The 144179-nt window shown below is 36.9% G+C and overlaps 2 protein-coding genes across 5 annotated transcripts in view; both read right to left on the minus strand.

Moving 5' to 3' along the window:
* LOC141503007 (urea transporter 1-like) overlaps positions 1-7526 on the minus strand; it is a 117092-nt gene extending 109566 nt beyond the window's left edge. The window contains exon 1 of one of the 2 annotated variants that reach the window (XM_074208076.1): positions 7154-7526. Coding sequence is in view for 1 of the 2 variants with exons in the window: in XM_074208072.1 (XP_074064173.1) it covers positions 4847-4918 (72 nt within the window). In the remaining variant the exon portion in view is untranslated. Of the gene's footprint in view, positions 1-4846; positions 5242-7153 lie in introns of those variants that run through there. The other variant, XM_074208072.1, reaches the window with a different exon arrangement.
* Positions 7527-24604: 17078 nt separating this feature from the next.
* On the minus strand, positions 24605-93179 carry SLC14A2 (solute carrier family 14 member 2). Of its 3 annotated transcripts, XM_074202344.1 has the most exons (20): positions 93006-93179; positions 90390-90567; positions 88285-88474; positions 82345-82473; positions 76756-76948; positions 72566-72713; positions 71488-71622; positions 69516-69565; positions 68118-68292; positions 55246-55275; positions 52744-52839; positions 47297-47379; positions 44119-44281; positions 42706-42895; positions 41458-41586; positions 39741-39933; positions 35428-35575; positions 34675-34809; positions 30152-30201; positions 24605-24844 (listed from the first exon to the last, which is right to left on the minus strand). In XM_074202344.1, exons 1-20 carry the CDS (start codon positions 93177-93179, stop codon positions 24644-24646), a joined length of 2790 nt encoding a protein of 929 aa, XP_074058445.1. In that variant the 3' UTR covers positions 24605-24643. The 3 variants fall into 3 exon arrangements, with proteins under 3 accessions (XP_074058445.1, XP_074058444.1, XP_074058446.1); XM_074202343.1 differs by lacking the exon at positions 55246-55275 and having other exon boundaries at positions 52744-52866; XM_074202345.1 differs by lacking the exons at positions 55246-55275; positions 68118-68292; positions 69516-69565; ... (5 more) ...; positions 90390-90567; positions 93006-93179 and adding an exon at positions 59960-60075 and having other exon boundaries at positions 52744-52866.
* Positions 93180-144179: the final 51000 nt, after the last annotated feature.

A 144179-nucleotide genomic window follows, 5' to 3' on the forward strand; every position in this document is an offset into this window, starting at 1 on the left:
TTAATAAATACTTGTTTCCACTCTTCTGGCTCTGAATACTATCATCCTATATCTGTAAATGAGAATAATGCTTGTTCCATCAACTTTAAAAAGTTTTCATGAGGGGGTGGTTAGGTGGCACAGTGGATAAAGCACTGGCCCTGGAGTCAGGAGTACCTGGGTTCAAATTTGGTCTCAGACAATAATTACCTAGCTGTGTGGCCTTGGGCAAGCCACTTAACCCCATTTGCCTTGTAAAAACCTAAAAAAAAAGTTATCATGAAGATTAACCAAAAAACAATAACATATTACAAACCCCAAAAGACTATTATTGCAATTGAGATATGGCCCCAGGAACTATAAATTCAAGAAACAATAGAATAGTGGATAGAGCATTAGACTTGTAGTCAAGAAAACCTAGGTTCAAATCCTGCCTCATACATTAATAACAGGGTGACCTTGGGCATCACTTGACCTCTCTGCACTTCAGTTTTCTTGACAGTAAAATAAGGGGTTTAGACTTCATGGTTTCCAAGAGCCTTTCTAACTTTAAATCTATGATCCTATTAGCCTATGATCTTCATCAAAAAAATGAAAGTATGGACTCGATCTCTAATATTTTTCCTAAAACTATGCTCTATGACAGTATCTGGAATATAGTTAGTACATATAGAAAGAACACTTTATATACTTTTGGAAGTTCTTTATAATTCATTAGTCAATTGATTCCAGTTGAATTCTCATCATTTTCATGTTGTTGAAATATTATGATTATGATTTTCCCCTTTTATTATATCTATATAGACAGGTGAAGTAAAACAAGCATTTCCATAAAATAGTACAAAAAAATTGTGCATAAAATTGCAAATCTATTAGCACAACTTGATAGTCTTTTCAAATGTACAAAATGATGCAAATTTCCTTAGAGATTAGAGACGACTACCATGTGTGTATGTATTATATACACACAAAATTATTCTATATATATTTTTATTTTTCTTTACTTTCTCTGGATACAAATGGTGTTTTTATATATCCTTTATATTTAATATAAATAATATAATAATTATAATAGTCAAAATAACTTATTTATTCAAAGTTGTTCTCAAAATAATGTTACTGTTACTATATACAATCTTCTCATGGTTCTGCTCATTTTGCTCTTCATAAATAATGAAAATAAGTTTAAATAAGTGTCTTTTCATGTTTTTCTAAGATCAATGAGCTCATCATTTCTTATAGAACAGTATTATTCCATCACAATCATATGCCACAGCTTGTTCAGTCATTCCCCAATTGATGGGACATCCCTACAATTTCCAGTTCTCTGTCACCAGGAAAAAAAGCTGTTATAAGTATTTTAGAACATATAGATTCTTTTCATTTTTTTCCATAAAAGGAAAAAGACCTAGTAGTGATATTTCTGGGTCAAAGGGTATAGGCATTTTCATAACTCTTTGAACATAATTCCAAATTGCTCTCCAAAATGGTTAGATGACTTCACAATTTCACCAACAATGAATTAGTGTCTCAATTTTTCCACATTCCTCCACTATTTGTTGCTTTCTCCTTCAATCCTTGTAGCTAACTAACAGGCACAAAATGGTATGGCAATGTTTTTTTTAATTTGCATTTCTTTAACCAATAATGACAGAGCATTCTTTTTTTTGGCTAGGAAGTGGGGTTAAGTGACTTGCCCAAGGTCACACAACTAGGTAATTACTAAGTGTCTGAGGTCAAATTCGAACTCAAGTACTCTTGACTCCAGGGCTGGTGCTCTATCCACAGAGCCACCTAGCTGCCCCAGAGCATTCTTTATAAGGCTATAAATTATTTTGATTTCTTCATTGGAAAACTCCCTGGGAAATGACTCATAATCCTTTGGATTTGATAAAATTTTTGATTTGAGACCTCTATCTGATAAATTCTATAAAATTCTATGAAAATTTCTCCCAATTTTTTGCTTTTCTGATGATCTTAGCTATATTTGTTTTATATATATATATATATTTACAAACCTTTAAAATTTAATGCAATTGAAAGCATTCATTTTATTAACTTTTCTGTTTATTCCTAAATTATTTGCCTATCTATAAGTCTGATAAGTAATATGTTCCATATTCTTCTAATTTTCTTGTTTTATATCTATTTTTAGGTACAAAATATTAAATATTGCTGTATTGTGTGCATGTGTATATGTATACATATGTATATATATATATATATATATATACATATACATATGTATACAGACAAATATATACATCATATAGCAGAAGCTAAGGAAAAGAAAGACACAGGTAGTTAGAAGCCAGCAGCAGAAGCTACATCAATGACATAAGCCACCATGTAAGGATGAGCAATGAGGAAGGCTCATATATCCATTTTGATTTTCTTTTGGTAAATTGTTTAAGAGATTAGTCTAAGTTCAGATTTTGCCATACTGCTTTCCAGTTTTCCTTGCTAAATACTGAATTCTTATTCCCAAATTTTAAGTCTTTACCCTTGTCAAATACAAGGTTATTATGTTTATTTACTGTAAATTGTGTCTATATTCCATTCTATTGATCTACCTTTTGATTTCTAAATCAGTATCAGATAGTTTTGATAATTACTGTCTTATAAGGTAGTTTAAGAACTGGTAATGCTAAGTCATTTTCTCTTTTTTCATTATTTCTTTTGATATTTTTAGCTTTTTGTTTTTTCCAAATGAATTTTTACCATTTTTTTTAATTCAGTAAATCTGGCGGGGGGGTGAATAATATGGTTGTTATGACATTGAATATATAAACTAGCTAGATAAAATTGTAATTTTTATCATATTGGCCCTGTCTACTCATGAACAATGAATGTTTCTCCAGTTATTTAAATATGATTTTATTTGTATAAAAAAGTTTTTATAATTTTGTTTATGTAGTTCCTAAATTTGTTTTGTCAGGTGTAAGGTGTACTCCCAGTATTTTATACTGTTTAGAGTTATTTTAAAAGGGGTTTTATTTTTAAGTGTTTCTTCTTTCAGAATTTTGTGTCATAGAGGAATGCTGATGATTTATGTGAATTTAGTTTATATCATACTACTTTGCTAAAATGATTGTTTCAACTAACTTTTTAATTGAGATTTTAGGATTTTCCAAGTATATCCTCATGTCATCTGCAAAAAGAGATAGTTTTAAAGATAGTGATTCCTTCTATTTAGTTTTCTTCTCTTATTGCTAGTGCTGGAATTTCTAATACAATATTGAATAATTATTTATGCTTTTAAAAAGCCCTATCTTCCTCTCCTAATTTTGATGTAGCCCAAAGAGGACATAGCCTTATTTAGTACTAGTGATTAATTGGGTAATTTATAATAGAATCAAAGTTTCTTGCATTTGGAAATTACCTTAGGAAATCATCTTTTCCTATCCACTTGCAAGGAAAACCTCTTGTTTAAAGCTTCCTGACAAGTGGTCATATTCTAGTCTCTTTTTGAGTATCTCTAGGTAACAAGGAGTTTATTACCTTTGAAGAAAGCTCTTGAAATACACTAATTTTCCCAGAAGAAATAACTAATGTCTCCCCTCAAGGGATTCCAAATAGATTTTTTTAGATAACAGGATGCACAAAGAAAATGAAAGGTAATACTGAAAATCCAGGACATTCATTAATGTTGTCTATTATCCTAAAACTAAAGCTCTATATTTCCACCCAGAGCAGTGCATATAATGAACCTAGTAGGTGACATTACAGGGAACTTCATGACAAATTTGCACAGAACATAACCTTAACCAGCTTAATAATTTTCTACATAGGCACATGCAATCAGTCTCAGGAAATGCTAGTAGAAATCCCAAGATCATCTTATAACAACACTAGGATGAAAAGATCATCACAATGAGAGCTTTCCTATCTTTTCAGCCTAAATTTTAGATTTATTACATGCCTTTGTATTTTCTAGGTTCCAGTCAAACTGGAACCTATTTCCTATTTCCTAGTCCATGAGGATTTAGAATACATTCTTGACTCTCATAATCCTTGTCTTTCTTCAAGGCTCAGTTCAGGAATCATCTCCTCTGTAAATCCTTCCTTGATGCTTCCAATTATTTGTATCCTCTCTCATTTCCCATTACCTTGCTTTTACTAATTTGGTTACACTGTCCATTTCCTTAGCAGAATGTAAGCTCTGTGTATGCAAAACTATTTACTTCTGTAAATAAATTTCTATAAGAACTTCAGTACTTAGCAAAAAGCCTTGCAAATGGTTTTTTTTCCCAATACTTATTATCTTCATCCATGATTTCTTTGGTGCAAGGAGCTCTAAGGAACTCTTTATCAATGCAGATCTACCCAACATGCTATAAAATCACAAGACCAACTCAGAACAAGGGTTCCTAACAAGATTTATGTCATGGACTCCCTTAGCAGTCTGGTGAAGTCTAAGAATACTATTTTAAATATAGTTATGAAAATACATGCTTTTAAAAAAGTTAAGGTCCCCACTTTAGCTACCTTGGACATCAAAGGATTAGGTGACTTACTTAGCATTAGAGAACCAATAGGTATCAGAGGTAACAGTTGAAACCACATCTTTCTGATGCCAAGCTTGCTTTTTATCTACCTGTTTGCCAAATTGGACCACAATTCTATAACACCAAGTACCTTTTGAAGCATGTTCATGCCTATTTGACAGATATATCAAGTGCAGCTAGAAAATATTTGCATAACCACAAAGAGCAGAGAGAGTCAAGGGGAGTGCTATGAGCCTGTCATCTGAATCATTTCACCAATCTCCTTATCAGCTACTGACTCCCCCCTCCCTCTGTGTTTTTGGATAACCATAAATAAGTGTGACAATCTATCAGTTCAGAGTTAACTATCACATTCCTACCTTCAGGTGTTCAAACCACACCTTTTCAGGAAGGTTTCTCCTTGGTGCAGTTAGCCAAACTTTGTCTCCCATCCTCAAAAGCAACTGGAAATCTCTGCCACAAAGCCTTAACTCGTTCCTTGGAAGAAAAATGGGTCTGCTCCTTTCTTAACTATTTATGCAGATCCCAGATTGTACTGGGAATGGTTGGGTTTGGAGGAGGTTCACACGAAAGGGGCAGGGCAAAAAAAAGAGTGAGACAAATCACATCTTGTGCTTTCTACTCAACATGAACAGTTAACTAACAGGGACAAAACAAGTCTCAAAAGAACAGTCTGTGATGCATGTTCGTAGGGAAGAGGGGCTGTCCCAACTTTTACCTCCATGCAAGAGAGAAACTAGGACATTGATTTATGTATTTGAGTCTTAAGTGTTTAGTATCAGCTAGTAGAACCTTTCAGCTTCCCCACCCCCATCTTGCCCCTTCCTCAGTTTCTCTTGTGTTTAGTGGTGCCTGAAGGATAGCTCTGTCAATGCTTATGTACTCCTTTCTTGAATAAAAACACTTGTCTTAATCTTCGTTGTTCTTAAAACTTTACACATTTTTAATATGTGTGGTAGGGGGAGGAGGGTCAGGAGCTAGGAGGAACTGTCCTTTGTTTGCTAACAATATAGTTCAAAGTGACTAAGAAAGTTTAAAGTGGGAATTGATTTTCTCCAAATATATACATATTTATTATAAGAGAATTCCTTTTTAGAAAGGTATTAGTGGGTAGAGATAGTTATGCAATGTCCCCCACTCTATAAAAAATAACAAAAAAACAAATACAACATCAGTAAAACATATTTGAAAATGTCCAGAATAAAACAATGGCAAATGGGGACACATAGAGCTATTTTGTCTCTGTTCTAGAGGGCATTGAGATGTTGTCTTTATATATTTCCTGTAAATAGGGGAGACACAGACCAGGCCAAGGGCTGAGGGCAAATAGCAAGCTGAGGTACTTACCTTATGTCTCATGAGTATATGCCTTTTAGAGACTGCCAAAAGTGCAAAACAGCGTCACATATTGGTGGCATGTCTTGGAGGTGCCACACCTCCCTTTTTAGCATTGTTCTCCATATTCCTACTCTCACAGTCCCTCCTCTCTCACATACCTTGTCCCATCCTTGCTTTGAAGGATCCATTAAACTCTTCTTTATAAGATATTAACTCACGAAGGCTCAAGAAACTACCTCTTCAGGTTGTTAGGGAAGAAAGGTTTCAATATTCAAAGAATGGTAAGATTTTTAACACAGATTTGCTGAGTTAAAGGGGAAAAATATGTCCATAGGCTCTAGAGCTGGACTTTAGAATCCTCAAGTTCTAGTGCTTCTTTATTACAGATGAGGAAATTGAGGCTAAGATAAGATCAGTTCAGTTCCATTACTAGCTAAAAATGAAACAAGTAGTAAATAACAAAGTTGGCATTCAATCTCAAGCATTTAAGTATTAAATTCAAAACTGGTTTAAGTACTCCCAGTTCCCTAGGAAGGGTGAAAGATAATGGTGATGACATCCCCATTTATGAAGACCTTATGATATATTAAGCCCTGTGCTAAGATAGTTGTGGGTGGGGGTTTGTAGAGAGAGTGGAAGAAGTAAGGGTAGAGAGCATTCTAAGCATGGTAGAAGTCAGTATAAAGGACTGGTGTTAGGAGATGGAATGTTATGTGCAAGAAACAGCAAAGACACCAGTGTCATTGGTCTCTCAAATACAAGAAGGAAAGTCAAGTACAGGAAGATAGAAAGGCAAGAAGCATCAGATTGTGAAGAGTTTTAAAAGTCAAATAAGATTTTATAATCAAGTCCTGCCAGCTTTATTAAAGCTTAGTAAACATTTTCCCAGGCTTCTGATAAGTTATGATCTTTTAGGTATATTCCAGTTCCTTCTGACCCAGCTCCCCATCTTACAACTAGAAAGGGGGGGGCTGACAATAATGTCATCATATTTATATTTCATTCCCTTTTATTCCCCTGCATTGCTAAAATAAACTTTTTCTTTGACAACTGCTATCTCTTGAAATTTTAGGCACCTTCACAGCCTGCCTCATTTCTGAGAGGTTCTCTTTCATTTTTACCAATTCTCTGCTGTTTCCTTTTCAGGTTCTTGTTTGCTACTGCCATAACTGAAGAGGCAAGAACTCAACAACCCCAACTCCATGCCTTCCTGAAACTCAGGGAAAACTGGCTCCATGTTGGGGGCCAGGGGACTGAGGAAAGTCCACAATTTTGCAGACGCAGCAACCTGGTCCAAATGCCCATTTCCCAGGAAGGAAGCTCCTTACCTCATGCCTAGCAATGTCCCCCCATGAAGCCCTTGAAGACTCATTTCCTGGCTCATGGTCTTCCTTACTTCATGGTGGATTCTGTTAGGGCTTCTTGCAAATCCAGCAAATCCAGGGTTTCTGCTCCCTAATGCAAAGCAGTCCTTTCAGCAGATACCAATGCAGCTGGCCTCTGGCAACCCTCATCCCTCAGGGATGTCACCCCCTGTTGTTACTCTGCACCTGCTAACTTCTCACACCTGCTGCTCCTCACCCCTCAATAGAGTCTGAGTCCTGACAACACCAGGCTGGGCCAATTCCTGAATGGGCCCCAGTTGGGCTATGATGTCTCTGGCAGTTCTGTAGTTTGGCTTCCCTTTCTGTGTTGGCAGCAGCTACCTCACCCTTTTTGTCTGGGGGGGGCCCATTTATTTAACCCGGATGTTTCTGGTTTGGGGTTGGTTTTTTCTTTGTTCTTGCTTTTTTTTTTTTCCTATGAGTAGGACCAGCTTTCATAAAATACAGAAGTAACTGATTTGAGTTTTTTTTTTTAAAGCAAAGGGTTAGAACATTTTTTCCTCTGGACCTCCTTTCCCTAGTATCTCCAGTCTGCACATCGTCTAAGATTCCATCCTCCTCCTTAAGATCCTTATAACGACATCTCACTCTCTGGATCTCTTCCCTCTGCTAATGAGTGGTAATAGGTTAGTTACTCTGAAGTGACTCAGAGTTGTTGAATCTCAGAAAAGAAATCACCTCTAAAACAGCCCTGCAAAGTGTCCCACTGGCAGAATTCCAGTGGTGGCAAAAGAAATTTTATAACCTGGAGCAGGTGTGTATCTAAGGAGAGACTTACGAAAAACATAATTATGAGAATTGTAAGGTTTTTTAGTAAAATACAAGCTCTGAAGGTCAGAGATCATTTTAATTATAGTCTGTTCTCACATCTAGCACCTAAGGTACAAAGTAGGCCTTCCTATATTGGTACATGATAGGTCTTTCTATATATTTGTTTAACTGGATCTTTACAAAACTTATGACACCAACAATCCCTTACTATGCCTTGGGGCTGGGGCAAAGGACAAGCTCTGGAGGACTTATAAAGAGATTAAAGATGTTGTGTTTTGCTGATGCTAAAAGATTAAATATTTGGCATTCAAAAGGAATATTCTCCATATGTGTCCTCTCATCCTGAAAGCTGTTTTTCTTACCCTATTCACCCTGATGAAAAGGGTGTGCATGATTGTAATCCCCAGGATGTGCACTTTGAGTTGCTATTAGAAAAGTGTCTGAATCTTGAAATGATAGAGAGAAGAGATTTTAACTTTAATCTGAATTAGGAGCCTTTACATCTAGGATACTGAGGACTTCATTGGATACTTCTTGGAATGCTTGTGAAAGTCATAGATGAACATCTGACCATGGTATTTGTACCTGACTGAAGAATCAAGGAGTCAAGAAAACTGAAACCCAGCCTCAGATGGGTCCTCCCAATGGTATCAGCAATGGGGAAGGTAATGTTTGCCACTGCTGGGTTAGATCCATAGTTTAGGGAACAACAGATACAGCTGGAAGGGATGGATCTGAGAGGGTCCAGGGCACTATCCTCTAATATACTCCACTTCTCCCTTCTGGATATTGCCATGCTCAGAAGTCTTCAAACTCTCCACATTGTCTATCAGATAAAGTCTGAACTATTCAACATAGCATTTAAGACCCTTTAACCAAGAATCTGGTTATGATCCTTTTTTCCCCATTTTATCTCATATTATTTCTCTTCACCTAGTCTATCAAACTAAAATATAGTGATTGTGCCTCCTTGATTGTATTGCATGTGTTTCTATTTTTGCTCATGCAATTCCTTGTATTTGGAATGTCTTTCCCAACCTTCTAAAATTCCTTAATCTCTTTCTATTGAAATTTGATCTCTTTTTCAAGACTCATTTTAAATATTATCTCTTTAATGAAACTCTCCCAGATGTCCTCAGCTGTGAGTGACCTCTCCCTCTTCTTAACCTTCACAGTATCTTATCTGTATCTCTCCTGTCATTTGTCTAACACTCTAAGAATGTAAGTTTCTTGAGGGCATGTTTCATTTTCCTTGGCATCCCCAAAAGCAGAAGTGTCAAACTCAAGACCCATAGTTTACATGTGACTGGCAAAACTCTCCAGTCTAACCAGAGTCAGATTAAAATGCATTGGAAAACATTTAGCAAAATAAATAATACAATGGAATGTGGACAATGCCAATCTGTAGTTTTCTAAGACAATAGGCTGCCCTTAAGATCTTAGATACCACTGCCCTATAGCACCTCTCATAGTATCATGTCAATTATAGTCACTTAACAAATGTCTGTCTGTAGACCACAAGTACTGAGAAAATACATGATGACAAAAAATAACTTTGAATCTAGTGAGACTTTTACATCAATCAATATTTTATTAATCAGAACAGTGGCTGCCTGGGTTTGAAACACAGTAGGATAATAGGGGCATAAATTTTTTGACTGTAAGGGTATTAGAGGTCATCTAGACCCTAAATATATCAATTTTAGTCTACAAAAAGGTTATTCATACTCTGATTTGTTGAAACTAAAAAATATATATCCAAATAGCCATGCTTGGCATGCTTAAGAATTTTCTGATTTCTTGAAACTTCAAGGCCCTGTACTTGGTAACCACTTATCTAGTCCCACAAACCATTTCTAATCTACCAAGAATTTTGTGTTCTGAATGTTTGCTAGTTGGGTGTTGCAAGCTTGACAGATATTTATTTATCCTTTTTTTATAGAAACAATGTTATATGTAGCTCTCTGACCAAACCATAGACATCTGTTCAGTCTTTCATGGCAGTTTAGGTCTAAGTTGTTCTTTTCTTTAGCTTCCTTCTCTGCTTAGGGATTAGTAGTCCCTTGCCTTCACTCTAGTTTCTCTATCCCTTAGCTTCTGCTAATCACAGCAGCTCTCCTGCCCCTCTTCACCTTCCTTTCAGCTTATCTCCTGATGGCTCCCGAACTCTCCCACTCTCTTCTCCATGTTGCTGGATCCATGATCCCCTAAGCCCAGTCACCATCTAGTGGCTGTTTCTCTTTCCTCCCCTTGGCTGTCCTTGATATTCTTACTAGTCCAGTTTATGGGGTGGTCTTTGCTTAACTCCACTACTTCTACTGAAACTCACTATCTTGCTGCTTCTTCAAGGAACCTAAGCTGTGAACTTTTTGGAGAAACTTGTGAGCTTTTTGTAGTAACTTGTGAACTTTTGTAGTAACCTATGAATGAAAATTTAATCCTTTTCTTACCCTCTTGAGACTCTGGTGATTTCTTTCCCCAAAATGAACCCTCAGCGATCCTTAAACCCCTTCCCTAAAGCCCCTTTTTTCCATCATCAATATCAATTACTTCGTCTCTCAATACTCTAGACCTGGGGTGTCAAACTAGATTAAAATATAATTGGCAAATAATTATAAAATAAATAAAAAATATAATACAATGTAGGTAATATGAATTTGTGGTTTTCAAAGTCTGAAATGCTCTGGGGAATTCCCTTAAGACTATAAGTTTCAGAGGGATTGCCAATATACTTTGGTAGATGGAGCTCCCTGAGAATTCCCTGATGAATACCAATGGTGAATCCCAATTCCAATTGAACTTACATGTTCAGTATGCATGTGTGCTAATCATGGTCCTGAAGAACCTAATTATTATTATTATTTATTAAATTATTAAATAAAATGATTAATTATTAAATTATTAATTTTTGTGGGAAAATTAATTCATAGTCCCAATTTGGTAGAATGTAACCCTTTCCTTCTTTCCTACCATCACCCTAATTCTTTGGTTTAGGTATCAGGAACATTTTATCTCACAGAAGTTTAGTAAATGCCTTCTTTTTTCCTATACTCTTAGGGAAACTGATATTCTACATTCTATTTTTGCAAGCAACTTATTTGATATTACATAATTGTTTTTTTGGAATAGTTGATAGAATTTATTTGTAAATCCATCTGGACTTATGGCCGGTGCTCAATCCACTGTGCCACCTAGCCGCCCCAGATGCCTTCCTTTCTTGCTATTGTCTTTTTTTTAAATTTTTTTTGAAGGCAAACGGGGTTAAGTGGCTTGCCCAAGGCCACACAGCTAAGTAATTATTAAGTGTCTGAGACTGGATTTGAACCCAGGTACTGCTGACTCCAGGGCCAGTGCTTTATCCACTATGCCACCTAGCTGCCCCTGGAAGTTCATTTCTTGTTTGATCAGCATTATTATTATTAGTTATTTTAACTCTATTTTTGCTCATCTAAGTAGTTTAAAAATAATAATCTAAATCTTCTAGCTTATCAGATTTTGTTGACATATAATTAACAAAAATATTTTCTAATAAATTTATTTCCCTCCTGGATCACAGCATTGTTTTGGTGGGTCTTGTGTAGGACAGGTCATAGTGGAGAGTTCTGATATAAGGTGATCCACCGGAGAAGGAAATGCCACACCTCTCCAGTATTTTTGCCAAGGAAACATCATGGAAAGTATTAAAAAGATAAAAAATAAGATACCAGAAGATGAATCCCTCAGTTTAATAGGCATCCAACACACTTTTGGGAAGAGCAGAGTACAATTACAAAGCTCCAGAAAGAATGAAGTGACTGAGCCAAAAACCAGATCTATCTGGTGATGCTTCGAGGGAAAGTCTGATGCTGTTAAGATCAATATTTCATAGGAACTTGGAATGTAAGTTCTATGAACCAAGGTAAGTTAGATATAGCCAAACAGGAGATGAAAAGATTAAATATTGCCAACTTTGGCGTCAATGAATTTAAATGAAAATTTAATTCATTCATTTAGAAGAAATGAAATAACCCTTGTAATTAATAAAAAACAGTACTGGGGTATAATCTCAAAAATGACAGAATGATATTTATTCAAATTCAAGGCAAGTCATTCACCATCCTATTAATCAAGTCTATTCTCCAACCACTGATGCCAAAGAGGCCAAAGTTGATCAGTTCTATGAAGACCTACAATATATCCTAGAAAGAACCCTCCAGTCTCCCCCCACAAAAAAATGTTATATTCAAAACAGGATTTAGAGTGCTAAAGTAGGAAGTAAAAAAATAGAGTTATAGGGCAGCTAGGTGGTGCAGTAGTTAGAGCACTGGCCCTGGAGTCAGGAGTACTTGAATTCAAATGTGACCTCAGACACTTAATAATTACCTAACTTTGTGGCCTTGGGCAAGCCACTTAACCCCATTGCCTTGCAAAAAGTAAAAAAAAAAATAGTTACAGAAAAATTTGACCTCAGAGTACACTATGAAGCAGGTCAGAGACTGATAGAGGTTTGTCAAGATGACTTGCTAGTTATAGCAAACATTCTTTCTCAACAATCCAAAAGACAATTCTACACATGGATATCACCAAATGGTTACTATCAAAATCAGATTGATTATATACTCCACAGTCAAAGGTAGGAACACTAAAATTACTTGCAAAACAAGACTTGGAATACACTGTGGTTCCAATCTTGGGCTTCTTATCTGCAAAATTCAGAATTAAATTAGAGTAAGAAAAACCATCAGTCATAAACATATGACCTAAATAATATCCCTTATGAATATGAAGTGGAAGTGATGACTATATTAAAGGGATTAAGTGTGGTAGATATCTATGGATAGTGGTTTGCAATATTATATTGGAAGCAGCAACAAAAAGCAATTCAAAGAAAAAAAGAGCAAGAAAGCATGAAGCTTTATATATATAGCTGAAGAAAGAAGAAAGTGAAAGAAAGGGAAAGAAAAAAGGGAAAGAGATCCAACCAAATATCAAGGTTTTCTAAATCAGCAAATAAAAGAAATAGAAGAAAACAATAGAATGGGAAAGACAAAATCTCTTCAAGAAAATTAGAGGTATTTAGGGAATATTAGGCATGACAAAAGACAAAATGGTAGGGATTTAATAGAAATGGAAGAAATTAAAAAGAGGTGGCAAGAATATACTGAACTATAGAAGAAGGATCTTAACATTATAATAACTACAAAAGTGTGGTTACTGATCTAGAGCCATACCTCCTAGAAATGAAATCAAATGAAACCAGCTCCTAATTATAATATTAATTTTCTCATTAATTGTTAACCAATCAGAATTGATTGCTGCCCTCAGGAACACTCCTCTTTCAAAGGTATATAAAATATGAATCCATTGCCTTGATTGCCTTGGTATTTGGGGGTGCCACAGAACTCCTTTTTGTTCAAATGCTGGAATTAATAAAATGATTAAATTATTCAGAAATTGTGTCTCTCAAACTTTTAAAACATCACAGTTCTTTGGACAGAAAGGTGATTAAATCAAAAGGTGGCTGTATTTTCTTAACTCTTTGGAGCCATGTTTAGTCATTATAATGATGTGGATTCAATTTTGAGAAAATGCATTTTCTAGTGGTTATTATCTTTGTTTCATATAATATTTGACTTTTCTTATAGTCAACCTGTTTTGACTGATACCATAATCAAAAAGTACAAAGCAAAAAAAACTATTCAAAATTTATAAATGAGAAGAACAAATCCTGAGGCTGAATCTTTAACTAGTTTGGTCACTTAATGAAAAGACAGGCTTCACTGGAAAAGAGCCTGATATTGGGAAAAATTGAAGGCATAGTTAGAAGGGGACAACAGAGAATGAGAATAGGTAATGTAAGGGAAGCAATGGACATGAACTTGGATAGAATTCAGGAGATAATGAAGGGGAGAAGGTCCTGGTATGCTATGGTCCATGGAGGTCACAAAGAGTTGGGAATAGTTGAATGACTAAACAACAAACAACCAATTTATTTCCTCTTCATCTATTTTGGATTTTCCTTTTTCTTTTTTGAAGAATAATTTGTTTTTTTTTTCCTCTTGAGGAAGATCATCTAAGGGTTTGTATTTCTTTTGCAATTTTTAAATGAGTTGATAGTTTTATTTTTTCAATTCAATGAATTCTTTTTTCAATTTTTTCCTTTGATTTGCAGAATTTAAAATTTGTGTTTAGTTGGAATTTTTAGAGAAATGTCCAATTCATTAGCCTGTTCTCTCCTTTGATGATGAGAATGTTTTAAAATAAAAAAAAACTTTTAAAACTACTTTAATTGCATCTCAAAGTTTGCTATTTTCTTTGAGGAACTTAACTATTGTTTCTGTGATTTGTTCTTTGATCTATGTTTTTTAGAATATATTATTTAGGTTTGAATCCTTTTTCACTGCCATTTTATTGACTATCATTACATTTTAATATTTGTTTTTTTGCACTTACTTGAGTTTTTAATGTCCTAATACAGGGTTGTCCAAAATGTGACCCACATGCAACCACAGCACGATTTTATGTGATTTACTAAATGGTTTAATAAAAGAAGCCAAGCCGTTGCAGAGCTCTAACTAAAATGACAGATCAAATATGATGTCTATTGTTTCAATAAAACTTTTAATAGTAGAATTGGACAGTCCTATTCTAATACATGATCAATTTTTATAGAAGTGCCATATATATCTGAGTATATGTATAGCCCTTTTCACGTTTCACTTATTCAAAACCTCATACTTGTTTCTTGTTTCTTTAAACTCTGCTTCCCTTTCTTCATTCCTTCCTCTTTTGTTGTTGAATCACATCATCCATTCCTGGATTGGAATTTTGGGCTAGAGGACCTTTTTCTATCCTTATGGATATTGTGTACAGACTCTATTTGTTCTTTTTCTCTCTAAAGTCTGGATGTCATTGACCATACGATTTTGGAAGAGTGTAACTGGGATTAGGTCCTACCATCTGCTACAATCCCTTGCTTCAATCCCATCTTCTACTAGTATAAAATAGTTGCTGACCTTGACCTTTCTCTGTATCCCTTTCCTTCCATAATCTCCTACCTATAATTTCTGTAGCCCCAGTTAGATATCAGAAATCATGCTGCTCTAAGGCCTCCTGGAAATACACTTGGCACCTATGTGCTCTTCTAGTTTTATTTCCAGTTCTAGTTCTAACAGGAATTCTGGCTACTTGGCATCTCAACTGTCTAGGCTAGTAGTACAGTGTCTGACAAATAGAAGATATTTGTTGAATTAAATATTAAACTATGACCATCTCTTTTCTTTTGTCAATATATCCAAAGATGAAGTTATTACTTCCCCACAAGGTTCCCATCTTTTTCTTCCTGAACGTATTTTCTTCTAGTTGGTGAATTTTAGAAGTTTGAGACTTAAAATACCCTGAATCAACACTTTGGATCTCTGGATTACTCTGGATCAGACTCCCCCCGCCCCCAGCCTCATCCATTCCCAAAGGGTTTCCACTTAGATATATTGGACAGTTGGATAAATGTGGTGATCATAGAATCCACTAGGGTCTTTCTGAAAGGGGAAAGCATTTGGAGGGAGATCCAATCCTTTACTCCTGGACCATCACTGTTCACATAATACATAGTATCAATGAACAAAGAGACCCATGTGTGTTCTTTCATTTTATAACTGTTCCCTGCTGCTGTTTCATGACTTTGCCTTCTGCTTGATCCAAGATCAGCATCACCCCAAAGTTCTGCTGATATATTTGTAAGACTTGGTCCAGAAATTCCTCTTTCATTTTCCCATTTTTGTTAACTGCTGATAGCTTAAATTTCTGCAACTTTCAGATTATTTCAGAAATTCCACATTGGTTGCTTTCTCTATGTGAACTTGCTTTGTCCAACTTCCATTCAATTATACCATCTTCTGCGCAAGTTATGTATGCATGGATTTGGTTCAAGTACCATCTCCTCTGAGAAATCTTTCTTGATCCACTGGCCCAATCCCCCAAACTATTCAAAGTCCATCCTCCCCAGATATTCCAGGAGATTTTGCCTTATATTTTCTTCCTAATCTGATCTCCCTTCACTCCCTAAATTGCATCACACTTCTCCAATAGAATGTAAGCTCCTTAGGGTAGGCACTATTTCCTTGTGTTTATGTTTTCCAATTATATACAAATAGTAGTTTCTATCAATAGTTTTTTGCAAGGTTTTGAATTATACAATTTCCCCCCCTTCCTCCTTCCCTCCTTCCTTCCCCCAACAGAAAGCAATCTGATAATCTTCACATTTGCTTCCATAATATGCATATATCAAAATTGCATGTGTTGAGAGAAAAAAAATCTTAAGGAAAAAAGAAAATCTTAGAGATAGCAAAATTATATAATACACAAGACAACTTTTTAAAAATTGAACATAATAATCTTTGGTCTTCATTTAAACTCCATAGTTCTTTTTCTGGAAATAGATGGTATTCTCCATCACAGATCCCCTAAAATTGTCCCTGATTATTGCACTGATGGAGTGAGCAATTCCCTATCACCCCATGTTGTTAAGGTGTATAATGTTCTTCTGGTTCTGCTCATCTTGCTCAGCTTCAATTCATGCACATTTTTCCAGGCTTCTCTGAAATTCCATCCCTTCTGATTTTGAATAGAACAATAATGTTCCATCACATACATATACCACAATTTGTTTAGCCACTCTCCAATTGATGGACCCCCCCCTTGATTTCCAATTCTTTGCCACTACAAATATTTTTGAATATTTTGAATATTTTTGAACATGTGGGGTTTTTTACCCTTTTTCATGATCTCTTCAGGATAGAGACCCAGTAGTGGTATTACTGGATCAAAGGGTATGCTCATTTTGATTGCCCTTTGGGCATAATCCCAAATTGCTCTCTAAAATGGTTGGATCAGTTCACAGCCCCACCAGCAATGAATCAGTGTCCCAGAAATCCCACTTCTTTCCAACATTGATCATTATCCTTTCTGATCATATTGGCCAATTTGGGAGGTGTGAAGTGGTACTTTGGAGATGCTTTCATTTTCATTTCTCTGATCAGTAGTGATTTAGAGGAATTTTTCATATGATTGTAGATGGCTTTGATTTCCTCATCTGAAAACTGCCTTTGCATATTTGTAAACTGCAATTTGCAAATTGACTATTTGTCAATTGGGAATGACTTTTTTAAATAAATTTGACTGAGTTCTCTATATATTTTAGAAATGAGACCTTTGTCAGAAACACTAGTTATAGAAATTGTTTCCCACTTCCCATTGTTTCCTATACTTCTTTTGATCTTGGTTAGAGTGGTTTTGTTTGAGCAAAAGCTTTTTAATTTAATGTAATCAAAATAATCCAGTCCTCTAGCATGATGTCTTATACATAGGAAGTATGCATGTGACATAATTAAATTAAATTGATGATATGGGAGGCAGTCCTTCATACACCTGTCATTTGATAAGGGGAAAGGAATCCCAGAGTATGACAACTGTCAAAGAAGAAAGATTTTCTTTTACCACTGGGTAATAGTGACTGAACCATTTCTATTTAACTATAGATAATAGAAGTATATAAGTAACTATTATATTAGTTGAGAATTTCCTAGTGATGTAGAGAATTATGAATGTAGCAGAAACAAAATATGTAATCTTTTAATGCTGTAAAAATCTTGTTAATTGTGGAAGGCTGTTTGTTCCTGAGATGTAAATTGACCCCCTGTAGATTGTATCCTGTCTCCCCCTTGATTCTGATGTTTTTTACCCCTTCACCTAACCTTGGCTGTAGATGCTGGTGTGAGAAATGATCCCAATTTGAACTTGGGGTTCAAGCACCTTGGGACAAGGAAGGACCAGTACAGAGTTTGTCTTTGGAAGATACTTGACCAAAGTGTAAGATCACTCCCCAAGCGCCACCCCTTGCCCAATCTACCACAGAAGCATATTTAACAGGAAGTGCTTGTCCTTCTGGGCTCTCTCTTTTTCTTGATTCTATTTTCTGATCCTGCAGGATGTCTACATTTCTCTTTCCTTCCTAGGCCATGTGCTCCCATGCTAGGCCCTGGGGGTTCACCATGGGCCTCCATGCCATGAAATTGGGCTTTCTCTCTCTCTCCCTCTCTCTGTCTGTCTCTTTCTCTCTTTCTCTCTCACTCAAACTTCATGTAGCCTACTCTTAAAGTGGTTACTGCTTTTCTAGTTTTAATCTGTATATTTGTAATAATTTGCTATAATAAATCCTGAGCAGTTTTCACATCCCAGAGAACTCTTATTCTTTCATCCTCAATTGGTCCTAAATTTCTCAGATAGCCCAAATTATATCTTTAATTGGTGACCCCAAAAATCCCAGCAGCAACTTTAGTATAGGCAAAAGAATTTTAATGGCCTACTTTACTGATAATAAATTTCTTGGAAGATAGGGAAAAGAATGAATAGACTGTTTCTTAATGCAATCTCTTTGACATTACAGACAGCGCACAATCTGAGTGTTGCAATATCCCAGCACTCATTCTTACTGAAAATGAGTTTTAGATCAGAAAATTTCAAACGTTTAGTTAATTAATCATTGACTGCCCTCTATAGGGCTAATCTTGGGCTAAACACAGCTGTCAGGTCCTGTTGCTGGCCTCACAGCTTTTTTCTCAGGAGATAGATTAGGAAATAATGTCCTGAAGGTGGGGGGAAGGTCAGATTTATGTAGGTCCTTAAAGACCTAGTACTGCTTACATCTTTAGATTGAAAATACACATGGGTCAAATGACCTGTTTTGGTAGCTGAGTCGTTTCATCTAGGTAGGAGCAGATGACCTGCTCCCAGGCTGGATATATCTAGAAATCTTAGAACCAACTGTTACAAAGCTGTGTTTCCCAAATGATCTATCTTGGCATAAACTAGCCTCCTGGGAGTGATCCCAGGTGCTGTTTCCAGTTTTGACCTGGTCTTTGCCTTTCACGGCCTTCTCAGCATCCCCACTTCCAACTCATTTTATAGATCAAGCTTTGCCTGTAATTCTTGCCAGCTGGTTCTGCTTCCCACCTGTGCCCTTATTCATAATGAATGTATGAGGAAGTCTGAACCCTTTTTTTCTTACTGGCTCACCCTTACCCAACCCTCTGCTTAAGTTTCTTGATTAACTGCTCTGCATTTGTGCCTATCCTTGTTTGGAACAGTCATCTATAATACTAGTGGGCTTACCCATATAGAGGTAATGTGTCAGTTTCATAGTCTTATTCCTAATAAACTCTATTTCTCAAACAATTTTCAATTTTGGGGAACAGTCCTGGGTATTTCTTGGTTGAGCTTCTGTGAGATCTGAAGTTAAATCCCTTTTAGAATGAAATGTTTCTATTTTGCAAGAGGAATGGATATATTTATTTTAGTGTTTCTACTGCTTCTTTTGGCAGTATGGGGTTCAGTCAGTCAACAATCAGCTAGGCAACAGTCAACAAGCAGGTAATAAGTATTTATTATAAAGCAGTCACTAATGAAAGCTGGGCATACAAGAAAGGGAGAAAGTTCAACAGTCTATCCACAATTACATCCAGCTACTCATAAATCCTCCAAAGAGGATTTGACCCCAATATTAGAAGCTTTTCATTAGAGTTGTTTTGTTTCTTCTCAATATATTGTGGTGTTAGTACAGCCCTTTAGCTCTTCATTTGTTATTCCACTCACTAGCTTCAGCACTGACCCACCTTTGGAGGCAGCATGGTTCAGTGTCAAGAATTCTGTCACTGGGATCAAACAACCCGGGTTTGAGTTCTTGCTCTGCCACCTGGAGCCACTCTGGAGTACTACATTCATATCTGGTCTCAGACAATTATTAGCTGTTTGAACTTGGACAAGTCATTGACCTTCTCTGAGCCTCATATGTAAATGAGGGAGTCAGACTAGATGAGATCTAAGACTCCTTTGAACACTATGTGTGTGTGTATATATATGTATATATATTCTTTCATGTTTTTATGGTCATACATATGTGGAAGAAGTCTTTTACATATCTTGCACATGTTATTGTAGATAACATGCTGCCGATGGATTGATGTCCACCATGCATCTTTTTATCAATGTTTGGGTCACTCACAATTCTGCTTCCAAGGAGGTTATACTATTCCACAGTTTCCAACCATACAGCAACAGTTCCTTGATTACAATCTCTGCTTTTGTATTGATTTTTCTCTTTGTCTGGAATATTCTTTCTCCACCCCCAACTTCTTTGTTTCTTTAGCTTTACAGTTCCCACATTCTGCAAGAGGTCTTTTCCAATCTCCTCAGATATACTACTGCTTCCCCTTCTCAGATACATTTCTTTTATTCTGATATAGGTCATTTTTTTTTTGTTCACTTGTGGCAATCAGAGGTGAGTGTCTTGTCCAGGGTCACATAGCTAATAAGTTTATGAGGCTGGATTTGAACTTGGGTTCTTTTGATTCAGGGCTGGTGTACCATTTAGCTCCCAATTTTAGATGGTTCTAAATGTTTCCAGGGATTAGTGTCCCCAATTGAAGATTGAGAAGCCTTGAAAGGTCCAAGAATTCACATACAATCCTGAGATTTTAAAACTGCTCAAGATTGGGGCAGCTAGGTGGTGCAGTAGATAGAGCACTGGCCCTGCAGACAGGAGGATCTGAGTTCGAATCCAACATCAGACACATAATTATCTAGCTGTGTGACCTTGGGAAAGTCACTTAACCCCATTGCCTTGCAAAAAAACCCCAAACAAAAATTGCTCAAGATTTATTATACAAGTTTGCACAGAATACAGATTAAAATCTTTTCTGTTCCTGGAGAAGCAGCAAGCTATTGGTAAACTGCTTGAGGGTAGGAAAATAAAAAAGGCTAGTCAAGCTTTTAGTGAGAGAGATAGACAGAGAGACAGAGAGACTTGAGTGAGTCTGTGTGCCACAAGGAGAGTCAGGCTAGGCTTTTAAAGCCTTGCTCCCTTCCTGGGAAGAATTGAGCAAAGGGGGAAATCCCTCCCCTCTATGTGACTGAAACCAGATAAAAGGCTGGAACCTTGTGTGTGTGTGTGTGTGTGTTTGTAAATGAGGAGATAAACATTAGGAATTTACATCCCAGGAGCAGATAACATTTTTCTAACTAGACAAATATTTCTTCTTTCTCCTTTTCAGACAGAATTTAACGTGAAAAAAATTGCAAAATTTGTTTCCAATTACATTACTATATCCATAACTCCCAGCATCATTTAGATGTAATACAGTTCTGAGAAACATCAAATCATAGCATGTTAAGGTTAAAAGTGACCTTAGAAAGCTCCCTAGCTGTCCCTCTTCTTGTTTGTATCTTGTAGGTACTTTGTTATTTCCAAGTTGTTTCCTATTTTCTGGGAGCAATATTGTTCAAATAAGAAACAATAAACAACTTATTCACTAGTCAGTGATTTTTTAATTATGAAGATCAAATGAAATTATGTATAGAAAATGCTTTGCAAAATCTAAAACATTATATGAGTAAGCTATGAATATTATTAGCTATATCTCCTGCAGAATTTTTTATTTTCATCCATATATTTAGGACACTTTGAGGAGCATGTTTGAAATTGGATTTTCTTCTCAATAAAATGCTTGTAAAAAGTCTAAAGGTATTATACACAGCAGGATCCTATGTTCTCCCTACCTTTTAGTTATTTACACAACTACAAGGATGCCATCTATTACAGAATATTTGCCAAGTCCTGTTTGTTTCCTTTAACTACTTTCATCAAGGATGCCTTTAAACTTATGTAGATCTCTTGCAGAAGTAAATTGATATTTTTGTATTGGTAGTAGCCTGATTTTAAAGTGTATTTGATTTTCATAGGTTTTGTTTGGACAGGACTGATCTAACTACTTGTAGACAGGTATGCCCATATACCACTTATGTATCCTTATTGCAGAGGCTTTTTGACCAAATTGCAAGGTTAGTTGAACCTGTCAATTAATTTTTGAAGATTTCTTCTGTCCCCCCACTAAAATACAACTAACTTGGTCATATAAATTGTTTTTCTATCTTATAGATAATAGACTGAGATGTCAGAGACCCAATTCTTTTATCACAGCCACCAGTAGCTTACTTGCTAACTCGGACAGGTCTCTCAAATCCCATAAAGAGAGAATAAGATACTTAAAAAAAAATCCAAGTGTTATTTAAATTGCTCTACACAAGGAGGAAAATACCTTCAGGGGCTTTCAACTCTTAAGCCAACTCTTTAAAACTCTGAGGTGTAAAATCCTTAATTGTTTCACATTTCAGGTCTTTGGGGCAGTTGAAGAGCCCTCTGATGTTGCTACTTGGACATCTACCAGAGACCACAGAGTACAGCAATGATACACTAAGGGACTCTTCTGGTCTCAAGGTTTAATTATTTATTCAAAAGTTTCAGAAGGAAGTTTTCCTTGCTGGAAGGGATATTTCAAGTGATATAGTCAAGGAGTCATAAGATGCTAGATTTAGAGTTGAAAGGAATCTAAGAAGACATATAGTCCAGTACTCTCATTTTCAGTTGAGGAAACTGAGGTTCAGAGAGGCTTGCTTAAGGTATTGCAAGAAGTTAGAGGCAAGATTTAAGCCTAAATCCTCTAACACCAGAGCCATTACTCTTTTCACTCCACCATGAAGTGATTGATTAATGATTGCTTGTTGATGGATGCGTGTAGCCACCTGTCTCTTATATAGAAGAGAAGTAGGCCATTTATTTGGACAGATGAAAGTAATCAGGAATTTGGGAGCATAAGAAGATGGGATGATTAAAAGTAAGCTTCCTAAGGAAAGGAAATAGCAGATGTGTAGAGGTTTGCCTCTTTTCCCTATTAAGATTTGTATTCAATTACTCTATATCAAATTTAGAAAAACAAGAACACATCATCAGCATTAATGAAACAACTCATTTTATTTATTCTATAAAGCCTAAGTGCCCATTGAATACATTTTTTTGTAAAGCAATAATATAGAATGATGATTTCAGTAGAAATGAACACACTCACTGCATCCTTTTCCCCTGGCAAGCTTGTGATCACCAGTTGGAGGTCTTTTCTGCCTTTGCCTCTCACTTCATTCTTTAAACAGACTGAAGCAGGAGGTATACAGGAGTACCAGCTGGGTGGTCATACTGGAGAGATAGCATAGGCATCCATGTGTGTTATGAGACACTTGTCTAATGGTAAATCTACCAGACCTGGGATTGTTCCTGGAAAAACTCGGGCTCTCTACCTTATGAGATGGACAGGGAGAAGGGAGGGAGGGAACCATGAAAGTGAATCTATAATCTGGGGATTTGAGAAGAGTGAGGCCCTTTCAACTTAAGGTTGCTGTGATTGTTCAGGTGTGTCTGACTCTTTGTGACCCCACAATCTTTGTCCATGGGTTTTTTTTTTTGGTCAAGATGTCATTACCTTCTCCAGAGTGTTCCCATTTTACAGAAGAGGAGCTGAGGCTTAAAAAAGGGTTAAGTGACTTGCCTAGGGTTAGATGGCTAGTCAATGTCTGAGGCTGGATCTGAACTCAGGTCTTCCTGACTCCTGGCTCACTACAACACCTAGCTGTCCAGACCATAGGTTCTTTAATAAAGAACTTCCAAACTGGGTCTGTGGTGGAAGCAAGGTCCTGGAAGCAATATGATGGGATTGCATTTCTGTAAATTGAACCATAGTGCAAACTCATAAAGTAAGCCTAACTTCAAAGTTGTCAGCCAACAAGAACAGCCCAATGTTAAGTACCCCCAATCTAGTTGAGATTTCACAGCTGTGGGGAAAAACCTGAAGCAGGTATAGTTAAAGAGGTGGAAAGGGAGAGAAGACTAGAAAACCCACACTTCAATTGCTGGACTTATAAGAGATAAATTGGAGGATGGTTCTTGCTATGTTGGCTTTAAAGAACAGGTTACTTTATGAGTTTGCACTATGGTTCAATTTACAGAAATGCAATCCCATCATATTGCTTCCAGGACCTTGCTTCCACCACAGACCCAGTTTTCCAGCCTAGAATTACCAGAACAGCCATGACTTAAAAGAGCTCCTTCTATTTCACAGCTCCTTCTATTCTATGTGACATTCTCATGTTGGCCCTCACACCGGACAAGACTGACTTAGTTTGGGATGATAAAAAAAGTTTAGGATCAGAATATTGGGGAGGAGCTCAGAGATCATCTGGGCTCCTTCAATGAGATGAAAAACCTGAAATCCAGAGAGGTTGTGATTGACCTAGGGTGACACAGTATGATTATGTCAGGGTTGGAACTAGAACCCACATCTGAGTGCTAACCTAATGCCATACTACTTCAAATCATAGTCTATGCTTTTGGTAATCTCCTGATGATCAATTACTAATGTTGATTTTTCATTCTTAGATTTCTAAAACTGGCTTATTTCCTTGTTGGTGTCCTTATACTGAAGGGTACATCCAGAATTTGAAAACTGATTTTGATTTTTTTTGGGGGGGGTAGTAATAATGAAATTACTTAAACTGAACTTTCAAAGACTAGTATGTAGAAAAAAGAAGGTCTAACTAATATTATTATAAGGATTATATATTATTGCATAGTTTAAAATTACTTGTTTCCTGGACAATGATTAATAATGAAGGATAACTGTAATGGATTGCTTACTACAAAGAATCATGGAACACCCAGGAAGGGTGGTAGAGTAGACTTTCAATAAGAAAAAGTTCTGGCTCTAGAGAACAAGGGATATGACATGGTCATGTTGTGGCAGGTTAGGAAACTACATAGGCCTGATATTTGGTCATGATAGAGGCTCTCCGGTTCCTTTCCTGAGATAAGTAGTAGAGCCGGTTGGCTTCTGGGTAAGTGACTTTGTTGAGCGGTAACTTGTAAATGGCCGAGTTGTTGGTCGTCAGTAATAGGAAAGTAAGTGCCGAGAGACAGAAGGGCCAGGTACACGGAGTCAATCCAAACTGGAAAGGAGAAATGGGGAAAAATAATAGGAAGTTATTTTCATTGACCTTCATCTTTTAGTTCATTAAACATAGATTAACAATGAAGATGCATGGATAAAATAAGACATAATTCTCACAGTCAAGGAACTTATAATAGTAGGAGGAAAGAGGCATGTACACAAAGTATTACTATTAATGTTAATGTTAATAAGTGAAGAAGGGGCAAGGAGCAATAGTCAGAGATCATGGCTCAGTCAGAAAGATCTGGATTTGAGTTCTGCTTTTATAAAACGTATTTCCATATTGACCATGTTGCAAAAGAAAATACAAACAGAACAATACAGATAAAGCAATTAAAAAAAAAAGAATGCTTCACACTAAACCCCATTTCTTGCAAAAATCCAACCCCCCAAAACCCCAAGTTTTTTGGGGCAGCTAGGTGATGTAGTGGATAGAGCACTGGCCCTGGAGTCAGGAGGACTTGAGTTCAAATTTGACCTTGGACCCTTAATAATTACCTAGCCCTGTGACCTTGGGCAAGTAGCTTAACCCCATTTGCATTGCAACCCCCCCCCCCCCAAAAAAAAGCTTCAGTTTGCATTCAGATTTCATTAGTTATCTCTCAGGAGGTAGGTACCTTTTTTTTAAAATCATGAGTCTTTTGGAATTGTCTTGGTTCATAGTCTTGATCAAAGCAACTAAGTCTTTCACATTAGATCATCCTTACAATATTGCTGTTACTATGTACAATGTTCCCTTGATTTTGTTGATGTCACACTGCATCAGTTCATATAGGTCCTGCCAGATTTTTCTGAAATTATCCTGCTCATCATTTCTTAAAATGTGATGAGATGCTGCCACAATCATATACCACAACTTGTTCAAGCAATCTCCAATTGATGGGCAGCCATCCGATTTCTAATTCTTCACTAACATAAAAATAACATATAGTTTTGTACACATAGGTCCTTTTTGGGAAGTCTTTTAATCCACCCCAGGCAACTCTGAAATGATATGTCATACATGTTGCTAGTCTGAATTGACAGAGGGAATTTCTACTCCAGTTCTTCCACTTATGAAACCATAGTCCTGAACTAAAGAAAATGATAATTAATCAATCACAACTGGGATGTTTGTGTCCTCTTGTATACTTTTTTGCTTTGTTCTCTACATTATTTTTTGCATGTTTATCATTACTCCCTAATTTCCATTTTATCCCACCTTCAAGTAGCATCCTTTCATTGTAACAATGTATATATAACTACTCAAATGCCACCCACTTTATGATCTATGACTCCTGACTCTCCTTCCCAGCCAACAGACATCACTTAGCATCCTGTGACTCTTATGTACTTATAACTTAGAAAATTTGTGTTTTTGTCATATCCATTTATTGACTGTCAACTTTCTTAGGATAAAGGTCATCTTATTTGATCTCAGTATCTTCCCCAAATCTTAACATGTTGCTCAGTAGAGTGCATGACTGAATAGATGATTTAAACCATATTAGAGATGAGAGTCTGCATTTTTACAAATTAAGAAGTAATTTCAAAACATACAGTAGAAAATTGGGTACCCTTTTATTCCATGGTCTGAGATACACTATAGGTCAAATCTTATCACTGAAATTCCAACTTTATATAGTAAAAATAATTCTTAAAATAGTCAAACCATTGATAAGTCCTGCCCTATGCACTAAGCTTATACCTACACTATAAAAGGGTCCCTTTGTAATTGTTAGGGATCCCAGGTTATTGTTGAAACACACCAATAGCATTCATAGTAAAAGATGACTGTTAGGTATGAAAATGGGAAAACTAGCACTAATGTGTGGCCAGTAACATCCTTACTAGGTTACTCAATGATGGTGCAGAGCACTGGGCCTGAAATGAGAAGCATTCACCTTTATGAGTTCAAATCTGACCTCTTACTAGCTGTGACCCTTTACCCTGTTTTCCTCAGTTTCCTCATCTATAAAATGAGCTGGAGAAGGAAATGGCAAATTCCTCCAGTATTTCTGCCAAGAAAACCCCAGAAGGGGTCATAAAGAGTTGGAAATGAACAACAACAACCTTACAGAGTACCTAATCACATGTCTGATTTAAGGCTAGGATAGGGATAGAAACTCCCTTTTACTGATAATGAAAACTGGTAGATGTGAAAACTTGTTCTAGCAATGCAAATCAGTAACTGATTAAATAAGCATTTATTATCATTGTTATAATAGTAATAATTATATTAAAATTCTATGTATATATCCTGGAACTCTGGGAGATGGGACTTGAAAACAGCATGAAGCAATTGGAGAACAATTCTAAAATGTGCAATTCAAAGTCTATTCCACTGTGGATTTTCTATTTTATTTTTTCCTCAATTGATCAATCTGCCTTTCAGGTTAGGTTTAAAGCTCTCTAGGGCAGACTAAAGTCTTAAACTTCTTTGTGTTTAGCAGACTTCCATATGCTTAATAGGTTTTCAATTGATACCTGTGAAGCAAGGTGATATAGGGAAAGAATGCTAAATGAAGATTCCAATTAGGAAGTCTAGGTTCAAGGCCCACTTCTGACAGTCTGTTATCTCTGAGACTCTCTGGTAATTAACTTCCCCGAGGCTGTTCCTTCTGTAAATATATAACTGTTTCTTGGAGGAGCTGGTCACTTGGGGATGCCAGTCTCTAACTCAAAAGGCTTAAAAAGACTAGCCTGGGGCTTAGATAGTTGAAGAGACTTTCCCATAGTCACCAGATCGAGTATTTGAGTAGGAATTTGAACCAAGGTCATCCTGACTACAGGTTTAGAACTAAGGATCATCTCAGATCTGTAAAATGAGTGCTAAGAATTTTATTTTACCTAATTTACAGCATCATAATGAGGATTAAATGAGGGAGCAGTAGCAAAAACCTCACTGTCATCATAAAGCACCGCAGAAATGTTGTCAATCTTATCTGGAAAAAAGTGACAAGTGATCTATGTATTTGTGGAGATGTAGACATAAGTTCTTTGAAATCAGAGTCCTTGTCAGATTCAAAAAAAAGAAACTTTTTTTGAGTAGATTTTTAATTTTATAAATTTTGAGAACTATGGGTAAAAAGTTCCCTTTGATGATAAAAATTCATACCTGTTCTGTAATACATAATCTTGGAGAATTTCTTGATGCATTGGGAAGCTGAATATCTTACTCCAAGTCACAGAGCTGAAATGTGTCAAGATATAAAACTTGAATCTAGGTCTTACTGAACTCTAAAAACCAGTTCTCTTCTTCATGTTGCTTCTCATTTGTGGGCAGCTAGGTGGTATGGTGGATAGAATATTGAACTTGGAGTCAGAAAGACTAGAATTCAAGTCTTGTCCTAGACACTTGCTGACTGTACTCTGGGCTTTAGTTTTCTCATTTGTAAAGTGGGTATGATAATAGTATTACCTCAGGAGGATTGTCATAAAAGCTAAATGAGATAATGTATATAAAATGCTTTGCTAATTGTGCTACATAAATTTTAGCTTATATATGTATATATATTCATATGCATATTATAAAAATATGTGTATCTGTATGAATAAAACTATTTACCTCTTGGTTTTAAATATAATAGATAAAAACCAATGAATGAATAGAATCATAGAAAGTACTCAATAAACATTTGTCTTAATTAAGATTAGAAAAACTTCTCAGGATTCTTTTTGACAACATCATGGACTACATTTGAATATTACTCTTGATGAGAAACTCACTATCTCTCAAGGTAAATCATTCCATTGTTTGACATTTATAACTATTAGGAACTTTTAATTTTTTTAATGGTTGAAACAAATTCTGCACCCTTGCTAAGAGTATTTCACAAAGGAGGTAGTTTTAAAAGAATCTCGTAGGTTGGAATGGGATTTGGATATGACGAGGTTGAGACACCCACAGAGAATGGTATGGGTCTTACCCTCTAGTCTAGGGAACATTAAAAGTTTGTTCTAGCTATGAAGGGGAGGAAGTACCATAGGCTGTGTCCCTGGACTCTATTACCCTCTAGGTAGCCCAGGATTTTGCTTCAGCTGCTTTTGGTAGGTAGCACTATAATTCCCTTCCTTTAGTTACTGAATGGGCATTGCCTCAGACAAACTGATCCCTGGGTAAGAAAGGCCAAGGTCTCCCACTGCATCTGAGGCCATCAGCTGTCTTCCTGTCCTGACCTACATCTTTCCACTGGGCTCCTATAACTGGAGAAAGTGAGGAAGGTGACTGTACAATCCTGCCTCACTTAAATTCAATTCACTACAAGTCAAGATATCACTATCCTGATATCACTGGTCATCTAGGTAGGAGGATGAAGGACAAATAGCAAGAGTACTTGTGGACAATACCTTGTAGTACTGCTGCATGTTTGTGTGTGTGTGTGTGTGTGTGTGTGTGTGTGTGTGTGTGTGTGTGTGTGTGTGTGGTATAAATGTAGGGAGAGGATTTGAGACCTAAAAGACCTTCTGGGATTTGTATTTCAGGAGAACAAAAGAATTTCCTCCTAGATATGACAGAATTTGAGAGGGAATGTTTGTTCCTCAAAACTATAAATCTCTGAGGGCCCTTAGATCTCAAACTCACATTGGAGAAACTTATTATTTATCATTTGTTCTTGAAGAAGTCCTGGGCATCAGGGAGGTAATGCCAAGACATGCAGGTGAATTGGATTTGAGTGAGCGGGCTGTGCTAAATCATCTGTCTCCCTTTTTCCTCCTGAGCTATCTGGGTCTGGTGGTCAAGCTACAAATGACAAATGAATTCTATTGTACCCTACCTTAATCAAACCTAATATATACAAGTTTTTAATCTGAGGAAAATATTAGGGGGTGACTGAATTAAGGAATGAAGAATGATGGATTGCTCTACAAAAGAATTTCCAAATAGATTCCTTTGAAATAGGTTTCAATGCCATGTTTAAAGTGGAATCTGGGGGGGGGGCAGCTAGTGGCACAGTGGATAGAGCACCAGCCCTGGAGTCAGGAGTACCTGAGTTCAAATCCTGCCTCAGACACTTAATGATTACCTAGCTGTGTGGCTTTGGGCAAGCCACTTAACCCCATTTGCCTTGCAAAAAAAAAAAACAACCCCCCCCCCCCATGGAATCTGATTGGTTAAAAATTTGTTTAGAAAATACCTAGATCCATGTCCACTGTGTGTGTTGGGCATATTATTATACAAATGCTAGAGATATGTGTGGGTACAAGTATAGTGATGAGAGATAAGTGGGATGATGGGGAAGGCTCAATGGAGGAGAGATCTTTAAAGGTCAGTATTGATGAAGAAAGAAAGAAAGGTGAGTCTACAGTTCTCAGAACAACTTACCACAGATAACATGTTGGCAAGGGCAGCTCCCAGGTAGGCAGCAAACAGTGCTAAGAAATTATAAGAATGGGAAAGTGATGAGTAAATGGTTTATTGACTCTGATCCTAGCCTTTGCATGGGGTTTCCAGTTCATTTCTTTGACAGGCTGAATTCTTTATGTGATAAAACTTTGAAAATTCCACCATGGGGAATTTCTGGGAAAAACAATATTATAGGCATATTTATTTATACATATATGCATATACATCTGCATACATTTATATTCCCCATAGAGAGTTGGTAGCAGTAGTGAAAGCAAAGATTACTGAAATATTTCTCTCCAAATCCAAGTCTGTCTTGTAGCCCTGCCTTCTCCCTTTCTTCCCTACTGATAAAACAGGGATATGTCAGTGATAGAGTTAATATAACCACAGGAAATAAGCTAAAAATACTGTATGAGTGATAGGCAGTTTCTGATCAGGAGTAGGTTGGTAAATATTTAACAATCAGCTCTATGAAATATATATATATATATGTATATATACATATATATATATATATATAACACAGGTTTAATCTGAATTACTAACATTTCCTCCAATCGCTTTCTTAAGTTTTTGAAAATCAGCAAAATAATAAATCAAATTCTGATTTACAGTGTTTCCTGATTTCCAAGGTGTAAATGCTCCCATTAAAAATCAGTTCCTTGGAGTCTGTTCAAGCTGGTTTCAAAACACCTTTGCTTCTAGTGCAGGGAGGTGGGTGGGAAGCTATTAAAATGAAAGAGTAAAATGATCTCCCTAGAGATCTAAAAGGGACCTCAGGGATCATCTAGTCTAATCAGTTTATTTTATAGTAGATAAACTGAGAAACCAGCAGAACTTCCCCAATATTACAGAGGCAAAAAAGCATCAGAAGCCATAGTTGAAAATGGATTTTCTGACTTCAGAGTCAGTGTTCTATTTACCCATTCAAACTGCTTGATTGAAATTTATCATTGGTATTGCTTGTTAAGGGAATGGGATCCCAATGCTGAGGAATGAAGGAAGGGAAGAGCCAGAGATACAAAAAGTAGTCTCAGTAATTGCCTGGAGTAAGAGAGAGTCTATGAAAATTGATAGAACTCTGGCCTTTGAGTGAGGAAGCCTGCCTCAAATAAATGAGGGCAAATCTCTTCACCTCTTTGGACCCTCTGGAAGCAATAATACTAACAACTGTACAAAGTTGCAGATTTGCATGGAGGTTAGATGTTCCTCCTTAGGTTTCTCTCAACCAATGAAATCGCCCTCTTTGTCCCAAATTAAAAAAAAGACAAAATCAAAAACTGCCGGCTAAACTGAGTTCAGGCTTATCTGCTTTGCAGTTTCCCCAGATAGTATAGGAGACTGTGATGAGAGACAAAGGAAGCATCTGAAGGAAGAATCTTCCAAGATCCAGGTTTGGTTCTGTTTCTTCCTGATTTTTGCTCTCTATCTCTCTGCAACCTGGAATCATAGTGTTCTTAGCATTCCACGATATAAATGAGCCTTTTTCTTCAAGGATGGGGAATACTTCTTAGGGGTTCAGAGGTATTTTCTAAGTGGGATGGGAATATAAATTCTGAATTTGGACTTAGTAAAGTTGAGAGCCTAAATCTATTATATATCTGTATGATGTTGGAAAAATTACTTTCATTATCTGGGTTTCATTGTCCTTGCCTGCAAAATGAAGGTGTTGAACCAAATGGATCCCTTTTACTTCAAGGGATACCATGCTCTTCTAATATCTTGTCCCAGTTCTTTTCTATTATTCTTTGTTGCCAAGCATATATCCTCATTTAACGGAGGAGGCAAAAATACTGAGGGAGAAGAGTCACAGCTCCAGGATCAAAATATGGTTTGGCATCTCTTATTTAGCCCAGGGTAAAGGTGTTTGGTTCTAACAAGTCAGAACTGATAAAGAATTTTGTTTTTGTATCTTCTTAGGTCAGAAAGGAGAGCTTCCTGGTTTTGCAGAACTATGCCTTGAACTAGGATGCTTTCTGGCATGATATGACCCAGAGCTTCTTTTGAAGTCAGTGGGAACATGATGTTTCATCTGGTTGAAGAGCAGTGAAGGGAATAGGAAGGTGATGAAAGAACAGAGAGTTATTGACTTACATGATTAGAGAGGACTGGCTGAATTGGAGAAGGAAGGTTAACTTGCCCTGAAGTCTCAGGTCATCCAGTGGGCTAAGGCATAGAACTACACCTGGAGTCTTTTTAGACTCTTCTTGGAGGGGGTTAGTGACTAGAAATATCAGGAAAAATCTTTTTATCTATCAGACCTATTGGACAATGCGACAATTGCTTTGGAAGGCAATAGCTATCACTATGACTGTTCAGGCAGAGGTTGGATACAACTAATTTCCTAGATTTTTAGACATGAAGGGCCTTATCTTCCCTATCTACAAAATGAGAAAGTTGGCTCAGATTAAGTGTCCTTAACCTGTGTGTGTGTGTGTGTGTGTGTGTGTGTGTTATGGCTCCATTTGGCACTTTAGGGAAGCCTAAACCCTCCTCAGAATCTTGGATTAAGAACAAAAAAGATATCAATAAAATTTTATTTTAAGCAATTTAAAAATAAAATAGTTGAAGGAAACACTCAATTTGAGGTAGATATAGTGAAAATAAAGATGTAATTTTTTGCCCTCTAATTTCATGGATCCCTTGGAGAGTGTCTGAAGATCTCAGATAAACTCTTTGGATTGGATGATTGCTGAGACCTAGAAAAACCAACTGCTTGACCCAGCATCACAGAGGTAGGAACAGGGCCAGGACCCAAATCCAAGCCACCTGAATTCAGACCCAAAGTTTTTCATGCTTTTGCTTAGCTACAAGTCAGTTTCAGCTACAAGTCAAACATATAGCTCCTGGGGGAAAAAAAAAAAACTAGACAAAAAAGGAGGGATACCACTAAACCAAACAGAAGAGAACATCTTTTATCTGAATCAGGTTCTACAGCTGATAAAAACAAAACAAACTCCTTTCAAAGCTTCTGTTCTTTTTCACAAGCATTATCTAAATTGTTCCTTGTTAGGTAGGAGGGATAGAGCAGATCATTTCCCAGATAAAGAAGTTACCCAAATTTCCCCAAAGTAGTTCTGTGAAGTGGCAGGGGCTTTGAATTTGGATGTGAGTCTAAACTGTGTCTTCATCACTTATTGGATTCTATAGCCAAATCATCTATAGGTGTCTCAGGGGATCCAAGATAGCCCCAGTTAAAATCTGGTCTTAGAAGCTTTATGATCCCAGGAAAGTCACACAATTTTTTTGTTTTTAGTTTCAATTTTATCATCTGTAAAATGGGTATCATCAAACACTTACCTTTCAGGTTTGTTGTAAGGCTCAAGTGAAATAATTGTAAAGAGCTTGGCCCACAACACACATAGCATGAACAAATGCTTGTTCCTTTCCCTACTTGTTTCTCTCTGTGAAAGATCTAATTGGTTTTTGCATGTGGTTGAATTCTTACTTTTTTTGGTGAGAATATAAAACACAAAATTACCAATGACTATTTTTTCCCTTCTAAAATATTATGGGCCTGCTGGATAAACACAACCTGTTATTCCTGGATAGAAGACTTTGTATATCTTTTGGGAGCAGACCACTAAATGTTTATTTATATACAGGTGTAACAGAACTCCAGTGGAGAGAGTGCTAGGCCTGGAGTCAGAAAGACTCCTCTTCTGAGTTCAAATCTGATCTTGGAAATTTACTAAATATGTGACCCTGGGGCAAGTAAGTCATTTAATACTGATTGTCTCAGTTTTCTCATCTAGAAGATGAGCTAACAAAGGAAACTGCAACTCACTCCAGTATATTTGCCAAGAAAATCTCAAATGGGACATTGAACAATCTGGACACGACTAAACAACAAACAGGTGTAACTTGTTTCAATAAATGTTGTACTTCATTTTTGCAAACTGAATCACATTTTCCATGGGCTAGAGAAATTTGCTCTTTAAAGTAATATTACCAGAAATTCTTTTGAAAAGTAAAGAATGGGGTGGCTAGGTGGCCGTAGTGGATAAAGCACCTGCCTTGGAGTCAGGAGTACCTGGTGTCTCAGACACTTAATAATTACCTAGCTGTGTGGCCTTGGGCAAGCCACTTAACCCCATTTGCCTTGCAAAAAAAAAAAAACCTAAAAAAAAAGTAAAGAATCCCTTTGTAAAGCAAGTAATTTTTCCCTGAAAGAATTTTTGTATAAATTATGAAGGTCATTTGTCAGGACTGTTTACATAGCCAATGTTTACATAGTACTTTGAAGTCTGAAAACTAAGTAGGACATAGTCCTATTATCCTTATTTTGCAAAGAAAGAAAACTGAATTATAGAAAGATCAAAAGTCTTATTTATGATTGAGTTTACTAAGTTGCTTCTTTTCGCCATGTCTATCATCTTTTCACAGCACCTTTTTTTCAAGTAACACACACACACACACACACACACACACACACACACACACACACACACACGGATTCCCGCTTCAGTTCCAAAGGGAATTAGATTTGTGGTACCTACCACAGCTGATTGCAAGAAGGTGTGTCTGCCAGGTGATGACGTAGAACATTCCTCCTATTGCTATGCAGGCTAGAGTGCTGTTGAATCCCCACAGGCCAAAGTAAATTGATTCAAAGGGTGTTGCCAGAGTGAGGGCTGAAAGAAAAGTCAGACAATTATAACACTGATACATCCAGGACAACACTGGAGATAGTAGGTCCACTGAGCATTTTCCTTTTCATTCTGCCTGTTTTCCTGGCACATTCCAGAGCCAGTGATAACTTTGGACATTTAGATTTGGGGTTTCTTTGATATAAACATGGTTGAAGGATAGCATTTGACAGGGCTCAATAACACAAATCACTATGGGCTGGTGGTATTATCCCTACCATGTCTGTCCACGGAGTAATATTTCAGGAATATAGGGAAGGCTTTCTATTCCCAAAAGGTTGTTCCACCTGAGAAATTATGACTGGAATTCCTTGAAACCTGATCAACATTTCTTTTCATTCCACATATAGAGAACAAGCTTTAAATTCAGAATTAGAATGAGGACTTCCAATTACACTAAGTTGTAAATGACTGATAGGTACTGAAAATGGAGGTGGAGCAGGGCTAGAAAGCCTAAGGGTCTTATCAGAGAGCAAATGTCTAAAGAAACTGGAGGCTGGTATGTTAAAGGGAATATCACTAAGCTCACAATTTTGCTAAGGGCTGCCCTGGGTACCAATATTCTCACTGATCACTGATGATGAGTGTATGATGAGACCTTACCTGCTAACATCCCCATGGTAGAACCGATCGCAGCATGCAAGCAAATAAGTGGTGAAGAAATGAAAAGTGCTATGAGGAAAATGCCGCCAGTCCAGGGATTATCACAGCCATACACCTGACCAATTCCAACAGGAATGGCTCTTAAAAGCTGAAAGGATTATATAATAACATACTTATTATGCAGGCAGATAATATAGCAGAATTAGATCATAGTGAGGGAGGACTCTGAGTATAATGGAAATTTTATTATACTTGAAGGCAGGACATTCAAATTCTAGGTCTGACTTTCTCACCAAAGAGTATGTGACCTTAGGCAAGTCACTTTTCTTTGAGTCTCATTTTTCTTCCTTGAAATTGAAGGGGGGGGTACATTATACCATTTTTAAGTTCACTATGATTAGGATTACATATTGCATTTTTCCCATAGGAAGGGGAGGAAATTAAGTTTAAATGACTTACTGAGGGTCACACAGTCAGAGGTTGGATTTGAACTCACATCGTCCTGACTCCAGGACTGGTGCCCTGGTTTATTATTATTTTTTAAATTCAATCAAGTCAATCACAATAAGAACACAAACTTTTATTCCCAAATTATTAGAGGATTTAAATGAATGGGTCTTTGTTATTTAAAACAGAGTTGTTAAACTTAAATAATTAAATAATTAAACCCTGCAGTGGCACATTGATTTAATTTTAAAGTGTAGTTATCTATCTTTCATTGTATTTTATTTATTGTTAAATATTTCCCAATTAAATTTTAATCTGATTTAGGCCTCTGTGGAGAGTATTGATGCCTCCTATAAGTGTATGGCATCTCTGATTTAAAGAATACAAAGGAAGGGCTAGGCTGTGGATTCAGTTCAAATTACTGCCTCCTTCTAAATGAGAACTTTTTAACATAAGGATTTTGTGGTACATTAAACTGCTCAAAATGTAAATGTTTAGAGTTGAAAGGAGTCTTATACTATCTTATCCAACACTCTCACTTTTGCCCATATTTGAATAATAGATCCTGTGTAGGAAACTGCTGCTGGCTGTCGTCTCTAACTGTATGTCTATTCCATAGCTAAATCCCACTTTTTTTTTCAACTTTACTATCACAAATTTTTCTTTAAAAAATTATGGATATCTTTTGATTTTATATATAACATACATTTCCCAATGTGAATCTCACTTCTTCCCCTCCCAGAAAGCCATCCCTCATAAAGAATAAAGAGAAAAAAAGGTCAGTAATCCAAATCAACATGTCGAAAAGTCTCATGTTTTATGCAGTATCATACTGCAATCATGGGCCTCCATGACTGCAAACAAGTAGGAAGTGGGGTTGTATCTCATCCTTGAGGTTAAACTCTATTTTAGGACTTGCTAGGAATTTGTTTCAATTGTTTTCTTGCTCTTCTTCCCACATACAATGTAGTCATCATAAATAATATTTTCCTGGTTCTGCTCATATTACTTTGTATCACTTCATGTGTCTTGATATGTTTCCCTATATTACATATATCTTACTAATAGTAATATTTCATTACTTGCAGTTCTCCCAATTTGTGAAACTATTCATTCTCCAATCACAGAGTCCTTTGTTCACAGCTCTAGAGATCAAAGGGACCTCAGAGGTTGTCTTTTCAGGGTAATCCCATTCCTTTACAAATAAATACTGGGAAGCTAAAAGAAGTTAAGCTGTATGACCAGGATCATATAACTAGAGTTTTAGTCAGGATTTGAACTCAGATTTTTTTTGACTCCATGTTTATAATTCTATACACTACTCTGTGATGCAATGAATGGACTTTTACTTGGTTTGAACTTTATTTTTGCTACCACAAAAGATGCTGCTATTAATATTTTAGTACAACCATTTTCTATTCTAAAACATTTTCCAATTCTTTGTTTTTAAAACTCTTTCCTTCCCCCCTTCCCCCTTCCCCCCAAAACCTGCTGTGGATTCCTCTTTCCTTATGGAGTAGCTAGGTAGCACTGTGGATAGAGTCAGGAAAATCTGAATTGAACTCCAACTACAGACATTTAGCAGTTGTCTGAACTTGGGCAAATTATTTAATCTCTGTTGTGTTTTTCTTATCTGAAAAATGGGTAAAATAACAGCACCGGCTTCTCAGAGTTGTTGTGTAGATCAAGTAAGATAATATTTATAAAGTGCTTTGCCACATAGTACATGCTGTATGATTGTTGTTGTTGTCGTTCAATTATTTCATTTGTGTCTGACTCTTTCTGAACCCATTTGGGTTTTTCTTGGCAAAGATACTGGAGTGGTTTGCCATTTCCTCCTCTACTTCATTTTATAGATGAGGAAACTGAGGCAAACAAGGCTAAGTGACTTGCCCAGGGTCAACATCTAGTAAGTGTCTGAGGCCAGATTTGAACTTGAGTGTTCCTGATTTCAGGCATAACTATCTATCCACTGTGCCATCTGAGTGCCCCATATAAATGTTAGCTATTATCTGTTGTTGTATCATGTTCAACCTGACCTGGATTTCAAGTCCTCTCAAAAACTTGACTTTTTTTTAATGATTATCCAACCTTTTCTCTCATTGTTGTCCAATTTAAACTCTTTGTTCTAGGCAATCTGGTCTCCTCATTACTACCTTTATGCTGAACTCAAATTCTTAACTATGATTCTGCTCCTTTGTTTATAGCTGTTTCATTAACTGAAATGTTTTCTCTTCCATGCCTATCAAATTCATCCCTCAAGGATTCAGGTTTAGTCTGAATTCCTCCATAAAGACATCTTTGACATTTTTAATCCACTTCCACTGAAACAAGTATGTATCATTTATTTGTTTATTCATCTGTCTGAATTGCCATTTAATTATTTTCATCATTTCATGTGTCTGTTTTTTTGTCTCTCAGACCCTTCTGTAAGGCTTTTGAAGGCAGAGGACATCTTTGATGTTTCTCACCCATAATTAAATAGTAATGAATCTGGAGTTGGAAGATCTGAGCTGGAGTTACAGCTTTGCTTTTTTTTAGCTGGATGACCTAGATAAAATGTAAACTCTCCCAAGGCAATAACTTTCATTTTTGTCTTTGAATCCCCAGTGCCTGTAATATCAGATGGGTTTAAAAATGCTTGGATTGATTTGATAGCCTTGAATCCCTTCTATTGTCTAGGCTTGGTTTCCTTAGATATAAAATGAAAGACTTGGGTTGGAGGACCCCTTCCAGCTTAAAATCTTATGATTATTTTTGGCAACTAGTTGAATATTAGACTATTTTTGGGGGTTTTTTTGCAAAGCAATAGGGTTAAGTGACTTGCCCAAGGTCACACATCTAGGTAATTATTAAGTATCTGAGGTTGGATTTGAACTCAGAACCTCCTGACTCCAGGGTTGGTGCTCTATCTACTGCACCACCTTAGATGCCCCAAATATTAGACTTTTCAAATCTTTCCCTTGCACAAAAATATTCTGTGGTTCATTATTGCCTCTTATACATAATCTCCACAGTCTAACGCCAGACTATTTTTCAGATATTCTTATTTTCCTTTGTGAACTTGGGCTCCAGTTAGAATGAGGCAGCTTTTTTAAACTTGGCATTCCCTCTTCTCTTTCTGTGTATTTGCATGGGTTGTTGTCTCTGACTGGAATATATTGTCCCCTCATCTTTACTTCTCAAAATCCCAATCTTCCTTCAAGGCTCAACTTACTTTGTCATAACTATCTGCCTTTTCAAAGTGACTGGTATTTGCCTCTCTGTGCACCTGTCATAGCCCCAAGTATAATATAGACTCTTTGAAGACTCTCTCTTTTTTGTATTTTTTTTTATATCCTCATAAACTAGAGAAGATCTAGCTCCTCCCAGGAGATGATTAATAGCTATGGGTTAAACTGACATGTTAAAAATTTACTTTATAAGTACACCATACACTTGACCATAACCATGTAAAGAGAACAACAACAACAACAAAAACTGACTATAATTATAATGAACACACTTGGCCCCAGAGAAAAGTTGAAAAAATTCAGTTCAGAGGTGCGTTATTATGGGTATAAGATGCTGCATATACTATTTGCCTGACATGGTGGACATGCTGATAAGTTTTGCTGATCAAGTTTTTTTCTTTTTTAAATCTTATTAGGTATGTCTCCTTGGTTAGAAGAGAGGGGAAAAATGTGTTCAGAATGAAAGAGGGCAAAAAATGTTAATAAGAGCAAAACAAATTTTAAAAACCCAAAGTAAAAACACTTTGTGTAGACAATAGATTAACTAAGCAATTACACAGTTGCGGGAAAGCAAACACCATTTTCAAAACTAATTTAAAGAAAAGCTTTGCTTTTGCTTTCAATGACACTTACCAGAGGCACTTGGACCTCAGACCAGGTGATGTTGGGTGCTGAGGTGATGGGTTGCACCAGCATTGTGGGGAAGAAGAGGTTGTAATGGCCTGTGGCTGCCATGTACAGTGATACTGCAATGTTGAATGGGAGTGTGAAGACAGGAAGGTCCCATTTACTGAAGATGGAATTTAAGGCACTGGAAAGAATTGGACTGGGAATGGAAAAAAGAGAGGGAGAGATTATTTAGGAATGCACTTTAGTTTTGATGGGTTTTTTTAGGGTGTGTGTGTGTGTGTGTGTGTGTGTGTGTGTGTGTGTGTGTAAGGGTATATTGTCCTATTCTTATGGATTATGGGGAAATAACTAAATTGGGAATTCTTATGCCATGAATATCCTTCAGGGATTTTTCTGCCTCTTTCAGCAACTGATGAGCCATAAGAGACTAGTAGATCTATTTAGCCTCATCTGTTTCTACTCTCAAACTTTTTGCCATTTTCCTTTTGGTCTCTATAGTGATCCTGTTCCAACTAATTGTTGGCATCATGGAATCTCTTTGAAATTCTCCTAGGAATTTCTTGGTTGGAGCACACTGAAGAACTCTACAGATGGTCAAGAATGTCCTTGTCAGAGGACAGGGTACCTAGCTTTAGGTTGTTACTTTTTTGGCTTGAGAGCAGTTCTGAACCTTTTTTGATATATACCCTTCTAGAATTGTGGACACCTTCTGAGATTCATATTTTAAAATGCATAAAATAAAGTAAGAATTTTATGGAAATCAATTTTATTGAAATATATTTATCTAGTTTTTAGCTCTCTATTAAAAAATGACAATTTCATGGACACCAGTTTAAGAATGCCCACTCTAGAGTATAAGATTTGGGAGTATCACAAAGAAACTGGAGATTGCATTTTGAGTGCATGGCTCTTGTCATCTGCAAGTAATTTCCTGGGTATGTTTCATGGACCCCAAACTTAGAGTGAATTAAGGCAATGGAAAAAAGGTGACTGCTGGTGACTATGAGTTACTACATAATGTAGAGCATTGTAGGCAGCAGGGTAGACATCAAAGAAAAAAGCTATTTGGTTCTTGAGTTCTGGGGAGAAACTCCCCAGAGATACTCCAAGGATCTGAAATATCATAAACTTAGGTACTTTTCCCACCAATACAAATTCAACATTCCACCTCTATTCCCCCTTTCTGCTTCCTTTTCTGTGCTGTCTTCATTAAATTGGAAGCCTCTTGAGGGCACAGACTTCAGTCATTGTTCTTACATAGGTTGTTGTATCTATAGGAAGGGATATAAGAGGCCATTTGATTGACCTTTATTCAATATAGGAAATTGAGACCCAGAAAGATTAAGTGACTTGCCCACAGTCACATGGGGAGTAGGCATCAGAAGAAGAATTTGAATTTGGTTCCTCAGACTACAGTCAGTGCTTTTCCCAAGATGTCATACTGTTTGCATCCTGGGGTGAAGAAGTAGAAGTAGAAGCATGGGGCATGCTCCCCAAACAGTCTGTACTGAAGATGTTGCTTCACACATTGGGCAAGGATTCAAAAGGTAATGGTGATGATGCTACTGGTCTATACTAGGGGTAGAATGACCTTTAGAGAGGGATTCAGAGAGGTGGGTAAGGGAGCTGGGAAGGGATGGGAGATCATAACCAAAAGACAGGATAGGGTCTAAGTCTCAGGGGAGTAGGGAGGGGCCCTTAATTCTTACCCACAACTTACCAAGTCATGGACATAACAATGACAGGGAGCAAAAGCCACCAGTAATAATCTCCTTTCTCTGAGAACACGGCCATCAGCAAGCCCACCAACACCCCATTGTAGCCATGAAGTCCTGCTGCAATTGATGATCTAGGAATAGAGAGGGAGCACAGACCTTAAGAGAAACCAGCTAAGGTAGCACATATTGTGGTTTGTTGAGAGAGACTGATGCATGTCCTCTTTCCCTGATTCCCTAGCCTCTTCCAGGGTCTGAAGTTCTACATCAGAAATTCATGCCCTTTGGGTTTAAAAGTGCCCTTAGGAGCCTCAAAATAACCCTATTATTCCTATCATACAAATGAAGAAACTGAGGTCAGCGAGGCTAGGTGACTTTGTAGAAGAAAGGAGGTCTCTGAAGGAATGGGATGTGGGGCAGGTAAAGGGAGGTAGGAAGGAAAGTGTTGAGTGCTAAATAGCATCACATGAGAGCAGGTTGGATGGGGAAACTTGGGGATGAGGAATGACTAGAGGGGTAGTCTGGAAGTTAGGAAGAATTCCACTCCTGCCTTTAACAAGTGCTGGCTGGGTATCCTTGGGTAAACCAAGAGGGTAACCTCTTTGGAAGCTAATCAACTTTCTTAGACTGTTGACTGTTGCATTGGTAGAAAGAATTTCCTCACATGCCAGTTCCCTAATGAGAAAAGGAGAGATCTAGTATTTCTCCTCTCCCCTTTATCCACAAGATTTTTCAGCTACATGTAGGCTTTTCTTTTATTTTTTTTAGTAATTGGGAGCAATACTTCATATAGTAAATAGTTTGCAGTTCTTTTGAGAAGTATTTATTTGTATTCTTAGATCATTTTTAAGGAATATTTTTTGGTGTAAATTCTCTCTATATTTAGAAAATCATAGTTAATCTTTTACCTGAATTTTTAACTATACCATTCAAATATTTTCTCCTAGATGGAATCTTATTGAAAGATAACTTTTAGGGAAGAAAATCAGGACTATCCCTCTGTAGATAGAAGAAATGATGGGAAAAGTTTCAGTCTAGAAAGTCTGTAAAATAGGCTAAGAATATTGGTGCTGCCTGCCTCCTAGGTAGTTATGGGGAAATTCTCTAGAAACCTTTAATTGCTGCTATAACATGAGCAGTTGGCTCGTCTAGTCTGAACGGAAGCTTGCGTACAGATAGCACCCATCTCCAATGTGGGGAACTCAGTGAGTCTGTTTCTGTATTGCTGGGTTATATAGCCCCCCAAGATTTACCTGTCTTGACTCAAGAGGAGGGCTGTCAGAGTAGAGGTGATGGTCCCCAAACAGCCTGAGATGGCCCACCAGGGGTTCTGGACAAAGAGGCCAAGAATGATGATGAGACCACTGAGAGGGTTGTTCACAAACATCACTTGGGATGTGCCCCTTAAGATCCAATCCAGGAACTGGAATACTGGAGACTTGTCTGAAAGAGGAAGACAGTTAGCCTTAGGGAATCTTCCAGGAATGCCAGGCTAATACATGCAAAGACATTATATTAATATATATATATATATATATATATATATATATATATATTTATAATTATATTGTGCCCTAATACTGAATTAGGTGCTTGGAAGGGAGGAGGACACACTGAAAGGAGATATTATCATTTCCCTTCTGACTAAAGCCATGGGTTAGCAAATTAAATCATTATTTAGGCTTAGGTCAGGGGATTGTCACCTTTCATTTTGCATTTTAGATGAATTCCTTCTCAGAATAATGTTTTTAAAAGATGCTGAGGGGTGGCTAGGTGGCACAGTGGATAAAGCACCAGCCCTAGAGTCAGGAGTACCTGAGTTCAAATCCATCCTCAGCCACTTAATAATTACCTAGCTGTGTGGCCTTGGGCAAGCCACTTAACCCCATTTGCCTTGCAAAAACTAAAAAAAAAAAAGATGCTGAAAACAGCTATGAAAGGATTTTTTAAAAGTTTATGAACTTTTTTTTCAAGTTCATAAAAACAAGGTTAGGGTCCTGGAGTTAAATGGATGTTTTGGTGGCAGAGAAAGATGGTCTTGGAATTAGAAGATCTGAGTTCTACCTAGGCCTCTCATTTCCATGGTAATGTCATAGAAGTAGAGCTAGAAGACACTCAAAAATGATCTCATTTTATGGAGAAGGAAAAGGAGGCCTAGAGAGATGAGGTGCCTAATCCACTATGGTCATAGAGGTTGTAAACATCAAAGGCAGGACTCAAACCCAGGTCTCCAGAGCCACTATCTGTGTGACCTCAGGTAAATTGCATCAATTCTCTTGGCCTTAGTTTGCTCACCCATCAAATGAAGGAATTGGATTGGACAGGTTCCCTCTACTAAATATAAATTTACATAAATTATATATATATATAATATTGTATTTACATATTATATGCACTTAATTATATTAATTTATAAATCCAACTCAAAATATAAATTAATGAAGGAAAAGGCATAAATAACTCTCCCCAGGAAGTTTGGGGACTTTTATGTAGATAGTTACAGAGTTCTTCCTGAAAGACTTTGATCCCTTTATTCTGTATGATTGTATGATTATGCATCAGAAACATCACTGTAGCAAGACTAGGGATTGTCTTGCCTTTTTTTCCTGGGTACCAGAAGGAAATGATCTCTTCTGGGGGGGACAATGAATGTTCGGATTCTTTACCTTTAAGTCCCTCTCCACATTCCTTCATTTCTCCTGTGATGTAACTGAAGGCTTTGCTGAGTCTTTTCCCACCAGTAATTAGGGAACTTTGGATCCGAGAGGTCTTGGTTATGTTTGTTTCCACCTTAATCTCAGTGTTATCCTCCATATTGTTGCTGAGATCCTGCATAGGAGAATGACAGATAGGCAATAAGTTTTCATATCCTGTAACTCTTTTACTGAAGCAGGGTATGATGGAAAACTCATTGGACCAAAAAATCAGGAAAACTCGGTACTGTCCCTTGTTTTCATCATTACTGTGTGTGTAGATTATCTTTCTGTGCCTTAGTTTACTCATATGTCAAAAGGGGATAATCTTTGCTTTCACTATCATCCAAGGTTATTGGGAGGGAGCATCAATGTTCATGAAGATGGTTTGAAACATATAAAGTGCCAAAAATGATATTTTGGGGACAGCTTTTGGGAGAGATAAAATGAGGGGACAGGAAAGGGTAGAGTGGGAAGAAAGAATTTGTAACTTTTTTTTTTTTGAAAGGGAAATGATAGAGGTCTCTGAATGACAATGTTTGTAATTGAGGTTTGATTTGAGTGGTGCTAAGAAATGATATCTGTTTGGATCAGATTGAAGAGCTGTGTCTCTCTGAATAGGTCACAAAGAAGAACATCTCAGATAGGACAAATGTTGGTAGAAAAGTGAGGCAGATTCATGTGTGAAAAGACCCTGGATTTAGAGGCAGAGAACTTAGTTTTAAATCAAACTATGCTTCTTTTGTATGGTGAGGACCCAAGGTAGAAGGAAGGAAGAAAGGAATAAACGTTTATTAAGTGATTTTATATTCCAGACCCTATGCTAAACATTTAACAAATATCATTTTATTATATCCTCACAACAGCCATGGGAGGTAGTTACTACTATTATCTCCATTTTATAGTTGAAGAAACTGAGGGTAGAGATGAAGTGACTTGTCCAGAGTCACACAGCTAATAAGTATCTGAGACTGGATTTGAACTCAGGTGTTCCTAGCTTCAGGCCAGCACTCTATCTGTTGTATAACCTAGCTGGTACCATAATAGAAAGACCTCTAGATTTATCTTCCTCTACTTCTTGCTTAACTTCCAACAAACCGTTTAACCTCTGTCTGTCTCAGTTTCCTTCTTTATAGAATAAAATATGTGGGGTAGGGATTATCATCTCTTAGTAATAATCATTAAGGTCCCTTTCAGTTTTGAATCTTATGAATAAATTTGAGAATTTTGAGAGGAGAAAAAGTTGATTCTGCCATATAGTATAGCCAAGTCAGAAATGAGCTCTTATCTGTTTTCTTTGACCATGGACAATGCACTACTAATCTCTGCACTATAGGCTACTAATCAGAGTCAGATTGACTAATAGGATCAGTATTAGTATACTGTTTTCCATCTCATGGGGTAGATTGTTACAGGCAAATTGATCCTGGGGTAGATTGATCCAAAGCCATTTCTGTAGAAACGAATGCTTTCTTCTAAGGTTCTTTCTTACAATTAGGCAATTTTAGTGAATTGAGCACTGGATCTGGAGTCAATCAGACCTGAGTTCAAATTTAGCCTCAAACACTTACTGGCTCTGGGACCCTAGGCAAATCACTTAATCTCTAATTGCCTCACTTTGCTCATATATAAAATAATAATAGCATTTTAATCCCAGGGTTATTGTGAGGCTCAATGATATGATATTTGTAAAGTACTTTGCAAACCTTAAAATACCATATAGATGTTATTGTTATTATCTTATCACAGCTCTGACAATTCAACAAGTAAGGTCCTTCAATAAAGGCAATCTAGTATCAGGAGTATAAGCTGGGGCCAAATTGAATGAATGCCTTTACCTAGAATGTTGCAAGTGTATATGCATTTGTATGAGTGTGTGTATATATGTGTGTGTGGATATATATATATATATATATATATATATATATATACATATTCTCTGACATCTTTTTTGTACGTTATATTGCATGATGTAATAGTGCATGCTGTCATAAATAGGATAGCTGTTTCTGAGACAGAATGACAGTCTATCTTTTGTTGCCTTTCCCAATTATTTTACAGAGTGAAGAAACTCAAATCCATCAAAGTCCAGTGACTTTCCTAAGGAAACTCAGCTTGTAAAGGGTAGAATTTGAATTTGAATCCAGGACTCAGTTGCTCTGTCAACTACCCTACCATTTTACTACCCTTGGAGGACTGATTCTGAGGCTTAATTAGCTTTATGATTATTAGTTAGATTATGATCATTAAACCTTTCAGTCTTGGTTTCTTTAGCTATAAGATAGTGATAGAATTGTACTCTTAGATATTTACTTGTACTTTGTGAAGTTTTGTTAAGTCATTTTCCAGTTGTGTTTAACTTCTCATGACTCCATTTGGGTTTTGCTAGCAAAGATGGTGGAGTGGTTTGCTATTTCCTTCTCCAGCTCATTTACAGATAAGAAAAATGAGACCCAACAGGGTTAAGTGACTTGTTCAGGGTCACACAGCTAGTAAGTGTCTGAGATCAGATTTGAACTCATGAAGAAGAATCTTTCTGACTCCAGGCTCATGTTCCATCTACTTTGTCACCTTGCTGCTCCTATGAAGTTTAGAAAACTATAAATGTGAGCTATTACTATTTGACAGACCATTGACCTTCAACTGGGTAACAATGACCTTAGGCTTATGTCCTATATGGCTTATATACCATAGTCTCAACTGAAAAACTAAAAAAACTTGAATTGAAAATTTCAATTGTGACTGAACAGAATGGTGATTATTCCTTTTGGAACTGGGAGCTATCAGTTATTCCCATTCTTGCTCTTAGTAACTTTATTGGCTTAATTGGTTGATGGTGGGGGGCAGCTAGGTGGCATAGTAAAAAGAGTACCGGGCTTGGAATCCGGAAGATTCATCTTTGTGAGTTCAAATCTGGCCTCACAAACTTATTAGATGTGTGACCCTGGGCAAGTCACTTACCTCTGTGCCATAGTTTCCTCATATGTAAAAATGAGTTGGAAAAGGAAATGGCAAACTACTCCAGTATCTCTTCCAAGAAATACCCAAATGGGGTCTTGAAGATTTGGCTGTGATTGAACAATAATTCCAAGACAGGAGCTACTTCTCTCTTGCTCGTTCTATGCTTTAAGAGGTACCTGTCAACACTCACAAGAAATTCACGTGTGGGCTTTCTGTAGGGATAAGGAAAATGATCCTTGCTTTGTCTCTCTTGGGATTCAGTTCTTCCAAATACTGGAGAAAGAAAGGAAAGAGAATGTTGGTAGGTTAGGACATCCCGAAACAAGTATTTGCATAGAACATCTTTTGGGCCAAGTTGGACTTATTATGAGAGGTGGGGTGAGGGAGAAATAGAACAGACCTGAGTTTAAATCCCAGACCTACAGCTTACTGTCTATTCTATGCCTCAGAGTCCTCATCTGTAAAAAGAGAATTTTTTCTACATGGTCTTATGAAAGTTTCTTCCAACTGTAAAAACTGTGTTTCTCCTATTCAGCTGTATGAGTTGGTTAGCTCACAACCTCTCTGAAGCCTTAGTTCCCTCATTAGAGGATCATCCTAAATGATAGTTGAGGTTTTCTAAATAATCTGATCCTACTCTGAATTATTTAAACAATTTGTGAGCTTGGAGGACATCTAGTGTGCTCCTAACCTCTCCCCACCTCTAATTTTGTTGTTGGAAAAACCCAGAGAGTTCTATAGGAGAGCTTTCTAACTCCAGGTACTTTCTATATTACCATGTAGGTCATTTGACTTTCATTAAAGGACTGAATAGCCCAGAGGGTGGTTGGGATTGAGATATCAAAATTTTAATTATTTGGGATCCCATTAACCAGAATGTATAATTAATTAATTAAAGAATTAGTTCCCCTATCACTCCCACCCTCCTTTGAGAAAGAGGTGGCAAATCACTAGGAGATTTAATGGAAATAGCAGCAGTAATAACCCCTCAGATCAAAGTTTGTTTCAGTCTGTTTCTTGGCTTCAACACAGATCTATCTATATCTCCTACCCCTTTTCTCTCTCCAGCCCCAGGGCTGAACAGTGATGCTCAGGAAGAGAACCTCAACACTCTACAAGATTCTCAATCATTAAAGACAGATTCAGCACACAGGACTTAATCAAGTGGATAAGACATTTTTGAAAGTTTTTAATAAGAAGTGTTGACACAAAAAAGTCTTTCTGCTCAATCCTAAATTACTTAGATAATACTCCCATTTCCCAAGAATTCTGATTCCTGGGTGTTTACCAAATGAAGGATAAAGAACTTGGAATTATAAGGAATGGTATAGTTGTGAGAGGTCTTGGGTCCAAATCCAAGCTCTCACAATTATATTTATATCACTATTAACTTCTCTGAACCTTAGTCTCTTATTCTGTAAAATGGAAGGACTGAACTGGATGGCTTTGAGGTCCCTTCTAGTTTAAAATCATTTTTCTAGCTTTTTGAATCTGTTCTACCTGTGGTCTGCTCCTGGAATAAGATAAGACAGATGGGTAATAAAACCCTGAGGCTTTGACTCCAAGTGTAATTATATTTATTGAATTTCTTAATGTGCTAATCAGTCATCAAACCCATGTGGAACAATGAGAGATCTGTTGGGATTTCTAAAATGCCCGTGATAACAATCTAACAGAGAAGTTCTTAGTATTACAGATTCATTGATCCTCTTGTCATCTATGTGTCTTTCTGCCAAATCAAGAAGATTACTGTTCCTACTAGGGTCCCATAGGGAGTTTTTTTTTTTGGACAGGATTATTAGGCTGGTAGAAAAAGAAATGTATGTGTAAATTATTTAGATTTTAGCAAAGCATTCTTCAAAGTCTTATAACTATTCTCATGGCAGAGGTGGAGAACTGTGGGATAGATGGGAATTTTGTTTCATTTCAGGGCTAGTTGAATAGCTGAACCTAAAGAGTAACCATTAGAGTTTGATAGCAATATGGAAATCACTCTCAAAGTATGATTCTTAAGATATTTGTATAGGGGTCTGTGTTGTTTAACATCTTTATTAATATCTTGAATAAAGGCCCAAATAGTAGATTCATCACATTTGCAGAGGACCCAAAATGCTGTTACAGATGAGAATTTTGGATTGATTCTAATAATATTAAATTTAATAGGGCTAAATTATCTTCTGAGTAGGATAAAAAAAGCCAATTCACAAATACATAATAAAGGAAGTATCACCACACCTCCTTTTTCCCCTAAAAATGGGGTTAGGGTTTGGTTGGATAAAGCAAAGGGGTCAAACAGGCAACTGAGGGAACAACCATCAGCAGCACTAGTTCTTAAACATAGTTAAATTGGAAAATATTTACAAAAACTAACAAAAATACAATATAATATAAATTTTATTTTAGGACTAGGTCAATAAGCAACCCATGGGGATCTTTATGTACAGATCAGTGGATCCCTTTCTATTTCAGTTTGATACCATTGAATTATCCCTTCCATATCATGACTTTCCCTATTGTGCTTTCAATATAATGGGGGTTAACATAAAAAAACTGCTAGAATTTTGAGGGAGTTTTGTGAAATCTGCAGATGACACAGAAAAAGTTTAGAAACTCAGAAAAGCATAATATATATATATATATATATATATATGTATATATATATGGCATTTTTGTTTAACACTGACCTACATAGAGCCTATGATCAAATACTTCTCTCAGATTTTATAATAAGGTATTGTAAACACCCCCATGAAGAAAAAGAAAAGAATTCAGACTTCTTCTCTGGTACAAAGGGAGGGTCAAAAAAATTTTATGAGGATTTTCCAGATTATGGGAATGCTGCATCCTTAACCTTCCACAATATAGAAGGAATAACTATATATTCAATGAATTGAAATTACAACATAGCAGAACAAAATCTAATGGGATCATAGGCTGCATTATAGTAAAGACAAAGGAAGGGATAATCTTCCTTGGTCTAATCTAAAATATCATTTAGACATTTGATTTTAGGAAGGACACTGTGGAGGCACAAAGAGGAGGAAAATTAGAATAAAGAATAACCTAGATATAATGACTTAGGAGTCTTTGCTGAAAGAGCCAAGGGCATTTAACTCAGAAGATAAAACTTCATAAGTGACATGATAGTTTTCTTCAGCTATTTGATGGCTTGATCCTTTGGAAGAGTAGAATTCTATTTGTTTTGCTTATCTACCCCATAGAAGTAATGGTTTGAAATTGCAAAGAAATAAATTTACTTAAAAAGGAAAAAAATTCTTTGTAATGAGAAGTGTTTTTAAATGGAATGGATTGCCTTTGAAGGTCATCATTGCTAGATGGGACCTCAAAGGCCATCTAGTCCACCACCCCCCCATTTTAAAAGAAGAGGAAACTGAGGCTTAGGGAAGTTAAATGAATCATCTATTATTTACAGCCATTATGTTTCAGAGGAAGGATTTGAATACATTTTTTTTTTTTTGTCAATTAGCTGTTGCTATTGCGTTGTGTCCTAGTCTTTGTGATCTCATTTGGGACTTTCTTGGCAAAGATACTGGAGTGGTTTGTCATTTTATTCTTCAGCTTACTTGTTGAAACTGAGACAAACAGGGTGAAGTTACTTGCCTAGGGTTTCACAATAAGGGTCTGAGACCAGATTTGAACTCAGAAAGATGAGTTTTCTTGAAATCTGACCCAGAACTGTAACCACTGAGCAGCATGGATGCCCTTTTTGTCTAAAATAAATTTAATAAAAGTTTATTTATTTCATTTTTTTGAGTTTAAGTATTACATTCCTGATTCTTTGGGTCCCTCTGTTGGTACAATTTGAGAATAGCAACATGTCCCTTATACTGTATTTTTAGAGACTATTTGGCTCTCTTCTCACCTTCATCTTATCTATTTGCTAAGCACCCAAGATTTTCAGTGGTAGGTAGCTTTCAAAGAAATTGAGATTATAGGAGCAAGGGGAAAATAGTTCCCAAGCTTTGTGAGGAAGTGAGACTATTGGCTCAATGGCTGTGTCGTCTCTTTTTTCCTTTGTATGTTTCCTTTCTGTGAAAAAGTTGCTCCTGGCTGTCTCCCCCTTCAGGCCCTCCTATTTTCTACTTATCTGCTGGAATTTCTTAGTTTTCATTAAGTTATTTCGTTTTTTATGTTTTTGAAAGTCAATGGGGTTAAGTGGCTTGCCCAAGGCCACACAGCTAGGTAACTATTAAGTGTCTGAGACTGGATTTGAACCCAAGTACTCCTGACTCCAAGGCCTGTGCTTTATCCACTATGCCACCTAGCTGCCCCTCATTTATTTCAAAAACAACCCTGATGCTGTTCCTATCTCTTAGTCTCTTTTCTATTAGGTTTGTGCCTAACTTTTTCAGGACCACTAAGTCCTCTTCTAAATTATCCCTACTTACTCTCATCAGAGACAGAATCCTGGGTCTAAGGGATCATGGAGGTGTCTTCCATTAACATACCTCGTGTGCTTTTATAGATCTCTTAGAATATTTTCTTTTCCTCTAAGGTGTTTTCATGTGTATTCCATTTGATTGGTTTAGATGCTGTCCTGCTTGGGTTTGGAGGGATACACTACCAGCTAGCATTTAGTTTGTAAAGCATTTTATATATGTTATCTCATTTAAACATCACAACAGCCTTAGGAGGTAAGTAGTTTTATTATTCTTATATTAAAAGTGAAGAAATGAAGATTGGATTTGCCCAGGGTCACATAGCTAATAAATGTTTGAACTCAGATCTTTCACATTATCTGTTGTGCCTCCCAGCTTCCTTATATGGAGTCAGAATGTTCCTTTTGAATTTCACTTAGCTAATTACTCTTTATGGGAACTTCTTCATAGAGTTGTGCACTTATTATCAAAACTATAATTTCACTGATTCAATGAATTCCAAAACCAGAAATTGTCCTCCACAAAGCCTTTCCTGATCTCCTTTGTTTTTAATCCTCTTTCAGCCTCCATCAAATTATTTTGTATGTGTTTTATTCAAATTTTGTATTGAGAGAGGTAGCTGAGTTCAAATGAAATTGACTGTGTGACCAAATGACTTCATCACTCAGTGACCTTAGCACCTCTCAGTTCATTTGTATTGATAGAGAAAATTTCTGCTTTGGGACCTCAAATGAATCAATGAAATCACAGGTTTGGTGATAAGAGCAAACCTCTAGCAACAAGTACAGTGATTGCAACATAATAGATATTTCATAAATATGTGCTGAGTTAGTATTTAGGTCTCAGTTTCCCCATCTGTAAAGGGAATGGTTTAGACTAAATCATCTCTGAGGTCCCTTTTAAATCTTCATCAAAAGACTTGATGTCTGATAGTGTGGGGCTTTCTTGACAGAGTTGATATAAAAATAGTTATTCTCTGTAACTGCTCTGACCAGGTCAGATCTGGGTACTGTGCTGATTTCTGGCTATCACATCTTAGGATACAAATACAAATGTGAGGAAGAGGACTCTGGGTATGGAGAAAGGAGCAATTTACTGAAGATTTGGATTCTGGAGAATTTAACTTTAGAAAACCTCCAGTGAACCAATTTCTATTCTTACCCCCCCCCCCGTACTTGAACTTGAAAAAACAAGAATGAGGAGAGAAGTGGAAAAGCTGATGAAGCGATGATCTCACCTTTACTTCTCCTCCGTATGGATGACCATTCAATGTGAAATATGCTCCGTTGTCTGGGCACAACAGCCTCCAGGCTCTCATCCACTTTTTCTTCAACTTTGGGAGGGTGCTCCTCACTGCCACCTGGTCAGGGGTGGAAGATCAGAGACAAATTCCAAGTAAATCCAAGTTGCTTTCTGAGTTGAGAGGGTGAAATCAGGGAGCAATGGGAAATGAAAATCAAATATGGTAGATGAAAAGGATGAAGTCCTCCTAGTGAGGCAGGATCACTGGACATGCCATCTCATTTCCGTATGTCTCTAACAGATACTATCCCACTTCTTTTCCTCTCTTGGTTATACCCATTTCTATGTGGACATCATTTTATGTGTTTCTTTCTCCAAAGCTTGGTGTCACAATGGAAGGAACTCTGGACTTGGCCCTAGAAAACCCAGATTTCATACCTGTTCTAGCACTTAGTTGACAGTGGCCAAGACCATGTAATCTCTCTGAGCTTTAGTCTTTTTATCTGTTAAAATTGAATTAGTGTTTACACTGCCTCCCTTACAGGATTAGCATGAGGACAATGCTTGTCAACGTTAAAGCACTAAATATGAATCGTTTTTCCTTGAACTCTGTCTCTGGTTGTTCATGATTCCATTGGTGTAGGGAACTTCTAATGAGGAAAATCTCCCTACCAATGAAGATAGTCCTGTTATATTCTTGGAGAATGGCCTGGGGGGTACTGAGAGATTAAGTGACTTCTTGTTCACATCATACAACAATTGTGTCAGAGATGGGACTCAGGTCTTCCTGTTTCTGAGTCTGACACTATCCACTATCCTACACTGCTTCTCTAATAGTCCCTTTCTACAAAAACCTTGATTTTGTCTGTCTATAGGTTAATTGCCCTACTTTCTTATTTCTTAAATTTGAACCATCCCACTTTTTTTTTTCAAGCCCAATGAGCATCTCTCCTCCTTATGTCTTTGGAAGGAATTCAATAAGTCTGGGAAGAAAGAAAGCCAGGATTATTCAATTGATTTAAATTAGTGAGGTGTAGTATTTAGGGAAGCAGAATCTTAGGCAGGTTAAATGGTGAGAATCAAAAAGTGAAGAGTTTTTTTTTTCTTTTTCAGTCTAACTTGTCAGTATGAAAGTAAAAATTCAGGGTTAGAATTTTGTCAAGGAGAGAAATATCAAAAAATAACCAGTCTTGGGTAGGTGTTAGTATCATAGTGACCTTCCCTTCCTAATTTAAGAGGGGGTGATGCCTGAATGGAATGGATCTCTTAAATGGAAATTCAAGCACTGGATGCAGGAGAGAAATTTTGATCGAATACTATCCCATACTATTTCATACTGTGGAATAATATCCCATACTCCACCCATACTATGCAGGTAACTGCGTACTTTGCCTACTGGTTGGCTGCTGCCTATTGGCTCAAATTTTTGGTTGTCATCTCTTGGAATTGTGGCTTAGGAACTATGATAGATTTATGTCATTATGCCTCTTTCTGAAGACCTTGGGTAACCCTTGCTTACTTATTTCTGTCCTTGCCCTTCTCATTGTAATCAACTATACATCATGTGAATTAATTTTATTATATGTCCCTAGGCCAACATGAATTACAAGTCAGTTAGTTACTGACTATCAACTGGGTTTTCCAGCTTCCAGCTGTGCAATACCACAGCCATGAATCAGGTTAGCTGCAAGAAACATTGGATTGTAACCTGTTACCTTAAATCCCCCAAACCATGGGAGCAATTCCACATTCAATACCTGTAGGCTGTCTGAAAAAATAATTTTTAATTTCACATTAATATATTGCTTTAAACCTGTCAAAGTTGCTGACAAAGTTACAGTCTGGGGATGGTAGGTATTATCCCCATTTAAGAGATGAGAAAAGTGAGGTCCTGCATCTGTTTTTGTCAACTAAATGTGAATCATCCTCTCTCTCTCTCTCTCTCTCTCTCTCTCTCTCTCTCTCTCTCTCTCTCTCTCTCTCTCTCATGGACTGCTCATGATTCCATTTCTCTAATGAGGAAAACCCCTCTACCAATGAAGATAGATACTGTTCTACAATCACATTTTTGGATAATGGTATTAACTTGCCCAGGGCAGAATTCATGAGACCTATGAATACACAGGAATAGGGACAGACCTGTGATTTCATAGATGTCAGCTCCCCACCTGAGGAAACTCCCTCTAGGAGGTACCTTCTTTTCTAGTTATAATCTTAGAGAGTTAACTAGAGTTCAGAGGGGTCACACTTCAATTCAGAGAGATTGAACTTGAACCTAGGTCCTCCAGCTTTGAGGTCTGCCTTCTCCATTAGGCAAGATTGCTTCTCTTGTATATAAAGCAATGTATAAATATATATAAGCTATTTTCATTTTTATTAGGGCTGGTAAAATTCCTCATTAACCCCTAGGATAGGACTTTGCACCTAGAAATTGTTCACATTCTTCTCTATTTCCTGGAATTGAGGGTGAGTCTTAATAGTTCAGGAATTTCTTGACTTGAAGCATGGTGCTCCTCCCCAAAGAAGCCTCATTAGGTGCCCTGATGCAGGGGGTCCTATGCTGGATGTCATTCAGGTCCAGTCTAGGTCATGGTACCTGCCCAGGAGGCTCACTGAGTGCCACTGTTTTCCCAGGCCAGGGTCCAGTGATGCTTACAGGTAAGGGAGAGGCAGTTATGAGTGATAATGATTTGTTAAGAAACAATTTTCCGGAAGAGTAGCCCTCCCACAATAGCCACACCTGACCTGACTTATAGCGGAGACCCTGTGAAATGCCAACCATCTAGATGCTAAAGGTGAGAAAGGCCACTCTGAGACTTGTAGAAAAACACAGACCACAGCAGAGGTTGTGCTGCCTTCCCTTTTGTAACTTCTAAATGGTTTCTTTTGATGGAGGAAAAAAGATCCTTTAGATGAGACAAAGGGTTCAGATTTTCTTTGCTAAAAAGCCATCTTTGCAGATAGGCCACAAGTCTTGTTACTGAGTTTTCGATGTACCTCTTAAAAACTTATCTCCTAGGGTTGCTTTCTTTCAACTCCACATCATTTATTAGAGAGAAGAATGTAGAACTCACACTGTGGAAAATCTATGTAGCTACATTTTGACCCATTAGTCACGCCCTCAGCATCATCTCCCATGCCTCAGAATCTCTTTCAACCTCCTTGCCCTCTGCCTTTGCACACTCACATTCAATCCAAGGCAATTTTCTCAGCATTAAAAAGATAGCTGCCATATTTTCCTTCTGAAGACACAGGTCTAATAAGGTCACTCCTTTGCTCAAAATCCTTTAGTGACTCCCTATGGTTTATATGATAGAATATATGCTACTTAGGCTGGGATTTATGGCCCTTCTCAGTTTGGCTCCTATTTACCTTTTATGATCTCATTTCATGTTCCTCTTATTCATATACTCATACCTTTCTAGCTTTTTTCCTCCTTATATTCTACTACAAACTCCATGAGTAGTGTGTTCCTTAAATGTGTCTTGTTCTCTCCTGCCTCCATGTATCCATGCCTGCTGCCCATGTGTCTAGAATATGCCCTCTCTTCATCTCTGAGAATCAAGATATTTCTCTTCTTTTCAGGCTAAGGTCAGGTACTACCTTCCCCATAAAACCTTACTTATTTTTCAGAATATCATAAAATCATAGAATGCTAGAACTGATAGGGAACATAGAGATCATCCAAACCAGTCCTTTCATTTTACAGATAAGGCAACTGAGGCTCAGAAACAGGAAGTACTTGACCAAGGTTATGCAACTAGTCAGTGGCAAAGCATTGATCCAAGTTTCTGAAGGATGTTGCTATTCAGTTTTTTTTTCAGGTGTGTTTGCCTCTTCAAGACCTAATATGAGGTTTTCTTGGCAAAGATACTGAAGTAGTTTCAGATTTCCTTCTGCAGCTTATTTTACCAAAAAGGAAAATTAGACGAATCGAGTTAAGTGACTTGTTCCAAGTCACATAGCTAGTAAGTGTCTGAGTTCAAATTTGAACTCAGGAGGATGAATCTTCCTGGCTCCAGACCCATCATGCTATCTTCGTACTTGCCCCTTCTGTAGGACATGCTGAAATTTTAAACTAAGATTGATCTGATCTTTCCTAGGAGAAACAAAGGAAACAGGTGGAAAAGAGCCCCATGAAATCCCTAGAAAATTCAAGAAGAGGGAGTCCTGAGGAAAGAGAGAATGGAAGATTTGAGTCATATCAGCATGAGCACAAGGAGGTGAATTATTTTAAATCATTGCCATCTAATCATTCATTAGCCAATTCTCAGTCATTGTTCATGATAATCCACATCACTATATTAGATTTATTCACAAATCTTATTAATATAAGAATTTATCAAATAGTTTCTCCATTAAAAACCTTTAAGGATAGAGGCAATATTGTTCTCCATTTTGCAGATGATAAAACAGAAGTTTAGAGAATTTATATGACTTTACTCACAGCAGAGAACCATTAGAAGCAGGACATCTGACTTTGGCTCCATTAATGTTTGTGCTTCATTTTCGAAAAAGACACATATCAGGGAGGTGATGCCATGACAAAAACAGGAATTGGATTTGAGTGATCAGATGCTGTGCTAATTACCAGCCTTACTTTCTCCTCCAAAGTCATCTGGGTCCAGTGGCAGATATGAATCAGGATGACTAGAGATGACCCTGGATGCAAGCCAGATGCCCAAGGTCACACAGTGTTGAGTCTCTGAGACTGGATTTGAATTCCTGTTCTCCAGACTTCAAGGTCAGTGTGCTATCCATTGTGCCACCTGCACCTTTTCCCAGGGCTGCTCACCAGTAGACTAATTGGTTGGATTGATTTTAATTTCCTTTTATATGCTATGCTTACTGGAAGGAATGGAGTAAAGGAAGAGAAAGGATTTTCAAAATATATAACCAATCCATCATTAAATGCTATCAATTTTACCTTTGATATCTCACATATCTGTTCCTTCCTCTCTATTCTCACTGTCATGACTCTTGACCCTCAGCTTCTTGTATTTGCATTTTTAGAAAAAAATTTCTTATTTTTTTTAGGTTTTTTTTTTTTTTTTTGCAAGGCAAACAGGGTTAAGTGGTTTGCCCAAGGCCACACAGCTAGGTAATTATTAAGTGTCTGAGACCGGATTTGAACCCAGGTACTCCTGACTCCAGGGCCAGTGCTTTATCCACTACGCCACCTAGCCACCCCAAGAAAAAACTTCTTGATCAAATTCTCTGTCTCTTCTCTCTTCAACATAAACCTCATACTGTCAGACTCCTTATCCTAAAGCACAACTTTTATCCTATTCCTCTCTTGCATAGGAAGTTAAGATGATCTCCAGATCATAAATTTCAATTACTTCACCCAGGTTTCAAATCACCTTTCTCCACTAATCTGTTTGCACTTGATCTACCCAAATTGCTCCCAACTCTTCTTTTATACAAACCCTTCAATTCCATCAGGCAGGTCTCTTCACTGACATGGTAAGTCCTGTCCTACTTTTATTCATACCTCCATCACCTTATAACCTGATCCAACCTAACTGCCATCCACAGTAATCTACATTTCATTGCCACTTAGAATCAAAGACTTTTTAGAGTTGTAAAGCACCCCAAAGATCATCTATTCCAATCCCAAATTAAATTGGGATTTATTTTCCCCTGTTCAATATATTCAATAGGTGATCACTTCACGTTTGTCTAAAGTCTTCTTGCATCAGTTTACTCCTTTACTCTGAAGGCTGACATTTCTACTTCTTCCAGTTGTTAAAAAAAATCTGTGGTATTGGCTTAGAGTCAGGACTTCTTTCTTCAATGCTGAATTCTTCACCAGTAATTTTTATGTTACCTTTTTCACCTCAGATAATCAGCTCTTTCAGAGCTGTGTCTTCTTTTGTATTTCGTCATAGAACTTACTACAGGATAGGACCAAAAAAGTGTGTATTTGAGTCTTCTAACATGGAGATCAATATTCCTATTTTGCTCTACTTCCACATTTTCTAGGAGAGAAAGTGTGTAAATCATTGAAATTGATGAATCATTCACAAATCTAGTTTAGCCAGTAGTCAATATTCAATACATCAAATGGAGCCCTTAAAAATTAAATATTGTAAATTTTTAGAGAGTAAAAGACAAGATATTAGCACTGGAAATGACTTTAGAAATCATCTCATCCCAACTATTTATAGTACAGGTGTGGGGAAACTGAGGTCTAGAAAGGTGAAATGATTTGCCTGAAGTCAGAGAGCTAGTTAGGAACAGAACTGGGAACACCCAAACCCCAAGACTTCTAATTCAGTTCTTTCTATTAAATCATGATATGTACACAATGATTAGAACATGGTACCCAGTTACAATCTTGCAAATCAATGATGGATGCAGGGACCAGGTCTTTTAATAAATCCTTAGCATGGAAGGTACAGGTTGATTGGGCTTCAGAGACTTTCTAGATTAAGCAAAGAGGAAGACAGGAAGGGGGAGCACTTATGGTATAGTTAACATTTAATTCACAGAGACCCTGGGGATCTAGAGGACTGCTAAGGATTTAAAACACTTTAGAAGAGATCGAGAAGTAACCTAGTCCCTTTGAAGCCTCTAGTGCTCACTCACATACATCAAACTATGAAACATCATAGTGAGACAGGGGGTCCAAAACCTAGGTCCTAATCTAAGTTCATCATTATCTATCTGTGAGAAGCTAGATGAATTATGTTACTTTTTTAAAAATTTTTTTGCAAGGCAATGGGGAGGCCAGATTTGAACTTGGGTTCTCCTGATTCCAGGGGCAGTGCTCTATTTATTATGCCACCTAGCTGCCCGAATGAATCACTTTACTACTCTGAGACTCAGTTTCCTTTTTTGTAAAATAATAACAATAACAACAGCAGCATTAATAATAGTTAGCTAGCATTTATATCGAGATTACTACATGCCAAGCACTTTACAATATCTCATCTGGTCTTCATAACAGACTTGTGATGTAGGTGTTAGTGTTGCCCCCTTTTGCAGGGAAGGAAACAGTCCAGGTTAAGTGACTTGCCCAGGGTCACATAACTAGTTAATATCTGAGGCTGAATTTTAACTTGGGTCTCCTCGACTCAAGAGCTCAAAATTCTCACCCAGTTCTCAAACTCTGTGGTATGTGATTTTCCTTGAAGTCTACAAGTTCCCAAGGCTCAAGATTTTTTAAGATGTAGCTCATTGAAAAAAGGAAATAGGAAGAAACAAACCTTTCTCCTTCCCTTGCTGGTGAGTTGGAGTGTCCTGGAAGGAAGTGAATCCTTTCTCTGTCCTGACACCTCGTCCTTGGACTCCCTTCAGCAAGAACCACCCGACTGTTGGGGTTTTGGGGCTGCTACTTCAGCACCTTTCCCCTCAGTTTCCAGCACTCACTTTTCAGATTCTTTCTCCCTAGACTCTCATCCTCTTGCCCCTGAATCACCTTATCTCATTCTCCCACTTAGTTTCTTAAAAGTCTCCTTGCATTCCCTAAATTCATGCCTGGAGCATTTCTGCCAGTGGGTGTTGGGTACCATGGAGAAGGAGAAGGAAGAAGACCACAGGATGGAGGAAGAGAGGAAAAAATGTTCTCTTTACAATTCACTGGCTTGCTATTGATTTTGTCTCTCCCTTTCTAGTCTTCCTGTCAAGTGACAGTTTCCTAAACTCCCCTGGCACTGTAGGCTTTTGTTACCATGGTCTCCCTATTGGTACAATTCACCAGGTTAGCTGGGGCTAGCAGCTTTTCTTAAAGGGGTAGTGCCTTGATGCTTCAGTGTGATGAGCATCCCCTGCTAATACATTACCTCCTGGTTGCTCTCTTCACTAGCAAAAGGTTTCAGGATGATGCAGGTCCTAATAATTGTCTTGAAGGCTCCTGCTCTCTCTTTCCACCTAAGGCGGGGCGGGGGGGGGGGTCAATATCTAGCCTCAATAAGCTCCTTTAGTTCCTTTCTTTCGGCAGGAAACAGTCTCCTCCCCAGGGAAATTCCTATCCCTAAGGTGCCTTGAACCTAATGCTGTGGAAAATTTCAGCCCTCTCCTCTTTCTGAATATTGCTATCCCTTCTTAAAGAGAGCTGTCCAGGATGCTAGACTCCTGCAACTTTGCAGATGAAGCTTCCGCTATGAGCTCCTGATGGGAATCCAAGTCCTCTACCTCAAGAGACAATGTCCCAGAGATCTTTATATCAGGGAAGTTCACCTTCCCAAGTCCCAAAAGGATGCTTGGGCATGCTAGGGATTTTGAATTGAGGCCCCAATCTAAACACACTTTGTTTGGTTTTCTGGGCTCTATGGGGCTACGCATCAGCTGCCTAGGGCCTGGGAACATGGCAATAATCAGGAACAGGGTGGCCCACCCAGGTTTGGAGATTTGGAATTAGACACACCTGAGCAGATAACCTCTGAGCAGGCCCAGCTGACGTCAAAGTCCCTTCTCCCATCTCACTGGTGTGTGTGTGGAATAACTGAGGAGAGGGAGCTGGGCATGGGGGACATTCCATGGAAAGAAAGAAAAATAAATAAACTGGGAGGACCTAGAGCTGATCTGGCAATCCAAGGAAAGGAGGAGAAACTGTATTTAGTGTTGGACTGGCTTCCTTAGACAGTGACAAAGATGGCAGCTTCTTCCATGTCATTTATTCTAGATCTGAAACCATTTCTCAGGGGCCTTGAGTCTTTACTTTCCTAGTTATTTTGAAGTTCACAGAAGAATCACCCTGCTTAGTTAAGCTCAAAACAGAATTCCTTCCTTCTGTCTTTGCTTCCATTTTTCTAATGGCTTCAGTATTTTTTGTCCAACACTTACAGCTTCATTCCAACTCATTTCTGGAGCCTTATATGGAAAATGAAGTGGGTCAATTTCCCAGTTGCCTTTTAATTAGTCCAATCACTCCCAGTGACTCTGGGATGCTATCTGTGAAAGCTCTTAAGTTTTCTGAAAAGACCAGAAAGAACTGCCTTTAGAAAAGTAATCTAGAAATTTCCAAAGGATTGAAAGATTCTCTTCTTGGACTGAAGAAAACAGGGCTGTAAATAGCTAGGACACATGCAGAATCTGGCCACTGAAAAGACAAACAGGGAAGAAGAGAAGGCAGTCAGAGTCCTTTCTCCAGCAGACCCTGCAAACTTGGAGATGGAAGGGACTGACCCTAGGAGCACTAGCATCTTTGCTCCTGAAAGCTTACTGTGGATAGACTCAGAATCTGGAAGACCTGGAGTTAAAATTCTTCCTCAGATATCTGCTAATTGTATGACTAAGAAAGTCAGGAAATTTTTCTGAGCCTGTTTCTTCATCTGTTAAATGGGTTAGTGTGAGGCTCAGATGAGCTACTGTCTATTGGATACTTTAACAATTTTAAATTGAATTTTGAAGTAATAGAATTTTGAGATTTCTATGTTGGAAGAGACTTTGGAGATCTTATCCAAGTTCCTTATCTCAAAGATGAGGATACTGCCATCAGAGGTGAAGTAATTTGCCAAGGTAGTTTGACACAAGTGTGTCACAGTGACACAATTGTTTTTTGTTTTTTTTTTGCAAGGCAATGGGGTTAAGTGGCTTGCCCAAGGCTACACAACTAGGTAATTATTAAGTGTCTGAGGTCAGATTTGAACTCAGGTCCTCCTGACTCCAGGGTTGAAGCTCTGTCTACTGTGCCACCTAGCTGCCCCACAAGTGACACAATTGTGACACAAATCACAATTGACAGAGTAGGGATACAAACTAATTCTGGATTTGGATTCATTATTCTTTCTATTACTCTGTACTTGCTTCAGTACCATTTTATTTGACATTTCTTAAGACCTCACTTTCCTCTTCAGCTAGATCCTCTAAACTTATAGGACAGTTTATTGAAGATTACTAATTCTACATAGAGCTGATGAGGAAAAGATAAAACAACAATGGAGAGAGCCTCATCTAGATCTTTCTTTGCTTCTTTCATGAACATAAATACCTCTTATTATCCTTTTCACTGAATGAGTCCTGGGAAGGGGTTGCCTCCTAGAGATTCATTTTGAAGTTACTAAGAATAAGGGTGACTTTTCTGAACTTTTCCCCTTCAGGGTCATTTCTGTGAACAAAGAGGTTCCTTTTTTGAGGAAGAAGGTCTCACTTGTCTTGTAACAGAATGATTAAAGGGAAATAAAAAAGAATGGTCTAGAAACTTGCACAAGAATCAAACACCTTTGAAATTGCTAAATGAGACTATGTTTATTGGGTGGAAATCAGGTTCACAATGTGGTGGCCAACCCCACCAAAGTCTTAGGACATCAATTCTCTTCATAGTATTCCCCCCCCCCCCCAAATAACTTGCAGATTCAAATAGAAAAATAAATAAGCCAATAGATCACAAGCCAATTATAGTAATCACAAAAATACATGCTAGGATAACAATTCATGACAGGATTTTAAAATTTTAAAGTGGGGTAGAGCTTTGATATTTTTCTCTGATGGTATTTCTCAAGAGTGGTCATGTTAGTGAAATCACTACATCCTATTGTTAGAAGGGACAGGACAGGGGAAGGAAAAAGAGGAATCCCATTGGCAAGGCACAATTTGTTTACACACAAGTTTTGAGTGTTTTGATTGAAATGACCCTTGTGCCTAACTAGATATGAAGCAGCCAGTGGCGTCATCCCTGAGAAAAATTGAAGTTAACAAAATTTGTCTTTGTCTTTCTCAATCCTTCCTGTACCTTTCCTTGTAATCTCAGTGGTAGCTTCTACCTATTCCTTTCTTAGTATCTGCTGTCAAAGAATCATGGACTCTTAGAATAAAAGGTACCTTAGAGATGCTGCTTTAGTTCAAGCTAATTTTCACAAAGAAGGAATCTATAATAGGAATCACTCATAGCATCCCTGGTGAGGGGGTCATTTAATTTCTTCTGAAACACTTTCATTGATGGAAAACCCATTAGCATTCTGAGGTCACTATTTTCCTATTGGACAACTTCAAATATAAGGAAGTTCTGCCTTCCTTGTGTTAAGCTGAAATCTGCCATTCTTTCATTTCCATAAATTAACCCTAATCTATAGCTACATAACATGAGACTAATTCCTCTTCTAGAAAACAGCCATTTAAATACACTCATGTTCCCCATTAGTTTTCTTTTTTTCCCAGGTTAACCATCCCGAGTTCTGTGAATGGTTTCTCTTAGAATTGCACTTCTTCCTGTATACTCATCATCCTACTCTGGATAAGTTCCAATTGAAATTAGGTAGCCAGAACTAAGTTCTTTAACTTCTTCATGCTTTCTATGTATTCCCCATCAAAGCTAGCTTTTGAGAATAGACGTGATAAACTCTTTCATTATAAGATATAAAGAACCCATAATTCCTAATTTATTACCCTTCCCAGGAATATTTTGTCTTATCAGAAACAAAGCCTGAAGTCAAAGGAACGAGCCTATAATCATAAAGAATTCATGAGAAATTGGGATAATTTTAGAACAGAAGAAGGTATTCCTATGTACTTATAATAATGTAAAGTGAATGCCTATTCTCTTCACATGGACAATCAATTCTATGGGTTAGTCCAGTCAAGATTATTGAATGGGTTTTGTTAATTTTGGATGGCTGTGGGATAGGGAAGCAGTTAGTAAAGCCTTGAGATGATTTAAGTTCTCTTCTTTACTGTGGTTTCCCCAAGGTGCTGTTTTCAGTGAATCAAAATACAAAGTGAACTTTAGAAAGCTTAATCCATTGATATTCTATTTCAGAAAAGCCAAAATCAGTCTTTGACCATATACTTCATGCCCTTCTGGGGAAGATATCCCCAGTATAGTATTGCCATTGAAAGCTGGATTCTGAGTGAGTTAGGATGACTTCTAAATGTCCAAGGTTGTTTGGAGGTATGGGAGGGCAGTGAGGCTACCATGAAGATGAGTGATAGCAGTATGCAGAGGAGTGAATTCTTAATGATGTCATGAAAATCCCCTACCAGTCTCAGGAAATCCTTTTTCTTCACTCTACCCAGTTTACTAGATTTTGGGGAGTTTGTCTGGCATTTAGGGAAGAAGTTGACTTATATGAGAGAGGCTGTCATATGATTTTCCTTTTATTGTCCAGAATACAGGAATCCTATCTTTCCAGATGACCTTTTAAAAATTATACTAATATTTCCTTTGGCAAACAAAGCCATTAATTAACAATCCAGCAGCTTAGTCAGTTTGTTTTTCCATCTAACAAGTTGATGAGGTAACTTTCTTACCAATATCCTCATGCATAGAAGAATCCAATGGTTGACTTCAGTATGTGTCTTCCTGGCATATAGAGATATTTTAAAGTTTCTGAATGTGAAAGTTTTGCCAGTCATTTTTTTCCTGGACTTTCTTTCCCTGAAGAATTGGGTTTCTAACTCAATTAAACTTGTTTCTGTCTAAGGTTGAAGTGGGAACTCGATATAAAAAACAGGCATCTGACATGATGCCTTATAAAAGACAAGCTATTGAGTTAGAATGAAAAAAGATCTAGGGCTGGGAATGGGGTGAAAGGGCAGACCATGACTTTTTCCAAAGGAGTTTACATAGTGTTTCACATTCAACTATTTTGTCTTGTCTGGAAACCTAATAAAAAGCATGACTAATAGAAAACTTTCAACTCAGAGCAAAAGTTTTGGGTCTGCTCTGGAAGGGGTAGAGTTGTTTTTCACACTGTGAGGACTCACAGCTAGAAAAGGATTGTTGAACCTTGTCAATGCTCCAATCAATAAATAGGTTGATGAAGGACTTTGTCTTTGGGATTGAATTTTAAAGTAGTGCTGGAGAGAGTTACTATCATAAAAATGTTTCCCAATACCCATCTTATTCTAATATCTTCATTCCTTTGCTTCTTCAAGGCTTTTAGATCTTCTAGAATCCCCTGTCCAAATTCAAATATACTTTGGAAGGGTCACATCTTATATTTCTTTCAACTGACATCTTAAATTCTTATGAAATAATGATTGATAATCACCCAAGAACAAGTCTGGGACACAGAATGGATGCATGGGGAAGGATGGGACTGATGAAGGAGAGGTGTTGGTAAGGGAGGCAAATTCACAATTTAGCAGAGGGCCATCCAAGGTGTTGGGAACTCCACTGAGTTCAGGAGTCATGATCCTTTATGGCATTTTAGGAGATCATTATATATATATATATATATATATATATATATATATATATATATATATATATATATATATACACATGCTGTCTTCTTTCTTTCTCTCTCAACCTCTAAAGAAAGGTAAATGAGGGAATAAGAAGAATGTTGATTTTCCAACCCTAACTTTCTGTTTCTTTCTTTATGGCTAGACCTAATTGTAGGCCAGGACTGAAGTAAAGTATTCACAGATCTAGGTACTAAAACTTTCTCATTCATATTGGAGTTAAAAATAAAATACACCTTCATAGTATTTTACACTTTAAAAATGTTTTTACATTCAATATTTCATCTATTTATCATGAAAATATTTGACTGAGAGGCAGGTTAGGCACATGCTAGTATATCATTTGATAGATGAGGAAATCGAACCCCAGAGTAATTTAGTAATTTTTTTAAGGTCATATAGCAAATTTTTAGTGAAAGACTTTGGTCTTTGTTGGTCATGTTCTCTGCATACACACACATTCATATACATATATATATATATATTTGTGTTCATATAGATATATATACACACACATACATATGTATATCTATCTTTTTTTTTTTTTAGGTTTTTGCAAGGCAAATGGGGTTAAGTGGCTTGCCCAAGGCCACACAGCTAGGTAATTACCAAGTGTCTGAGACTGGATTTGAACCCAGGTACTCCTGACTCCAGGGCCGGTGCTTTATCTACTGTGCCACCTAGCTGCTCCCTATATCTATCTTTTCAATGCAGCATAGCCATTATTCAACTAAAGTTCACAAAAGTCTAGGCAATTTTGAATGGCTGGAGATGTGGAACTCCTGTTGGGATGAAAACTCTAATCCCATTATTTTTGCCCCATTTCTTAAGAGTGTCTATTCATTTACCCCAAATGTGACACTTTTAATTCTTTTTTTGCCCTATTAGTTAAAATTGGGACTTATTGTTATGGATACCAGACTTGCAGACCCATATGTTGGAACCATAGGATGAGCCCTGCCTGGATTCCCTTCATTGCACCTTGTGTATGTGTAAGTAAAGATTGTATTTAGATTAATGACTGGGAAAGACAATTATAAAAACTAATGAATGAGGGTTTACTGTTAACACAAAGATCATGGATTTTGAGTTAGTAGGCACTTGAGAGATTATCTTCTCCAATTCCTTCATGTTAAAATTGAGGAAACTGAGACCCAGAGAGGTAATGTCTTGCCTCATGTCACACAGGAAATAAGTAGCAGAGCTAAGGTTTCAGTCTAGGCTCTCTGATCCATATCTAGTACACTTCCCTGGATTACTCCTTAGTTATAAATGAGATGCTCTCTCTTTAGTCAATCCCTAATAGCCTTTGATTAAAATGGGAGTTTCAACAACTCATTTTGAATTTTTCATATCAGAATCAGTCTACAACTTCCTAGACTGACAAACTACACTCAAGCATTTGACTTAAGCTAACCAAAAATTAACAACCCCAGTAGATACATAAGCAGGATCCTGAATTTGCTGAGCATTCTTCCTGGCTACTGAGAATATGCTGACCTTTAATGCTCATCTCTTTAAAAAATCTATACATATACATATACATATACATATACATATACATATACATATACATATACATATACATATACATACACATATACATACATACATATATATATATATATATATATATATATATGAATACATACAATTATGTATATATAATCACTTGAATTTTGTAGACTCTTTTCCTGGTTCAGATCTGCTGGGCAAAATCACTAGTTCTGACTTAAAACGTGAATCAATGGGAAACCTTTTCTGAAATTCACATATTTGATTTCTAGCTTGATTTATACATGTGCACTACTGACTCCCTAGTGATTTCATATAGGTAGAGAATCAAGCTTTATTTTTAGGCATTTACTATCTGGTTAAATACTCCAATAGGATTATGTCTTAATCACCTTGCCAGAGACTAAATAATGCCTCTGTTTTAAGTCAATGGACTTTTAAATGCCCTCCTTAATTTTAACTACAGCAAGCTCATTACTAGCTTTCACTAATATAGGATGATGAATGGCTTTAGGGAATTAAGGGAAAGAAATAGGAAAAATCATCATCAATGAAAAGTGAATTATGATTTTTTTCTGGTGGTGGTGGGGTTACAAAAGTGTGAGATGGTAAGGGAGGTTAGTATCATGGGATGCAATAGTTGACTTATATGTGTTTGACAAGACATAAGAATATACAAAAACATAACATTTTTTTCTTTTAGATGGGGCCCTGGCTAGTCACCCGTGGGGCGTTTCTCTTCTTCCATGCTTCTCACTGTCAGGTAGTAGATGCGGTTGGCTTCTGGGTATGTGACTTTGCTTAGCGGCAGTTTGTAGATGGCAGGGTTGTTGGTTGTCAGAAGCAGGAAAATGAGGGTTGAGAGACAAAAGGGCCAGGTGCCAGGAGGCAAGCCAACCTGAAAAGAAGCATATTAGGTTAGGGGGCTAACACACTTTTATCTTTTTGATGGGAAGGGGGACCATGGGCTGGTTGCCTATTCATAGTGGACCCTTGGGAAGGACAGGAGGAAAGAAAGAAGTGAGTAAATCTCTCCTCTCAGTGGAAAGATGGGCAATATTGGGATGGAGGCTAGTAAGAACAAGAGAGCTAAGAACTTGGTGACCTGGGTCATTTGCTTCCCAGAATTTCTCAGTCCAACGAATTCAAGGGTACTTTATTGAAACTCTCCAGAGAGATATTTCTCATACCATTCTCTTCCAACCACATCATATATATGCTTGTACATGCATGCAAACATTTTCAGAGAGAGATATGCTTCATGTTTACAAATTTAAACAGAAACATGGATACAACCAAAATATTAAAAGTACGTATATGGATGTCTATACCTATGTACCTATATAAATATATACTATACACATGTGCATACATACACATACCCACATAAACACACTAATACACACCCATGTAAATATCCTCTATACACACGCACACGTACATACATACCTATATAAACATCGATTTATACACACTCATGTAAACACACACATATATTCATATAGATATGTCTACACATGTGTCTGTGAGTAGCACCTGTACATATGTACACATGTATATATTCTATATAAGCATATTCCCATACAGATGTGTTCTTATAAACACATACCAATTCATATGCATAATACCCATTTAAATATTCACCTATAAGTATGTACCCACAAATTCACTCATATGTATATACATATATCCATATAAATATATACTCATACCTATGTACATATGCATGCATGCCTATAAAAGACATACTTTTATGCATGTGCTCATAAAGACAGGCACTTATGCATAAAGACATACCTAGACATATGTATAGATGTATATATCCCACATAAATATATGCCTATATTTTGTACCCACATAAATATACACATAGACACACATACAGAAATATGCACACCTAGACTCACATATGTACATCCATATAAAACATCCCCATAGATACAAATACACAGAGGCAGACACAGGAACCCATCAGCTTCTCACTAACCCTCAATTTTCTGCATCCTACATTGAATGACATGAGGTTGCCTAGACCATCATAGACTGCCAGAGAGGTCTCCCCCAATGTACTGAATGTCTCTCGTACACTCTAGGTTTCTACCCAGGGAATTCCAGACTTACCACTGACATCATGTTGGCAAGAGCTGCTCCCATGTAGGCACAGAATAATGCTGGGAAGAGAAGATGAATCAGTAAGAGGGAGGAAGTCTTTGGTGGGAGAGCCATTTATCCATAGCCTCCTTCCCACAGGATGGATTCAGGGAAGGGCAGCACTGGCCCCCTCCCTTAACATATACACATAGACTTGAAACCTTTGCCTTAATGCACTTTTTTTTTCAACACTTGTCAATAATGGATTTGAAAATCTTAGAGACCTCAGGGGCTCTTTGTTGCAAGCCTCTTATTTTACAGTTGAAGAATCTGAGGCCCACATTGTTAAATATCAAATAGGCAGCAAGTCTTAGAGGCAGGATTGCCTTTCTTCTGTACTTATGATTTGTAATACTCGCCATTTACAAATTAACTAACCTACCTGACCCTCACCTATAAAATGGATATAATAATAATAATAATAATAATTTGTATTGACTACATAGGACACAGGGTTTTTGTGAGTAAGGTGTTAGAAAACCAAGAAACTATTCTTATAATTACTTTCAGGCAGGTAGGTAGTAAAGTGGATACCTCAAGACCTGAAGTCAGGAGGATCTGAGTTCAAATTTAGCCTCAGAAAAATATAAGTGGTGTGACCTTGGGCAAGTCATGTAACCCTGATTGCTTCACATCCAGGGTCATCTCTAGTTATCCTGACTCATATCTGACCACTGGCCCCAGATGGCTCCGGAGGAGAAAGTGAGGCTGGTGACTTAGTATAGCACCCCCTCATTCAAAATAACTTCATAGGTTTGTCATGTCATCTTCTCCTTGATTTCGTGGTCTTAGTCAAGAACAAAGGACAAACGTTATCAACTGTATGACCCATGGCAAGTCATGTAATCTCTGTCTGCTTCAAAAGTTTCCTCAACCACAAATTGGGGATAATAATCATACTTGCCCACCCTGCCCCCACCCCGAGTTGTTGTGAGGACCAGGTGAGATAATATTTGTAAAGTTTTTAATGTAGTGCTTAATACACAATAGGAACTGAATAAATGCTCATCCCTTCCCTGATACAGATCATAGCCTGCCTTTTGTTGTTAGTTCTTGTTTTTTCCTCTTTTTATATCTTGTCTCCCCAATTAGATTATAAACTCTTGAGGACAGAAACTATGCCTTGTGCTCTGTTATCTACATCCATTCCCTCACATGTGGCTAGGTATGGAGAAAGTGCTCCTAACTAGGTGTAGCTTGATTGTTTGGTTAAGGCAGTGACCTTCCCCTTAGTGCTAAGTGCTTTGCAAATATTATCTTATTTGGTTTTCATAACAATCCTGAGAAGTATTGCTGCTATTATCCTTACTTTAGAGATGAGGAAGCAGAGGCAGTGAGAGGATACCACAGCTAGTAAGTGTCTGAGGCTGGATTTGAACTTAGGTTTCCCTGACTCTAGCCCTGATGCCCTAATCCACCACCTGCTGGGTGATTTAGTCCAGATGGTCCTTTCCAGCTCTAAGTCTTCTCTTTTCTGTATCTCCTAGAGGACCTAGCACACGATAAATATTCAATATATATTTGTAGCCTACTGAATATTTTTCAGTGCACCTTCTCTGCTCTGTATGGATCTAAGCTTGAGTCAAAGTTCCTTTGGAGTAAAGCCTTAATCATTGTTATTGCTGGTAATGTTTTCAATGGGCTTTCAAATATGTGTCCTTGTTTATCTCTATTATTTCTTTGGGGGGCAGATTGGGGGAGGTATTAACTCTGTTTGTCAAATGGGAAAACCAAGATTCCCAGAGCTGAAGTGATTACCCCAGAGTCATTCAGGGGATTAGTGTGACTTCTCTGGATCTCATCTATAAAATGAGGGAGTTGGACTGGATGTACTCTATGACTCTTGCATCCTTTAAATAAATCTATGATCCTATACATGCATTTTGTGACTAAGAAAAAAATAACTAGGATGCCCTTGGCTCTGGGCTCCTCGAATACCTACCACAGATGAGTGCCAAGAGATGAGTCTGCCAGGTGAGAGCATAGAACATGCCGCCGATGGCAACACAAGAGAGGACGCAGTTGTAGCTCCACAGGCCCATGTAGATGCTTGCAAAGGGTGTGGCCACTGTCAGGGCTGTAGAACAAAATGGGATTTTTTTTCAACAGGTCCTGAATCCCAGAGATTTGACCTTGCCTAGTCCTGGGTATCAGGAGGAACTTCAGGAGAGTGACTGTCACATTCACCTCCTCTTCCCTACCGCCTCAACAGTTACAGGAACAACTTCAAATACCATTCCAACCTAAGAACCCAGAAATTAGAGAAGTCAAAAGAATTTTCTTCCTCCCTTGACCCCATGCACCATTTACTCAATGATCCTCATTTAAAATTTCTCCTTCATTTTCGAAGAAGACAGGACATCAGGGAGGTGATGCCATGACAAACACATGAATTGGATTTGAGGGAGGGGGTGCTGTGCTGAGTCATCAGCCTCACTTTCTCCTTCATAGTCATCTGGACCCAGTGGCCATTTATTGGTCACACAGCAATTCATCTTTTCTAGGAAAACAACTTGGATCAAAGCTCTTCCTATTGGAACCAAATTCAAATTTGGGATTATCGTTATTGATATTAACCACTTCCCTACCTATAATACTTTGCTTTCTTCTGCAAATCTCTATCCATTTTTAAAACTCAGGTTAAAACTCCACTCTCCAGGAAGCCTTTTAGATTTATTCTCCTTCCTGTCCATCAGTTTCCTTTACACATTTATGTGTTCCATGTGCACTAAATTTGCTGATGCAAAGCTTTGTAAGTCTCCAAGTCTTTTTTTTCCTCCCATGTATTTGTATGTATACTTTGTCTCCCCAACACTGAGTGCTGGTTTCTTCTATCTTCATTTAATTCTTCATTCTTCTGCAGTACCTAACATGCACCTACTGGTCACTCAATTCAGAAAATTAATGGCAACCTCACCCATGATTTTAAAGGCAATTCTTCAGAGAACTGGAATGAGAAGTAGCAGCAACCCTCTGTAAACGTAATTCCATGAAGATGTAGCAAAGTAGATTCCCCCTACCTGCTAGCATGCCCACAGCTGAGCCAATTGCTGCATGGAGACAAATAAGTGGTGAGGAAATAAACAGGGCCACCAGGAAAATGCCACCAGTCCAGGGGTTGCTGCAGCCGTACACCTGACCCACTCCAACGGGAATGGCTTGTAAGAGCTACAAAATCAACAGAAACGAGGGCAGGTCACCACGGAGCATGAATAAATGCACCCATGTACTGTTTGGGACCACACCTTGAGCAGGTAATGAAATGGAACAGGATGGCCATTTTGGGCCCCTACTTGTGGGAAAGAAAAGTTTGCGAACAAGAACAAATGGCTCTTCTCTCTGCCAGCAGTTAGGAATTCCCATATCTCAAGTATAAATCTTGGGCAACTGACCTAAGCAGGGGGGCTTAAGAAAAACAAATTTCCAAGACCTGTGGGTCTTTCATTTTGATAGAGAAAGCTCAACCCAATAATAGTATGATAGGGCTTCTAAAGCACTGAAGAATCTCCCCTTGAAAACTGGAGAGTCATTAGGGTTAGATGGGAATTTTGAGATCATCTAATCCAACCACTTTATTATAAAGGGGGAGGAAGCTGAGATGAAATGATTTTTTTCCAAAGATGCATAGCTGGTAGCAGTGTAAGAGCCTGAACCCAAGTCTCAGTGAAGCAGGGATTATTTTGCCAGTTTCATTTCTTTCTTCTTTTTCCCTTCTATCTTCAGAGCTGAATAGACTCTGTGGCACATAGTAAATGCCTAATCATTGTCCTAATGAGTTGACTTTCCCTTTCAGTTTCTCATCTGAGCCACAATTAACCATCAAACATAATTTATTGAGTGGTTACTATTATTTGGCTAGTCCTCTTCTGGATTCTATGAGGAATATAAGAGGGGAGGACTTCCTTCTTGCCCTCACAGAGCTTACAGACTTATTAGGGAGGAAATATATGAAACATCAGAGGATGATAGAAAGAGTGTAGCAAGGAGCATGGTATGATGGAATCTAGGGATCAAAGAAATGAATGAAAGATGCTTTTAAACATTTTTATTTATTTAAGGCAATGGAGTTAAGTGAATTGCCCAAAGTCACACAGGTAATTATTAAGTGTCTGAGGTCTAATTTGAACTCAGGTCCTCCTGATTCCAGGGCTGATGCTCTATCCACTGCACCATCTAGCTGCCCAAAAGTGATATTTTAAGGAAAGAATTAACAATGCAAAATATCAGAATTGGAGTAGAACTTGAGATTGAAGAATCTAGTCCAATTTTGTATCTAAGAACCATCCTCTCAACAGCATCTACATTATCATCTACCATCTTCTTGAAAGTTCTCATTGATGGGGAATTCACACTTTTTGAAATAACCTTTGCACTTAAGAATCCTACAATCTATTGGAAAACAAGACATACTGTATATTCTGCTCTAAATAATTAAGACATAATTTTCTTTATGTTTTGGTTCTGAATATGAATAACTAGCATATTCACATATGTATGTACATACATACATATGCTACCCCATTGCTGGGGCTTCTACAGGAATTAGAATCTGTAACTTTATTTATCTTGCTTTCTTGTTATTTCTTGAAGAATTCTGATTTATCTCCCATCAACTTTATAAAGTTAGAAACTTCAGTTATATACACTCAAAGCTTACTTTCTAGACTGAAGAATATTTGTCTTTGCAATCTATCCTCACTCAACAAAAATGAGCATGGTATTATGGAGAAGTCAATGCACTGGGAATTTCTGAGATCTGGGTTTTTATTCTAATTCCGCCTCCAACTAGGTGAGTGACCCAGGGAGACACTTCTCCTATGTGAACATTGACTTTCTCATCTGTAAAATGAGACATTTGGGCAAGGTGACCTTTAAGGTAACCTTCCTATAAGCATCTGTGAGTGCTGCTCTTCCTCCCACAATCAGATTGGAAACTCTCTCAGAACAAGGACAGTGGGTCTACTCTTTTCTTTCCTTCTGTTTTTCCTCCCTCTTAGAGTTCCTAATACAAAATTGTATAGACATTTTAAATAATGTGGTTTGAATGATACTAGAGACTTTTAAGGAGCTGAGGAGCGAGGGCATTCTAAACTTGGGCACCTTGCACATGTACAGGAAATAGTGTATAAGTGTGAAAACAACAAAAAGGGCAATTTGGTTGTAACAAAGTGAGTGAAGAGAAAAGATGGGCAATATGATTGGAAGGGCTGAACAAGTATTTACTGACCTTTGGCTACAGCCTGTATAAGTTGGTCATATGATTCCCTTGGAGCCAAAGTCTGATTTTCATTAGGGGCCTCTCTAATTTCTTTTAGGGTTTCTATTGAAAGGGGCTGTGCTAGCTGGCAAGTCTGGTCTAGGGAGTTTTCCAACACCATTTCCTGGCACCAAGAAAACACTATAATAATGAGGAACTCGGCTTAGGTCCGAGGAATAGTCTGGAAATCTACTCAATCAATATCCCATGCTCCTAACACCTTGCCAATGTCCAAGAAACCAAAATCCATTTCTTGAACTGAAAATGGAGGGTTTTGTTTTTTATGAGATTTTAAGCCCAAGCAGGCAAGAATGAGAGGAATGAGAGGACAAGTTGCTTTGGAACAGAGCCTGTATTTGCTACTTCTATTGTAATTCATATTTCAGCCTGGTCAGCTGTATCAGGGGGCTGTTCTTCTCAGCCTGGTACCCCTGAGACCCTGATATGAAGGGCAGCCAGGTGTGTCTTGGAAATTTACTGAACACAACTGACTTTCCAAAATCATCCTTCCCTCTATGTCTAACCCACCACAAATTTTCAGCTTAAGAAAGATGAAAAACAGAACAACAAAAAAACAAAGCAAGTACCTTAGCAAGTTCCACCTTTATTTTAGAAAGAAAGTGCAGAAAAATGACATTACCCTGATAGAACCCTGGTTCTCACCTAAACCAATCCACTCATCTTATAGAAACAGAAATCAGTGAAGAGAGACAAAGAGATTTTCCCTGTGCAGGTAGGGAATAAAAATCAATACTTAAAATCTAGGATTTCTGGGGTTGATTCTAGTAATTTTTTTTTTAACATCACACAATACTGCTTCCTTGTTAGTTCAGAGCCCAAATTATCTGGTAGAGAGAAAGCAGTGGCTATTGGTTGCATTTTACTACCTAACCTAGCAATGCAGATCTGGTAACTGAAGGATTAAGTGAGAGAGCTATGGCTCTAAAATGATGGAGATGACTTGCAACTTTCCTCATTTTGACCCCGGGTTTGGGTGGGAAGTACAGGACTTCGTTTGAATAGACAACTTCCAGCAATTAGTGGACTCACAAAGAGACATCTATTCCTTTTCACTGACCACTCTGATCCTGCACTCCACCTCAACAATTAAAGTTTTAGTTCACAAGGCATAATGCCCCTTTGCATGCTGGAATGTTCAGCTTTTCCAACTCCATCACAGGTAAATGTGGATAAAGTAGGTTGTAAGTTGAGAGTAGCAAATATAACTTCTATTTCTTCAGTACTTCCAAAGATTCTCTACTATCTAGACCAGGGTTGGGCACATTCTTCTCTTGAGTGAATTAGTTAACTTAATCATCATTGATAGTAAATCTCACCTTGATCATTTAATTTATCTCACTTTGATCATTTAATGAATTAACAAGTTTTTAATAAACACTTACTGTTTGTCAGTGATCATCACAGTTGATGCTAAGTGTTAAAACGAAAGTTAAGCAGTCTGCTTTCAAGGAGATCACATTTTAGCAAGGAATAAAATCTAAAGCATATATAGATATGTGTATTTATTACATATTATTACACATATATATGTATATATTATATAAAAGGTCTAATTCACATAAATACACATTCTAATATAATAATGAATAAATTTATGATATATATTGTTTATTATACAAATTAGATGTTTTTTATATTTACACATCTATATATACAATGTAGATATTGACACATATCTATAGACACACATGTGTACATGCCAATATGCACATGTATACAAAATGCTGACACACAAGCATGATTGTATGTAGGTATATATATATATTATATACAAATTAGCATGTGAAAATTCATTATCAAAATAAGAGAGTTTAGGGAGAGGATGGTAGTTGTGAAATATGTTTCTGGCTTAGAACAACATAAGATGGAGAGATGATATCAGTCACAATACTGAGAGGTTAGGGAACATCAAGTAATCTTGGAAAGACTCACCAGAGGCACTTCAATCTCAGACCAGGTGATGTTGGGTGCTGAGTTGATGGGTTGCACCAGTGTTGTGGGGAAGAAGAGGTTGTAATGGCCTGTGGCTGCCATGTACAGTGATACTGCAATGTTGAATGGGAGTGTGAAGACAGGGAGGTCCCATTTACTGAAGACAGAACTCAAAGCACTGGAAAGAACTGGACTGGAGCAGCAAAACAAAACAGTCATTTCATGAATTATTGAGGTCACATGCAAATACATGATAACTCACATTTCTTGAGTGTTTTAAAGTTTATTAATTATTTTCTTCACAGAAATTTTATGAGATTTAGTTATTATTGTCCTTATTTTACAGATAAGGAAGCTGAGGATCAGAAAGATTGTCCTTTAGCCATGGTCACATAGCTATTACATGTTCGAGACTGGATTCAAACCTGAACCTTCTAATTCAACATAATGTTCTTAACTGCTGTACTTCATTGCCTCATCACCAAATATTCTCTAAATAAACTTACCTTTATCTCCATCCTATCCTTTTATGTTCTGTTGTTTGTGGTTCAGTCATTTCAGTTGTGTTCGACTGTTTGTTGATATTATTGGGAGTTTTCTTTTCAGAGATACTGGAGTGGTTTGCGATTTCCTTCTCATACAGCCATCTCAGATGGAAACATTTTTTTCTTAAACCGAAGATGTTGAATATAACTTTTTTTCATAGGAAACAAGAACTCCTGCATTCTGATGTAATGCAGGACAGGAAGTTATAGATATTGTTTCTTTATGATAAACAAATATCATTTATTATGATTTTAAAATATTTATATAGTTCTTACCTTGTGCTAGGGGTTGTGGTATTTGGTTTATAATTATTATCTTATTTGATCCTCACAACATTACTGGACGTATAAGTGCTATTCATATGCCTATTTTAGAAATGAGGCTGTATTTGATCCTCACAAGATCCCCATTTTATAGCTGAGGAAACTAAGGTGAGTAGAGGTTAAGTGACTTGCCCAGGGTCACACAGTTAGTGAAGGTACAAGTCTAGAATTTAACTTAGGTCTTTCTGATTTCAGGTCTAACCTATCCATGGTGCCATCTACCTGCCTCAATAATGTGAAGTCCTCTGCTATCTCTTTCCAGAAGGGATGATAAATATTGATTCTGGTTTGTTTCTACTCAGTGTCTTTGATTAGTTCTAGGAAATGAGTAGCAAGTATAAGAAAGAAAAAAACAGCCTCTAGTTGTTCACCTTTATATACCGCTAGGTGATGCAATAGTACACAAAGCTCTGGGCTTGGAATACAGGAGACTAATTCATCTTCATGAGTTCAATTCTGGTCTTAGACATTTATAAGCTGTGTGACCCTAGATAAATCCCTTAACTCAGTATGCCTAGTTTCCTCATCTGTAAAATGAGCTGGAGAAGGGAATGACAAATCACTCCTGTATCTTTGCTAAGAAAATCCCCCCAAAAGGGGCAGCTAGGTAGCAAAGTGGACAGGGCACCGGCCCTGGAGTCAGGAAGACTTGAGTTCAAATTTGTCCTCAAACACTTAATAATTATCTTGGGCAAGTCACTTAATCCCATTGCTTTGCAAAACAAAACAAAACAATAAAAGAAAACCACAAAACTGAAATGACTCAACAACATATGTGTACCTCCTGTATTCAATAGTCATCCAAAAAATCTGGCTAGAACAAACTAGTTTGAATTCTCAAAGACTGTGCAAGTGGAATGTAAACTGGTGGGCTCATCCAAGCTCAGAAAGGTTTACCAAACTTGACTTAAATGCAGGATTTAATCTATCATCCAAGAACAAGCTTAGCTATATTTAGAGATATTTATCTCCAACTATACTAGTTAACTATTAGTTAATATATTATTATTAATATTTAATAATTAGTAGAGATATAATGTAAATAATACTAATATTTAATAATTAATTAATTAATGTATTTACTTTGATGCCAGAAATCCATAAAATTGCTTATGAAGGGCTTGTGATCTTCATCTGAGAAGGGAAGGCCCACACAGATAAAATTCGACCTTTTGTTATAGTAAAGAACACAACAATGCTCTCAGGGCTATTGAAGCATATTAGACTTTCAGCCCATGCACTAAGTGACTCCAGACCATGTTTTTATAATTGTTTCCAATTTTTATATTTTTCTATCCCCAAATCTCTTCTCATCTATGGTCACTATGTTACCACTTTTTTATATATTCAATTGTCTAGACTAGAGAATCCTAGGAAACTCAGGACAAGTAACTTTAGAGTGAACTTTAGCAGCTATTTTCTCAGTGCTCAAGAATTTTCCTATTTCTTTTTTGTCTTTCACTAAATTGAGGTTTCTAAAAATCTTTCTCACCAGTTTGTTCCAGTGTTTGGAATTTCACCAGTAAAATTTATTTTATTGAATTAAACTTTCCTGTTTTCCATATTCCTTTCTCAAATATAAACCGCCATTAGAGATATAATGCATGAAGTCCTCAGTATCTTTGTATGAATTGATTTGTTTTTATTATTTTCTTTTCTAACAGGAGGGATAAAGGGCATCCTAAAAACACTGATATTTGAGGGAGAGGAAATACTTAAGAAGGAGATTTGGGGAAACATGGAAGACAAAATTTGAAAACATCGTAATTTTTTTATGGGTCTGGTACTAATGGTATGGTCAATTTACATCTATTTTCTTCATGTACAAACATTTAGATTTACACATGTCCTCTTTTTTTTCATACGCTTGAAGGTGAAATCCTTAAGAAAATTCCCACAGAGATAAGTGCTTCACCTATTTTTTTTTTCTGAGCAGGATAAGAAAGCTTTGAAAGGCAAAGTAATTAACTCAGGATATTAAATGTTATAACATATTTGGAGGTGCTTCTGGGCAATTATTAAATGCTATTCAAGTCAACTTAAGCCAATTTGTTTTAAAAAGCTTCACAAGATGGAAATAAAAGAGATTTCCTTTTTGGAGATGTGAAACATAAATTATTCTTTTTTGGAACTGACTGGGAGTAGGGACAATGTGCTGATAAAAGGCAAACACTAGACCAGGAGATATGAATTTTCTAGCTTCAGTTTTTCCCTAAGTAGCTTTGTGGCCAGGGTGAATGACTTCCCTTCTCTGGGTTTAAGTCCCTATCTGTAAAATGACCTCCTTTCAGACTTTGGACTACTGTTCTGGTCTTTTTTTTTCATGATTTTATCTCATGTTCTGAATTTGTTAAATCCAATGATTAATCCAACTCCTTGGCTTGACATTGGTAGAGATTCTGGTTATCCTTTTGGATCATAACTTGACCTGTGCCCTTTTCTGACCAGATGAGTGGGACTTAGATAATATCTGAAGACTTTTTTGAGTCTAATGATCTCTTATTCTCTTGTCTTCATTTTGTTCCTGCCTAGATATAGGGAATCTCCCAATTATTCTGGGGTTAGTAACTCTCCATAGTTTATCAATTTGGGCAGCTAGGTGGCAAAGTGGATAGAATGCCAGACCTGGAAACAGGAAGATCTGAGTTCAAATTTGACCTTATATACTTGCCAGCTGTTGTGACCCTGGACAAATCACTTAACCCCGTTTGTCTCAGTTTCCTCATCTGTAAAATGAGTCAGGGAAGGAAATGGTAAACCACTTTAGTATCTTTGCCAAGAAAATTCCAGAAGGGGTCATGAAGAGATGGACATGACTGAAACGACTGAACAACAACAACAGTATATCAATTAACCAATAAAGATGTATTGAAGATTTACTTTAGGTCTAGTAGTTTATTAGGTACTGTAGGTAGCCTAAATTAGTAGTCTTACTAGACTTCAAACAAGGTCAATAAGACAGACAAAGTGCCTTGGCCAGGAAGATCTGAGATCAAATCCAACCTCAGACATTTACCAACAGTGTGACCCTGGACACTTAACTTCTGTCTACTTCAGATTCATTTGTCAAATGGGGATAATAACAACACCTACTTTCAGGGTTGTTATGAGGATCAAATGAGATTATATTTGCAAAGTCCTTAAGTTTTTTTCTTTAAAATATAAATATTTTATTTGTTTTTCCAAATATATACAATGATAGTTTTTACCAATCTTTTTTTTTTTTTGGCAAGTTTTGAGTTTTACAATTCTTGTTCCTCTCTCCCTTCTCTCTCCACTCTCCCCTCCCCCTGACAGAAAGTGTTCTGATATAGAAAGCCCTTAAATTCTTAAAAAATGTTTGTGGAATTAAATTGCTCCAAAGAATCTATGTCCTGACTATGAGGTAGTTTTCAAAGTCCTCATTTTCACTAGTTCCAAAGGAGACAGACTTTAGGAATAATTAATAGTGATGACAAAACTAATATCTTTTGTTTATAAGTCCAAGAATTTCAAGAACTTCTATACATGTGACATCTCTTTTTTCTTTTCTTCAGTATTACAACAATTCTGTGAGTTATGCAAAGCTCGACTATCATAATCCCCCTTGTAAATGTGAGGCAACTAAAAGACAGTCAAGTCAGCCCTGTCTAAGGTCACATAGCAAGGCAGTGAGAGAGTCTTTAGAGATTATTAGGGGAAGGGGAAAGTGAATAAACATTTATTTAACTCTTACAACGGGCTGGGAACTGTGCTACATGCTTTAAAAATATTCTCTGCTTTGATCCTCATGATGATCCTGAGAGATAGTATTAGTATTCCAATTTTACAGTTGAGGAAAATGAGGCAGGTAGAGGTTAAATGACTTGTCTAGGGTCATGTAGCTAATGTGTTTGAGATCTGATTTGAACTCAGATCTCCCTGACTTCAGAACCATGTACTTACCTCAAGGTCACAATAAGTAACAAATGCAAGAGGCAGCATTTAAACTGATGACCCTTAACATGAAATCCAGAACTTTTCTACTGTTCTCCTATATCTCATTATAAGCTCCAATAAGTCTTTTATATCTTTTATATACATTTATATTACATATATATATATTATACATTTGCTGTCTTGAATATTGCGTCTATTACCTCATTTAAGATATCCAGATATGACTTATATTATGAATATATCAGGAAGGTTTTACTAGAGTAATTCTGGTTGGAGAGGATTAGCTAAAGACATAGAGCTACTCTTTTGGAGGTTTAGCATCCTGGATAGATTCTGGTTTGGGTAAGCCCCGAGTCCTTGGATATCCTGAGGATATGAATAGTATTGTTGTAAGAAGTAGAATTGAGGGAGGTGGATGTACGTACTATACCTTACTCATATAGTGAAGCTATTTCAAGTAGAAAATGTATATGAGACAAATCACTAATACCTCATATTAGATGGTCTTGACTGCCTCCAGACTGTCTTCTATTCTGGTATTCTTTTCATGTTGTTATCTCATCCCCTGAGTTTGCTTTATTGTATTCTTTGACTTGACCTTGGAATAGTGCCTTAGTTACCATTTTTTATCATAGTGTGCCCTTTCTCCCTTATTTGTCCCTAATTACTGGCATATACTGTTGGCCTTATACTCATAGGGTTGAAGACCTAAGCAAGGACTCCCTTGCTTAGGACAGGTTAAGATTCTTTAGCTTAGGTCTTAGGGGAGATATATGGGTTTAAGGGTATGAATTTTCCTTACCATGTCATGGAGGTAAAGGTAACTGGAAATAGAAGCCACCAGTAGTAGTCTAGTTTCTCTGAGAAGACAGCCATCAGTAGTCCCACGAGGATACCATTATACCCATGTAGTCCTGAGGCAATGGCAGACCTTTGGGACAAATGATAATAATACTAAAACCACTAATAATAGTTAGCTTTACAAAGCGCTTTAAAATTTTACAAAGTACTTCACAAATATCTCATTTTCTCCTTGCAGCAACCCTAGGAAGTGGGTGGTATTATTATTTCCATTTTATAGATGAGGAACCTGAGTCAGACTTGTCCCAGGTCACACAATTAGTTAGCTCTCAGAAGCTGGCTTTGAACTTACATTGTCTTCCTTAAAGCAGGTCCCCGCACCTTCCTAACCTTGAAATTGGATCCAGTAGGATCTTTCTTTCCCATCTGTCTGCCTAATATTGATTATTCTTGCTTTCATTTTAAACATTTTAATAAATATTTGTTGAATTGTATTATTGTATTATTCCAAATAGTTCTTTAACTTTCTGGTTTTCACTACCCCTACAGTACAGATTTCAGCATGATTACCGATGATGAAAATAATTACTACTTGAATTCATAGAACTTTTACATGTTTAATTTTATTTTCCATCGTTATCAGAGTCATCTGATTTTGTTAGACGAGTAAAATGACTCAACTGAGTCATTCCAAAAAATGCCCAGAGCACCCATCTTTCTTCTACATAATAATAGCTAACATTTATATAATGTTTACTATATAATTGAAGCCAGACTTTGTGTACAGTGTTTTGCAATTACCACGTTTGATCCTCACAACAACCCTGGGAGGTGGTCACTCTATTTTACAGGTAAAGAAATTGAGGCAAAGGTAAAATGACTTGCTCACTTCCTTGTTCCATGTCTAGGGTTCTATCTCTTTAACATACAGCCAATTCTGGTTTATTATGGGTTTGCTTTTTTTCTGTATTGTCTGCTTGTCTTCCTCTCACCCTCAAGTACCTTCCATTTTGATACTATGTTTCCAGTATAGGAACACCAAGTCTTAGCTCAGAGGATGAATATGTCCCCAAATTAATTTGGATTGTTGGAAGAGTGAGGGTTATTTGCACCTTTTCTTCCCAGCATTCATATGGATAAAGTCATACATACAACAAATGTTTATACATATAAATACATACACCCCAATATTATGCTGGGAAAAAAGGGACAGAGGTTTGATAGAGACTAATCTACCAAATGCTAAATGATACAATGGAAAGAGAGCCAGGCTGGGAGTTAAGAATATCTGAGATCAAATCTAGTCTCAGAAAACTACCAGCTGGGTGACCCTGGGCAAGTCACTTAACCTGCCTGAGTTTTCTTAACAGTAAAATGGGGAAATAATAGAACCTACTTCCAATGTTTGTTGTGAGGATCAAATGAGATATTTTTAAAGTGTTTAGCATAGATCCTGGATATAATACATAATTAATAATTTTTTATTCCCTTTCCCTTTCTAAATCTGAATCTATTGTCTATTTATGTCAGTTTGAGGAATCCCATTTTTTACTCAGACAATATTCTTTTTTTAATTGTTAAGACAACTCTTGCATCTTTAATTTAAATTTTATTTTTTCAGTTATGTCAAGATAGTATTCAACATTCATTTTTGTGAGATTTTAGTCTCATATTTTTCTACCTATCTCCTTTAACTCCCCCCCCCCAACTATATTCTTAATTATCCTAGAAACTCTGGGAAGGGCTGTCCTCGGACAGATATTGGTCCAGGAAAAATGCTACACAATATTTATACAAAAATGTCAGATGTTGAAAATAACTCCATCCAAATTACATACTTGCAGATGTTTTTATTGTTATTGTTGGACTTCTAATTCCACTTCCATATTACTCATAATATTCTTGACCCTGTAATTCCAATTCCATAGAATCTCTTCCCTCAAAAGTACTTGCTATTCCTAGAGATCTATTGAGAGGTGTGAGTGAAGAGTGTTTGGGAGGTGAGTTTGATGGTGACTTCACCAGAAGGAAATGAGTCATTGGGCCATTGGGCCTCGGAGAACCCAACACTTCTGATTTTTCAGATGGGCCTTCAGTGGATGAATGGAAAATGTGGTCTAGTGACCTGGCATGTTGAGATTTTGCTAGACAACATTTGAGTGGATATCTGACTCAATTATATGAGACCATAGCTTACTGATAATGATCTAGATATAGCCTTAGACCTATCAAATGGGTTCTAGAGTTCTTCTTCTTCTAGTATAGGACTAGTTATTGGCAAATCAATTATTTGTCAATATATATATATATATATATATATATATATATATATATATATATATAATGTTTCACTATGGGTTCAGAATCAGTGTGAGGCAGTATTTCTGCCCTCAAGATTTTTATAGGATAACTAAAGAGAGGAGACAGAGAGACCATTGACAGAATTAGAGGAAATTCAATTCTAAAATGTGTGAAATTAAATAAAAATGATAGAGAAATCCAGAGAGAAGAGAGATAAGTGAAGACTAGAGGGATCAGGAAAGACTTTATGGACTTGAATCATACAGCAAAGTTAGAAAAGAAGAGAGGGATGGGGAGAAAGTGTTCCATAAAGGGGAAACCAAATGAGTAAGAGTTATGGAAATAGGAATATACATGCAAACTTGGGGGGAGACAGTTGAATGTAGGAGAAATGATAAATTAAGTGTCTCTAGAAGGTAGTGCTCAGCCTTCATGGTGATAAAAGCACGGAGAATTGAGGATATCATGCCCTTGTGCCAAAACTTTTAAAAAACTTCAGTTTTGAACTACTCCCACCACTCTGCCTCTACTCACCCAGTGGTAAACAAAGTTGGAGGAAGTCATAATAATCAAATATACTACAATTGTAAGTTATCTAAGTAAACTGGGATATCATTGAAGCAAAGCAATCATTTTATTCTTTTTTAATTGTTTCCTATTCTACTCTCCCTAGAATTTATTGTCAAAATTTTTCTTATCTCCTTAAATTTTTCACATCTTTCTTGCACTCTCATCTGAGGACACCCCCATCTTACTTTACTGAGAAAATTGAGAACATTTACCTTAACCCTGCCCTTCTTTTCACATTTCAAAACTCCTTGTCATTACCCCCATCCTGTCCTTCTTTCCTCTAGGTCTGGATAATGGGATGATTTTTCTTGTCAAAGCCAAACCTGTTGCATGTACTCTAGATCCCCTCTTCTCCACAAAATGTCATTCCCTACAATCCTCCTTTTTCTTCTTTCTTCAGTGTATTCAATCCCTAAATACTAATTCCTTTCAGGAATTTTCATTGCCTTCAAACATGCTCATATCTCTTCCCTCTCTTTTAAAAAAAGGCTTCACTAGGTTCTACCATCCTCACAAACTATCATCTTATGTAACCTCTCCCTTTCTCAGTCAACCTGAAATTATTTTTAATTATCTCTATTCCCTTACTTTTCACTCCTCAACATTTTTCCTTTCTGACCTGTGACTTCATTTCTCAACTGAAACTTGTCTTTCCATAGAAACTAACAGGCTTTTAAACACTAAACCTGATGATCTTTCCTCAGACCTTATTTTGAGTTCTCTGCTGCAGTTGACATGATTGACCAGTCTCTCCTCCTGCCTATTCTCTTCTCTCTGGGTTTTCATGAAATTAATCTCTACTGGTTTTCCTGTAAAACCCATCTAATCCTTCCTATTTTTGCTGGTTTATCCATAAGGGTCTATGTCTAATGATTCTGATACATATCTTGCCACTGGACCCAGATGATTCCAGAGGAGAAAATGAGGTTGGTGACTTTGTATTGTTCTCCCTCTCTTAAATCCAATTCACTTGCAAGCCATGGGATCATCTTCCTAATGTCATGAGAATGAAGGATAAAATCCATATTATACAACTTAATTATGTATATTCCTCAAGACTTGCTATCTTGAGTATATTCTTTAAATATTTTTTTTATTTAAGGCAATGGTGTTAAGTGACTTGCCCAAGGTCACACAGCTAGGCAATTACTAAGTATCTGAGTCTGGATTTGAACTCAGGTCCTCTCGACTCCAGGGCTGATGCTTTATCCACTGTGCCACCCAGCTGCCCAAGGATATTTTTATATTCTTTTATATTTTTCATATATTCTCTCTCAATAGCCTTTCTTTTACTAAACCCATTACTCCCTTGGGTTTAACTGTTATTTCTGTGCAGATGACTTGCAAATCTATATATCTATCCTCTGACTCTCTCTTGAAATACAATCATGAAATGCATTCTCAGAAATTTCAAAGTGAATGGCATAGAAGCAACTTAAACTCAACAGGTCCAAAACAAGACCCACAAACTTTTCCTCCAAATCCCACTCCCCTCATCTGAATTTTTAAAATTTTTTGTTAACATCTCCATTAGTTTTGCAGTCTCTCAGGTATGCAATTTCAACATTACACCTCCTCATTCTTCCTCATGACTGAGCCCTTCTCCATACTCAAACAGTCACCATCTTAGTTCATTACTTCTCACTTGGACTATTGCAATGCACTACAATTGGTTTCCCAAGCCTCTTCCCATTCCAATTCATCCTCCACACAATTGTGAAAATAAATTTCTTTAAGCCTAGATCTATGCCACTACTCAACTCAGGTCTATGCCCTTATAATAAAACATAAACTCTTTATAACCCAGCTTATCATTGTGGCTCCTTAATATTTTTACTCCCCTTCCCACACTATGTTATCCCACTAAAATGCCCTTCTCTCTGCTACTCAAATATGACCTTCCATCTCTTGTTTCTGTGTCTTTGTGCTGATCATTTCCCTTTCCAGGAATACATGTTTTGCTCATCTCCGCCCTTTTAGCATCCTACAGTTTTTAAAGATGCAATTTAAGAATTATCTTCAACATGAAGCCTTTCTTAAGCCCCTCAGGGTGAAGAGGACCTTAGTGTTCCCTAACCATCTAGTATTTAATCATTTTGCATTAATTTTGGCTTTGTTCTATATAAACATATAAATTAATGACCTGTTTCTATGTGAGTTTGACATCCTGTTCTAAAGGCATCTCCAGGGAAGCCTTTAGAATAAAAGAAGGATAATGGCAGTGGCACCTCTTAAAAATTAGGGTTAGGGCCCTAGAGTCATTTCTCCATGGAGTTGCATCCATGGAATCTGAAACATCAGACATACCTGATAGTCCTGGCAATCTTAGTTATAATACAACTGATCCTGAAACCTCTTGTTTCAGCTTCACTGATTCCTTGACTCTTGTGGTCAGAAAAAAAAATGACCTCTGGGTCATTGCACATGGTATATTTCCCCACCCTGACAATAGGAACCTTGTCCCCCCCCCCCTCCACCCCACAAAAAGACCTTCTGTTCTAGTCCCCTCACTATTTCCATAGATCATGTATACTCTTTCATTTTCACTGCTCTGCTTTCTTGATGCTGTTCCTCTTTACCATTCCTACCTATTCTTTCCACTTTTCATTATAGCTCACATTAATATGGTTTACAAAGCATTTTCCTCCTAGGAACCTGGTGTTATAGTAGTACATGTGTTGTTATTATTATTTTCAATATGTTTCAAAACTGTGATTTGAACTTGAGTAACAAAAGACCTTCACTCTGTAACCATCTACTCATTCTCTATGAACCAGCTCACTACTCCTTTTTCCCCCACCATTCTGGCTTTACTTGGCACCCTATAGTACATGTTGTCTTTATTAGACAGTTTAATTCTTGGATATCTTTTATTGTCCACTGTTTCTCATGCTAGCCATTTTTTAGATTAAAAAGGAAACTCTTAGAAGGTAGGTCTTATGTCTTGTAAGTCTGTATTCTTCCACAATTCTTAGCACAGTGCTCAGTAAACACTTCACAGACATGTTAGGTGTCAAGTAAAATAAATATCCCTACCATCTTGCCCATTCAGCCACAGGAAGGGACCTACCTGTCTTGACTCAAGGCAAGGGCAGTTAAGGTAGAAACCACAGCACCCAGGCTTCCAGTGATTGTCCACCAGGGATTCTGGATGAGGAGTCCGATGAAGATGATGATTCCACTGACTGGGTTATTTACAAACATCACCTGGGCTGTCCCCCTCAGGATCCAGTCAATGAACTGGACAGCCAATGGCTTATCTGGAAGAGATTCATATGACTAAGGTACTGAACTCCACCTCACATTTCCTTGTAGCTACTGGAAGCCAAGGTGAATACAAGGGATTTGCAAGGCTATCAAGTGCTTCCTTTATGAGTCTCACTTTTTTCATCTGTAAAATGGGGATAACATTACCTGAGTTACCTATCTTACAAGATTATTACCAAAAAAGCATTTTATAAATCTCAAAACCCTATAGAAATACTAGTTGACTGCTACCTTATCAGGTTTTGGGGCCAGATATATCCTAACACACTATAGGGAGTAACAGCTTTAATCATAGATTTAGTTGATGAAAATGTCCTATGAACATTTCAAGGGAAATTTATTGGGACAATGGCTAGGGGAAGAAAGAAAATCTTTTTTTTTCTTCAAAGTACTGTATGATTTAATTGTAAGCTAAAATTTAGGCAAGAAAGAAAGTCAGCTGGAGGGAAAAGAATGTTAGGTAGGGAATTAAATAGCAGGAAAAAAAATCTGCTTTACCAAAGCAGAGAAATAAGCATTGGTCCTGGGCTGCAGGGAAGCCAAACAGGTGGCCTAATGAAAATCAAACAGCAGAGCCTGAAGGCAGAATGACATTGTGTTCTACCCATTGGTTTGATTTTCAAAGCAATCTCTATTTGGAGTGGAATTTGCTAGGAGGGTAATAAGGATTCTAAAATATATTTGCTATTTTTCTTCAGCTGAGAAAGTTGAGAAGATGGAGAAGATAAGGAAGGGATAGATCCCGAGAAAATGTGGACCAAAACTAATTGTAATTAACTAAATTATTAGTATCATGTTGGCTTAGCCTAAAAGAGACTTAAAAGAATTGAGTAAACAAATGTTTAGTCCAGATCACACCAAGGTTTATAGAAGGGACAATCTAGTAAAGCAAATCATACATTCTCAGAATGTTATTAAAATGAATGAAATAGAATAATATGATATTACAAAAGAAACTAATATTGAAATACAGTTATTTAAATACATATTCATAGAAAATTCACAAGCCAGGTTAAAGAACTTTCAATTAGAAAGTCAGGAAGCAAAGATACTTATTAATATATAATTTGATAGAATTAAAAAAATGTCTATATAGATTTAGAGAATCACAGAAGGTTAAAGCTAGAAAGGCCCTTTGAGTTTATCTACTTTTATCTAGACAGTTGGGGTTTATCTAGGACAATTGGAGAAATTGAGGTTTAGGGATGTACTTCTGTCTAATTAGTGGGCTAAACCAAACATAAAACCTCAAGTCTCCCAACTACACAAGAGATAAATGGTAAGTTCCAAGGTTCAAGGATTCTTAAGATGAAATGAAATATCAGATAGCAATGATTGTGAATTTGAAGAGAGTAAGGGCAGGACCAGTGGTGAGGCAAGATGGTCCTCCATCTTATAACTCTGCCTTACAACAAGATTGTAGTTTGTAATCCCTGTTTCTTTCAAGCATTGGGTAGGTAAGAATGGGAGTTCACTACCAAAGTGAACTTAGGCAAAGATATTTCTCTTCCCCTGTGGTTGTTTTCTCAAAAGTAAAATGAAGAAGGTTAGACTAGGTAATCTCTAAGATCCTTTTCAGCTCTAAATTTATGATTTTATAATATTCAAATATGATTAATGCTAAAATTATACTGAATATATATATATATATAATTTCAAACTTTGTAGGATGCATAATTTCTCTACCCATTCTTCTCAAAGCTAGTGTGTAACTATAACTTTGTGAGGTGGAGGGGTAGGTAATGAAGCTAACATCTGGGATTAAGTCTGCTAATTCTGGAAAAAAAGAGATCATCTCCTTCACTCTCTTACTGGGAAATATGACCTGCCCTTGGAAAGAGCTTGCTTGGGGAATGAAGGAGGTCTTCTGTGTAGGTCTTAACTTGGATGCTCTTTAACCCATCCTACCTTTGATCCAGCTGCTGCACTCCTTCATCTCACCAGTAAGGTAAGCCACTGCTGAGAAGAGGCTGATGTTGCTACCACTGAAGGCTGGGTTCCGACGGGATGTAATGCTTTCTCTTCTCTCTCTCCTGGGTTTTTCAATTTTCACCATAGGGCTGTCCTCCATGGCTGACCGAAGACCCTTTTGGGACAAGGAGAATGTTGAGAAAAGGCATTAAGCAATATGACTTTATCATTCTATGTGTTTGGGGATAGTGGAGGCAGGATAGCGATTGTCATTTTGTCATTGAAGTTAATTTGGGTCTTAGATAAAGGATTGGGAAGCCTGGAGATAAAATAGGGATGCTCTATAGAAGTTTTATTTTGATCTCCACTGTCCACAAATACACAATGCACAGAATAAGCTATCACACTATTTCCCTAGCTATCCTGTGCTCTCCTCAGACCAAAGTCTCCTTTTTCAGATCTTTCCCAACCTCCCCTTCATCAAACTTTTGTCTTTTGGGGAACCTCTCAAGGACTTGCTCTCTGTTATGCGGAAGTTAAGGGGTCTGGAAAAATAACCAAGCTATATTATGTTCCATTTACACTTTTAATAGAAATCTTCTGGAGAATATAAGCCAAAGCAAAGGAATCTTTCTAATGATGAGAATTTCAGGAAATGATAAGGACAATGGTAAGGGAGATCCCCCCCCCCCCCCCCCCCCCGGAAGAACAATTATAATCTAGTTACCTACTCTGCACATCTGTGGGTTTAGCCCTAGGTGGAGTTATCCACAAAGTGAGAGCCACACCTAGAGCAGTAGTCTGTTCCCATCCCTTTTTAAAAATTATTTATTTATTCATTTATTTTTTTGTAAGGCAATGGGGTTAAGTGGCTTGCCCAAGGCCACACAGGTAGGTAATTATTAAGTGTCTGAGGCAGGATTTGAACTCAGGTACTCCTGACTCCAGGGCCAGTGCTTTTATCCACTGCACCACCTAGCTACCCTATTCCCATCCCTTTTTAACCCAACCCTTCTTTTCCACCCACAAGAGTCATAGAAGCTGTATACCTTTTCCTCTCTGGTATTTTCAAAGGGACCAGTAAGTGTCTTGGGAGCATGTGGGCCACCTGAGGCAACTTGGGAAGCCACACTCAGTCTTTCAGGTTACTACTTAGTAAACAACATTGGGCAAGGAGCAAAGACTACTGCCTTAGAATTATACTTTCAAATATGAAAGGAATTTTAGAGATTATCTAGTTAAACCATTAAAAAAATTTTTAATTGAATTTGTGATTTCACTAGTCTATGGAACTCTATCTATCAATAAAAGATACCACTATAAGCTCTGTAGTTTATAATTTTAATTACAGGGACATTTAGACTTTGAGTGACTTGTCCAGAGTCACATGTATAGTATATATATAGGAGAAAATTGAATCCAGGTCTTCCTAGTTTCAAGATTGCCTTTTACCCCCATTTTACAGGTAAGAAATCTGAGGTCCATATGTCTATGACTATGATGCCACAAGATTGCTATCTGAATTATTGAAGGGAACAATCATAACAAGAAGATCATAGTTACTTTGAATTATGTCACATAGCTAGTTAATGACAGAAGCAGTCTAGAATCTAGGTTTGATCTCCAAGTCTAGTATTAATTCTGCTGATTCATGCTACTTTCATTTATTTCTGTGCGAAGAAGTGTCTTCAGTGTAAAGACATAAAATTTGAGAGGAAATAGGATTGGAATTAAGAAACACATAAATGGGATGGAGAAGAGCACTGTGGTCTTCATGTATCTAGGGATGATAGGAAAAAGGGGACTCCCTTTTTGCAGATAGCTTGGAGTGTGGAAAATTCATTGTCCCCAAGAGATTGTACATCATGAAAGGTAAAATTTATCTACATTTAGAAGCATGTTGGATCAGTTATTCTCAGGTTCTCCACCCTATCTTTCCCCCAGCTCTCTAATGAGACCCTGGTGGCTCTTTTTTTTTTTTTTTTTTTTTTTTGGAATGTTCTCATCTGCTCTATTATATCAGATTCCAACGGGCAGGTAGGAATCAGATATTTCTTTTGTTTAAGGGGGCTTAGCATTGAGTCTTGAAAGATATATGGTTATGAATTCTACTTGTTCAGATAAATGAAGCATTATCAGGGGAAGATGAGGATGACTAGAGCAGGCTCTCCCAATCTTTTAAGGGACCATGGGTAGTAATTTTGATGTGTGTATTTTTAACTAATTCTTTTAATTTTTTTTGAGATCCTGGGGAGGAGGTGAGTGGGATAGAAGGTAGGTGTGCCAACAAGATAGTTTTTGAATATTTTAGCAAATTTTCTCCAGACTGTCTGAAGTGAATTCCTTGGCTACTGCTCAATCATACTAGCTATATCACTACCTTGCCATCTAAACTTGTGTAAGTCACTCTTATCTGTAAAATAAGGGGGTTGATCTCAAAGATCCCTTTAAATAGCTCAAACATTATATAATTCTATGATATGCTATTAGGGGTGATCTACCTGTCTCCCATCTTTTCCTTCCCCTGTCGTCAGGTGAAACTGGAACATTCACCTCTTTTGAGTCCAACCATCCCATTCCTCCTATCAGTCATATAAGAATTGTACAGTATACCTTTTCTTCTGGCATTTCCAGAAGGGGAAGACCTGGGTGGGTGTCTGGGGAGCGTGGAGTCCATGTTGGGCACATGAACTCTGACTCATAAAGTCTGCATCTGTCAGAGAGAGAATCTACCAAGAGGGGACTGCTGTGGGTCTCAGACATGTCCTTTGGAGGCCGGCTGCTCATCCTGCACTGTGATTAGTGGATAGAAAAAGAAAAAAAAGTTACAATCCAGCAGTTAGGTAACAGACAAGGAAGGAAGGAGCAAGCAAATCTTAAGATTGGTTCTGGGGGGGGGGGCAGTAATATACCCACACATTTCTAAGACTTGAATGTCTCTGGAGTGGACTCACACCATTCTATCTGCTTGAAATATCCTCCTCTAATCTCTGACTATGTATCCTTTTCATTCATCAAGGGCTAGCTTAAATGTAACTTTTTCATTCATTTATTCATTTGTTCATTTGTTCATTCATTCATTCAAATTTATTAGGCATCAATAATATGCCAAGAATTATCTTAGGTGTTGAGGATACAAGAAAAAACCAAAACAGTCCATCAAGTTGTTTGCATCTGTGTTGGGGATGTCAGGGATGGATAATGTGTACACAGATATATGAATATGTAGATAAAGCAAGCTATATATGAATATATAGATAAAGTAACTTCAGGGATATGAGCAGGATTTTGGTGAATCAGGAAAGGCCTTCTGTTGGAGGTAGCACTTGTGTTGAGCTTGAAGGAAGCTAAGAGCTTGAAATGAGGAAGGAATTACATTCTAGGTATGGGAGACATATAACCTATACAAATGCATAGAAATGAGAAGTGGATTATTCTATCTAGAAAATAGTAAGTAGGTCAGTTTAGATGAAACATTGTAGTCCCAGAGAGTCATTTGTCCCTTTTTTTATGAAGTTTTTTTCTGATCTCCTGCCTAGAGCCATATATACATGAAACATGGCCAGCTGCAGGCCAGAGAAGAGGGTGGAGTTCATTACTCTATTTGAGGCCTGAATTTATGCCTTTGACCTTTAACCCTGAGATGGAATCCAATAAACAGACATTAAATTTAACTGGAGGAGAAGATCTTGTCTTTGGTGGGTTGTGGGTAGAAAAGGGTAGGATCATGAATCTCCCTGGCACTGAATGTCATAGACACATGGCCTTGGAAAAATAACTCAAAAGTTTCTCCATCTTTAAAATGGAGGTAAGAATTCCTGCTCTTTCTATCACAGGGATACTGTGAAGATCTAAGTAGATAATATATGAGAAAGAGTTTTGAAAACTGCAGCATACTACAGAACAATTTGAAAAAAAAGAAAAGAAAAATTTGTTACCTTTGCTGCTTATTAGAAGACTCTTTCAAAAAAATGAGAAAAGGATGACTCATGGGAGTAATTGGAGAATTAATCCCTTTTGAATATTTCTTTCTCCAGATGCCACCTCTGGATGATTTCAACTCTCTGTCACACTCATGTTTTATGAATCTTTGACAGTGGTTCCCAACCGGTGCATGTAGAATCCCTAGAGGGCCATGGAGTTATGGCAAAGGGTCCATCTGTTCAGTAAGCATTGGCATGTTGATCTTTATTTAGCTCCAACAAAATATGCAGCGTGACTTAGTATGATGAATAGGCGAACACACCATCTGTAGACTGAACTGTCTCACACATATATGTACTATTCTTTTCCAAATAGATGTAGAGGGCGTGGTGATGGTAATGCTCCAAAAGCATTAATGAATTCATAGCAGCCTTTGGTTATGCTTTATCTTCTTATTCAGTTAGTTTCATATTATAATATGCTATCATGAGGAAGTCTGTGACATTTTTTAAATTTTAAAAGGAATTATCATACTGGAAGAGGTCGATGAGCTACTGTCAATCTGAGGACTCATAGTCTAGGGTGGCAACATTTAGACCACTGGTTATGGGCATTTTACAATAACTCTTCAGTTTAGCAAATACTGATCTAAGTTCAGTTTGATTTCCATCTCTATCACTCGACTAAAACTGCTCTCCTAAAGACTACTGGGGACTTCTTAATTGCTTAATCTAATGACTTTCTCAATCTTCATCTTCTTTGATTTTTCAGTGACCTTCATCATTCTAACTAGCACCTCCTTCTGGATATAGTCTCCTGCCTTGTCTTCCATGATATTGCTCTTTCATGGTTCTAAAAAGGATCAGTTTCCTTTTCTGGTTCTCAGTTTCCTTTTGTGGGTCTCAATTTACTTTTCTGGTTCAATATCTGTTTCCTACTCACTATGTCTCTTTTTTTTCTTTGTGGTCTTCACTCCCACAAGCTCAGTTATCACGAGTACCCAGATAATTCCCAAATCTCCATTTCAAGCTCACTTTTTCTCTCCTGAGTTCTAGTCTCTCATTACTCATTTCATACTGGATGTGCCCTGTTGATAATACAAGCACAAAATATTCAAAATGAAACTCATCTCCCCACTCAGATCTCATCAAAACTTCATTATTTTCACCTTCCTCTTAGTCACTCTTGTTATATTCTTTAATCATTTATGACTTGTCCCTCTCCTTAATTCTCCAAGTTTCAATAAACTTCTACAGCATCTCTTGAATTTGTCCTCATCCCATTCACTTGGTGATATACTGATTGGTCTTTTGACTAATAACTTAGGCAGAGTGTAACTTAGGCAGAGTGGCTCAGAGCTCTAGACAATGCACTAAAACAACTTTAGCTTTCTCTTTGAACACTTTCTTCCACTATTATCTTGAGAGAACAGATCAGCAGATGGTCCTGAAGAGGCTAAATAATTAAAATTGCCAGATAGTAGTAGAGGGCAGATTCAGGAAACTTGGAAAAGAGGGAAAACAGAAAAAATACCTAATAGAGGATAGTTTCATATATCACCAGAATGCAGTTTCCATGATCTGAATTGTCCCTTTTATAAATGCACTCATATGGCCCAATATATGTCTTCATTCCTGATGTGTTTTTTCCATAAGGGTTCCCTGGCTATATGTAGGGTCTCTGTATACCTTCCCATGTGAGTTCCTTGTTTATTCAAGTTCTCTACATATGTGCCCTTTCCATTGGTGAGATAGTAAGCTTTGGGACAATATACCCCATTAACGTATTAAAAATATTTTCTTAGCTCTCAAACTGTTCTGTTTGATATTTAAATGATTTTGCTTTGAACTGATGTGGTCTTTGGCTTTGTAAAAAGTAAACACTTCAGTTGGGACCTATGAGCTAAGGTTTTGAGTGGATGCTTGCTGTTCCTAAAAGTACCTATAATTTGAGATAGCTTACTGGGGTCCCAGAAAAAGCATATATATATATATATATATATATATATATATATATATATATATATATATCATATTACCCATAAAAATTTTGAGGGGAAAATTGTATAGTTTTTGTTTTTAATAATGTGCACTTAGCAACAAACTTTAAATACTTGATTAAATAAATTAAGTTGAATTGATTTGGATAATCAACTTATCAATCAATAAATTTTTCACTGAACATCTACTTGTTAAAAGATTTAAGGTATGAGATCTCCCTCCAAGTACACCTACAACCTCAACAATTCAGACCCTATGATTCTGTTCATTGAAGAAAAAAGGATTTCAAGTTCTGCAGTCATTGCTGTTTGGCCCAGTGAAAAAGTAGAGGGTAAAGCAGAGGATTTTTGATCTCCCTACAGGTGAGGAAATTGATCCCCAATTTGATAGGCAGGTGAATCAGACAGAGATTAGAGTCTAATAAAGGGAGCTGTTGTAATAGAGGATCTAAGAGAGACTGCATGTCTCTGATTAATTTGTCATGTCTAGGAAACCTCTTCTTTGAGGAGGGAATATATTTCCTACAAGGACTCTGGGAGTGATAATCAGCCTAGATTATCCCCTCTACCTCCCCCATAGGCTTCATGGCTGGTTTCTTACCTAGCAAGAAGATCTTGTTTTTCTGCACAGATAACGTTCTTCTCTCTGAAAAGGAAAAGGAAAATGTTACTTACAATTTGCTTCTTCAACTTGTGGAAGGAACATTAGGGATGTAGTCAGAGAGAGGCTCTGTTTTTTCCTCTCAAAATCCATACCCCCTGTGTTTTTGGAACCATCCTGTCCTGGATAGACCTCATTATAATACCAATCATCATAGTGAAAACAAAATCTTTTTATACTTTGTGACAGAAGAACTAGCTTTTGTACATTTTTTACAAGGATATTGTATTCTGTTGTGGAGATGATGGACAAAATTGAATTGTTATTGTTCTTTCTATTCCCTTTGGGTAGAGGTAGGGTATATATCTAGTTAGCTGCATTGTTACATAGACATAAAAATAGTGCAACAAAAATTGATCATGTGATTAGCATGATTCCTAGTGATTGAGAGTAAGCCTAGAATTAACAAAATATACTTGTGAGTTTGACCCAGAGTGCTATGTTGGGTCAAACTCACAAGGATTTCTGTTGGTAGTAGTATTATATTCTGGAGTAAAATATAAAAATCTCATTCATGTCTCATTTAGAGAGAACTGTGGTAGTTTGGGGAACTTTGGCTAGATTGAATATCTTAGGGGATTTCAGGATCAACTAGTCGGAGAATTGGTATATTAATTTTTATATGTACTATTTTAATTTTTATTTATTTTTACTTCAGTTTTTATTATTAACCCTAAATTCTCTCATTCCCACCTGCCTTCCCTGAGCTGAGTAAGAAAAACAAAACCAGTAGACATACAAAACAAATTCCCATATTCCACATATATCCTATGTGTATCTATCTATCTATCAATATATAGATATATTCACACATACACATACACACACACACACATATATATGTATATGCCTGATTTTTGTACTAGTCCCTCCTTTCGAAGTTGGGTAGCATGTTTCACCATAAGTCTTTGGAATTGTGGTCAGTCACTGTGTTGATCATTGTTCCCAAGTCTTTCAGAGTTTTAGTCTTTGTTTTATAAATTGTTCTCCCATTTCTGCTCTCTTAACTTTGCATCAGTTCGTACAAGTCTTCTTGAGTTTTTCTTTATCATTTTTTACAACAAAATTATTCTTTCACATTCACATTTCACATTCACATGCCCCATGTTCAGTCATTTCCAATTGATGACCTACTTCCTATAAATACTAGTATTACTGAGTCAAAAAGTATGGTCAGCTTAACAGTTTTGTAATCATTGTTGCTTTCCAGAGTAGCTGAACTAGTTCCTAGTTCAAGCGAAAGTGTATTGATGTACCTATTTTCCCACAGTCCTTCCAGCATTTGTCATTTTCTCTTTTTTTTGTCAATCTTTGTTGTATCAACTTTGTCAGTCTGGTGTTATATGCACATTTAATTATCTTGCTTTGGTATGTATTTCTGAATATTTAGATTTCCTTTTCCTAGAAAATAAATCCTATATAATATATCTTTACAATATTAAGTTTATTGACACGATGAATAGAAAGGAAAAGGGGAGATAATGTTTGATCAGAGTCCTGAGTTTTGGAGGTGGTGGCAGAAGGATGGGAAAAGCAATAGGGACTGAGTGTGGTAGATCATTGAAGGCAAGAAGATGAGTAAACTTTGGTACCATGGAAGGTCAAGAGGCTCCGAACAATGAGTTGGGATTTAATGCTAAGTCAGTCAGATAACAAACTGATGACATATTTGTTATGTTCTGATCTCTGTGCCAAATCCTGTATATATATAAAGAAAGGAAAAAGCAATTATGAAGAAAGATCTAAGGACAATGGCTAAGGGTGTCTTAGATTGCCTTCAGTAAGGAGCTGGTACCCAAGGAAGCTCATGTGGTTCCATATAAATTGAGAACAAATACATAGCATAGGAAAATTCACATTTTTTTTCCTATGGTAATGAATTATTCATTTCATTCCAAATGAATTCAAAATATATTTTATTGATCTTTTATATTTACATAACCTATATTTCCCAATCTATATATTTCCCTCTTTATTTCCTAGAGTTATCCTTTATAACAAAGGAAAAAATAAGTAGGCAAAACTAACCAATATCCCCTTCACATGCACACATATGCATTCTTTTTAAACATTTTCACACCCTGTGAAAGAATCCTAATTCTTAGAAAGAATTTGGATTTTAGGCTTCCCTGAAACACAATCTGCAGCCTGGGGACCAGTCAAAAGGGATGGTCTTTTTTTTTCTCTGATTTCTATCTTCAGACACTTTAAGGTAAGGTCTTTCCCTTACTTTGCTTCCTAATTTCTCTGATCATTGAACCTTGACTAGAGCACCAAACTTTCAGGATCCTCTGGTCTCTGAGTCAGCTCATCTCCCTGACTTTAGAGATCTGTCTCATTCATATTCTAATTTCCTATTCCTCTTATTTGCTCCTTCACTGTCTATTTTAATGTTTGGTCCTATATTCCTTGAGTTCATACATGTCTCAGCTAAAATCCCTCCTTCTACAAGAAGTATTTTGTGAGTCTCCTTAAAAATAATTCCTCTCTCTGTGGATCATTTCCTAGTTATCCTGCATATAGCTTGCTGTAAATAGCTGTTCTCATGTTATCTCCTCCATTAGATCATGAGTCTTTTGAGGTTAAGGGCCATCTTTTGCATTTCTTTGCATCCCTAGCACTTAATCCCAAAAATCTGTCACAGCTTAATAAATGCTTATTGACTGACTGACTGACCTAGCAATCATTTGCCTATTTTCTTTCACCTTCATCTCCAAGCTCTTTTCATCCCAGCTTCCTAGAACTGCCCACTCTCTCAGATAAAAATTAAAAAGTAAATAGACCAAAGTGTATAAAAATCTAGGCAATTAACCCTGTTTGCCTCAGTTTCCTCATCTGTAGTAAGAATTGGGGATAGGAATAGAAATGTAAGAAGCTCCACAGTCTGCAGAGACCTCAAACATCCATTCTTCTTGCCTGACCCCCAGAATGAGTAAATTCTCTTGCTCCTCAGTTGCTCATAGTAATGTATACTAATGCTTCTGACATGGACCCTGTGTTCTGTCTCTGTCACTTAATTTAATGCACTGGAATCTTTATTGATCAACTCTTTACTTCCAAGACAAAACGGATGCCCCTTCCTGAGTTAGAAATTTCTTGGCAATACTTTGTCTACCTCCCTAATGGATGCCATGGCAAGTCAGCCCTAGCCTAATTTCTGGTCTAATTTTCTAGGGAAAGGAACCCATATCATCCATGCATACCTTCAAATCAATGTTTATTATATGAGTTTTGCTATGAGCACAAGAAATTGAGGGCAGGGGTAAGAAGATATATAAATAACAGAGGGAGAAAAAGGAAATAAAGAGTTAGAGTAGGGGGGTAGATGCAAATGAGGGGGTAGATTCAATTCTATTTCTGTGGAATTCTCAAAAATGTTATCCTGCAGTATGATGGCACTAGGCACTAGTGGAGGGACATGGAAAAAGAGAAGAAGTATGAAAAAGGTTTGGAATAAAATCATACTTGATCTGTTTCAATTTGTCCCCTGACCATCGACTGATCTCTTCTGCAGTCATTATGTAAAAGCCAATGCTTTTTATTTCTTGGGGAATCATCTACAATGTATTCCTGATATAAAGTTCCAATCATTCATAGTTGAAAATGCTTACTCTGTTCCTTAAGAAGCCCTTTAGTCAGGCTAGTCTCATAGTTCTAAATATGCCTCATACATTCTGTCTCTAGCTTTTTTTTCCTGAGCCTGCATCACAAAAACCTATAGTCTTGTCTACTTCCTCACCATCTAATCAAATCCTACCCATCCTTCAGAGCCCAGATCAGGTGCCCCATCTTCCATGAAGCCTTCCCAATCTACTCAAATTCATACAATACCTTGCCTGTTAGTGTAGCCTTATTTTATTATTTATCTTTACACCTATAAAGATTTAAGATTTTTGGATATATTATAATATAAATTAACATATCCATTATTTGAGCCATATGTATTTGTTTAACTAAAATGAAATCTGATTCATTTTGTTTTGAGATATTCAGGATATGTTCTCCCTTTTTTCTCCTTTTGGCTACCATTATTTTGGTTTTAGTTTTTTTTTTCCTTGCAAGGCAATGGGTTTAAGTGATTTGCCCAAGATCACACAGCTAGGTAATTATTAAGTGTCTGAAGCTGCATTTGAACTCAGGTCCTCCTGACTCTAGGGCAGGTGCTTTATACACTGCTCCACCTAGCTGCCCCAGCTACCATTATTTTGTGGGGAATGGTAAAAACAACAAGATGGCCCTAAATGTGTGGCCCTAACTCTGGGAATGGTGGCCTGCTATAAGGCAGAGTTGAGTTCAAAACAGGAGGCAGAGGCAGATATGTCACAAGGTGGTCATTAGTAGCTTTGGCAGTTCACCAAAGGTAGATCTAGGAAGGGCCTGTTAGGGCTTTACTTGTGGTTTAGGTGCAAGGTATCATTAGGGAGGTATGTCTTACTCTCCAGTGTATGTACCAAATTGATGGTCACTCAGGCAGATCTGGGGAAAATCACTTCCCCCTCTGAGTCTCAGTTTCCTTAAGTTGGAAGTGAATGACCTCTATTAGATGATCTTAATTTTACTGTCAGCTTTAAATCTATAATTTGTGGATATCTTTACCTTCTCTAGTTTGTAAGATAAGGTACAGATAATTCTGGGACCAAGGACAACACATACTATGTGGGGGAACAATAAGGATGAATGAAATCATGGATTTGGTTCAGTTTGGTAGCTGTGCCAAGTTATGATTTGACATTATATTAGGCATTTAACTAAACTCAATACCTGCTTAGAAAAGTGACATGGCACAGTGGAGAGAGTGCTAATGAGCAGGGTTCAAATCCTGATTCATTACTGGGGGATAGGGTGGAAATGAGGGACAAGTCACTTTTTCTATTTATTCTGTTTCCTTATCTGAAAAATTAATGAGGCAATTGGCTTAGATGATCTCTCAACTACCTTTTAGTTCTAAACTCATGATCCTAAACCCTAAATCCATGACTAGATGAACTCAAAGATTCCTTCTAGGTTTGAAATCTACAGTCTTACTAGCTGTCTAAAATCTTTACAAATATGAAAGTCTTTCTTCTTGAAGATTATTTAAGAATGTCTCAGATTGGAATGATGATGAAGATGATGATGAGGAGGAGGAGGAGGAGGATGAAGACGTAATAAAATAGTTTATATATCACCTTAATGTTTATATGTATATTTTATCTTATTTAATACTCACAATAATCCTTCAAAATAGATGCTGGCATGATCTCCATTTTATGGAAGAAAAAAAAAGTAAGACAAGAGTTTAGATGACTGAACCAAGATTCTGTAGTTACTAAATGGAAGCAGGGAGATGGATATGATTTTTCAGGTGACTTCCTGATTGTAAAGTTCTAGGGCAAATTCTTGCAGTTTTATAAAATCAATAAATATTTTTCTTAAAATTTGATTGAACTTGAGGATAGGATGGGGTGGAAAGTAGAATAAAAAGTGAAATGTTACTCTTCTGATTTGATCAATTCTACCTTCACTTCACTCTTCAGGGATAAGACCTTTGTGAGCCAGTCTGCTGCTGTAGGACAAGATGGCAGGAAAGGCAACCCTCAAAGCCAAGAGAAACACCCAGAAAACAGAGCAGCAACTTGCCTGGAGAATGTCTGGTACTTTTCCCCCCTCTGGTGGCCAACAGATATTATAGCATCCTACCCACTTTTAAGAAATGGATTTCCTTTTGAATGTATCAAAGTTTCTCCTCAAAATGGAGATGGAAAGTGAAAAACAAAAGAAGTCAACTACACAAATGTGTGTCCTACATGATAGCAAACATCTATATGATATGGGAAGCATACTAGGAATTCCTATTAAAATGCTCCTGGACTTTAGTTTCCTTATTTGCAAAATGAGGTTGAGTTACAAATGATTTCTCAAGTCCCTCCTGATGTAAAGTTCTGTGATTTCATGACTCTAAATGTGAGGGTGAATCTAGAATTCATAAAAATTCCAGTTGAAAATTCATTTCCAAACCAATTTTAATGTCTTCAAGAGTCAAAGGAAGATGTGACCCAGAAATAGAAGCAGAGATTTAAAGCTAGAAGGGGTCTTATAAGCAACTTAGTTCAATCTCCTCATTCACATATGAGGAAACAGGCCAAGATGAGGGTCACACCACTAGTAAATGACAAAGCCAGGATTTAAATCTGGTTCTTTTGATTTTTATTTATCCAATACACTTTATTGTACCAATGTGGCTTTTTAAAAATTTTTTTAGTTTTTGTAAGGCAATGGGGTTAAGTGGCTTGCCCAAGGCCACACAGCTAGGTAATTATTAAGTGTCTGAGGCCGGATTTGAACCCAGGTACTCCTGACTCCAGGTCAGGTGCTCTATCCACTGCACCACCTAGCTGCCCCATGGCTTTCTTTAATATGAGAACATGCTTGAGAGGAGGCTTTTTAGCTAAGGGGTGAGGGCATTGGGTATGAAATCAGGAAGAACTGAGTTCAAATTTGATCTCAGATCTTAGCTTTGTCATTTGATTTCTGTCTCAATTTCCTCAACTGCAAAAATGGGAATAATTATAGCATCTACATTCCAAGGTTTAACGTTATGACGGTCAGATAAAATAATATTTGCAAAGCACTTAGCACAGTGTCTGGCATGTAACAGACTCTTAATAATTTTCTTTCTTCCAGGAAATTATGAGTGGGAGGGAAATAAATCTCAAACCTTTTAACTTTACTTTTCAAACTCATTGTCTTTAGAATTCTACCAACACTGTATTATTACTCTTGTTTATATATGGGGGAATTGAGGCAATCAGAAGTTACATGTTGGCCATGCTTCATATTTTGTAGAATTTATCTTCCTGACAATGAGCTCATTTGGCCCTCATAACTCTGGCAGGTAGGCATTATTGTGTCCAATTTGTAGATGAAGAAACAGACTCAGAGAATCTAAGGGACTTAACCAAGTTAATGGCAAAAACAATGACAAAAACAATCCTGGTCTTCTGAAGCTTAATTCTGGGTCCTTTGCAGCCAGGAACAAGGTACCCACAGCAAAATGACAGGATGCCAGGGTTAGACTGAGTTTTCAGCCCTTCATCCTACTGTTCTCTTCATTATTCAGTAAAGACTTATTTTCATCTTTTCTAGGTTACCATTGCCATGGAAACTCAGGATGTCCCACTGTCATCTCAAACTCAACATTTTCAAAACCAAACTATTCATCTTCCCTTCCAATCTTTTTCTTTCTCATGACTCCCTTATCTCTATAAACATTACCATCATCCTTCTGATAATCGAGGTAGTCAGTTATATCCAAGATCATTAATTTTAGAAATCAGAATCTAGTCTAGCCCTTTTATTTTTTGGAAGAGAAAACTGAAACCTAGAGACAGAAATGAGATTAGAACCCAGGTCTTCAGGCTCTAAATCAAATGTTTGTTTTTTTCCCTGCTATACCAAATGAATCTCATGTTTATCATATTTTTTCCATTCCCTGATGATATGACTGTTTCATGACCTCTTCCGTGGACTATTATAAATGACTTCCTAGCTGATCTCCTTGTCTCTAATCTCTTTCCTCTCCAAACTATCATGTCCATGAATGCTTGATTAGTATTCCTAATGAATGGATAGTGATTGTTTCACTGCTTTGTTCCAAAAACCTTCCATGTCTCTGTTTTTGTTTTTGTTTTTCTTTTGCTGTTGAGTCATTTTCTTCAGTTGTGTTTGTCTCTTCTTGACTTCATTTGGGGTTCTCTTGACAGAGATATTAGAGTGATTTGGCATTTCCTTCTCTAGCTCAGTTTATAGATGAGGAAACTGAGGCAAACAGGGTTAGGTGACTTGCTCAAGATCAAAAAGTAAGTGTTTGAGACCAGATTTGAATGCAGGAAGATGAGACTTCCAGATTCCAGGCCTTCACTCTATGCATTGTATCAAGTAAATATCCCCCTCTGCATGAAGCTTTCTATGATTCCAGCTGATTCTTGAGAACTTTGGGCTTTTATAGCTTTGCTCACAGTCAGTCAAACTTATAGCTATGTAAATTGTATACATGTCTTATCTCCCTTTTTAAATAGGTAAGCACCTTGATACTCACACATGGAATAATGATGTTTAGATGTGTAAGATGCTTCAGGACAGGGCTAGGGATGGTGGACAGAAACACCAACAATAGCAACAACTGAGATGTCTTTGGTGCTTTTAAGTTTGCAAAGCACTTTACAAAGTGCATACTTTCTACAGTACCTACAAAATGTATTTCTACAGTGATGTACAAAATATATTATCTTTATCATGCCATTTATTGTCTAGAAAAAACATTAGAAGACATTATATAAATATCAGTTGAATTCAATTTGGTAACTCCACACATAGTAGGCACTCAATGAATGTTTGCTTAATTGAATTAAATCAATTTACAATGACGAATTCTGGAGAAGGAAATTTCACTTTCCTTTGTTCTCAAGCTGAAGAAGGTGAAAATAATTTGGTTGACTGAAACAATGTTTTTCAAAAGGTTTACACAAAGCACTGGCAGAAAATTCCTTTCCTAAACTATGTTCCTGCTGGTTGGTATCTGTCCCAAAGTCAAATTTTAAGGTGCAAGTGCCAAATGGTGTATGCTGAGACTTTTTCTAAGAATATAAATTTCTTTATTTGCATCTCTTGGCTATCTTGGTATACCATTCCTTTTCCTTACCTTCAAATGTATGACTGGAAAGGTTCTGTCCAGGTTAATCTCTCAGCTGGTGGAACAACCTATTCTCAAGATAATCAGAAATTCTGCTTCTCCACAAATGACTGGAGTCATTGATTCTCCTTTTCTGGGCCCATCTTTGCTCCCAAAGTTTGGGTTGGAAGTTCACCTCCAGACCTTAAGAAAAATTATCTTTTTAAGATCATAGCAAAAATTCTGCCCAGATGAATCCCAGAGATAGTAGATAGTAATGGGAGCTACTGTGGGGATGGTGGGCTTGTAGCTCATGCCTAGGACCGTCCCAAATGGACTTTATGCTTCCACGAACTGACCATCCTAATGTGGCAAAGATACTGGAGTGGTTTGACATTCCCTTTTCCAATAGATTAGGGCAAACAGAGATTAAATAACTTGCCCATGGTTACTTAGCTAAAAAAGTGTCTGAGGTCAAATTTAAACTCAATTCTTCTTGCCTCTAAGACCAGGGCTTTATAAATCTAGCTACCTCTAGGTTAATTCAACCCATATACAAATTAAATGGAGGACTGATGCATTTGGATTTGAGGTATACAGAAAGAAATCTTGATTTATTTGAAATCAGACACTGATTTTTTGCATGGCCTTGTATATTTTCACTCTCTGGGTCTCAGTTTGAATTTAGATCTAGATTCAAATCCCATTTTGTCACTTATGTACTGAATGACTTTGGGAAAGTTATATACCCTCTCTAGGGTTGTTTCCTCAACTGTAAAAATGAAAGGATTAGACTATATGACCACTGAAAGAACTTTCACTTCTCAGAATGCTTGATTGTAGGATAAATGTCCTTTATTTAAGGTCTCTTCCAACTCCAGTGTGCAGTAATGCTCCAGCTGTGAAATAAACTAATATCATTTACTTCTTTTTTGGTAATTTCAGGAGAATTAATCAGGCTTTCTAGAGGTACACAAGCCAGATCTAGAAAAGCAATATTCTGAGAATTCTGATCAAAACTGTGCCCAGGTTTAGCTTCCAACATTGTCAATTAAATACCAACTGTGTTTTCCCCTGGTATTGAACTCAGCAGGAATGGCTAAGAGTCTGTCCTAGAATGACCTTTAAGGAAACTTCTAGTTCAAATATTGTAGAATTTTCTATAAATATAAGACTCAGATAACCCTTCCTGAAACAAAGGAATGCAAGAAACCACATTTCTTTTCCAGTCTTGGTAAAAATCATTTGTTTTTCATGGCATATTCATGTTGGCCCTCTTGACCTCTACCATGAGTATTTGTTTCCTTTTGACCAAGAGCAAAATCAATCTGGATGTGCATAGTTACACTATGTATTTCTATTGGGCTAGCACCAGAGGCAAAAACTAGTCTGAGATTTACATTTCTCTAATCAAAAGGATTTAGAGCACTTCTGCATATGCCTATAGATAACTGATTTCTTTACCTAAAAACTGTTAGTTCATATCTTTTAACCATTTACCATTTATAGGGAATGGTTAAACAAGCCTAAATGTTATGGAATACTATCTGCAATAAAAAAGGAACAGGCAGATTTCAGAAAAGCTTGGAAAGACTTATTTGAACTGCTGCAAAGTGAAATGAACAGAACCAGGGGAATAAAAGGACACATTATCAGTTACATTTTGTGACAATCACTGAATGATTCAGCTCTCCTCAGCAATAAAATGATCCAAGGCAAGTACAAAGGACAAATGAAGGAAAATTCTATCCATATTCAGATCAAAGCATATTTTTTTTCAATTAATTTATTTCTTCTTTTGGTTGTTTTTTCCCTTTTTATCTGTTTTTTTCTTCAACAACTGAAACTAATATGGAAATATGTTACACATGATAGCACATGTATATACCATATCAAACTGCCCACCATTTTCATAAGAGGGGAGGGGCAGGTGAAAGGGAGAAAAATTTGAAACTCAAAATCTTGTAAAAATGAATGTAAAATTTTCACAATATGTAATTGGGAGAAAAATTATTTATTTAAAATTTTAAAACAATGGTCTGAGAAAGTTTTCTCAAAGGTCCCAGATGCCTGAAGTTCCTAAATTGGAATTACTCTTTTGGAGTTAAGCTGCTTGTAACCTTTCACCATTTAGTCCATTTGCTTGAACCAATCAAATTTTTCCAGCTCAAGTTTGATAATTGAAACAATGAGTTAATTGCTTTGCATGATTATTCATAGATGAAGTTTCTTAGAACAAATAATCTGATAAAATTAAATAAATTCAAGCTAAAATGTAAGATTCTTGAGGGCAGGGTGTCTTAAGCAGGGTGCCTGCCAGGGAGTAGACACTTAGTAAACACTTGTTAGTGGATTGTTTGTTCTTTTAAAAGGTCTTTATGCTGATGTCAACACACTGTATTTCTTAAAACTCCTAAGAGATAGACTATACTACATTCATTCATTGGGGATAGATATGTTTAAAAATTTCATCTTAGGTCCAGAGTACTAAATGGGAGGAAGAGGAGAGAAATAAATAAATAAATATTTATTAAGAACACTGTGCTAAGTCCTTTAAAATTAAGTCCTATTATCTTTATTTTTATAGGAAACTGAGGCAGATAGTGGTTAAGTGACTTGTCCAAGGTCAAAGAAACAGCCTGCAAATCCAGGGAATAAAGAAACAGACTTCAAATTCATTCTTCACACTGCCAGAATTTCCCAGCCTTTCTCTGGGAGCTACAGAAGCTATTTTAAAACCGTGTTGCCCTTTTTTCTCCCCTTGCAGTGGGAACGTTTGCTTACCCAAACTGGAGGACTTGGCAGGCATCTGTACTAATACTGTGTAGGTATGCATGGACTGGTCCTCAGCACTGGGCCAATTTATTGTCTGGAAAGTTGTGGCTTTAGGAATCCTTAGGAGGTCCTTGAAGAAATGGTTCTGATTATCTTGTCTTTTGTTGGAATGACTGGGAATCTCACTGATTCAGAGCACAAAAAACTTAAATAGGACAGAATAATTCAAGATGTTTTTCTTCCTTTTAATAGGTTCTTGGCTAGAATGTCTGTGTTATGACTTAGAGCTACACTGGGGAGAGTATTAGCTTGTAATGTCCTTGTGTGACAGTTGCTATTCTCCAAGGTTTAGGGTAGACATACCTAATTAGGGTAAGATCCATCAATAATCAGGTACCTACTTAATAGCACCTTGATAAGCAATAGGGACACAAGTATAAAGAATGAAACAAACCCCATTCCAATGAGCTTCCATTATAATGAGAGGCAACAACTACATATAAAATATGTACTGGGTTTTTCATTAATTCTAGCAGTTTTTCAGCTTGTCCTTCTCAATCTGTCTTGACTACATCCATGCCAGATAACATAATGTTAATAAATACAACATACAAAGTATTTAAATATAAGCCAGTATAGGAAAGAGGGCATAGGCAGTTGGGAAGATCAAGAAAAGCTTATGCAGAAGATGAATGAGTTCATTCCCTCTTTTTTAATTTTAATTTTTAATTTTCCCAGTTACATATAAAAACAAGTTTTAACATTCATTTTTAAAACTTTGAGTTCCAAATTCTCTCCTTCCCATCCCACTCCTCCTCACTGAAAAAGCAAGATATTTGATATATGTTAAACATGTGTAGTCATTGTTCCCTCTTTATGAAATAGAAGGAAGGAGGGAGTGGTTTGGGCATTGGTCAGTGCAGAGACAAAGAGATGAAAGATAGTGTGTCATATATATAAAAAAATAAAGGAAAGTTTGATTAGAACACAGGTTATGGGAAGAGGAATACTTTTCAATGAGGCTAGAAAGATAGGTGTAGGTTAAGTTGTATATGAATTAAAAAGTAAAAAGGAGGAAATTAGTTTTGATTGTCTAAATCAGATAGGAAACCACTTTACTTAGTAGGAGACTTAAATGGTCAGCTTGAGGGAAATTAATTTGGCTTAGACAGAAAAAGCAAGATTTGGCAACTGATAGGCTATATGAGGTGAGGGAGAGGGAGGATTTGAGGGTAAAGGTCAGATTATGAACCTGGGAGACTAAAGATGGCAGTGCTTTCAGCAGAAATAGGGAAGTTTAAAATAGGGGTGAGTTTAGGGTAAAAATGAGTTCCATTTTAAATATATTATGTGTAGGGTATATCTGGGATATCCATTTTGAAATGTCTTATTCAGATGATGATGTGTGGCTCAATAGAAAGAAAGGAACTAGATATGTGGATCTGGAAATCTAAGGTTAAACCCATGGGAGCCAATGAGGTTACTAAGAAAGTCAACTCAGTTGGAGAGGAAGGCCTAGGCTGGAACTTTGGTGGGGGGAGATACTCATGTTCAGGCACTGTGAAGTGGAGAATGAACCAGAGCAGAGGACACTGAGAAGAAGCAGTAAGACAGGGAAGAGGGATTTGAAGAGTAAAGCCCAGAAGGAATTTCTCCAGGAGGATGGGGTAGCTAACTGTTACCTGTAGCAAAGAGATCAAAAAGGATTAGGATTTAATGATTTAATGATTTAATGATAAGGCATTTTGCCCTGTTGGGGAACCTCCTAATATAATTTCTGTCCCCTTCTCAGGATTCTCTTTTCTACTTTTTTCTATGTGTGGATCTCCAATAATGCTCAATCTTGCGCAGACCTCAACATTGGTCTTAATTATCATCATGACTCATAAACCTACAAGCCTAACATTCCCTTATCTCTCATTTGCTTTGTGACCCCCAAGGATCTTGTCCACAAAAGATCTACACATAGGGTTATAATATATTTTCTAAACACTGTAAGGGGACATTTAGGCTAGGCCCTGTCTCCATCCATGAGCACTCAAAAGGCATCAAGGGTTTCTAGTTTTATCAATGATCTCAAAGGATCATATGAACTACTTTCAGGATTCTATCAGATGAAATTTTTGAACTACTCTATCTGTGATCTGGGAAGATGATGGAGAAGGCCACAGAAAGAACTTAAGGGCAAATGACCCAGTCTTCAAGGAAGAGAACAGAGGAGTCTAAAACTTTATGATGTGATCTTGACTTTGAATCTTGGCAAGATTCTGAAATGTATTACTTAAGGAACAGTTAGTGAATGTCTGAAAATGAGGGGGTGATCAGAAAGAGCCAGCTTGGCTTCATCAAGCACAGGTCATGTCAGCCTGACCTCCTTTCTCTTTTTTGAAAGGCTTATTAGATGGGTGAATCAGTGGAATGCTATCATAGTTTGCCTAGATTTGAGCAAAGCATTTGACGAAGTCTTTCAGGTTATTTTTGTGAAAAAAATATGGAGAGATGTGGGCCAGACAATTGTATAATTAGGTGTTGTTGGAACAGATTGAATGGCTGGACTCAAGGAGTAGTTATCACTCATTCAAGGTCAGTTTGGAAGGAGGTCTCTAATGGAGTGGCCCAGGAATGTCTTTGGCTCTGTACTAATATTTTAGACAGTAACTTGGATTAAGGTACAGATGGCATGCCAATCAAGTTAGTCTCAAAGACTGGAAGAAGAGCTTACACTGGAAATAAGAATCAGGATCCAAAAAGATCTTGACATTGGGCTGCATCTAATAAAATGAAATTTAATAGAAACAAATGTAAAGTTTTATGTGAGTTAAAAAATCGATTTCACAAGTGCAAGATAGAGGAGGTATGGCTGAATCATAGTCCATCAGAAAAAAACTTTGGAGTTTTTTTAATTGAATTTCAAGCTAAAGGCTACATTAACAGAAAGCAGAGTACCCAGGACTATTGAAGTGATAGAGCATTGAAAAGCTAGAAGATGACCAGGATGATGAAAGGATTTAGCACTCTGCCATAAAAGAATAAGTTTTAAGGTAACTTTTGGAAAAAAGGAGGTATGGAAAGTATAAGGTAGTCAGATTATGGATATATATATATATATATATATATATACATATATATAATATAGAAAGATTTTTTAAATGTCTATTGTGTGAAAGTGTGCAATGTGAAGGACAGATTAAATAATATTTGACAAATGTAAGAAAAAGAAAGAGGACAGTTTTTACTGTGCTGGAACATTGGAAAGAAGTATCAGAGAGGTAAATTGTGGCTTGATAGAGGAAATATTTTCAAATAATTATTACCATCCTACAGTGCCTTTGAGAGGTCATAAAATACCTCTAATTAGAAACCCTGAGAGGGGCCTAAATGACCACTTGTCAGGAATAGAAGAGAGGGAATTCTTTTCAAGTGATGGATTGACCTAGATGACCTGTACTACCTGTAAGATAAAATATAATATATAAGATAAAATTCCATTGCAACATCATATAAAGAACACTATATGATAGCTCAGAATCATAGCATTTTAGAATAGGAAAGGGTCTGAAAGATCCTTACCAGGATCATATATTTAGAGCTGGAAAAGACTTCAAAGATTATCTAGTCTGACTCCTTTTTTTTTTTTTAATAAATGAGGAAACTGAAGTCCAGAGTGATGAAATCATTGTCAAAGGATAAACAGTACAATTAAGGTTCTAGTCCAGATATTTTGACTTCAAATGTAGCACTTTCTACTGTATTCCCTCGATTTTTGCAATTAAAAGAAATTATGGCCCTGAATGGGCAACTACGTGGTATGATGGATAAAGTGCTGGGCCTGAAGTCAAGAAGACTCATCTTTCTGATGAGTCTCATCAAATCTGATCTTTGACACTTCCTAGCTGTGTGGCCCTGGACAAATCACTTGAAATTATTTGCTTCTATTTCCTAATCTGGAAAAAGAACTGGAGAAGGACAAAACACTCCAGTATCTTTGGCAAGAAAAACCCAAATGGAGTCATGAAGAGTTGGACACAACAGAAATGACTGAACAGCATGACTCAGAGTAGGAAAGAGATCTTCAAAATGTCACCGAGTAGTCTGTATTGCATTAGGTCTATTACTCAGGTGTGGAGATTTCCAGGCCCTCATTCTCTGTCCTATACCATACTTCTCTAGAACCATTAGCAGATAGCTAAGATGGTTGAGTGAATCTGGAGTCAGGAAGATGAGAGTTCAAATTTAGCTTCAGGTACTTACTAGTTATGTGACCTTGGGCAAGTCATTGAACTAGTGTCTGCCTCAATTTTCCCATCTGTAAAAAAAGAGGTTAATAATATTGCCTGCCTCCAGTATTCTTGTGAGGTCCAAATGGAATACAGTACCATTTAATAAATTCTAGTTCCCCTCCCTTCCTCCTTGGAGTTGGGAAGGATGCTAGGGTTCATCTAGTTCTACCACTCATTCAATGAGAAATCATTTTTATATACTTGACAGATCTGAGCTCTACTTAAATAACTCCAGTGTTTGGTAGTTCACGACCACAGGAGACAGCCAATTCCATTTTTAGACAGTTTTAATTGTTAAAATGTTCTTCCTTCAGTCGATCCAAAATTCTCTTCTTTACAAGTTTTGTCTCTTGGTTCTGGTCCCAGCTTCTTGATTAAAATAGAACAAGTCTGTTCCTTTATGTACATAACAGCCCATCGTATATTTGAAGACAGCTCTCATCTCTCCCTTTAGCTTTCCCTTTTCCAGCTTAAACAATGGCAGTTTCTTAAAATTGTCGTCATAGACTATAGTTGATATTTATATAACACTTTAAGGTTTACAAAGTACTCTAAATTTGATATCTCACTTGATACTCAAATAACCCTGCTAGGTAGGTATTACAGCATTTATTAATTACTCTCATTTACACAAGAGAAAACTTAAGGTATTAAGGTAAAATGACTTGCCTGTGTGTCACATGGCAATTGAGTGTCTGAAGAAGTATTCAGATTCCGGTCCCTTTTGATTCCCAATCATACATTCTAGCTTATTACACCATCTCTTGTAGGGCATTTCTCTCGACCCTTCATCATACTTGTCATTCTCTTCTGGACATCCTCTACTTTGTAAATGTCATCCTTATAATATGCTACTCATAATAGAATACAATTCTTTAGATGTGATCTGAATGCATTTCTAGTCCTCTGCCATTAATTAGCTGGCTAGTTACCTAACTTCAGTTGAGCCATTTAATTTCTAAGGTCTTGGTTTCTTCATCTATAAAGTAGGGGAAATTATATTTGTGTTGTTTACCCTACAAGGTTCTTGTGAGGCAAGTGTTTTATAATTCTTAAAACACCTTATAAAAATGAGTTATTATTATCATCATAATTTTATTATTACCTTATTCTTACATTTTCTGTGAGTTTCAGATAAAAATAGTTCTGAGACCAAGTTGCTATCCAATTATTATTATAAATGTTTTACAAACTATTGTATAGGTGGATAAAATATCTTTATGTAGTTGATAGAAGTATTAAAATGTAAATTCATCTTTTGTGGCTCACAGAGAGTATCCTTGGTAGACCACTAACAGCAGATAATAGATGCACCATATCCTATACCCATGTGATTTTTAATCCTCCTTATATTTTGATAGATAAAAAATATGTAAAATGTGAGTGTTAGGTATGGAACTTCCATTAAAAATGCTAATTTTTTGTTTGTTTTTTGCAAGGCAGTGGGGTTAAGTGACTTGCCCAAGGGCACACAGCTAGGTAATTATTCAGTGTCTGAGATCAAATTTGAACTCAGGTCCTCCTGACTCCGGGTCCTGTGCTCTATTCACTGTGCCATCTAGCTGCCCCCTAAAAATGTTATTAAATTTTGATGGATTGATATTTTATCCAGAAGAATATGGGTGACATTTTGATCTATGATCACAGTCTGGTTCTAGTACAGTCTACTGGTTGAGTTCTCTATATTTTGAGGTCTCTAGTTGTAATATTGGAACTTGTCTCTCATTTTGTGAAAGCCAGAGGTATATGAATGTTAGAGCTTTCTCCTGTATAATTCTTGAGTAGGTCATATCTTGCTAGGTAGTCATAGATCAGAGACTTCAAGTTAGAAAGGATTTTGGCCAAATGGTCTATAGCTAAAGAAATTGAGACTTGGGCAAGGTAAGATTATTTTGTTGATAGTCACACAAATAATATTCATCAGAAGCAGTATTTCAACCCAAATATAAAGGAAGGCAGAGGGCAGGGGAAAGCAGCATTCCTTAAGGATCAGTCATGTACTAGGAAGGGTCGCTAGGTGGTGCCATTGTGCATTGTTTACTGGATCTGTAGTTGGGAAGACTCAACTTCATGAGTTCAAATGTGGTCTCAGACACTTACTAGCCCTATGACCCTGGGCAAATCACTTAACCCTATTTGCCTCAGTTTCCTCATCTATAAAATGAGATAGAGAAGGAAATGGCAAATCACTCCAGTATCTTTGCCAAGAAAACCCCAAATGGGTTCATGAAGAGTTAGACAAGACTTATGCAACTGATTAATAAAAATGTGGCAGAAGTGTGCCAAGTACTTTTCAAATAAGATTTTATTTGAGCCTCACAATAACTCTACAAGGTAAATGTTACTGCCATACCCATTTAACAATTGAGGAAACCGAGGCAGAGAGAAATGAATTGATTTACCTAGGATCACACAGCTAGTAAGTGTCTGAGGCCATATTTAAAGTTGGTTCTTCCTGACTCCAGATCCAGGACTCTATCCACTGTCACCTAGCTACCATGTACTCTTATTTCTGAACCAGTGGTTTTCCTACAGTCATGGTCTACTTCTATTTAATAGGTGTCAAAAGTTTACAACTTAAGGAAGGTTTTCATCATTTTCTTTTTGCATTATTTAACAAGGACACTACATTCATGTTCCTTAAGGATAACAGATTTAATGTTCTTTCTACTGGACTTTACTATACTAGTTTGCTTTGGGTTTTTTCCCCTTCAATTCCTCTCCAAATTATTTTCTTCTCTCAGGGGAATAAATGATTTCTTTTCCTTTTCCCGTGTCCCCAAAACTACCCAACTCCCACTGAACACATGTGAAGCCCTCAATAGATATTTTCTGATTAATTTATCTTCTGAGATAAATTAATTTTATTAATTTCTCTTCATAAAATCCTTCATATAAATTGAAGACAATCATCAAATTCCTAAATTTCAGTAAAAATTTGGTCTCTGTGGCCAAAGATAAATGTTAAAAAATAAAATTATGAAATGCTTGGTTTTACTTCCTTGCCTTTGGGAAGTCACAGCCCAGAGTCCACCAAAAAAAGTTCAAAGTTCCCACAGGTTCAGTCCTGGGAGTTAATCCCAAAGTGTCATTGCTCCCACCTGGAGTTGCTATAGGAATATTCCCTAGTATACTCAATGCATAGCTTGTGTCTGAATTTCCATAAAATATAGATAAAAGAGGCCCTTAGTTTCCACATAAATTCTCAAGGTACAATAGGGGGTCTAGGGTATGTTATTTAATAACAAAGAACATGCAAAATTTGCAAAGGATTTTCCAGATTGCCCTTGCTGCACCACAGAAGAAGTCATAAAGGGAAAAGGCAAAGAGAAAGTCCTAAGTAACTTGAAAGAAATTGAGTAGCTCATGTTTATAGATCATAAATAGAGAGGGCTGAAAGTTTGTCAGCCAATCATCAGGAGATAGTGTCTACCTCTGAAACCAAATCAGTATAAAACTTATCCCTTTCACATTATGACTTTCCCCTTTGCAATTTTGATATATTGCAGGTCAGCATAAAAAATTAAATGCAAATTTGGGGGGAGTTTTTGTGTAAGCTACAGAACATACACCAGCAGACGGCTAGCAGACGACACAGAAAAAGGAAATTCAGAAATGCATAAAATATATGTATAACACTGTATAATATCAACTCAAATTTTTACAGTAAGGTGCTGTAAATATCCCATAAGAGAAAAAAATATCAAACATCTCTAGTATGAAGGAAGGGCCAAAACATTTTACACAGATTTTCCAGATCACAGGGATGTTGTGACCCTAACCCCCTTGATATGGGAGGGATAACTGTAGTAGGTACAGTCACATTCCATGAAGAAGTAACCCTCAATTGCTTCTAAACAGTGTCTCATTGTCTGAACTCATTGGGTTAGTTAAGGAACTCCCTAATTTGGTTGGTGATTCTTCTAATTGCCTTATTTCTTTCTTTGTATTCTTCCATAAAACTAATGACTAGAGTATTATAATCTGTTCAGCTTTGGAAACTTCTGCTCTTTCTACTTTCTTCAGATGGTCTTTGTTCTATTGTAGCTTTTGATGTCTTATCTTTTTTTTGGGGGGGGTTGGTTTTCTTTTTTTACAAGGCAAATGGGGTTAAGTGGCTTGCCTAAGGCCACACAGCTAGGTAATTATTAAGTGTCTGAGGCTGGATTTGAACTCAGGTACTCCTGACTCCAGGGTGGGTGCTCTATCCACTGCACCACCTAGCTGCCCTGTCAATGTCTTATCTTGAACAGTTTTAATGTGTGTCACACTTCTACATATCTACATATCTACATATCTACATAAATTTATATCTACATAAATTTAATTAATGAAGTCTCCTCCCTTCCATGCAGAGCAAGCAGTCCCAGTTTCTGTTATTTCTTAAAATTCAAGTGCAAAGCAAATAATTTTACCTTATTTTTGCTGAGCTCTGCACAGAAAAAGGACTTGGTTAAAAGAGATAGACACCCCCTTGGAGTGTCTACAATGCTATATATGGAACCTTCTATTTGTATACAATCATTCCTTTTAATTGGAAAATTTGAGTCTGATTCTGAACACCAGGTAAGAATTGAACATGGGATATAATTGCACACTAGTGGAATAAAAGTGTGATGACAATATAATGCCTCTTTTCATCTGTGTAATTATTTAGCACTCACTAATGATAATGACAATACAGAGATTTCTTTCTGATGCTCCTGCCTGCCAGGAGGAGTCTTAGAGATGTGCAGAGAGGGGAAAGATTCTTAAAGTATTGGTGAGACATCAGATTAGGGAGCAAGTAAGACCCCAAGGCAAAGGCTGAGCTCTAAGGCAAGAACCGATGGGACCTTGGAATAAATTCAATCCAATCCCTCCATTTTGCAGATTTAGAAACTGAAGGTCAGAGATGGAGTGACTTGTCCAGGGTCAATGGCTATTGGGAGGAGAAAAAGGACTTGAACCAAAGTCTTCTAAGTTCAGGATCTCTCAACAAAGGTCAATGACATGGATTGAGAATGCACATAGGTATGTATATGAGAATTTTTCCTCTCTTAAGCATGCAATGGATACTAGTCTTAAATACCTTCTTACATACACAATGACTTGCACTCTGTTCCATTACTGACCAGTTTCATTCTGATTGAAAACATTTCTCATACCAAGAATGGTGGATTTCTAGGTAGAGGACTGGGGTTTAAATGCTGGTTGTACCGTTTACTGCCTGTGTTTTGAGGCAAGTTACAAACTCTCTGGGTCTCAGTTTCTTCTTCTGTAAAAACAAGATGGCAGTTAGGTGGTGCCATTGTACTTGGCATAGTGTCAGGGAGACTCATCTCTATGAGTTCAAATCCAGTCTTAGGAAATTATTAGCTAGAAGACTCTGGGCAAGTCATTTACCCCCTTTGCCTCAGTTTCTCATTTATAAAATGAGCTGGAGAAGGAAATGGCAAACTATTCCATTATCTTTGCCAAGAAAACCCTAAATGTGATGATGAAGAGTAGACACAACTGAAAAATGGCTAAACAACAACAAAAAAGATTAGATTGGATTTCCATTAAAGTTTATCTCAATGTTAAATCTATAATTTTTCTCCTCTACTGTGATAATACAAAAGAGTTCTCAGGAGGGCTAAAGCAACTTAGCATATTTTAAATAAGACCTACTAAGCAGCTTTGGCCTAGAGCTGTGTGTGCCCCTGATTACCTTAAAATGAAACAAGGTGAGTTGGAATGGAGAGGGGCTTAAGCCTTCCAGTTGGAATGACATAAAATGGGGCAGAGTTAAACAATTCAAGTATAATCTTGGCTCTCAGCATATAGGCCTTCTTGAAGTAGATCGCGATCCCTCAAGTATATACCAAGTCCAAGAAGAAATGGACAACGTAGGCATTATATGTAGATCTATACAGCAATGCTTTAGTCATGGCTGTACCTTTAAGCAATAATATAGAGCAGAGGTGACAAACTCACAGTCTTCTGGCTGTAAGCAGTCTACTAGCCTCCCATATGAAGCCTGAACCAACTTAAAGTATAATTGGCAAATTATTAATAAAACAAATAAAAATGTGACAGATAATGTTAATGTATAGTTTTCTAAATCAATATATGGCTTATAGGGCTCTGTTTTATTTGAGCTGGATACCACAGGAACCACAAACTCTGGGTTCTAAACTATTCTGCCACTAGTTTGTGCAGGGGACCTTGGGCAAGTGGCCTAGTGTCATTTGGGTAAATTATTTCTCTCTTTGACTCTCAGATCCTTATCTGTAAAGGAAAACATTAGATAATATGGTTTCTAACATCCCTTATTAGCTTAGGATTCAGTGGTAGTAGATGATCAGTTGGGTAAATTTGTTTAGATCCAAGGTAACATTATGAATTACTTGCAGATCATGGACTACAGATCAGGGCTCCTGACTACCAGGCCTTTGCTTTTTTCCAGCTTACTCACTAAGTGACCTGATGACATGGATCAAACACTAGATTTTGAGTCAGAAAGATATGGGTTCAAATGTCAGCTCAGACACTTACTAGAAATGTGGCCCAGAGCAATCACATCTTCAAACTTCAATTTCCTCATTTTCAAAAAGAGTATAATGATAGCATTTTACTTTGAAGATCATTCTGTGGTTCAATGTATATAAAAGCTATAAAGTATATAAATATATATATATATATATACACCCCCATATGTATATACATAGTTTATGTATTAAAGCACATATAATATCTTAAAGTATTAAAATAAATGTATATATTAAAGTCATAATATATATTTATACTCATATTTAAATATATATCTAAAGGGATATATGTATATATGTATATATTTATATATTAAGAGAGATATAAGCATGCACGCATATATTTAAAATGTTAAATAATACTATATTAAGCATGAAAGTATTTAATACATTTACTATATTACATACCTTGTATATAACTTTAAAATACTTATATACATGAAATCTATTATATAGCATATACATTGTATAGTTGCATATACTTTGTACATATAATACATATGTATTAAAGAGATAGTTGCATATATGCATATATGTTTATATATATATATTTTTTTTTCTTTCCCTCAGACACTTACTAGTTGTATGACTCTGGGCAAGTCACCTTAATGACTTTTTAATATTTTATTCCTCCCCATTATATATACTTTTTTAATAGGAATCTAATATACAATAATATTACTATATGATATGTATCTACATAGTAATTATTTATACATGTGTTAATATCTAATATATCTCTACACATACTGTACATGTATAATGTATTATTTCTCTTCGGTACAGAATAAATCTTTATACATCTATATGGGCATAGCACTTTGAAAAGGACTTTATAAATGTGATTGTTTTTATTCAATCCAGATGTCATCCTGTGGCAGAGGGAGGAGAAAGGGGAGAAAGTGAGAGGTTTGCCTGGTGCCCAGCTGTTAAGCTATCTAGCTGGATGTTATCTATGATTTTCTACTACCCTCCATCCTGCCTTTACATTAATCAGGGCTATAGAGGGGTGGCCACGTTCGTGTGAGTCACAGCAGGTTTCTGAGTGGAAGCCAATGCTACTTTAGATTGGTACAGCAGAAAGGAATGCGAGGTGTATGGTCCTGTGACCTTGGCCAGGGTGAATTCAATGCTTTTCTATTACAGTCCTTGGATCTGAGGGGGAGAGGGAGTCTATCCATATTCGTTATTAGCTATCACTCCTGTAAGGGGCGGAGGTAGGATGAACAAGAGAATTAAATTAATTCCCTATGAAAGCTGTGCCAGGCGAAGTAAGAGATAGAACAACCACATTGTGTTTAAAATACCTCCAGGGCTCAGTTTATGGATGCATTTATATTTATATATTTATTTGAATGTTTATGTTTTTCTCTTTATCATTTTCACTTTGGCATCTCTGGGCTCATTATGGTTTTATGGCCACTTCTCCACATTTGGTGGCTGCACACCCCCTGCATGTGATTCTAGGCAGGGCAGGAGATTCAGAGAGAAAAATGAGCAAGATATTGGGTTAGGAATGAACTTTCTCCAGCAAGGAAGAAAAGGAGAATGAAACCTGGGAAATAACCAAGCTTTCCATTGAGTCCTAGGATCTCAGAACCCCCTCATTTTACCAGTGAGAAGAATGAAATCCAAGAAGACACAGATAACCACCAGCAAAACTGAAACTAGAACCTCTTTTTACAGTTCTCTTTTCACTACATCAACTTCCTCCCTTTCCTTTCTGGATAGATCATGCAAGGAGACATCCCCCAGACCTAGCAAAACCTAGACTTCCTGCTCCTTTCTCCAGAGGTGTCAAACACTCAGTCCACACATGTGAACCATAACACTTTCAGAGTAGTTCTAATCAGATTAAAATATAATTGGGAAATATTTAACAAAATAAATAAAAATGGAATAAAACACAGATAAGGTTAATATTGGGTTTTCTAAGTCAATGTGCTGCAAAGTGCTGAAAGGAAGTACAGTAAGTTCAGAAATCTTGATTCTAATTTTCCATTTGCTATGTGTTATGAAAAATTCAGTGAATTAGTTTTCATTTTTGAATCTTAGACATTCCAACTATAAAATGGGAAAACTATTGTGATCCAACTCTTCCATCTCTATGCTATCTGACATGGTTGAAGAATGTCCTGGTTAACCTAATCTTTTTAAAAGAAAGTTCCCATAGATGCCCTATGAACTACTCTTCAAAGCATTAGAATACAGTAAATTATGCATACACTCTCTTAAACAACATTTAATTCTGATGGTTTAAAAAAGCAGTTACAGATCAGAGCATCAGAATAATTAAAGGTATAAATGATCAAATTGCATTGATACTGCTTTATAATTTCAGATTGTGCAAGTATCACAGGAGTTGGAATCAGTAGTTTTTAGCAGTTATAGAATAAAATATATATAGAATAATATATATATATAGAATAATAGCTTGTAGATAAAAAAACAGATATATATATATATATATATCACAGGAGTTGGAATCAGTAGTTTTTAGAGGTTATAGAATAATATATATATATATATATATATATATATATATATATATATAATAGTTTGTAGATCACAAAACAGAACCTCAGAAAGAAGTGACTCAGATGGTTTATCTTCACCTTATAACTAGAATATAGCTGTAATGTCAGTAGAAAGATTTCTCTAACAAGTGTACCTACCCAATACACATTTAATAATAGCTAATGTGCAGATTGCTGTTGTCCTCTGAAACCTCATCTTGGAAGCAGATGTGTTCTATTGATGCTACTCTTGCTAAAAAATTTCCAATCCAATTTCTGATCCAAAATGGTATAGCCCAATAAGACTATCTTTATTCTTTGGATTTGGGCCCTGGGAGCTTTGAAAGCAGTCCAATGATAGAGTCACCTTTAGAATGGGAAGATTTGTCCCCTCTGAAGACCTTCAAAAGAATGTATCCTGGATACTAAAGAGTTCTGAAAGAGCTACTACAAATATTTTTTTAAAGAATTTTTTATTTTGAGTTTTATAATTTTTCCCCTAATCTTATTCCCTCCCCCAACCCCCACATAAGGCAATCTTGCCAGTCTTTACATTGTTTCCATGGTATGCATTGATCCAAATTGAGTGTGATGACAGAGAAATCATATCCTTAATATCCTTAAAGAAGAAGCATAAAGTATAAGAGATAGCAAGATCAGACAATAAGATATCAGTTTTTTTCCTAAATTTAAGTTAATAGTCCTTGGTCTTTGTTCAAACTCCACAGTTCTTTCTCTGGATACAGATGGTATTCTCCATTGCAAACAGCCTAGTATTGTCCCTGATTGTTGCACTGATGGAATGAGCAAATCCATCAAGGTTGCTCATTACCCCCATGTTGCTGTTAGGGTGTACAGTGTTTTTCTGGTTCTGCTCATCTCACTCAGCATCAGTTCATACAAATCCCTCCAGGCTTCCCTGAATTCCCATCCCTCCTGTTTTCTAATAGAACAACAGTGTTCCATGACATACATATACCACAGTTTGCTAAGCCATTGCCTAATTGAAGTACATTTACTTAATTTCCATTTTTTTGCCACCACAAACAGGGCTACTCTGAATATTTTTGTACAAGTCATGTTTTTACCCTTTTTCATCATCTCTTTAGGGTACAGACCCAGTAGTGGTATTGCTGGATCAAAGGGTATGCACATTTTTGTTGTCCTTTGGGCATAGTTCCAAATTGCTCGCCAGAAAGGTTGGATGAGTTCACAGCTCCATCAACAGTGTAATAGTGTCCCAGATTTCCCACAACTCTTCCAACAATGATCATTATCCTTTCTGGTCATATTGGCCAGTCTGAGAGGTGTGAGGTGGTACCTCAGAGAAGCTTTAATTTGCATTTCTCTAATAAGTAATGATTTAGAGCAATTTTTCATATGACTATGGATTGCCTTGATCTCCTCATCTGCCCTTTGCATATCCTTTGACCATTTGTCAATTGGGGAATTTTTTTAAAATTTAAAATTTAAATTTAAAGTTTAATTTAAAATTTAATTAAAGTTTAATTTAAAATTTAAATTTTAAAGTTTAAAACTTAAAATTTTAAATTTTAAATTTTTTTTAAAAAATTTAACTCAATTCTCTGTATATTTTAGAAATGAGTCCTTTGTCAGAAACATTAATTGTAAAGATTGTTTCCCAGTTTACTACATTTTTTTTGATCTTGGTTACAATGGTTTTGTCTGTGCAAAAGCCTTTTAATTTAATGTAATTGAAATCATCTAGTTTGCTTCTAGTGATGTTTTCCATCTCTTCCTTAGTAATAAACTGCTTCCCTTTTCCATAGATCTGACAGGTACACTAGTTCTTGATTTTCTAGCTCGCTTATAGTATTGTTTTTTATGTCTAAACCCTGTATCCATTTGGACCTTATCTTGGTATAGGGTGTGAGGTGTTGGTCTAATCTAAGTTTCTTCCATACTAACTTCCAATTTTCCCAGCAGTTTTTATCAGAGAGAGTTTTTATCCCAATAGCTGGACTCTTTTGGTTTATCAAACAGTATTTACTATAATTATTTCCTGCTATTGCCCCTAGTCTATTCCACTGGTCCACCACTCTATTTCTTAGCCAATACCAGACAGTTTTGATGACTGATGCTTTATAATATAATTTTAGATCAGGTAGGGCTAAGCCACCTTCTTACAAATATGTTTTGATGGAGGGTATCCTGGCACAGAGATATACATCTCTACCTACTAAAAAGTCCCCACTTATTTGGATATGTAAATCTTGGTATATCCTGGTTAAATACAAAGTTATCTGACTTTACCATAACACTTGGTAGATGTGGGCAGATGTGTGGCAGATAAAATTATGAGAGACAAGAGTAGTGGACTGGAGAGAGAACTGATATCTCTCCAGTTCAAATCCTGGTTGGAGACGTATGTATATATGCATATATATATATATATATATATATATACATGTATGTATATGCATACATACCTAAATGTATATATACATGTGAAAAAGAAACAGAGAGACAGAGACACACACCCACATAGAGACAGAGACGAGAGAGAGAGAGAGAGAGAGAGAGAGAGAGAGAGAGAGAGAGAGAGAGAGAGACCAAAGGGGGGGGGGTGTTGTTATTCTGGGAAAGTCATTCACCCTCAGGACTACATGCAAGTGCAGAGAAAGTGCAGTAATACATTAATAGAACTCCTCCTGGGAGCTCCTAATACAGATGAAATCATGGATCCAGTTACACTATTAATAGTAACAGTAATAATAAGTGATGGTAATAAAAAATAATGGCAGTTAGGTGGTGAGTGTGTCAGGGCTGGAGTCAGGAATACCTGAGTTCAAATCCTGCTTCAGATTCTTTTTAGCTGTGCATTTTTTGGCAAATTACTTAATACTGCTTACCTCAGTTTCCTCACCTGTAAAATGAGCTTGAGAAAGAAATTGTAAGCTACTTCAGTATCTTTGCTAAAATAAACTTCAAATGGGATCATGGAGAGTTGGATATAACTGAAACGATTCAATATCGACAAATAAAAGTAATAGGTCCTGAAGGTGATCTAAGTAGGCCTGAAGAAGGTGGAATTATGGTGCAAGACTTTCAGTAAATTACAAAAAAGCAGTTTTTTTCCCACTCATACAATAGTACCCTATTACTAAAATTATAAAAAGAAATAGTTGGATAGCAATACTGTCTCTGTTTGAACTCATTAAAAATGATAAGAATTAGAAATTGATGATGATGAATAATCAATAAAAATAAAGCCTAACTTGTCTTTTGTGCCTAGAGTTGGGGCAAGGGGAAGGAAAGAAAGTGAATACCAGTCAAGGTGGCTGGTGAGGTACAGTGGAGCATATATTGCCTGTGAAAGCCTGGTAAATTCTGAAATACAATTCTGAAATTCTGGCCAAATGGATTCTGACTATATCATTATTTGAGGTTAGCTTTTAAGAATCTACAAAAGAGACAAGATGGTATTTTGGGTTGCAAGCTGGCCCTACTCAAATCCATCAAGGTGATTGGTCTGGAAAGGACAGTCGAGTAGGGACCACAAGAAAGTAAGATATATCATAACCAGGGGTGTGCTTGTAAATGTTTAAGAACCCACTCCATGAAAACAATGTATAAATAACATACTTTTAAGTTTAATCTACATTTTAAATATTTTCCATGTTTTTCAACTTGAAATAATCAGTAGAATAATAATTCTCATGCTAAAAATTTAACAATCGGCTTTTGTAAGGTGGTACAAGATAACTCTAGTACACCATTGAATCGTCATAAATAAGAAATCAAAATATTCTACTTGCTGGAAATGTTTCTGTGCAGATGCCACTGGCTACTAAGGCAACAAAACTAGGTGTGTGCCTAAGGATACAAATACTTTCATTAAAGGCTAGTACTTGATCATAATAGAGCTGAAAACAGAGTTTACTGGCTGTGGCAAAAGCTTCATAATGGTTTTTATCAGTGGTACTCTAGCTTCAAGTCATACCAAGACCAGTGAAGGGCAATCATAAGATGATCTTCATCCTTAAAACTGAGATTCAGTGAAATAAGAGATGAGATGGAGGAGCTATAGAGTGACAGATTAGAGTGAGGAAAACTTCTCTTCATGAGTTTAAATTTGGTTTCATTTATTAGTTGTGTGAACCTGGGTAAGTCACTCAACTGTCTGTTTCTTTATCTGTAAAATGAGCTGGAGAAGGAAATGGTAAACCACTCTAGTATCTTGGCCAAGAAAACCCCAATTGGGGTCATGACCAGACATAACTGAAATATGATTGAAAATCAATCAAAAATTAGTCAATCAATTAACAAACATCTATTAAATGCTTACTATATTCTGGGGGGATAAAGTTTTGGGGGAAATAAAGACAAAAATCACAATCTTTCCTCTCAAGGAGCCTTCATTCCAAGGGAAAAGACAATATACAAATAACTTTGTACAAAAAAGTATATATAATCTCAGAGAAGTTCCTGGGAGAGGGTGGGTGGGTAAAGAACCAGGAAAATGATTGCTTATCAGAGGCTAAAGAAGTAGATCCCAAGGAGGGGAAAATATAGAACATTCATGATTTTGAGTTTAGTTCATACTTCTATGGTCAAAGCTAATTCCATGTGGCTTATTCTCAGATTATTTTTAATGCAGACATAACTGCTCTTTTAACCTCTAGTCTCTCATCTTCAACTAGCCATTGAACATATCAAACTGGAGGTCTCATGGACATTTATTCTCAAAATGTCCAAAACTAAACTCATTATCTTCCCTTTACCCCTTCCTAACTTCATCATTACTATTGAGGGCATCCCTAGTCTCCCAGTCAGTCAGATCTGAAATATGTATATTTTACTCAAGTCCTTATCTTCATTCTTCACATCCAATTTGGCACCAAGTTCCACTGATTCTTTCTTGTATCTGAACCCTTCTCTCTTTGACATGTACACCACCCTGATACACATACCTTCATCACCTTACACCTAGACTTTTACAAGAATTTTTTGGCTAGTCTCTCTACTTTATATAACTCTCTGTACTCCAGTCTATCATCCAAACTGCTATGAAATAATATATGACCATTTTACCTTCCTATTGAATAAATACTAGTGGTTCCCTATTACCTCTAGGATCAAAAATAAAATCCTCTTTTTGGCTTTTAAAGCTTTTCATAACATAGTGCTACCTATCTTTTCAATCTCCTTTTATTCTCTACATAATCTAATGATACAGTGACATTGGTCTGCTTGCTATTCCTCATAGAAAGCAATCCATCTCCCAAATGCAGACATTTTCACTGGATTAAAATTGCCCACACCTGAAATTCTCTCCTTTGGCATCTACTTTCTGACTTCCTTGACTGTCTTCATGTCTCAGCTAAAATTCCACCTGATTATCCTTAATACTAGTGCCTCCCCTCTTAGAGATATCTATCTCCCCTAATTAGAAGTGTTGTGTGTATGTGTACAAACAAACATATGTGTCTCTGTATAGATAGATATACAAACATACAAATACATATGTATAGCATTAGCCTGAGCTCCTATTGGCTGTTTCCCCCATTATTAGGGAGCTTCAACTAATACCTCAATATCAGGCAGCTTTTGCAAAATAGATGTTTTCTCAAAGATATACAAGAACAAGCATACAAACCACTTTCCTTCATGACCCTTAAGGCTTAAAACTATCTCCTTTACCATACTTGGAGCTTTGATGATATGCTAGCTGGGAAGTACTGCCTAGAGTTTACTCCCAGATTCCTATGGCTGACTCTCCAACCTTTTGAGACTCCTAAGATTGCCATGGTCATTCAATAAACTCTGAACTAAGATATTAATGAATGGAATCAAAATCGATTGAAAGGTGTGACTAGGTAGTGCAGTGGATAGAGCACCGGCTCTGGAGTCAGGAGTACCTGAGTTCAAATCCGACCTCAGACACTTAATAATTACCTAGCTGTGTGGCCTTGGGCAAGCCACTTAACCCCATTTGTCTTGCAAAAACCTAAAAAAGAAAGCGAATGAGGAAAAAGAGGTTGTTAAATCTGATAGGTCTTTCTCAATGCATCTGCAATCAATCCTTTTCAGCACATGCTTGGCCAATTAGAGCCAGTTACAGAATTGCTCCATATCTTTCCAAGTCATTTCCCCTTACATTTCTTCACGATTCCTCCAAAAGCAGGCTTCCCACTTTCTCTACATGGAAAGATGAGTCCCCTCCTCTGCCTCATTTTATCAGTTATAACCATTATGAATAAACGTATTCTCCCATAGCATTTAACAGGAAGCATAAATATACTGCAGGACCTGTACAGAGGTATATGCACCAGTCATTTCCAAGGTAAGTACCACAGGAGGAAAAGCAGAACTATGCAAGCATACATCTTCAAGAATGTACTTGAAGATCTTTGAAAAGCTTTAGAAGATTACATAATAAAAAAATGAATGCCAATTAAGGACAGCAAAAAAAGAGAAGCATGTGGGGAAAAATCCAAAAAACAAAACCCATCAGAAATTCTAGATTTCAATTATTTTATTCAATGAAGGCAAAAATCAAAAGCTTAAGGTAATACAAGGAGTCTAAGTGATAAAAAGAAACAAAATAAATATTTCAACATTAGTCAAAAACTTTATTACAGATGTTCGAGAAGTAAAGAAATCAGAAATGAAGAGAGAACCTACAGAGGAGGAAGATGTGGAAAATTTCATTTATATAGTTTTGAGAAGTCCAACACAAAAACACAGTTCAGAAATGAGAAATAGAAAGCTTATAGACTATTAACATGATGAATGACTGAAGAATTTTGTCAAGGAAATTGACTGAAACTTTAGCTTCTCTGAAACTAGAATTGCAAAGCACATTCCCCAGTTGAATAATGGTCAATTATTACCTATAGGCATTTTTCAAAGTAAGAAAAACAAGCTATCAACAATCATATAAATGTTCTGAATCACTAATAAGTAATGAAATATAAATTAAAGCAATTCCCTAGTTCTATTTCAGACTCATATAATTGGTAACATAGTCAAAAAAATAAAATGACAAATTCTGGAGAAGTTGTAGGAGTGGCACACCAGTGCACTTTTGTTGGAGCTGTGAATTGGGTCAGTCATTCTGGAAAGCATTCTTAAATAATGCCCCCAAATGACTCAGCAGTATTATTTATTACTAGGTCTGTGCCATAAAGAAATCAAATGAAGACCAAAAGGACTAATTTAAAAATGATAATAAATACTATTTTTATGTGTGGTAGTAAAGAATTGGAATCTAAGTTATTAATTAGAGAATGGCTAAACAAATTATGGTGTATAAATGTAATGGGAAACTATAAGAAATAAGGAAAGAGATAACTCTGATTTAGAGTAGAATAAATAGAATCAGGAGAATAATCCTTCATAATATAAAAGTAAATACAAAATAAAACAATTTTGAAAGACTTAAGAACATTCATTCTTGGAGACACAGGTTCTCAGAATCACTGATGGAGCATGCTACTCATCTCCAGTCAGAGAAGTGAGGGACTCAGAATGAAGATTAATATAAGTAACTTTTGGACATGGCCAGTATGGAATTTTTTTTTGGCTTGACTATTCATGTTTGTAATGCACTTGTTTTCTTTTTTTAATGAGAGGAGAGGTGGAGGGAGAGAAAAATAGATTTTTATTAGCTAAAAATTGAAAAAACTAAAAGAAAAGCAAAACATATATTATAGAGATTTACATTTTCATGAAGATACTCAGTCTATCCTACTATGAATATGGAAATGCCCATTTTACTTAGTGTTTTAAGTTGAGAATGAAGAAAATTTAAAAATAAAGGAAAAAATGGAAAGCAGTGGGACCAGAGAAAATCTATAATTATTAGCTCAAATGCTTGACAGAGGTGCATGAATTACTAGAAAGTCAATTTATCACCTTCCTCTAAGGCAAAAGATTGATGCCAAATTTCTAATACATGTCTATTAATCAAAAAATGAAAAAAGTGACCATTCCAGCTATAGGTCAAATATGTGTTTTTGTATTTTATACAAAGAATTTAGAGTTGTTTCTTTAAAAAATATTCACTGAAAACATTCCATTACTGGCACTCAGAAATATATTCACTGCTAAAATCTAGAAATTCTTTAAATAAAATTAAAAAATGGCTGAGGAACAAATAGAATGTGCCAAAACTGTAGGTTAATCAGTCAATAAATATAGTAGTTTGATCTCTGATGTGCAAGACATAGTGCTATACACCAAAGATTCACAGAAATTCAATGGACAGTCCCTGCTCTCAAGGAACACCAGATCTGATGGGGAGCTAATATACAAATAATTATATACAGAGTAAATTTGAAATAATAAACAGAAGAAAGATATTATAATTAAAAGTGATCAAGAAAATCTTCCTGTAGAAATTAGTTTACCTGGAATATAAAGGAAGCCAGTAGGCAGATATGAGTTAGGAGATAGAGTCTTGTTCCAGAAACAATAAGAAGGCCAGTTTCACTGGACTGCAGGGTATGTGGAGATGGATGAAGTAGATTATAAAGAACAATAATGAAAAACTTTTAACCAATTTAGTAATTAAGTTGTTCCAGACTACAAGAATATTTATATATTTTAATTTATATTGCCTTTTTTTGAGAATCACAAAGTCTTTGATTCAGTTCTGCACTCATGGATTAGTCATATACTGACTCAATATCTGTCCATATCCATGTGTGTATGTATAACTATAGAATGTCTAACTAAACATATTGAGAACCTTAACAGATTTGAAGCACAAGTGGAAAACTTGATTTGAAACACTATGACAACACATATATGCCAAGAACAATTGATATAAAATGTGGCATTTTTCAAGGAAAGAGTTTCAGCTTATTGTGGTTCTTTCAAGCTTTACATTCACAGACTTCTCTACTAAATAGAATTATGTATGAGCTCCAAATTACAGAAGGAATTGAACTGAGACATCTTATTAATCATTTGATGTCCATGAATGATGTTGAACTACCAAGAAACAAATTAAACAGCACTTTCATTTTGTGGAATAATTTGGCATTGATAATTGCTAAATTCTTAACATACACTAAGTAGAAACTTCATTCTTGAATCTAGAGGTCACACTGAACCAGTGGATGAAGGTAATTCCTACATATGCCTTAGGCTCCTCCAAGCAAGACACATTGTGTAAAAATATCAAAGAGAAGGATTTGGCCTATAAACACCTTAAGAGATTTATTAGCATCTTGAACTCAAAGCTGAAAAGAACATATTTAAAGCAATGAATACAAAGCCATTACCAGTTTTAGTAGTAATTCCATAATTATAAAATGAAGTATAACAGATATTATAGTATTATAACAAAACCTATACAATATTAGTGAAACATAATTATCACAAGGCTGTTTTTGAAAGATGAACAATTCCTTTCCCCAAAGGAGGAAGACAAATGATAAAAAATCTTAGAGCATGAGGTAAATAGGTCAAAAACCTGCAGAAAAAAATCTGGAACAAGCAAACATCATTTGACCTCACAGCAGTAAAAGTTATTAGCCGGTCTATACCATTGAATTTGTTGAGTGTAACAGAAAGTGATTTACCTCTTGACAGAGCCCAAGAAAGTTAAAATCCAAGAATGGAATCATGGGGTGACATCTTTATGAACTCCATCCACAATATGCTGACAAAGAATCTCTGAACAAATGACTGAATTGTGTATTTGTTTGTGGAAATGGAGGGGTTTATAATGGTAATTCTGGATTAGGTCACTGCACCAGAAATTACAGAGGGGTTGTCCTTGAAAAAGCTCAGACTTGAAGATCAAGTAGATCTTTTGCCTTGAATAAGAGGAAAATGTAGAAACTGAAACACAGCCCTGTAGGTTGTACAAACTTAGTACGAACAGAATATCTGGCAAAACTTGACTTAGTGGCTAGAATTGTGCATCAGATTCTATTTTATATAAAGATGTTAGAGATGTTAGAATATACAAGAGAATTCAACCAAAAAATTATACTGGAACTGAACCATTATCACAGACTGAACTGTTACAATCAGAAAATAACACTGATCCACAAACCACTTAAGAACAATGTTTTAAATAAATGCCACCATACTTTCAAATACTTGTAATCTACAAGTATCTTAGAGAAAAATGCTTTCAAAATATGGACACATAGGGAAGAAATAAAAATCACATGGTATTAGGATGCTAGGTGGCCTAGGGGATAGAGCAGTGGGTCTGGAGTTTGGAAGACTCATCTTTATGAGTTCAAATCTAGGCTCAGATACTAGCTATCTGACTCCAAGCAAGTCATTTAATTCTGTTTACCTTAGTTTCCCCATCTGTAAAATGAACTGGAGAAGAAAAGATAACTATTCCAGTATCATTGCCAAGAAAACCCCAAATGTGTTCATAACAAGTTGGACAAGACTGAAAAATGATGACAAAAAAGGATGAGTACATATCCTGTTATTCTATCTGCTCCTGACATTGTAGTAATGATGCTTCCAATAAAATTTTCATATTTTTATTCAAGTACAAAAAGTAGTTACTTAATACAATTGTATGATAGTTTGTAGTACATTAAATACTATAAAAATTGTATTAGAATGGTGAATAAAAGAATAGTTCAGAATGATGCAGGACTGTTTTTATCTGAACCTTGCAGAAGAAGATAAAACTAAGATAATATTGATAATAATAATAATAAAAATGATATATGCTTTAAAGTTTTAAAAGTGCTTTGCACACATAGAATAGAAGCATCTGGAGGCAAAAACTTTTTAGTTTGGTCTTGTCTTTATGTTCATGCCTAGTGTTTGTTTAACTTAAAATAATTTATTATATTTTTACATTTGTCCTAGAAAGTGATGTAGACTTGGAAATTCCTGTCCTATGCAGGATACCTAAAACCATTAAATTTGCTAAAATTAACTCTAGGGAGAGGATTTTGAGAATGGAAAGAAAATGGTGTAAGAGCTGAATCTTGGTAAAACAATGAATTAAACTGGTTGGGAAGAAGATGGGGAGCTAGCAGCAGAGATTTAGGAACAGTTTGAGTGGGGAAAGAAATAGAAGGGAAATCTCAGAAGTTTAAACAAAAAAGAACCTTTCCAGAAGGGAAAAATATCCAAATGCTATAGAGGTCAAGGTGGATAATGACCCAATTCATTGACTAGACTTTAGCCTCTCCAGGACTGGAATCCTGCTTTAAACATTTTTTGTCATCCCCTTTCACACCCTCACTTTTGTGGAATGAATACATTTGAGGAGTTCCTTGGACGAAAGTCTCTCCTTCCAAATATCTATTGGATAACATTTACAATTTGAGAACCATTCTTTAAGTCCTTTTAGTTTTCACTTACCCTTAGTCAAATAATCACATATCAGGATGTTGAAGGTAGAGGTTGGACAAGATGAGCTATGAGATTTCTTGTAACTATAATATTCTATTAATATAGAAATGCCCATAGGAGATATTAGGTCTTGTTAGCTAAATTTCTAATTATCAGCTCAGGGAATTTGTTGACAATCAGCTAATGAGAGCTTTTACTAGGATAGTGGAAGTGATATTAGAGCAAAGAAACAAATGTGGAGGAACAGGTCATGGTCCAGGTGTTTGAGGAGGGAGAGATGCCAGGACAAAGGAGAAAAGTCAGGATGTGGCATCGGGAAGAACTAAAGGAAAATGGTGCCAACTTCATAATTTGTTGCAGTTTAGTACTAGGAAGAGGCAAAGGTAGTTTCTTGCAAGTCTAGATTTCTCTCTGGGAAAGAGAATTTGTAGCTTATTCCTCTTCTGTTGCTAGGTCAGCCAGTGCTCACTATTTATGGCCATGTCACCTGGTCTCAGTCCTATTGCAGCACCTCCTTTCCTCATTTGTCACTGAGTATTGCATAGTGACAAGCAGCAAAAGATCATTAAGTCCCAAGAGTACAAGCTCCTTCCTGCTTACACAGACACACACACAGGCACACAGGCACACAGGCACGCACACACACACACACACACACACACACACACACAGACAAGAACACTGTGGCAGAATTTACTACCTCCTCTCAGGGAAGCCTTAGATGAGACAGCCCACCTCTTCCATTATAAATGATCATCTCTTACTTGTCCACCTCTTGCATCACTCCCTTTGGATTTAATCCATCATGAAAATTCCCTTTCTGACTATCACTAGTGCCTTCCCCTTTAGTTGCAATCTCCCCCCACTAGACTATAAAGGTATGAAACACATTCTCAGACTTACAAAGGTATGAAACACATTCTCAGGATATTTAACATGGACACAACTCTATCTTCAAGATGCTCTTATCAATCAGGGTAATTTTTCCTTAGGAGGGAAGTCCAGTGAGTGAGTTCAATTTGAATCTTGATAGGCATCTGAACCTTGATAGTTTCTAATATTTTTTTTTTGAAATTATAGATAGGACTTGTTAAGCCAAATATCTCCATGGTATTTTTACAAGTTAATTAAGGCTGCTTCATGTGACTGGAGGGGTGGATTTGTATGACTCTGATACCTATACAGTAAGTGGCGGATGTTTGGAAGTAAGGTAGGGACCCTCATCAATGAGTGAAGTGAAGAACTTCCATCCTTACCACTGTGACACTCTCCCAGAGCACACTTTTTTTTTTTTGCCAAAAGGTATCTTGGGAAGTTTCTTGACTCCCTTTTATGTATTATTCTTTGCATTATGACATTCATAATGTGTCTCTTTTCTTAACCTCTTTTCTTAACCTAACCTATCTGACTTATTGGTGGAATTGAAAAAAAAAAACATTATTAAGTACTGATTCTGATCCAGACATATAAAAAGTTCAATAGTTCCTGAATTTAATGAGTTTATATTCTAATAGAGGAAGTATATATTGGCCTGGTAGGGTAAGTGGCATGATGGAGAGTGAGGGAAAGGTAATAATGATTTAGTTCCTATTTCCAGGATAAGAGGCATAAAAATATGTTTATGGTAGTTGGTGGCATGGCAGAAAGATACTCAGAGGGCAGAATGACAAAGTCTGGGCAAGGATAGAGATGAGCATCTTTCATCAGTCAGGAAAGACTGTACTCTCTTAATTCGGGTAAATTCACTTGTCAGGAAAAGAAAAGTTTCATTAATTAATGCTCTTGAGGTAGCTGGCAGAGACTAAGGTTAGTTTTTAGGGAGCTGGACATGGGGAGACTGCATATTGGACTAAGCCACAACACTGGGGGCAAGGTACTGGCACAGGAGGGCATCAAAGGAAAACTTTACTGGAAATTACAAATGAGGAATGAGAAAATCTAGGTACATACAACATGGTAGAGACCACAGGTGTCAAACATGATGCCTTCAGTAAGCCGATGTAGTGTTCTTAGTAGGACCTGAACTGGGTTAAAATGTAATTGAGAAATATTTAGCAAAATAAATAAAAATACAATAGATTAAAATAATGTTAATATGTGGTTTTCTAAGTCAGTATGAACACCCACCCCCTTTCTGCTCCCCCACCTCTACCCCAGGATGCTTTGTAGTTGTGTTTCTATTTAAGTTTGTCTTCACTGGTATAGATTCTGTACTGAGGAAAGAGTACTGGGCAGTGAACCAAAAGCAAAACTCCCTGATCTGTCCATAGCTGTGGGACCCTGAGAGAGTTACTTTTATCTTACCAGGTCTCAGTTTCCTCATATATCAATAGGGATAATAATGAGCCTGCTCAACTCATAAGGTCAGCAATGAGATAATTTGCTCAGAAATTATAAAATCACCTTGTTGCAAGGGGCTTCAAAAGGGTATCTAATCCAATCTATGTATCAGAATAAGATTCCCTTCTTATGTCCCTGAAAGTGGTCATCTAGTCTCTCTTGGAAGACCACTACTGGTACAGAGCAGTGGACAAAGAACTCAGCTTACCCACTGATGAACTGGGAGGCACAGAACCTGAGTTTGAATCCTGACTCTTGCTACCAAGAGGAATCTGTTGCTCCATGGGGTCCCTACCCCCAAAAGTGCTGTACTTACAGGACCTGGAAATTGACTTGATCCCAAAGAAGGAAGTAAAGTTTTTTTCCTCATTCATTATTAATTATTAAGCCCTACTATGTTCAACACAGGGTGCTAAATACTGGAATATAAATACAAAGAGAAAGATTGTTCCTTCCCTTGAGGAGCTTACATTCAAAAGGGGAAGCCAACACATGAAAAAAAAGTGGAAATGTGAGTGGAAAAATATATAGAAAAAGGCAGAAAGTCTAGAAAAAGTCCAGAGGAAAAAGTGTTCTCAACTACCCTCACAACAACCTTGGGAGGTAGATATTATCATTATTTTCATTTACATTTGGGAAAACGAAGGCAAACAAAGATTCAATGACTTGCCCAGGAAGGAAAGGGGGGAGGGAACTGAGGCAAACCAGAGTTAAGTCATTTGCCAGGGTTCTTTAGCTAGTTAAGTATATGAAGCCAGAAAGCAATGCCTTAAGTAGGGCTCCTACCTTACCCGATAGCTATGTGGCACAGTGGAGAGAGCCCTGGGCCTGGGGTCAGGAAGATCCGAGTTCAGGTCCGGTCTTAGATATTTACCTGCTGTGTAACCTTGGTCAAGTCACTTAAGCTTTGCTTTAGTTTCCTCAGTTGCAAAATGAAAATAATAACAGCATCTAACTCATAGGGTTGTAGTAAGGACCCTTCTTATAGTATGGTTCCTTCTTGAAATGAGTCCTTAATGCATACAATGGTGACCAGGTCTAGGATTTCCTACACCACAGAAAATTCTTGTGACTCAAAGTGCAAACTAACAAATACAGAACTTATAGAATCATAATTCATCATACTCACTATGCTCTTCCAGGAGGTAAATGTAACTTTGTTCCCTGCTGAACAGATCTTTAGGATATTTTTCATTTTCCTTGGACCTGGGTTGCAACTCATAAGGCCTGGATCTGCTTGTCCTAGAACAAGTCACTAATCTTAGGAGCTCTATGTCCTCCTATTCAAAATTAAGGGTTTGAACTAGATTACCTTCTAGAGAAATCTAGCTCCAGAGATAGGAGCTTCTGAGAGTGAATGCATGGTTTCTGGATGCCACCCATTCCACTCTTTTATAGTTCTGATTGTTATCAAGTCTTTTCTCACCTTTTCACCCCCAATCACTCACTCTGTATCTTGAACCCTTTGCTTTTAATTCTGTCTGTTGGAAATACCTATTACTGGAGGCCTAGGATAGGAGTACAGTGACAAGGATTACACAGTATAAGTCTAATAAACTTGTTGACTTGAATTTGAACCCTATTTCTCAAGATAACCTTTCAATTACTGAAAAACAGCAAGCATGTCTTTCCTGGGATTTTCTCTTCCCCAGACTATCATCTCTAGTTCTTTACATGAATCCTCTGAGGACATGGCCTCCACGTCTGGACAGGCTGCAGTTTGTATTTGTCCACCCCCAAAAAAATGTGACCCCAAAATATTTCAGAGTAGAGACAAGGACAGAGTGAACTATGATGGTTGGTCTAGACATTAATCTCAAAATTGAACTGTTTGGAGGCTGCTTCGTCTTTTCTCCTTCCACAAAAAATAATATGATCTATAAAACTCATTCAAATGAAAGTGTTAAAGGTTTAAAGGTAGACTGAGGAAAGGGCATTGCTTCACCCAAAGGATTCTCTCTCTTAGGCATAGAGTTTGATGGTACCCTTCTCAAGCTCTGCCTACACCTACAGCTGTCCCTGGGTAGGAGGATGTTGGGGGGGGGAATATATGCTTTCAGTGTGTGTGGTTCCCATTTAAGGGGGCCTTTGCAACAATAAGCCAGTGATTCATAGTCTCTATGTATATCCTTCCATTACTGGGGTTGCTACTTTAAGTCACTGGGGTGCCAAGACATATGGAACAGAGAGGCCCTGCAGGACTTCTTGGAAGTCGGACTTATCTCATTCCCGCCACAGGCAAGGCTGTGTTCTCTGCACGTGAGCGCCTGCAATTGCCCATGTCCTGGGGATGTTTCCAGAAAACAAACCCGATTCACCTCCAGGGAGCCTTCGCCCTGCTCTGTTTGAAAATAAACATGCGATAGTTTTATGATGTGAATTATAGCCCAATAGGAAATGAACTAAGACTATCCAAGTTCTTTAAGTTGGTCTGTTCCCTGGTTTAGGGAGGGGCAGGGGAGATTGTGATTATGACTGCGTGTGTGTGTGTGTGTGTGTGTGTGTGTGTGTGTGTGTGTCTGTGTGTGTGTGTGTATACAAAGCATTCTTTTTCTTTAAATTTTTCTCACTTTTTGCCCATTCAGATGACAATTGGTACCTGTCATGAAAAATTACACCTTCATTACCAAGGGAAGTCAAGTCTGTGGTGTGATGGGAAGAACACTGAACTGTGAGACAGGAGACCTGAGTTCTAGAACTCAATCTCATCCCTAAATGAGCTGTGTGGCTCTGGCTAAATCACTTAATCTCACTTAGCCCTGGTTTCCTCTTCTGTAAAATGATGACCACTGAGAACCCTGCCAACTTTGTATATTGATAATCCTATGATCATAGATGGTGGTTTCCACTGCTGGATCTCCGAGGTCCTTCCTCAGCTTTGAGGATCTGTGACTCTTCTCAGCCTAGTCCCTTGGGGGATCACAGTCTGATGTGCAACAAGACAGGAGGGGAAAAAACAAAGACAGCCCTGGGTCAGAGGCGAATCAAAGCCTGAGAAAGGTTGGCTCTCCTGAGGGCCAGGGAGGTCTCCTACCCAGACACAGAGATGTTTGCAACAATTTAAAAAAAAAAATCTTCCCGACACTTGGGCTCCCTCCTCTCTCCTCCACCCTCATACCTCCCCTTCTTAAGCCAGTTAGCTAAATTCTATCTTCGTGGACAGTTCAATGGAAAGTTAGTTTGAAAATACAGTATATCATATTTCATGAATTTAATAGGGTTTTCATGATTTTACAAAGTGCCTCCACCAGACACTCACAGCTGGAGGCAGCTCAGCAGGAGACCAAAAACGCTGCATCTGTGTTTTTCAACTCTTGCCAAAATCCATTGAATTTGATCCGGAATGACTATGAATCTTTGGAATGTACAGTCACTTTTCTCTTGCCTTATCCAAATAAAAAAAAGGGGAGGGGGAGAGGGGTGTGGGGAAATGTCCTAGGAGAATTCCATATGGAAACACTAAACTTGCATTATAAAGGATTTCCTATAAACAAAATTACAGTCAAAGATTTTGGACTCTAACCATATTGAAAACAAAGGGCCCTTTTGTGTTGTTTCTATTTAAAATATATATATATATATATATATATATATATGTGAATGTATGTATATATGTATGTATGCATGTCCATATACATGGATTCAGAGTTCATTTGCAGCTTCTCTCCCTCTTGCTCACCCTCTCTCTCCCTCCCCCTCCTCAAAACAGGGCTGAACCCCTAACAAGAACAAACTTTAATCGTTCTGTGCAGTAAATCCCCCACAAATAAATATCCAGAGCAACTTCAAACGAGCTTAATTAGAAGCACATGGGGAGAGTTACACATTCCTGGCTGAGGCGGCTGAGTTGTAATTTAATGTTATGATCTGCCATAAATATGCTCCGTAATGAGAGGAGTTCGGGTTACCCTTCTGTATGTCAGAAAACTGCAGTTGGGTCTTTCTAGGTGTCTGCTTTTGTTCACTCATCAAACTTTACATCCCCTAGTCCCAACCCACCTCCCCTCCCCAAGAAAAATTCCCAAATAAAAAAAAAAAGCTACAAAGCAAACAATATATCCACCCTATCACCCTCCTCCTCCACCCCCCCAAAAAAACCCCCATCCCAACTACCCTAAATCTCCTGCCGCGATGAAATTGCCTAGGCTGCTGGCTTTCCAGTTTTTGCAAAACAATGATGGTTTGGATTTGAAAGGTAGCTGGAGTTTTTTTCTTTTTAAACATATTACATATATATATACATATATATATGTATATATGTATATATATATATATATATATGTAAGATTTAAAATGGAGGAAATGAGGCTAAACCATCTCTGGTTCCTTTAATAGTTTTATCACAGAATTATAGCTAGATGGAACAGGAAGGGACCTCCACACATTATGTTGTCTATCTTCTTGCCTCCAAGTCACATGGACTCTTGGTATATGGGTATCATAGCCACTGAAGCACTACAGTGACACGGATGCCATCTCTTCATTCTAGACTATAAGCTCTCTCAGGGCAGGAATTGTGGATTAGATGGTACATAGTATGAATTTCATAATAGCTTGTTGCTGTTGTCACCAAGAAAGGGAAATCCTCAACTAGGTCCACTTCTAAGATATTTGAAAGTTCTTCTATAAACCAAATGTTTTCAAATATAAGTTAAGACTTTTTTGGTCTTAGAGACAGAGAGAACAATTGAACTTGCAAAGGAAAGGCTCCTTTGGAAAACTGTCATATATTGGATTCATGAGATACTCCTGCACCTCTCTTGGCCCATATCAGTTAATCAGTACTTTGGTTTGCTGACCATCAGGGTAGGCATGATTTTTAAATTTGTCATGTCCAGTACTGACCTGGAGAGAAATAGTTGCCTAAGTATACTTTCTGTATGATACTGGAAAAGTCATCTCTAGCCTTTAAATTTTTCATATATAAAATAAATGGGTTAAGCTAGACCATAATTTCTCAAAGTGTGGTTCAGAGACTACTTAGATCCCCAAGACCTCTTAATGAGATGTCAAAGTTTTCTTAATGATGTGAAGATTTCTAATATGACAAATATTGATAGATTTTATTCACATACACAAAAGATCTTTGGGGGGCTTACTCAATTTTTAGGCTTGCAAAGGGGTCTTGAGACCAAAAAGTTTGAGAACTCAGAGATATTCTAAGTTGTTTTCCATATTCCTAATACAATGAGGGTAATTCTGTAGACATAGTTTACCTGGATTTTAGCAAAGCTCTCAATAATGCATCTTAGGGGAATGGATTGAGAAAAAGCTAGCTTCAAAGTCAGTAAGACCTGTAATTTCTAGGCAACTCTAAGTATTCTAAGCCTCTAAATTGTAAAGAAGATGCTAAAGTACATTGGTGGAGGGAATTTCCATCTCAGGGAATCCTCTATACCAAGGAAATAAAGAACTCAATCTTTATATCTGTCACCATTTGATAAATGATCTCAGACCATTACTGTGGAAAAGATTAAGAGATATGGACTTAATGATTATATAATAAGATGATTCAGATCTGGTCAAGTACCTGGACTCAAAGTTGGGGTGAACATCAATTTAATGGGAGGAGTCCCACAGGAATCTTTGCCTGACACAGTGCTATTTATCCAAGTCATTGATAAATATGTTAAAAACAAACATAGCGTGCACATCAAATTTTTGAATGACCAAATCTGGGAGAAGTAGTTAATATATTGGATGTTAGATGCTAAATTCTTAAAAATATTTTTGACAGGCCTAGAGTATTGGACTGAATTTAATAAGGTGAAATTTGGTTAAGATAAGAAATAAATCTTCATTGCATTTAAAATGCCCAGCTTCACATGTACAAGATGTGGGACATACATTTTTATTGTTATTGGACAGTTCTTCAGTCATGTCTGACATTGTTACCCCATTTGAGGTTTTCTAGGAAAAGTTACTGGAGTGGTTTGCAATCCTTTCTCCAGCTCATTTTAGGAATTAGGCCAGCAAGGGTAAGTGACTTGCCTAGGGTCAAATATCTAGTAAGTGTCCTAGGCCAGACTCATGAAGATGAGTCTTCCTGCCACCAGATCCGGCACTCTATTGACTATGGCCAGAGCATATGTAAATAACAGTTTAAAAATTATTTATTTAGATAGTAGTTAAAATTTTTTAAAAATCTGGGGGCTTTAGTACACTACAAGCTATATATGTGACAGCAGTGTGATATGGCTGCTAAAAAAGATTTTATCATGTTTGGCCTAACTTCCATAGACAAGCAGGTCATAGCTCTGTCTTCTGTCCTGGTTAGAGCCCATTTGAAGTGGTATAGAGAGTTCTGGGCCCTACAGTTTGGGAAGGATACTCATAAGCTTAAGAGTATTTAGAGTGGGATGACTAGAATCCCTTGGAAGGATCTTGGATCCATGTTGTCTGAGGATCAATTTAAAGAAATGGGGCTATTTAGCTTGGAGAAGAATCATGAGAAATGTGATAGGTTCAAAGTTTTGAATGGTGTTCTTGTTTAGGTCTTAGATGAATTTGATTTGGCACCAAAAGACAGAGCCAGAAATAACAGGTAGAAGAAGCAGAAAGACTAATCAAATTTGATATCAGGAAAAATCTCCTTAGAATTGGAGCTTCTTAAAAGAAGAAATGTTTGCCTTGGGAAATAGTGACATCTTCTCCTTTAGTACCTTCAAGATAAGACTGGATGATCACTTTGTAGGTATGTTAGAGTAAGGGTTCATTTTAGTTGAGGATTGGAATAGATGACTTTGTGGGTCATCTTTCCTTGCTTCTTCTGTACCCCTTCCCAAATCCTTTTCAGTTTCTCCTGACCCTGATATACAATTAAAGAGTTGAGTGGATTGTTTTGGGTGTATCTCTGGAAGGAAGGGTCAGAGGAATATTATTCAAGTATTAGGAAACATGGTTTTAAGTCTTAAATCTATCACTAACTCTGCTTTATGTGATATTAGATAAATTTCTTCTCTTTCTGGGCCTAAATTTTTCCCTTGCAAAATAGGAGAGGGAAAAAGATGATTTCTCATGAATTTTTTCCAGTTGTATAGTTCTTTATAATTCTGACTATTTAGTCAAATCTTAAATTAAGTTGTCATAGCATGCTGGATGCTGTAGAGTTTTTAAGAGCAATATGGTGGTTCAGTAAATAGAGCACACACTCTGGAGTCAGGAGGACCTGAGTTCAAATTTATCTTCAGACATTTGATACTTACTAGCTGTGTGACCAAGGAAACAATTGTGTCTCCTGCCCATCCCCAAAAAATATTTTAAAAAAGAGAGATAAATAGGAGATTCAGAACCTGGAAAACTTAATATGGCATTAAAGATACAAGGTTTAGCATAGTTAAGGAACAATGGCATGCTATCCTTGGTTATACCAAATGTTATAGTTGATATGAAAGGTTGGAGGAACATGGGTAGCTTTAGTCAGAGAAGAAACTTCATGGAGGAGTGGGCTTGAATTGGGCTTGGAGAATGGGAAAGGCTTGGTTATACATGGAGGAAGATCAGGGCTTAAGGTTATGGCAAGGGGAATCCAGGAGAGAGGTCTGGAATGGATATGCATTTAGTTTGAATTAGGAAATGAAGAAAATACTAGTTATTGGGCCACTGGCAGTAACTTGACTTTTGGAAGTGACTTACTCAAATTACCCATTTTTATGCATGAGAAAATTGAGACTTTGAAAAGTCACTTTGACTATTATAAATAAACAAATTAAAAAAAAGGACATATGAAGAAAGACACTATCTGCATTCAGAGAAAGAATTGATAAATAAAAATATATTTAGAATAATTTTACATATATATAATTGTACATGAAACTAAATCTATTATGCACAACTTGCTATCCTTTTAAATATATAATAAAGTTTTATATATATGTATATATTTAAAAGGATAGCAAGTTGTGCATTATAGATTTGCAGTTTCATGTACAATTATCTTTTTTATTATACTATGTTATCAAAATGCTTGTTTTATCCCATACATCAAAAAAGTAAATTTTAAAAATAAAATGGGTGAAGCAATAACAACCCTCACAGGACTGTTGTGAGAGAAACACTTTATAAACTATACATTATATATATATATATATATATATAGATATAGATATAGATATATAGATATATATATATATGTGTGTGTGTGTGTGTGTGTGTGTGTGTGTGTCTGTGTGTGTGTGTGTGTGTGTGTCTGTGTGTGTGTGTGTGTGTGTGTGTGTGTGTTTGTATGATAGTATGGTTATTCCAGCTAGGAAGACACAAATCATAAAGGGAAAAGGATGGATTTATATACATATGATCTGGAGAATAGAACAACTTATAAATCTGTTCATTTTTATTGTTGCTGTGGTCATTACATCATGGATAATAGCTCATAGGACCTTCAGGGTTATTTTACAAATGAAGTCTAAGGAGTTCAAGTGACTTGTCCCAGGTCACTCAAGTACTAAGTGTAAAAGGCAGGATTCATACCTAGGTCTTTAACTCTAAACCAGGCTTCTTTCCACTGATCCTGCTACCTCTATGGTCCTTTGGTGCTGGTCTGTGGTGACAAGAATTATTGAGGGCTGAGAATTGAGAGTGAGGTCTGAGTGATGTTTCTGACTGGTTTGACATTTTTTTGGTATTACAATGACATTTTCAAGCCCATTCTAGGGCACTTGAGGAGAGGAGAGGAGAGAAAATAGAAGTATATAACTGATCATATCACAATGCAAAGAAGCCCAAATCTGTAGTTCTAGGATCCAAAACTGGAAAGAAAATAAGATTTAGCTCAACACCTCATTTTCCAGAAGAAGAAATTTAGGACCAGGGGAAATG

This window comes from Macrotis lagotis, chromosome X (assembly GCF_037893015.1).
Source record: "Macrotis lagotis isolate mMagLag1 chromosome X, bilby.v1.9.chrom.fasta, whole genome shotgun sequence".
NCBI lineage: Eukaryota > Metazoa > Chordata > Mammalia > Peramelemorphia > Peramelidae > Macrotis > Macrotis lagotis.

Bases quoted from the DNA above. Each gene is read 5' to 3' on its own strand.
- SLC14A2 (XM_074202344.1), bottom strand. From the start codon at position 93,179: ATGAGCAGCCGGCCTCCAAAGGACATGTCTGAGACCCACAGCAGTCCC. The intron at 82,474-88,284 runs GTAGGTCCCTTC...TTTGTCCCAAAG, and splicing joins CTTGCCTTGAGTCAAGACAG to GTCTGCCATTGCCTCAGGAC. The intron at 69,566-71,487 runs GTAGGTATTCGA...TTCTCTTCCCAG, and splicing joins TCTCTTGGCACTCATCTGTG to CATTATTCTGTGCCTACATG.